This window comes from Quercus robur, chromosome 3, assembly GCF_932294415.1.
Source record: "Quercus robur chromosome 3, dhQueRobu3.1, whole genome shotgun sequence".
NCBI classification, from domain to species: Eukaryota; Viridiplantae; Streptophyta; class Magnoliopsida; order Fagales; family Fagaceae; genus Quercus; species Quercus robur.
In genome coordinates this window covers 54,515,705-54,638,052 of record NC_065536.1, presented here as the reverse complement: position 1 = coordinate 54,638,052, position 122,348 = coordinate 54,515,705, and the positions used below count along the sequence as shown (strand labels likewise).

Here is a 122,348-nt window from a genome sequence, read left to right as displayed (position 1 = left end):
TAATCCTAGAAAGCTTCATCAGGTTTTCTTTTTGAAACCCTAGCTTCCTCCTACAGAATAAAGAGATATTATTATGTTTCTCGTACGTCTTTGAGTTTTGTAACTAAGCAAGGTCTCTAGCATCAATATTGAAGATTTTATTGGTGTTTCTATGTGAAGCAGCTGCAAATGAACTACAACAATCAAATGGTTGCCGTGAAGTTAATTAGTCACATACTGAGATTCGTGTAAAGCAGTTAGTCACGTATTGGGATCCGTGCAAAGAAGTTAATCATGTACTAGGATCTGTGCAAAGGAAAAAGTCTTCTACAAGATCAAGTTCAATTGGGGATTGGAGTAAATGTTCAACTGTAGGTTAATATTTTAGGATAGACTTAGTAGTGGTAAGATTTTTTATACTTGTAACCACTTGTTTTTGATTAGTGGATTCTTGGGAGTGGTGGCCTAAAATTCTCATGGTGGGGTTTTTGTCTTGCAAAAGGTTTTCTCCATTTGTCAACAAATTATTGTGTCTATTTAATTTTCATTGCACTTAGTTTATTTGGTGATTTATTGGTACCTCCACGATTTACATATAATTTAACCTAATTAATCAATTTAGGTAATTAAATTAATTAACCAGGTCAATCCTTAACCCAACAAAGATTACCAAAGATATCAACTTACCCTATTTTTTTACATTTGAGAAACAAAAGAGGGTTGCTTATAAAAGTAAGTCTATTTGACATTTGTACCTCATTGCCGATTTGAATATATTTGTGGCCATGTGGATCACTGCTCTCATAATTGCTCGCACATGAATCAATGAGACTAAAAAAAGGTACTACTCACGAAAAATTAGTAAACGCTGATGGATCAACAACTTCTCAAACATGGGTGGAGGGAGGGCTAGGGAGGTGACTCTCCAAATATAGTATTATAATTTTTTTTTTCTACATGTCATTCGAAGAATTATGTGCTCACTCTCTAAAAAAGATTTACATCTCTTAACTCAAATACTAATTAGGTTTGAATTTCACAATATGAGAATAAAAGTTCAAATATATTACATAGACAACCAAAATGTCTAAATCACATTTAACTTTTATTTAACATAAGTTCAATTGTATGAATTTTTTTAATTAATGCACAAATTGTTTTAATGTAAAATATTTTCATAAAAAATGTTATTTATTTTTATGTGTTTAGTGGCAACAATGGTAATTCATTCCTTAAATATATATATTACTCACATTGAGAATCATTAAAATTTCAACCAGATGCAAAGGTGATGATGGTGACAGTGGATGTATTGATAGTGGTGGTGGCGGCAGTGACAACACAAATGAATAGAGAGGATGAAGATACAAAAGAATGTCACTTCTTTTTTTTTTGGGGTGGCAAATTACCTTTTTAATTAATTCCTATTTTTGGGCATTATTTCGATTTGATCTTCAAGTTTTTTCACAGCTTTCATTTTGGTTCCCGTTATTATCTCACTTACAAAAAAAAAAAAAAATGTTATGTTTAAACTAAAAGTGCAGCCATTAGTCACCTATATGTTTTCCATAAATGAGATAATAGTATGGACCAAAATGATAGCAAGTTTAAAAATAAATGGACAAAAAATAAAAGTTTTACAAACTTGAAAACCAAATTGAAAATAAAGCTAAACTATAAAAATAAAAATATGTTTCATTTATTTAACACCTACACCTTCTCATGACAAATAACTTCATAGATATTAACATAAGTAGAACAAAATCAGGATTTATAAAAACTTGTTTGTTGGAATAAGACATATGGAGAGATACAGAGAGAGATTCTTCAAAAGAAAAAAAAAAAAAACAATAATATCTTCTAAGGAAACTAATCCAAGCCAAAACAATTCTGTAGATTGCATTGGCGAATCCCACTTCAAATAAATCCCCATCCATTTAGGTTATTATATTATAACAAGAACGTATAAAACAAAAAGGTTCAAGATCATATTTCAATATACATGACAAATAAATTACGAATAAAAAAGTAAATAAATAAAATCACCCCATGTGATTAGGGACTAATAGCTGAAAACACATTCAATTCTGTGAGTTTTCAGCCACAACCACAAGTCTACTCATCCGTACAACTACCCCCCTCCCCCCATACTACTTCACCAACCCACCATAACATCACCAGCAGCTAGAACACGGGCAAGTCGGCAACCCTTTCATATCAACTCTTTGACTCATCTTTTATGGAGGAAAAATCCTTTCAGATGGCTAATTCCATCAAACCTATTTCCCTTACACCAAACTTCATTGTCCCAGAAGACAAAAGGCCACAACTTGCACATATATCCCCCCTGGCCTCCATTCCCATCATTGACTTGAATGATCAAGTCACTTCCTCATTACTTCAGAAAATATCACGAGCTTGTGAAGAGTACGGGTTCTTTCAAGTCATCAATCATGGAGTCCCTGAAGAATTATGTGAAAAAGTGATGACTGCTGTTACCCAGTTCTTCGAATTGCCTCCTGAAGAAAGAGCTGAGTTTTTCACTGAAGATCTTACCAAACAAGACTTTTCAACTACTACCTTAAGTCTGAAGGCCAAGAGAAAGTCACAATATGGAGTGAACTCTTCTCTCATCCTTGGCATCCAGTCGACGATTTCACTCATCTCTTGCCCCAAAATCCACCTCTATACCGGTATTTCTTCTCAACTTTAGCGCCTAAACATTGTACTTTCAATAACATAAAAATCGAACAAGAATAGTGCGAGGTAAGGCGGGTCTAGTGGGACAGAAATTTTTGTCAACTCTATTTTAACGATTATATATACCAATTATAACGTATCCTGTCATGTTAATAATTATGAAAAAAAAAAAAATTGTATGTAATTTAATTGATTGAGGATATGTTTGGATACAACTTATTTTGTTTAAATTGAAAAATTACTGCTGAAAATACTTTGTAAAAGTTAATTAAAATAGTATAATGAGGCTCGTAAATAGTGCCAAAAATTACAGTGTGCTCATGAATAATATAAAAAATAAATTGAATAGTAAAAATAAGCTAAATTATTATTTAGTTTAATTTTGCTACTATTCATGGGTCTTATTAGACTTTTTAATACTATTCATGGGTCACATAGTACTCTTTCAAATAACTTTTATCTTTATTTATGGTATTTTGGATAAAAAGTTTTCAATTTTAACAATATAAATAAATCTCAAACAATCCTAAAAAGTTGAATATTTTGAGTGATAACACATTTTTTTCCCCTTATTTGTTTAGTGTGGCCTTTGCTGAATATGCAAAGGAGATTGGTGGCTTCATAAATAGGCTCTTGAGCCTGATTTCTCAAGGGCTTGGGCTGGACAAAGATTGTCTGAGGAAAAGGATGGGTGATAATCCTAGACTGAGAGCACAAGCTAATTTTTATCCACCATGTCCAGACCCTGAGCTGACCTTGGGGTTGGCTGTTCATACTGATCTAAATGCACTCACAGTGCTCCAGCAGTCAGCCGGAGTGACTGGCCTCCAAGTGATCAAAGATGGGAAATGGGTAGCCGTTGACCCTATTCCAAATGCATTTGTCATCAATCTGGGTGATCAGATTCAGGTAATTTTGAATCTTTCTTCTTTTATAGAGACTATTATAATGTATTGGTAACAATGTAATCACCAGTTTACTATTTCCCTTAGATTATTATATATCTCTTCCATTTCTTACAAGTGCTGCAAGTTTTTATGCTAGTGGATCAACGATTTTATGTTATTCATGAATGAGATACCATACAACTATATGATACAGGAATATATATATAGACTTTAGCAGTGCCAAATACTTTGATTTTGTTCATTCTATCTAGGTATTGAGTAATGGAAGGTTTAAGAGCGTGCACCACAGGGCTGTAACCAACAAAACACATCCACGAGTATCACTGGCAATGTTTTATGGACCAAATACGGAAGATGTGATTGGTCCAATTGAGGACTTGATTGATGACGAACATCCTCCAGTCTATCGTAGCTATCGTTATGCAGAGTTCCTTGAAAAATTCTACAGCCAAGAAGGAACCAGGCGAATGGTAAAGGAACTTTTCGAGTTGCCAAAATAGGAAGCAATTTGCACTGTTGTTTGGTTATTGACTATTGAAATTAATTAGATCTTTCTATTCTGTGTTCTATGTCAACCTTTCCACTTAGTTGAAACTCAATCTTGAGTTTTCATGTGGAAATTGAAATTGCCGACTACAAAAAGGTACCATAAATACTTCAATAAATCGATTTGATCATCAAAAATCGTTTTGCAGTATCAATAAAGGACAAAGTTATTGAAGACAAAAGTGAAGTTTTCTACTGCCAAAAAATCAATCAGTTTTGATGCGTTGTCAATAGGATCCTAAGACTTACGGTTTATGGCTTACCACCACATTGGATTTCAGTTGGATCTCCCATAAAACTCTCAACAATTTTCACTTTACTAACCTCACTAATTTCCTTGTTCAGCACCATATTTTCCCCTTTCTCCAAAAATTTGTTCAACAGTACTATATCTGATCTTTGGTTTAACTCGTAATTTTACTTCAACTTAGGCTTGCTCAATTTCTAACTCTTCAAATTTTTATCTTCCAATTTCTCAATGATTAAAGTCGAATATTCTTTCAACAATTGGGAGTCAAAATCCTCTTTATTATTTCCTTTATATAAGTTTGATTGCTTATGACCAATGCTTGTATAAAAATTCTATTTCATCGTAATTACGAGAAAAGGAAAAAAAATTACCATCATTTTCAATCTTGGCCATGTAGAATTTTTAGGTCTACATCTTCATATTTTGAAGTGCTCTATATCATTTTACCAACCTACTGCATCTCTCTTAAATTTGCTTGATACAAATTTCCCAATGAAATCTTTAGAGATCTTCGCATAAAGAAAATAATATTCAAAATTTATGATCGAGTTTTGTAAGGTTGAATTTAATCAACCATCTTATTGGCTTTATTCTGTGCCAAATTTGCTTGTATTTCAGCATTTAGTAACCCTGTATTTAGGTGGGTTTTGTTGTAAGGGTAGTGAGTGAGATAGAGTGTTGATTGCTCAAGAGTGTATAAGAAAGCAGAGACTCGCGGCTTGATCTTGCGGTTGACTCGCTGTTGCAAGCCGCCAGATGCAGCATACGTGCCAAGCATGCCAGAAGGTGAACAGTCATGCTAGTTGGAGCACTACAGGACAAAACATGACAACTGGCCATACGGTTATCTCATGACTGGATCTCGCGACTCAGTAAAGCCGCGAGGCCAAGCCGCGAGCCACCCCTGTTTTGAAAAACCTGACGTTTCATATTCTTCTCTTACCTTAGTATAAATACCCCTTATACCCACATCTGAAAGAGAGCTTCTAGAGAGAATTTTGAGAGAGAAACCCTAGAGTAAAACAAGATTGATTCACCTATAATCTTTACATTAGAGTCTCTTCAAATTCCTCAACTCTCTTCCTCTCCATTGTCAAACCCTTGAGAGGCATTTTACCAAAACTTTGTTCTCACCATATTCATTACTGTGAGAGGGCTGTTTGGTGTTCTGGGAAGCAGTTAGGAAGGAACCAATCTACATTGGTTGATGCTATGGTCAAGTAGCGGAATCCGGGAAGCTAGAAAAGAAAAAGGTTCGGCGCAACTTCGTTGGAGCAAGAAGCTTGGAGGGCTTAGGTGCACTAGGTAGATTAGGTTTGGAGGGTCTATTGCTGTCCATGTATCCCAACTACATTTTCTAGTGGATTGTTTACCGCTTGGAGGGTGGTAAAGAGGTTTACGCCGAGGGCTTCGGTTTCCTTTTTGATAACACATCGCGTGTTGTCTTTGTATTTGCATCTTTCTTCCCTTTTATTTTTGCCTTTTATTATCTGCTGTGGGTTGTGATTTTAATTTGGCTTAGATAGTTTTTCTAATTCTATATTATAGCTTTTGTTCATTTTCCGCACACTAGTTGTTTGACATAAGGTTTGAATTTGTTAATTTGTAAATTGGGGGTCTAAACGTTCAAGAGTGTTTTTACACTATTTGAACTTTCAAGTTTATTAATTATTCTTTGTATAATATACCATCAAAGCATGGAATAACATTAAAATTAAGAATAACTCAGTTGATAGGTGGGTTGCAAGCATAGTCTCTGACACGAATATCTCTATTATCTTCACAATCTCCTTTGGTTTTTAAGCTTAGATTGATGAGCATGCCATGATTCTCTTGGAGTACATAGTTCATCCTCTCACCTTTAGCTTTAATTGACGCCATAAGAGTTTGCACACAATGATCATGTCAAGAGGATTGTCTTCGTCATCAATTTTTGTCATAGCAGGATGCTAGCTAGTTTTGATACCAATTAACAAATAAGGGAAACCTAAAAAGACTAGATTTTATTTTAGCTATACTCAAATCCATAAAAGGATTCCTTTAATCCATAAGGAAGAATTTTGTAATCTACTGTATGAAAGAAAATAAATTGACAATAATTTAGTTGATAATTTTTTTCCTTCTTTAGATTGTAGGCCTTTTATAGATTACAAAATTTTTGTTTTCTAAGTAAAAATATTAAAAACAAAATTCTATATGATACAATTGTAGACTAAGGCTTCGTTTGGTTGGGAAGATGGAAAAATGGGAGGATAAAAAATGTGAGAGGGAGGATAGAAAAGATTTTAGTTTTTCTCATTTGTGTTTGGTTGAGAGAGTGGAAAAGTGAAAAGATGAAAAACTTTTTTGTTTGGTTCAGAAAAAAAAATGGGAGGATAGAAAATAGAATTTGTATAAATTTACTTATAAACTCTTATTGAAAAATGATGCCCAATTAATAAATAAATAAAATAAATAACCAACTAGAAAAAAAAAAGTAATCACCAAAGTTTATTAAAAAAATAAAAATCAAACCTAGTAAAAAAAATAACGAGAGCAGGGGTAGTTGAGAGGAGTTGTAGTTCAAAAAGAAACAAAAAATAAGGAGAGGAGGGGTAGTTGTATCATGCCAAGGAAAGAGTCAAAAAAAAAAAAAAAAGGAAAAGAAAAAAAAATAATCCAAACTCTAGAGGAGGGGTAGTTTAGTTATTTAACTGCAACTACTCTTTTCCTTCTTATTTTTTACACAAATTGGGAAGATAGCATTTTGGTGGGCCGAGAGAGAAAACACTCAGGCCCCACCAATTTTCCCCCTTAAAATCCACCCAACCAAACACCAAAAAAAAAAAAAAAAAAAAAAAAAAAAAAAAAAAAAAAAAAAAAACATTATCTTTTCCCTTTTCCACCCCCCTAAAATCTACCCAATCAAATCAACCCTAAAGACCATAAGAACAATGTAGACGTGGACCTGCCCATGGACCAACATAGAGTATTACAGATTTGTTCCTCTCAATATTGGTCTTTAATGCTAGAAAGCCTAAAATTAAGTTATGTATATTGTTTACCATATAGGGGCTACCGAGAGTGGACTCATTGGTTTAAGTGTAATGTAAATTCGAAGGTCTCAGATTCAACTGACTACACTATTTATTTATAAGATTTTCAAGATATCTTATGAGTATGGAGTAGAATAATCTAACCAAAACATATTATAAAACTTACGTCTATTATGACTCTATGTACAAGACTAGAATCTTGCATTTGTCAGGTTCTTGATTTGAACTCTTTTCACACTTTTCCATTTTTTACTATTTCCTACTTTTCTTGTTGTTGGTTATTTTGTACTTTTCAACCTTTGTACTATTTCTTGTTGTATATATAAGTATATATATAAGGATAGGTTGTAATAATGATGTTTGAGTTTGAAGAATATTGTTTCATAAAGTTGTTAAAGTGAAAATTCAAGTTTTGGAATTTTCTAAGTGAAAATTTGAAATATAGCATTTTTGATTGGCCGAAAATTTGGCTCGATTGATCGAAATGGAAAGAAAATAATCCTTGAGTCTCTGGATGTCTCAATTGCTGCTCGATTCTTGTTCGATTGAAAGAGCACTCGATCGATCGAAAGGAACTTTCGACCGATTGAAAGTCAAAAATTAGGATTTTCTTCAGAATTTTCATGTGACTGTTCAGAGAGTTTGAAGAGGTTTCAAGTCTTGTGAACGGTTTTATGAAACATGTTAACTCTTCATACATGCCTTTATTGAAATATAATCCTATGGGTATAAATAAAGGCTTATATTCACTTGAAAAATAGTAAATTAAAGAGAAACACAAGAAATCATGTGGTCATTCTCCATAATTGCTATCTATAGAATCCAACATCTTGGTCGTATCTTGGGGACAAATTTGCGATAACCCTTTAACAACAATAGTGTTGGGGGCAAATATTATCTAAGGAAAACAAAATTGTGCCTCCAAGTTATCTATTTTCTGTTTGTCTTTTGTGTTAACCTTGTTCTTCAATTATTACTTTGTATAATATCCTCAACATTTCTTATATTATAACAACCAAAACATCCCCTTCTAGCATGTGTTTGTTTCATTTGATTTTTGGTCTCGTGACTTGGAACTCTATTAGAAAAGTGAAAACTCCAGTACTCCACTTAGCCTAAAAACCCCAATTAGGGATTGTGTGTGTGTGGGGCAGATCCACTTGGGTAGGTCCTCCCCTTTCCAAAAAAGTGGTTATTTAGTTGGGTTGGGTGTAGATGTGGGTTTGTGTAGATTGGGCTCATCTAGAATTCAATAATTTTCTATTCTGTGTGTCTGAACATAATGTAGTTTTTTTAGAACAATATATCTATTTGCCCTTTCACCTATTTTGAATTGATGCAAAATAGGGTATTTCTTTTTGAAAGTTCAATTAGTGTGTAAAACACTAATGAATGTTTAGACCCCCAAATTCAACAATACCAACACAAGCTTATACACAAATAATATATGTGCGGAATGATGAATATAAGCCATAACCAAATTGGTAAAACACTCTAAACCATAATTAAATCACAAACACAACAGCAATTAAAAGGTAAAGAGTAAGGGAAGAAAGATGCAAACACAAAGATAACACCGGCATGTGTTATCGAAGAAGAAACTGAAGAACTTGACAAAAAACCTCTCCGCCGCATTCCAAGCAGTCAAATGATCCACTAAAGAATAAAATTGGGATACATAAATAACAAAAGACCCTTCAAGCCTAATCTACCCAATGCACCTAAGCCCTCCAAACTTCTTGCTCTAACAGAGTTACGCCTAACCTTATATTCTTTAACTTCCCGGATCCAGCAATAAGCCCATTGCATCAACCAAGTGAATTGGTCATCTCTGAATTGCTTCCCAAGCACCAAAATATATTCTTACTGATATAGGTATGGTGAGATAAGGATTTCGCAAATGTACCTCTCAATGATATGTCAATGAAGAGGGTGAAAGTAGAGGAATTTGAAAAATCAAATGACAAAGATTGTGGATGAGTCAATCTTTTTTTTTTTTTTAGGGTTTTTCTCTCAAAATTCTCTCTAGAAACTCTCTACATTTCGTGGGTATAAGGGTATTTATAGTGGTGTATGTGAGGAATGCGAAAAGTCAATTTTCATCCAAACAGGGCATTCTGGCGGCTCAGTCTCGCGAGTGGAACGAGTCGCGAGTTTGAGTCATGAGCTAACTACCTGGCTAGACTGTATATTTTATTCTGTAGTATTTCAGCTGTTGTGACCCTTCAGTTTCCTGCATGCTTCACATGTGTGCCACTTTGGCGACTTGTCAGTCGTGAGTCAGTCGCGAGATCCAGTTGTAAGGCTCCTTTGTATGCACACATCTTAAGTTTTCTTCACACTCTCTCTCACACAACCCTTACATAATTCCCATCTAAATACAGGGTATCTAATTACTAAAATACAAGCAAATTTGGCACAAAATAAAGCCAACACATGATTGAATAAATTCAACCTTACACTTTTCATTCTATTCACTTTTCCATTATCAATTTCGAGCATAAGTAGATGTCCAAGAGTCTTAGAGCTCCACTAGGAGGTTGTTGTGTCAAGAATTTCATAGCATCACTAGGAGGTTGTTGAAATTTATGTAAGCACGTAGTGTCAAATCCTAGTCTTGGCCATATTCGAATTTATCATTTTGTATTAATCTAGTCTATGAGTTTTATTTATTTACACAATTAAATAGTTTTTATTATGTTTTTTGTTTACATAATTACAGATAGTAAATATTAATGCATTATTCCCAACAAATAATGATTATGAGAGGATAGAACCATATATACCATGATAAATTACAAAATTTTCATTGTCTGGCAACGTTTTATTTATCTAATATATGGATGATGGGATTGATGAGATACATCCTCCAAGTTTTCGTAACTATCATTGTGTAGAGTTTCTTGAAGAGTTCCACAAGCAAGAATGAACTAGACCAATTGTGAAGGAATCCTGAGGGGTTGGTCTAGTAGTTTCCACTTTCTAAGGTCTCTTGAGATTTCTAAGGTCCATAGTTCAAAATTCCTCATTTGTATCTTGAAAGTACTATTAAGGGATTCCTTCATGTAATATCCTACTGTATGTGGGACAAGTAATTATATATCTCTGAGGAAATAGACAGGTGCTCCAACAGTTATGGACATCCATGTTAAAAAAAAAAAAAAAAAAACAAAAAAACAAAAAACAAATGGCGACGGAAATTTTCAGAGTAGTGAAATGGGAAGCGCCATGCATTGTTGTCTGGTCATTGTCTTCCAAATATATGAACCTTAATTCTTCTTCTTATTCTTTTTTTTTTTTTTTTTATTAATTTTTTATCTTTTTTATTTATAAAATTGCCTTGTTAAATTATCATAAGCATTTCTTCCTTGTCCTAGTGCAAAATGTTGGTGTAATGAAAGTGAGCTTGTTTGAACTGAAGTATAAACTTTGACATAAATTTATATGTAAATATCATCTAAATTGTTTTTGGCTTTAATAAATATTTAAAATTAGTTTCAATTGTTTTATAGGTCAACCAGTACTTTTTAATGTATGAAATAGAGATCTTCATAATTTAAATTCCAATTTTCAATTTGTCCTCCCCTTACTATATATGAAATTAAAATGTACCTAATTTTCCTAGTGAATTAGCATGATCCCTCGATCCAAACAGTTATATTTGTTCACATAGTAGAACCTTTTCAAGAGGGTGTCTCACAGTGACGGCTCCAGAAATATTTTTTAGGAGGGTCATTTAGAAAGTTAAATTAAACAAAATTTAATAAAAAGAAAACTTAAATATATTTAGTTATCAAAAAAAAAAAAAAAAAAAAACCAGTTGCAAATACATAAAATGTTACAATATCCTTCTATGAGTTTTCATATTTTGAAATCATCATATGATAATTCATTATCAATCGTTATTATCTATTGTCAATGTGGGTATATATGACCATTTTATTTTATTGAGTTTGTATAACATTTTTATTTTTATGCAATTGTCACTATCTATTTGTCATTATTTTTATAAAAATATTTTAAACTAAATGGCAAAACTTATCTCACTTGCATTGTTATGAATTATTAACTAACACAACCACACACATCCATACATCAATAATACACTAAGTGTCTACTTAACTAATCAAATGCTTGAATCTTTCTCATGAATCTCATCTCATCTCTCTTCTCTATTTGATTATCTTGATATCTCTAATTCTAAGAGTAAAGAGTGAGCGTTTGTTAGTTATGCGTATGTGTATGATATGTGCGTTATTTTTTTTTTTTGGTTATAAAGTAATTTGTGTGAATTGTGATGTGTATGAGTATGATATATACATGTATAGTGTAAATATAATATAACTTAATATAATCTAATATTCAGGAAATACAGAGGGTGTGATACATGTATGTGTATTATTATCATGTTATAATAATTTTTTGTTATAAAGTTAGTGATTTGAGGAAAAAAAATAGTAAAGTTGATATGTGATCAGGATGTGCATGATTTAAGCCATGGTGTGCAAAAATATTTTTAATGATAAATTAAACCGGTAAAAAAAAATATTATATATATAATTTTTTTTAATAAGAAATCAGGGGGTTCATTTGAACCCCCTGAAATACATCCAGCGCCGCCCATGGTGTCCCAGTATCAGTATCACTTTTCATGAAACTTGGTAATATGAGTGTCCGTAAATAGACCCCGAATTTTTTAAGTCATTATATTCTTGTCGCTTTCGAGGTTAAAGAAACCGCACCTCAGTGAGACTTTTATCTTCTCTGGGACCAACAAAAAAAGTGGGGCAAGCTTGGCATATTTATGGAATCAATAATCTCAAAAGATGGGGGGGAAAATTAATGGTGGGACAAGAGGGAATATAACAGTGGTGTCTAATACAAGAAGCCATCCAGAACATGGTCATTTATAAAAGAGAAATGGAGGATAAAAAGAAGACCTTAGAGTATCCACAGTAGATGTTCCAAATGTGCCAAATGCCAAATATTTGGTATATTTAGCACACTAAACACCTAAAAACACCCTATAGCAGATGTTTTAAATGTTGCAAATATTTGGCATTTGTGTCTGTACTGTTGCAAATTTGCAATGGTATAGACACAAATGCTAAAACCAAAATAATGTTTTTTATTCGGCTTTCTCTCTCCTCTCACTTCTTTAATTGATTTTTTCTCTCTTCTTACATTAGATTCCAGCTTGTCCCTCAACAGAGAAAGAACACACTCCACATCTTCAAACAATAAGCTCCAAGGCAAGGTGGCCATTATCACCGGAGGCGCAAGCGACATGGGTGAGGACACGACTCGCGAGTTTGCTGCTTACGGTGCACGAGCCATCGTCATCGCTGATGTCCAAGACAAGAAGGGCTAAAACGCTGCCGTGTCTCGCCATCCAAGTCTCTCTGATCTCGCTTGCCACCATCTCGTTGTGATTTGGGATGGTGCTGTGGATTTGAGATTTGGGATGGTGCTGATGGGTTTGAGATTTGTGGTTGTGCCGATCTCTCTGATTGTGTATTTTTTTTATTTTTATTTTTTTAAGGTGACGTTGGTGGATGTGGGTTTGTTTCGGTGGTGGCTAGCCAGTGTTGTTGTTGTTGGTGGCCATTGTTGCGGCAATAGTGGATGTGATATTGTTGTTGTTGATGGTGATGATAGGGAGGCCGATCTCTCTGGTTGTGTTTTTTTATTTTTTTATTTTTAAATTTAAGGTGGCGTTGGTGGATATGGGTTTGTGTCGGTGGTGGTTGGCCGGTGTTGTTATTGTTGGTGGCCGTTTGCAGTAGTGGTGGATGTGCTGTTGTTGTTGTTGATGGTGATGATAGGGAGGCCGATCTCTCTGGTTGTGTTTTTGTTTCTTTTTTTTTAAGGTAGCATTGGTGGATGTGGGTTTGTGCTGGTGGTGGCTGGCCGGTGTTGTTATTGTTGGTAGCCGTTGTTGCAGGAGTGGTGGATGTGCCATTGTTGTTGTTAATGGTGATGATAGGGAGGAGATAATATATTATTTTAATGCGTAGTAAATATTATTTTAATATATAGAATTGAATGATAAAATATCTGATAAATGAGATGTAAAATGATATGGTAAAATAATAAAGTAGGCTTTTAATGTGTTAAAATGACATTTTTTTTTTGCAACATCAGATAAGGATGCTCTTACTATCACGTTGGAATAATGTTGGGTGAAATTCCATTGTCTCAGTGGTGATAATGCCAATGGAATTTTATTCCATCAGAATACTCCCTAGTGAAGTACTGCTATTTTAAATATTTTTACATGGGACCAGCAAAATCACCAATGGGACTAGTAGTACCAAAGCATCAGGGAAACATGGGACGAACAATAACTATTGTCCAAAGTCATCATTATTATTTATCAATTTCACTTTTTTTTTTGGTTATATATATGAATATTGTCCAGAACTCCTCTCATATCTTTACATGGAGATGACGCCCTATCAATTAGCCAATAACACACCTCTGACCCTTTCTCCTAATTTCATTCTCCCAGAGGAAAAGAGGCCAAACCTCTCAGAGGTACTTCCTTCTGATTCAATTCCCATTATCGACTTGTACTCCCCTAACTATATATGAAATTAAAATGTACTTAGTTTTCCTAGTGAATTAGCATGATCCCTCGATCCAAACAGTTATATTTGTTCACATAGTAGAACCTTTTCAAGAGGGTGTCCCAGTATCAGTATCACTTTTCATGAAACTTGGTAATATGAATGTCTGTAAATAGACCCGGAATTTTTTAAGTCATTATATTCTTGTCGCTTTCGAGGTTAAAGAAACCCCACCTCAGTGAGACTTCTATCTCCTCTGGGACCAACAAAAAAAGTGGGGCAAGCTTGGCATATTTATGGAATCAATAATCTCAAAAGATGGGGGGCAAAATTAATGGTGGGACTTTCACCAAAAAAAAAAAAAAAAATTAATGGTGGGACAAGAGGGAATATAACAGTGGTGTCTAATACAAGAAACTATCCAGATCTTGGTCATTTATAAAGGAGAAATAGAGGATAAAAAGAAGAACTTAGAGCATCCACAGTAGATGTGCCAAATGTATCAAATGTCAAATATTTGGCACACTAAACACCAAAACACACCTCACAGCATATGTTTTAAATGTTGCAAATGTTTGGCATTTGTGTCTGTACCGTTGCAAATTTGCAACAGTATGAACACAAATGCTAAAACCAAAATAATGTTTTTTTTTTTACTTTCCCTCTCCTCTCACTTCTTTAATTGATTTTTTCTCTCTCTTTTCACATCAGATTCCAGCTCCTCCCTCAATAGAGAAAGAACACACTCCACATCTTCAAACAATAATTAAGCTCCGAGGCAAGGTGGCCATTATCACCGGAGGCGCAAGCGGCATGGGTGAGGACACGGCTCACGAGTTCGCTGCTCACGGCGCACGAGCCATCGTCATCGCCGACGTCCAAGATGAGAAGGGCCAAAACGCCGCCGTATCTCGCCGTCTAGGTCTTTCTGATCTCGCTTGACACCATCTCGCCGTGATTTGGGATGGTGCTGTGGATTTGAGATTTGGGATGGTGCCGATAGGTTTGAAATTTATGGTTGTGCCGATCTCTCTGGTTGTGTGTGTGTGTGTGTGTGTTTTTTTTTTATTTTTTTTTTTAAGGTGGTGTTGGTGGATGTGGGTTTGTTCCGGTGGTGGCTAGCTAGTGTTGTTGCTGTTGGTGGCTGTTGTTGCGGTAGTGGTGGATGTGCCATTGTTGTTGTTGACGGTGATGATAGGGAGGCTGATCTCTCTGGTTGTGTGTTTTTTTTTATTTTTTATTTTTAATTTTTTTTAATTTAATTTAAGGTGGCGTTGGTGGATGTGGGTTTGTGTCAGTGATGACTGGCCAGTGTTGTTGCTGTTGGTGGCCATTGTTGCAGTAGTGGTGGATGTGCCGTTGTTGTTGTTGATGGTGATGATAGGGAGGCCGATCTCTCTGGTTGTGTTTTTTTTTTTTTTTTTTTTTTTTTTTAATTTTATTTATTTATTATTTTTTAAGGTGGTGTTGGTGGATGTGGGTTTGTGCCGGTGGTGGCTGGTCGGTGTTGTTTCTGTTGGTGGCCGTTGTTGTGGCAGTGGTGGATGTGCCGTTGTTGTTGTTAATGGTGATGATAGGGAGGAGATAATATATTATTTTAATGCGTAGTAAATATTATTTTAATGTATAAAATTGAATGATAAAACATCTGATAAATGAGATGTTATAAAATGATATGGTAAAATAATAAAATAGACTTTTGGTGTGTTAAAATGACATTTTTTTTTTGCAACATCTGATAAGGATGCTCTTACTACCACGCTGGAATAATGTTGGGTGAAATTCCATTGTCTCAGTGGTGATAATGCCAATGGAATTTTATTCCATCAGAATACTCCCTTAGTGAAGTACTGCTATTTTGAATATTTTTACATGGGACCAGCAAAATCACCAATGGGACTAGTAGTACTAAAATATCAGGGAAACATGGGACGAACAAAAACTATGTTCCAAAGTCATCATTATTATTTATCAATTTCACTTATTTTTTTTTTGGTTATATATATGAATGTTGTCCAGAGCTCCTCTCATATCTTTACCTGGAGATGACGCCCTATCAATTAGCCAATAACACACCTCTGACCCTTTCTCCTAATTTCATTCTCCCAGAGGAAAAGAGGCCAAACCTCTCAGAGGTACTTCCTTCTGATTCAATTCCCATTATCGACTTAAACGACCATGATATTGATTATGGTCAAGGGCCATCCCCGTTAGTTTCAAAAATATCACAAGCTTGTGAGGAATATGGTTTCTTTCAGATTATCAACCATGGAGTCCCCAGAGAATTATGCCAAAAGGCGTTGGCTGTGGTGACGGAGTTCTTTCAATTACCTCCCGAGGAAAGGGCGCAATATCTTACAAAAGATCATAGCAAGCAAGTAAAAGTGTTCAACTATTACCAGAAGTATGAAGGCATAGGAAAGGTCACAATGTGGAGTGAGACCTTCTCACACCCTTGGCATCCTACTGAAGATTTTACTCATTTGTTACCCACAAATCCTCCTCAGTATCGGTATCTCTGGCTTACTTACAACCTTTTCGTTTTTCCTTACCAAAGTTATCCTATCTATGTTTGATTGATTGCAAAAACTCAGTAACTTTTTTAAGTCATGCATGCTTTGTTTTGTTTGATTGTCATATATATAGAGAAGTTTTTGCCGAGTATGCAAGGGCGATTGGAGTTTTGTTTGATAGGCTTTTGAGCTTGATATCCCGAGGGCTTGGCCTAGACAAGGATTGTTTAAAGAGGAGGATAGGTGAGAAGCCTGGGCTTCACACTCAAGCAAATTACTATCCAGCATGTCCAGATCCCGAGCTCACAATGGGATTGCCTGATCATAATGATCTTGGTTCAATTACGGTACTCCTACAGGTGGAGGGAGTGACTGGCCTCCAAGTGATCAAAGATGGGAAATGGTTAACCGTTGATCCTGTGCCTGATGCATTCGTCATCAATTTGGCTGATCAAACTCAGGTAGCCGCGTTATTGTTTAGTCTTTTCTTATAAAAACTGAGCAGTCGTAGTTAAGCATTGTGTGCACGCGGGCGAGGTTGGTTGTACAGCACTTCATAACTCAAAGTATACAACAATCATTAGCAAAAAAAGAAAAAAAAATTATACTTTAATATGAAGCCAACTGTTAAATTATAATATATTTTAAATTTAAAAAGAAAAGGCCAAATGGATAACCAAACAAGGACTAGTACCAATGATGGAGTTTTGATTTTAGTTTAGGAAAGGTAACATTAAAAGCAAAGTTAATATGAAAATAGATAAACAATTGTAAACTAGTGTAATTGTCATACAAAATCTACTATAAATGTAAACTGTAATATTATGTCAATTTTAAAGTATTTTGAGTATGGCAATATATTGTATATATTCTCATTTTCCTTGATTGGTTTTAAAAAATATAGAATTCAACATTTTTTTTTTTCTCTATTCTTCTAAGTATTTAAAATTTGGGTTTATAGCAAAAACTTAGTGTTTGAAACTATTAAAAAAAAACCAAGAGATGGAAGAGAGAAAAAAAAAAAGAAAAAGAAAAGAAAAAGATGGTAATGAAATTTAGGGTTTTAGTGCTTTACATGAACATTAATATATTAAGCAGTTTTATTTTTCTATTTATTTTTATTATGGGGTTCTAAATTCTAGTAGATATATATGTCTGCTTCACTGGTATTTAATTTGTTAGTGGACCGTACATTTAACTTTTGAAATTATTTTTTTATATTTATGTATTAACTTTTGTGCAGGTTCTTAGTAATGGAAAGTTCAAGAGTGTAGGACACAGGGCTGTCACTAACAAGTTGTTGCCACGCTTGTCGTTAGGAATGTTCTATACACCAAATAATGACACTGTTATTGGTCCAATTGAGGATTTGATTGATGAAGAGCACCCGCCAAAGTATCGAAGATATAGTTTCAAGGAGTATATGGAAGAATTTTATAGGCAAGAAGGAAAGAAGAGGAGAGTAAAGGAAGCTTTTGAGTTGCAACGTTAAGATTTTTTTTTTTTAATATAAAGAATAAAATTAGACGGTGTGATCTTTGTTAAATAAATAATGTATTCAACGTCATCAAATATATATATATATATATATAGTATTCACCGTACTACACTATACTGCACTACCGTTTTATATACTACCCTTTGTGTCCCTAGCTAGTTAATGAGGTTCATGAGGACAGCTCTGATGTACGTTCAAGTTACGTGAATAAAAAATATACTTTTTCTGTATTTTTCTTTCCAACTGCTATGATTTACTCTTTAATGACTTTTTTTTTTTTTTTTTTTTTTTTTTTTTTTTTTTTTTTTTGAGAAGGTCTTTAATGACTCTTGAATCTTGATAACTGGTGTTTTTTTTTTTTTTTTAAACATGATCGTATAATAAATTTTGATACTCTTGTTGTCCACAATTCAATGCCATCTGTTTGATACTGAGGAAGGAAAATGAGACAATGAAAAGTAGTGTGAGCATTGAAAAGTACGAAGAAAAAGAAGAAAAAATTTGTTTTGCTTCAAGTATGTTTGGTAGAGGGATAGAAGCGTAGAATGATAGATAAACAAAGTTTGGCTACAACTCTCACAAAAAAAAAATAACATTCCATATATGTTATTGTGGGGAGTGAAAGACTGGGAAGCTCATGTCAACATCTACATTGGGCCAAGGGCCCAGTTTGAAGAAGAACCCCTCCTTGGCCATAGGAAGAATTCCTCCTCGGCCAAGGACAAAGGGAACGGCTTATCACTGAGAGAGGCACTCCGGGTCACTCTATGGAACAGGAAAAGTACTAAAATATAAAAGGACAACGGAGAAAATGGAAATGTCTACAGGAAAAAACTGCCATTATTGCATTCAGTGTCTTGTACCTGACATAGCCATGCTTTTCTGCCTTTCAACCACTCCTAATAACTTGGGAGAAAGGTTGATGGGACAAGTATCAGCACTAGGAACCCAATTCATGAGGGAAGAAACTACCATAAAAGAGGGGGGAGGGGAGCCAGCAGGACCCAGGAGGCCCCATAAAAAGCTCCTCGGGTCCTGCCGAGGACCCACCCTCTTTGATAAACCCAGTTCATCCTTACTTCACTGTGATAAACACCATGTTAGTTGTTGCCCATGCACTAAAACCTAGCTCTTCGTCCCACTCTTTACAAATTTATGGTACCGGGCTCACTGGCCCAAGATCCCATACATCTTGGGCTTGGGTAGCAAAACGTGACACCACAATTGGCGCCGTCTGTGGGAAGAGCTTGTGCGTTAGCGAATGCAACGGTTAATCATGGTGGGACCAAGCTCCTATCAGGAAGAGTCCCTCAAGAAGACCATTTTGGTGGTGGTGCAAGCTACACGAAAGCTTCCCCATGATTTCCAAGAACGCACCATCGCTGTCATAACTCAGCTTTCGCTAGGGTCCACACTTCAAAGCACTAAGTACGCGGAAAGGGTTGCTAAATGGGGCACGGTTCTAGGGGTTTCTGACGTCAAGTATACGCCCTGTACGTATGTCAAGGGGCTGGTTCTCGCAGGTCTAGTAGTTCAGCTTGATGAATCCCCATTAGGGAAAGTACTAGACAGAACTAAGGTGTTGCATGGTCCTCGGACTCAAACCTATGAGGAAACTAGCTACTTCGAAGAAGAGTATAAGTGCTAGACAGAACCAAGGTCTTGCAGGGTCTTCGGACTCAAACCTATGGGGAAACTAGACCAAGGTCTTGCATGGTCCTCGAACTTAAACCTATGGAGAAACTAGCTACTTTGAAGAAGAGTATAAGTACTAGACAGAACCAAGGTCTTGCATGGTCCTCGGACTCAAACCTATGGGGAAACTAGCTACTTCGAAGAAGAGTATAAGTACCAGACAGAACCAAGTTCTTGCATGGTCCTTGGACTCAAACCTATGGGGAAACTAGCTACTTCGAAGAAGAGTATAAGTACTAGACAAAACCAAGGTCTTGCATGGTCCTCGGACTCAAACCTATGGGGAAACTAGCTATTTCGAAGAAGAGTATAAGTACTAGACAGAACCAAGGTCTTGCATGGTCCTCGGACTCAAACCTATGGGGAAACTAGCTATTTCGAAGAAGAGTATAAGTACTAGACAGAACCAAGGTCTTGCATAATCTTCGAACTCAAACCTATGGAGAAACTAGCTACTTCGAAAAAGAGTATAAGTACTAGACAGAACCAAGGTCTTGCATGGTCCTCGGACTCAAACTTATGGGAAAACTAGGTACTTCGAAGAAGAATATAAGTACTAGATAGAACCAAGGTCTTGCATGATCTTCGAACTCAAACCTATGGGGAAATTAGCTACTTCGAAGAAGAAGAATATAAATGCTAGACAGAACCAAGGTCTTGCATGGTTCTCGGACTCAAACCTATGGGGAAACTAGCTACTTCGAAGAAGAATATAAGTACTAGATAGAACCAAGGTCTTGCATGGTCCTCGGACTCAAACCTATGGAGAAACTAGCTACTTCGAAAAAGAGTATAAGTACTAGACAGAATCAAGGTCTTGCATGGTCCTCGGACTCAAACCTATGGGGAAACTAGCTACTTCGAAGAAGAGTATAAGTACTAGACAGAACCAAGGTCTTGCATGGTCCTCGGACTCAAACCTATGGGGAAACTAGCTACTTCGAAGAAGAGTATAAGTACTAGACAGAACCAAGGTCTTGCATGGTCCTCGGACTCAAACTTATGGGGAAACTAGCTACTTCGAATAAGAATATAAGTGCTAGACAGAACTATGGTCTTGCATGGTCCTCGGACTCAAAGCTATGGGGAAACTAACTACTTCGAAGAAGAATATAAGTACTAGACAGAACCAAGGTCTTGCATGGTCCTCGGACTCAAACCTATGGGAAAACTAGCTACTTCGAAGAAGAGTATAAGTACTAGACAGAACCAAGGTCTTGCATGGTCCTCGAACTCAAACCTATGGGGAAACTAGCTACTTCGAAGAAGAGTATAAGTACTAGGCAAAACCAAGGTCTTGCATGGTCCTCGGACTCAAACCTATGGGGAAACTAGCTATTTCGAAGAAGAGTATAAGTACTAGACAGAACCAAGGTCTTGCATGATCCTCGAACTCAAACCTATGGGGAAATTAGCTACTTCAAAGAAGAGTATAAGTACTAGACAGAACCAAGGTCTTGCATGGTCCTCGGACTCAAACCTATAGGGAAACTAGCTACTTCGAAGAAGAAGAATATAAATGCTAGACAGAACCAAGGTCTTGCATGGTTCTCGGACTCAAACCTATGGGGAAACTAGCTACTTCGAAGAAGAATATAAGTACTAGATAGAACCAAGGTCTTGCATGGTCCTCGGACTCAAACCTATGGAGAAACTAACTACTTCGAAAAAGAGTATAAGTACTAGACAGAACCAAGGTCTTGCATGGTCCTCGGACTCAAACCTATGGGAAAACTAGGTACTTCGAAGAAGAATATAAGTACTAGACAGAACCAAGGTCTTGCATGGTCTTCGAACTCAAACCTATGGGGAAACTAGCTACTTCGAAGAAGAATATAAGTGCTAGATAGAACCAAGGTCTTGCATGGTCCTCGGACTTAAACCTATGGGGAAACTAGCTACTTCGAAGAAGAATATAAGTACTAGATAGAACCAAGGGCTTTCATGGTCCTCAGACTCAAACCTATGGGGAAACTAACTACTTCGAAGAAGAGTATAAGTACTAGACAGAACCAAGGTCTTGCATGGTCCTCGGACCTCCTGCTTTGTGGAAACTAACATGCACTGGTAACTTTCTAAGAGTTTAAGCTAAACTCGATCATGCCTCAATCCTCGAACCAGACGCCTAAAGCAAGTTAAAGCTATAAACATCATCGCAAACGTTGAAAAGAACCTTAGTACCCAATGACCCCCTCGAACTGTTTACTTTAAAATTACACGTCCTTGGGCGGTTGCACTATTCACAATGTAGAGCATGCTGTTGTTTTCTTGATTTGTCCAATATAGTTAACTTATTTAAAGCTAGGGGTCGTGTGTCCGCCAGTTTCAATAAATTCAGGATTATAACTCTTTACCATCGACGGCCTCAATCCTAGATACTATTCGAAAGAAAAGATACTGACACACCCATTCATAAAATAATTGTTGCAGGAAAGGAAAGGTTCGTAAAGTAAAATAAAGTCATCTTTTTATTAGATAAAGAAGAAATACATTTTACACAAAAGGGCTTAGACAAGCCTATTTCAAAAGCTAACTATAAAAAGCAGTCCACGGGAATGATAAATCCTCAATCTTGTTCTAGCAGCAATCGAGCAAGTGTGGATGGTACCGACGATGGGAGAGAAGAAGAAGCAGAGACACCGGATCCACAATTTTGCTCCAGCAGCAATCGAGCAAGTATGGATGGCACCGGCGATGGGAGAGAAGAAGAAGCAGAAACGCCAAATCCACATACTTGCTCTAGCAGCAATCGAGCAAGTATTGCTCTAGTAGCAATCAAGCAAGTATGGATGGTATCGGCGATGAGAAATCCAAATCCGCACACGCGTGACACGCGGCGCCGGACGAAATCCAAATTTTGTGGCACCAAAAATCTGATGCGACCTACACCTGCTTCGGATTTCGGCTGAAGGAAGAGAGACTTCTTTCTTTTCCGGTCGAAGGGGAGAAACATCTTTGGCCTCTGCCTCCCTTGCCTTAACTGTGTCACTCTGAATCTCGATGACGCCCGTGGCTTCTGAAGAGGGTTTGATTCCTTCACCTTCACCCTTGTCCTTGACCATTTTTCTCCCTAAATCTCAATCACTACCTTGGTGGGGCCCTTGGGAACATTTGAAGAGTTAAGTGCCTGAAACTCCCGCAGAACTCAAGAATCTGCGAATAAAGAAGAACGACCCCCCCCCCCAATGTGTCTTATATAGGAGGCAGACCTGGTGGCAATCAATTCGCCCAAATCTCTAAGAAAGAATTACAAGCGAGATAAATCTCGCTCAATTTCCAAAGCAGTCTTCAGCCATTGGATTTGCGTCACCTCGTAAAAAGACCTTAATGAAAGCGCGCTCGTGTACCAAAACGACAGGAACGCAGCTTGGATAAACTAAAAGAATGTCTCACAACCAGGAATAGTGCAAAATGGGCGTGAAAGGGCAATCGTCACATCGAGATCCTCCTTTCCTTCCACGGGGAAGAAAAGAAGAATCTAAAGGGGCTATTGTAGGGAGTAAAAGACCGGGAAGCTCATGTCAACTTCTACATTAGGTCAAGGGCCCAATTCGAAGAAGAACTCCTCCTCGGCCATGGGAAGAATCCCTCCTCGGCCAGGTAGGCCGAGGACAAAGGGAACGGCTTATCATTGAGAGAGGTACCTGGCCAAGGACAAAGGGAACGGCTTATCACTGAGAGAGGCACTCCGGGCCACTCCATGAAACAGGAAAAGTACTAAAACATAAAAGGACAATGGAGAAAATGGAAATGTCTAAAGGAAAAAGCTGCCATTATTGCATTCAGTGTCTTGTATCTGACATATTCATGCTTTTCTGCCTTTATAACCACTCCCAATAACTTGGGAGAAGGGCTGATGGGACAAGTATCAGCACTAGGAACCCAATTTATGGGGGAGGAAACTACTATAAAAGAGGGGGGGGGGGGAGCCAGCAGGACCCAGGAGGTCCTAGAAAAAACTCCTCGGGTCCTGCCGAGGACCAACCCTCTTTGATAAACCCAGTTCATCCTTGCTTCACTGTGATAAACACCATGTTAGCTGTTGCCCATGCACTAAAGCCTAACTCTTCGTCCCACTCTCTACAAATTTATTGTATCGGGCTCACTGGCCCAATATCCCATACATCTTGGGCTTGGGCAGCAAAACGTGACCCCACAGTTATTTATGGACAAAGTTTGCAATATATTTTTAAAATTTAAGTATTTGATTGCATATATGTTATTTATGTTTTTATAATGCATGTCAAATTTCGAGAAAATCAGATGTTATTTACTATATTTGATCCATAAATTTATTTTTTATGCATAATTTTAGACTTTAAAAACTTGAAATTTAATTAAACATTTGAATGATGATATAATTTTTTTATTTTTGATATTCTGAAAATTTTGTATGCATGAAAGATATAAAAAGAAAATTTAATTTAAATGTGGATTTGTCAAAATTCAAATCCAATAATAAAAAATATTGAGTGGAGTTCTAGACAATACTACCTCCATCCCATATTGTTGATCACATTTAAGAAAAAAAACTCAATTTTTTATGAGAATAGCATTTAATGCATTGTCTTTAGCTAAGAATGTACAAGTTTTCAAGATTACCTTTACTAATATAAACTCTAATAGAAGAATGGTAATGATTTTTTAAATAAAGTAAAGGATAAGTTAGGAAATGTATTATTAATATAAACTCTAATAGAAGAATGGCAATGATTTTTAAAATAAAGTAAAAGATAAGTTAGGAAATGTATTATTAACTTTTTAAAGAGGACTTTATTTTAGAACATCTCAAAATAGAATAATGGGACAACAATAATTTATTTTTTGGCTAAATTACAAATTTCATTATCTAATTTTTCTTGGAATTCAATTCAATCATTTAATTTCAATTTCGTTTAATTGAATCCTCCAATGTTGTTGTTGTTGTTGTTTTTTTTTTTTTTTTTTTTTTTTTTTTTTTTTTTTTTTATTAATTAATTAATTAATTTTTTTTTTTGTGAAACTAAATCCTCCAATGTAGTCCTTTCGTCGCTACCCCTTAAAAAAATTGATTTTTTTTTTTTTTTGGTTAATGTAAGAGAAGAATAGCTAAACAATCAGAATTTTCCCCATAAATTCATTTCTCAGTGACCAAACAGGAAAAAGAACAATTTAAAATCCCTAAACAATCCTTTGCTAGAGCACACAATCTCCACCTATTCTAAGAACCAAGAGACCTATGCGTTTGGGATGAACTGAATTTTTTAGCTTATCTTTACTTTCAGTTTATTTTTGCTACTATTCATGTGTCTCACTGTATTTTTTGGTACTATTCATAAGTCTCACTGTACTATTCAGCTAACTTTTACCTTTATCTACGGTACTTTCAGTAAAAAATTTTCAGTTTCAGCTAAATAAAATATTCTCAAACGAACACCTATTGCTACCGATATCTTTTTTTTTTTTTTTTAGGGAGAACACTGAAAGGTAGAACCATGTTAAATGTTATTATCTTGTATGAATTTTTTATTTCTTATTCGTGTGAATGTGTTTCCGTTAATGCCCAATCACACCCCACAAATTCCACAACTCATAGGTGGCTGACTATCAAGGATGCCACATCCTTGTCTAAGCACCATTTAAAAAAAAAAAAAAAAAAAAAAAAAATCTTTTAGAAAAGAGTTATGCTGGTGCCACAACTTGTACCACAACTCGCTCACGTGACGAGTTGTGAGCGGTGGAGGGGGTGTCTCCACATGGACCTACCATCATCCCTCCACCGCTCACAACTCGCCACATAGACGAGTTGTGACACCAGTATAAATCTATAGAAAATATGCTTAAATAAACTCCCGCACTGAACCTTATAGGGTTATGATTTTTTATTTTATTTTATTTTTTAAAAATTATACTAGATTGCCTAGATAAACATTTTTTGGGATTCACCACATAGTCGAATTCCCATATAATCATTTTCTTTCTCGTGCTATTGTAGAAGTTTCTTCTTAATGTTCAATTTTTTTTTTTTTTTTTTTTAAAGACTACACTTTGGCAATCAAGTAATATGAAAATATTAGCCAAGGACCCTGTAGTTGAATTGACATTTCCCCACACACAAAGTGTTTGAGGGTCTAGTGGAGAAATGGTTTTGTTAGGTTTTGAGTTTGTAATGTTGGCAAACCATGACAAAAACTAAGTCTCATTGGTTTAGAATGGTTTACATTGAAGTCCAATACAAAAAACTCAAGTTCGGGATGAAAAAAACTAAGTTACAAGCTATTTCGTTCGATTGGTACTCGATCGATCGAAAGTCATATATCAGCAAAATCAGCAAACGTAAAAATGCCATAACTTATCCGTTTGAAACCCAAATCATGAGTCGTTTTCATAGTTTTTTAGAGAGATTAGAGTGCATCTTGTGCCTCTTTTGTAAATCTAGGGTTTTATACCAAAAAGCTCTCTAATGTCTTCTATCGATGTTATTCCTTGAAGAATCTCAAAATCCGGTGTTGTAGAAGTTGCTGCATACAAGATCAACGTTTAAGGAGATCCAATACCTTTGAGTGGAGTCTCAAAGTCACAAGCAGGTGAGCTTGTGTTGTTGCAAAGGCTAAGGAAAGAAGTAGTCCGTGGACTCGGAGCTATCATGGGGTCGTGGTAGTAAGTTTTCTACTCGAGGCAGCAATAAAATGTTAGTGGTCTAAGTTTTAAAGTTTTATTGTACAAACTTCAATTCTTTCATAGTGGATTTGCTTTTTATATTGAGAATAGTTAGGTTAAATCCTCCCCATATTTTTTACCGGTTTGGTTTTCCTAGGTCATCATATCATTGTGTTCTTTATATTTTCCGCTGCTTTACATGACATGATTGTTATTGTTTTAACCTAGATCTGAATAATAAACTTAAATATTCACTTGGTTAATTAATTAGGTTAAACAATCTAGTTTACAAGGATCTAAAAACGTATAGGTTTGAGCTGCGAGGTTAGTAGCATAATAATATACACTTTGAACTAGTCAAAAATGGGGGACAACCTTGACATATGTATCTAATCAATAATAGCAACGTCTACTACGAAATATTCGTGATCAAGCTTTAATAAAGGAGAAATGGAAGATAATAATAAAAATAGTTATGTTAATAGATGCCCTTAGGGTAATAGTTAATAAATCATAATAGAAAAGTTTTAACACCACTTTTATTGGAAATATAAAAAGTAGTCGACAACATTTATTGTTTTATCATTCTTCCAATAAAATGTTTCTAAAAATAGTTCATAAATCAATGCCCTAATAAAATTAGGGTTTTATTAACGTATGTCATTAAGGCATACATTAGAAAACTATTTTAGAAAATTTTTTATAGGAAAAAAAAAATGACTAACTTTTTGGAAAAAAAAAAAAGAATTATCAATTTTCATAAAAAAATTCCTAAAATGGATAATTATTGTATATTTTAAGGGCATACATTAATTGAACCCTAAAAAAGAAAAATAAATAAAAAAGGCTTTATTATCATGCTTGATTGATGCAAGGTAAAAATGAAAAATTCATAGTCCCTTGGTAAAAGGATCGGTGTTTAGAATATTAAGGAGCCATTTGATAATGTTGTTCTAATAACGTAATTTGTATTTTTTGAAAATACGTATAAGTGAAAAAGTGTGTGAAAATACATGTAATATTGTTTAAACACTGAAAATTATTGCTCAAATCACCCTACCAAACTGCAGTTATTAACCAATGAGACTAAAGCACCAGGGTGACAAGATGGACAGTGGAAGAAGTGTGGAACGAACAAAACTTTTGTCCAAAGTCATCAACATATCATTATAATTATCAATTGCATTTTTTTTTGGTTATCCTTCTTTTCTCCAAGGTATCCCATCTCTAAAAGCACTTTTTCTAGTAATATACAAGGCAGTGTTGATCAACTCTTTGCTTCAACCGGTGCTTCTCCCAAATATTTTCATGGAGACCACGCCCTTTCAATTTGCCAATAACACGCCTCTCTCGCTTTCTCCTTGTTGGGTGCCTTACCGTGTGGGTCCAGCCCACTTGCTTGCCATGCCTTGTCAAAGCTCATTTATGAGCTCGGTTCCAAGTCTTCAATTTCAGCTTTCCATTTATTGAAAAGTGACCAAAACATGGAGAGGTCTAACTTCTCTTAATGAGAAGTGTTCCAAAAGTCAGCATGCCATCTTCTTCGGCAGTGACTTAGGCATGTGAGACACGCTGAAACTGACAAAAGAAGAAAAGAAGGAAAACAAAGGCATTCGGCCTTGTGAGCAAAGCTGAAAACTGAGAGCCTTTCTTGGCCATTGTATGTGAGTTCCAAAGAGAGCAAAACACAAAAAGAGAGAGCTTCAGCTGGAGGTGCAGTCCGAAAAATAGAGAGAAACACAGTGAGAGTGTGAGAGAGTGAAAAAGAAAAAGGAGACATTTTTCTTTGCTCAAGTTACACACAAGGAAGATAAATTGGTGGAGTTCTCATGGAGTTTTTGAGTGCTACAATCATGGAGAGTTGGAGTATTCAGAGGAAAATTTTGCTATTGGCTTTGTGGTGAGATTGTATTTACTCCTTGAGATATATTTGTTGTATATCCAATTTATTGTGAACACAAGTTTAGCATAAACTTGATAGTTGTAATCTCTATTTTATAGTGGATATTTTTCGGAGCTGCCCCGTGGTTTTTTCCTCTACACTAGAGGGTTTTCCACGTAAGATTTGGTGTTCTTGTGTGATTGTGTTTATGTGGTGCTTGCTGGAATTTTTTTTTGTTTCCATAATATTGCTATTGCTTGGTAGTCATTAATTTTAATTCACACATAGACATAGAGGGGATTAGGATTTTTTCCCAACACTCCTAAGTTCATTCTCCCAGAGGAAAACAGGCCTATCCTCTCAGAGGTATTTTCTTCAGCTTCAATTCCCACCATCGACTTAAATAACCATGATATTGATGATTTAATTTCAAAAATATCACAAACTTGTGAGAAATTTGGTTTCTTTCAAATTATCAACCATGGAGTCCCCAAAGAATTATGTCAAAGAGTGTTGGCTGTGGTGACAGAGTTCTTTCAGTTGCCTCCTGAGGAAAGGGCACAGTTTCTTACAACAGATCATAGCAAGCTGGTAAAAGTTTTCAATTGTTACCAAAAGGTTGAAGGCCAAGGAAAGGTCTTAATGTGGGGCGAGACCTTCACGCACCCTTGGCATCCTACTGAAGATTTTACTCATTTCTTACCCAAAAATCCTCCTCAGTATAGGTATCTCTGGCTTACTTTACCTCCTTTCTGTTTTTCCTCTCTCTCAGATACCAAAATTTTTTTCTTAAAATTTTAGTTTAAATTTTTGGATAATGCTCAAATACAGGCTTTTTTTTTTTTAATAATTGTACCACTATAAACTATTTTACAATTTTTTTATAAATTATTATTATGGTCGATTCTTATTGATTTTGATATGTGATCTCTATTAATATTAGTTTTTTTATTTATAAATAATCACTCATCCATGTAGTTTGTAAAAATTTCTACAAAATATTTGTAACTTTAGCGTTTTATTTATTTATTTATTAATTTTTTTAATCTTTGATTGATTGCACAAGCTAATAACTTTTAAATGTGGTTGCCGTGGGGTTTATTTTTGTGGTTGTGGGTTGATTTTCTTGGGTAGTTGTGGGCTGATTTTGGTGGTTGTGGTGGTGGGCTGTGTGAAGTCGTGGCGGACCAGTGGTTGTGGTTTTTTTTTTTTTTTTTTTGATAAATGTGGTTGAGATTGTTTATTGAAATGGATATATTATTTTATTGTAATGGATATATTATTTTAATGTGTTGTTTATGTTATTTTTTTATATTGAAAACTAAAATAAAATCACTGATGTTGAATGTTTTGTAAATTGAGAAAGTAAAATAAATAAGGTAACTTTTGATGGAGTTAAATAGCTAAAATTATGGCTCCACTAATGTGAATGCTCTAAGTCACAAGCATGTTTGTTTGATTGTTATAGAGAAGTTTTTACTGAATATGCAAGGGAGATTGGAGCCTTAATGGATAGGCTTCTTAGCTTGATGTCCCAAGGGCTTGGCCTAGAGAAGGATTGTTTAAAGAGGAAGATAGGTGAGAGGCCTGCCATCTATACACAAGCAAATTACTATCCACCATGCCCAGACCCTGAGCTCACAATGGGGTTGCCTGCTCATAATGATATTTCTGCACTCGTGGTACTCCTACAGATGGAGGGGGTCTCTGGCCTCCAAGTGGTCATAGATGGGAAGTGGGTACCTGTTGAGCCTGTACCGGATGCATTCGTCGTCAATATAGCTGATCAAATGCAGGTTGTATCGTTGTTTTTCATCATTTACTAAGAAATAATTCTCTAGCAAACCAAATAAATAAATAAATTTTATAATTTATAATTAAAAAAAGAATTAAACGACAAATGGTAATGGATGCCCACTATAAGCCAATTAGTCTTGTGTTTTTAATGATTAGATAACCAAATTAGTCAATTGTGTATATGGTTGGAATTCTCTAATGAAGTTGGGTGACTTTGTCTGTTGGTATCAGTATTGTTGACGTAGTTTCTTGTTGAACATTGCACGTATATATATAGTACTCAATTTAAAATTGAACACGAATATATATTATGCTGCGTGGTTAGAAGGTGCAAATTTAAAACTTAATACGAATATTGTTGACTTTTTGTGGTCATGTCTTCACTTTGTATAGGTTTTGAGTAATGGAAGGTACAAGAGTGTATTACACAGGGCTGTAACCAACAATCGGTTGGCACGACTATCATTACCAATGTTCTATGCACCAAATAATGACACTGTAATTGGTCCAATTGAGGATTTGATAGATGAGGTTCACCCACCTATGTATCGAAACTATAGTTATAAGGAGTACATGGATGAATTCTACAGGCAAGAAGGAGCGAGGAGGAGGGTAAAGGAAGCATTTGAGTTACAGCATTAGGAATGTGGTCTTGAACTCTTGATTCGCCCTATATAGGTGCTTGGTTTTGTTGTTGTTGTTGTTGTTGATTCTCCCTATAAAGGAAGCAATTTTTTTTTTTAGTGGTCAGAAACTAATAATCACTTGGGGTTTGCATATCGTCTACAATACATTGATGCTGTTGTTAGGTCTATTCTCCTAAAATCCAATTAACTGTATGACATTATCTTTTAACTAATAAAAGTTGTTTTATTTTCTGAAGTACATTTTGCTTGAATATTTGGACATTATACTGTAGTTCATAAGATGCATTATTTGTGATTTTGGTATGAGAATGAAATTCACTTACATAATATCTAAATCATAAGTTCCTTGTAAATTCATAAACCCTAGTTCATAGTTAGTGATAAAATTGGGCATTTAATTTATAAAAACTATAATATATCAATCATGATAATCTATCTTGACTTCTGATTGATATGTTGGTGTGTCTCAAGTGTTTTTTAAGTTACACTAAGCTAGATCATTATAAGATTTATTGTTCAACTAACTACTGTCACCTGCACAAATAAATATCATGACTACTACTTTCATGGACTCTCATTCTTGGGAGGATGGAGAGCTCAAATATAAAATGTTGATTGCTTTTATAAAACACCCACATCAGTTTATCTATTCTACACATTTATTTAATAAAATATTCATTCTTTTTACATTTTTTTTTTATTTCCTTCCCTCTCCTCTCTGGCACAAACTCACCACCTCGTCTTCTCCATCCACACCCACCCCAGCCAGCCACCCTTCAACAAAATCCGGTCACTGATTCACCGATCTTCCACAACAACAAAATCCAGCCACTGATTCACCGATCTTCCACAACAACAATCACAACAACAACGACACAACAACAATCACAACAACAATGATTCACCAATCTTCCACAACAACAATCACAACAACAACAACACAATCACAATCACAACAACTCTGACCCACTCGCCCTCCATGTCCGATCAATTCTCCGTGTCCGATCAATTCTCCGTGTTCGATCAATTCTCCGTCACCGTCTCTGTTTCCAAACGGATTGTTGGATCGGAGAGGCCGATCAGCGTTCCCAACTCACTCGCCGCCCAAACCCACTCAATCCCAAACCCATTAATCACCCACCCAACCCGAAACCCAGTCAAGCCAAATCATCACCCAATCGGCGGCAAGATCATCAAAACCCACCAATGAACCAGAAAAGCCAAGCCGATCAAGATCAAAACCCACCGACCCACACCCACAATCAACCAAAAAACCAGAAAAAAAAAACCAACAACCAACAGATCGGAGCGAGATCGAGGCCTCCAACCGGAGCAAGATCGACGCCTCGCAGCACCACCACCTCCTCGCGACGGCCGCCGGCCTCAAGCTCAACCAAAAATGGATCAAAACCCACGAGATTCTAGGCGACAGACCCGTCGGAGAACTTCGTTCGTGTTGTAGGCGACGGACTCGTCCGGCGACTCGGCTTGCTCGACCTCGTTCTCATCGGCGGTGATGGCGATCGGCGGAAGCTAGAGGAAGAAAAATTGATGAGATGAGAGAAAGAGAGAGCTGTGCGCTTGAGAGAGAGTGAGAGTGAGAGCAAAGACAAGAGAGAGAAAAAAAAGAGCGAAAATGAGGTTTTTATTATACTGTACAGATAATAATATTTTAAGGGATAAACGGGCTATAGTGCCCGTGTAAATTTACACGGGTACTGTAGCTCGTTGAAAATTTTAGATGATTTTACACGATTTTAAATGATCTGATGCAGTATGTTTTTTGGTTCAAAATGTGTAAAAATGGTCAAAATGTGTATTTTACACATTTATAAAAGAGCTGGTGTGGTTGCTCTCACCTGCACAAATAAATATCATGACTACTACTTTCATGGACTCTCATTCTTGGGAGGATGGAGAGCTCAAATATAAAATGTTGATTGCTTTGATGTATGTTGGAGTGAGATCTTGCATGGTCAAGAACTCAGTACGTTAGGCAATCACATGTAGTATTATGGGAACACACTTTCTTAAGACAAAATCCATAATATCTTTTTAAAGACATGAAATATCCACTTGAGGTTTAATTGGAATTGATTATTTAAAGTGTTCGGTCTTATTACTATAGTAAAAGGTTACTAAAGTTTATATTTAACTAATCGCAGACCCGTGCATTGTGCGTGATAATTTTTTAAATAAAATATTATTTTAGTCCCTAGACTTTATAAAGAGTTTTTTTTTTTTTTTTTTTTTTTTTTTAAAATAGTTTTATCATATTTTTCATAATCTTGTTTTTAAGTCATTATGAAGATTATGATTGTGTGTGTGTGTATATATATATATATATATATATATATCTATATATATATTACTTCCCTAGTTAGAGTTTGATTAGTTTTAAGTTTAAATTTTGTATTATTATATTTAATTGTTGATTATTGATTTAATTAAGTGAATGTAATGGTTGATTTTATTGCACTATAAAATTTTCAATGTCCTTTATATAGTCATCTCTATTTTATTTTTTACTCCTGTTGACCACTTTTTTATTTTCCAAATAATGGTTATTAATTGACATTTGATTTCATTTTTTTTTTCTTCCCTTGCTAGTTGTAAATTTTATGGTTATCAATAAGAAATAGATACCGGGGATGACTTAAATAGTTATAGATGTAGTTATGTTAGTGGTATATATATCAAAGGGTTTTTTTTTTTTTTTTTTTTTCCTTCTGAATTTTCAAGGAAATATAAAAGGCGTTTCTCTAGTTTGGTCTTAATCAATTAAGATATCCATAATATATTAACGGAAGTAATAATGAGCCTTAAATTTTTTTTTTAAATGTATGAAGTGGTTAGGTTATTGGTATGTCAAAGGTTTTATAAAATAAATAAATAAAAAATCCAAGGAAATGTAAAAGGCTTTTTTTAGAAAAAAGAAATTGTGACTTTTTGAATTGTAGAAATATGATTGTTTTAGTTATCTTGTTTATAGATTTCATTATTAAGTTATAAACATCTAAATTAAAGTAAATGAATATATAAATGCAAAATTATATGTAAAGTTACAACCGCACAAGATAAATATGTATAGATAATTTTATTATTATTATTATTATTATTCATGAATAATTATTTCATTGTTTACTTATAAATATCTAAATTAAATTTTTTTTTTTGAAAAAAAAAATCTAAATTAAAATAGATGAATATGTAAAGGTAAAATTATATGAAAAGTTAAAACTACCCAAGATGAACGTTTAACTACTGATGGATGTGTGTTTTTTGAAGACTAAAAGTATACACGATTGCTTTAGTTGGAACTATATAACTATGTCAATATTGTTGTAAGTGGTTCCATCATTTGCAAATTATCAAGTTTGGTGGCCTTATAAAACAAATATTTCATTTTGCAAAAATCTTTACATGAACTCCTCTTTTGTGACAACCTTTTTTTTTTTTTTTTTTTGCTGAAACAACTTAAGAATATTAAGACTTAAGTTAACACATGTGGTAGTTGTAAAACACGTCAATGATATGAAAAATAGAAAGATTTAAATATTTTAAAAAAACATTTTTAGTAGATTGTAATATAAAATTTTTTTTCTCAATATTTATGTAACTTTTCCTATAAGATCAATATTGTTGGCATCCTTTAAAGATGATACATAATATTTTTGAGAAGAAAAAGAAGAAGCAGAGATGATGCTAACACATAATATAAAATTATTAAATTTGCGTGATTTAAATTTGTGGCAAAAAATATAATAATGTATCTGCGATAAAAGTTTTTATCTAAATGATATATAGTAGTTCATTTTTTTTTTAGACTTGATTCAAAAAGTTCATTCTCAATAGCCTTTTAAGTCTACAAATTGCTTAATCTATGGGCCTAGACACATTCAAAGGGTGCTATCTAAATTATAAACTATATGATCCTTTATCACACAAATATTTTGATTCCCCCAATGTATGGTAAAGGAAGGCAAGTTTGTGTCTACCATTTTCTTGATTTGTGCTGCATAATTTAATAGTATGGAAGATGTGATTAGATTTAAATGTTGAATAAAATAAGATGAGAGGAAAAAATAGTAAAAATAAAATATATATAGCAATAAACATCAAATTATCCAAGTCATTCTATGTAATATAATAACATTATATTATTATATACTAGATTTATAATGCAATAGGATAATATTTAAACAAAGAGAATATAAAAGATAACAACTTAACACACAAAACTAAATTGCATCAACCCAAAGTAGAATTCTAATTAACACGAAAATTCATCAACCTAAAGAATTGATGCAATAAAAAAAATCAAAAAAATAAAAAAAAAAATTGAGAGAGAGAGAGAGAAATGTAACCTTTTTTTGTGAAAGAAAACTATGCATAGAATGAAAAATAAAATGTCAAATTTATAGTAAGATGTTGAGAATAAGAAGAGTCAAAATAAAGGAAGACAAAAAGGTAGAAAAAAAAATGATATTAAGGTAGAAAGTAGTGGGGAGATGAAGAGGTAAAAGAGAGGGAGAGTTTTGGAAAATTAATAATAAAAATAATGGTTAAAAGATGTGCGTCCCAGAAATGAAGTTATTGGGCCTAACTTCACTTGGACTCACAACCTATTTGTAAGGTGGGTTAAGGATTTCCTACTTTGGGTCGTTCACGGCACAGAGACTCAAACTGATTTTCCTGCTCTCACTCCCTGTCTAACTGTTTTCTCTCCCTTTTTTGTGAACCCCTTCTTCTTCCCCAACTTCTCCTATTTATAGCTTTAAGTTAGTGGGGAGATCATGATTGCTGCCATTGTTAGTGCAATTGAAGGTCCAATATTTTTTGTTATAAGTGGATGTTTAGGTGAGAGTGGAATACAACGATTATGGCCTTGGAACTTGGTTTCAACTCAAGTGAATATGCTCGGTAGTGATGCTCCCCGAGGACATAAGCAACCTATGGTATGTCCGGGCAAGTTTTCGTCGATTGTTCGGGAAATTTATGCCGAGCATAGTTTAGGGGCCGAGGCTTAAAACTCGTGTTTCTTGAAGGTAGTTTCAAGCAGGGCTTAGAGTGAAGGGGCCGTGCCAATGGGCCTGAGCCCAGGGCCCATCTGGGTCTTGGGACCTCGGTGCCGTACATTAGTCCACCCTTGATTCATACCCGGCTGCTGGCAAGAATCAAGGAGCCAACCGGGCTCTTCGGTTTCGAAAGCCCTATGGTCAGGGATTCATGTGGTTACAGCTTCTCATTAATGCTCTTCTCGAAACACGTGCTATTCCGGGGCGCCAAGTTCAGTAGTCATTATTGCCTGACGGTTCGTGAACCGAAGCGGCGCACGTGTCGGTTATCCTTGGCATTCGTAGGGTCTTTCGTGGATCGTGCCCATTTATTGCTTGGTAAAACGTTCCCATGCCCTTTGCTGATCCTATAAATAGCTCTCTTCAGAGCATTCTTTCATTTTTTCCACCTATGATCTCTTGAGCATACTCTCTGCCGACCAATCCTTTATGCGCTTACTCACCAGCCCAGAGTTCCTTCCTCCCTTAGAACCCAAAGTAAGTTCTCTTCCCTTTCCTATTCCTTCAGCTCATTTCTTCGAGTTCCCTTTCATAGTTTTAAGTTTCAAAGATGGGTTACTCTTATCTCCTGGAGACCCCGGCTGCCTTGGCCACCTTTAGGCAAAAGTTTAATGTTCCCGATAACGTGGAAGTGGCTTACTGCCACGAGAGTGAAATCGCTTTCCACCGAGGGCATGGTACAGCCTTTTTCCCTTTAATGGCAATTCTAGAGGGTGGGGTTAGGTTCCCCATGGATCCCCTTTTGGAAAGCACCCTTAGGTACTACGGACTGTGTCCCGACCAACTTCCGCCCAACTTTTACCGAGTAGTTAGCTGCGTTAGTAGGTTGAACCACACCTTTGATTTACAGTTAGATTACCATGATATTAACCACATGTATAGTCTCTGTGGGAATAAAGCTTCCAACTTTTACCTAAAAACTAGGGATAACCGGGTACGGCTGATATCATGCCTACCTGATTCGAATAGGAACTCGGCTGGGGAGTTTGTCCGGGTACTTGGCAACTGGTCTGCCGGGGAGGTCCCCTATCCTCTTTCACGGCACGAAGTGGGTTCGTACCAATCTCTTGACCCAACCGTTCTTCCCCCCTCCCCTTTTTTCCTTTTATTTCCTCTTTACTGAAATAGATTTTTGTTATCGGATACTGATATATCATTTGTATTTTTGCAAACGGCAAAGTGTTCGTTCCGGACATCAGGACGGTCCACGTAAAAGACTTAAACTTCATCCTCTGTTTCGAGGTGTTCGTGCATTGGGACGGATAGCTCCGAGCCTCGCACCTGATCCTCGGAATAGAGCCTGTTTATTCCACCTGACAGCCTTTCAAGCAGGCGCTACTGGTTGATAGTCCACTTTTGTCATACATCGACGTACGGTACGCGAATTTTTTGCCGCCGAAGCTTACGACCGGAGAGGCGAGGGAGTTCGGAAAGCGCTACACCTGCTCGGACGAGCTAGCTCCTTTACGGGACGAGTTTGCGGAGCGCGTGTCTCGGCGTCTTCGAGAGTTAGCTCACGAGGCCGTTCAACAAGAGGTCGTTGCTCAAGAGTAAGCTCAACCCGAGAACCCTGTTGCGGGGCCCGAGCATACTGAGCTTGAAGCAACCAGCCTGTTGGTTACAGATACCCGTCCCGGAAAAAACATGGTGGCTAGGAGGGTCATGACCATTAAGCGGTTTGTGCCCGGTGCGCGGCAACCTACCCAACCCCCACCTTCTCAGGGTCGAAGCCAGGTGCCTCCCCCTCCACCCTCTTCTCAAGCTGGACGAGCTCGGAAGAAACAAAGGGTTGCTGATCAACCACCTACGGGTCCGGGAGATGCTGCCGTCCAGACTCCTCCCCGGCCAACATGAGGTATCGTAATTCACGAGCCGCAAACCTAGGTCGGGCCGGGTGGTGCGTCCTCCTCCTATGCCACACTAGCGTGGAAGCCAAGGTTTTTGCTGGACGGCAAGCCTCTGCCTTCAACCGGTTGTGTGCGGATGTGGGAGAAAGGCGAGGGTGGCCGCATTGCTCAGACCCTGGCCGAGGGTCTTCTTCTTCCCGACGACGTGCAAGCTTTCGAGGATGGGTCGGAGGAGTCTGTGGGGCGCCGGTTAGAGTGGCATACTATTGCGGTAACTCCTTGCTCGTCTATTACTTTCCATACATTTCTTTTCATTTCCGTACTAACTCCCGTGTTTGTCAGGCTGCTTAACTGGCTCACATATTGGCTGGCCGTGCAAAGGATCTCGCCGAGGAGGTCGATCGCGAGAGGGGGGCGCGGGAGTCAGCTGCCAAAACAGTGAAGGAAAAACTGAAGGCAGCTGAATCTGCCGAGAAGAAGGCTACTGCCGCGGAGAAGAATAGAGCGCTGGTGGAGAAGAGATGCTCGGAGCTCTTGGCTAAGCAGAATGAAACAGACGTGAAGCTAGCCGAAGCGATTAGCCTCAACACCTCCCAAGCCGAGGAACTCACCAACCTGAGGGCAGCCCTGGAAGCCTGTGAGCAAAAATGGTACAATGAGGGGTTCGCCGATGCCGAGAAGTTGGCGGAACCGGTGGTGGCCCAAGCTCGAAGGTTGGGTTTTGAGGTTGGGCGGTTTGCCGCCCTAGAAGCTCTGGGAGTTCCCGAGGATTCCCCCCTGAAAGACCCCGGCCAGATTCCCTTTCCGAGCCTCGTTGATGATGTGCATGACCCAACAGTGCCCGCTAAGGAGGAAGAATCGGCAAGCATGAGGGAGCTGGTGGAACAGATTGATGCTCATGCAGAGCTAGATGAGATGGAAGCCTCCAGTATCCCGACTGTACAAGACCTACTAGGTGAGGACCTGCATTTTCCCGTGACCGACCAAACCGAACCCCCCACTTGACTTAAATTAATTATTGTTCCGCTCTTACCCCTTTTTACCGCATTTTTTCCTTCTCTTTAATTTGTCAAGTTTACCTACGTCACCGGGTTGTGGTGACTGAAAAATTTCCTTATTTCGCGGGGATGACCCATAAATGGTTGCCGAGTTTTGGCGATGGAATATTAACTTTGCTTTTATCTCAATTTGAATGACGATCTGTCTACTGTGTTTGTTGGGATCATGCCTGTGAGTGCTTCACTGTGGTCCTTGGTGCTGCCTTTCTTTATCTATTTTTGTTATCACTATTTATCCTCTCGCATGTTTGGCCGGGAGCGGCCTGCACGGTGGCCCAATATACTGTGTTTATACGACGTTTGTTCATTCTTTTGAGAGTGTGAACGGCAGTGCCTCAAACTTGCGCACAACCTTCACTTGCTTGGAGATTCCGATCATATCAAGATTGATGACCCGAGATGGCGAGTCCCGTCAGTCTTTCGCTTTTCTTTTCTTTTTTTATTATTATTATAGAATGATAAGGTTTCCACTTGCCCGGTGATTCTGATCGAACCGAGAACAAGGTTTCTGTCCTTAGTCTTTTGTATGTATGATAAGGTTTCCACCTGCCCGGTGATTTTGATCGAACCGAGAACGAGGTTTCTGTCCTTGGTCTCTTGTATGTATGATAAGGTTTCCACCTGCTCGGTGATTTTAATCAAACCGAGAACGAGGTTTCTGTCCTTAGAGATTTTTTTTTTGTTAAGAACGATAAGGTTTCCACCTTCCCGGTGATTTTGATGGAACCGAGAACGAGGTTTCTGTCCTTAGTCTCTTGTATGTATGATAAGGTTTCCACCTGCCCGGTGATTTTGATCGACCGAGAACGAGGTTTCTGTCCTTAGAGATTTTTTTTTTTTTTTTTTTTTTTTTTTTTTTTTTTTTTTTTTTTTTTTTTTTTTTTTTGTTAAGAACGATAAGGTTTCCACCTTCCCGGTGATTTTGATCGAACTGAGAATGAGGTTTCTATCCTTAGTCTCTTGTATGTATGATAAGGTTCCCACCTACCCGGTGATTTTGTTCGAACCGAGAACGAGGTTTCTGTCCTTAGATTTTTTTTTTTGTTAAGAACAATAAGGTTTCCACCTTCCCAGTGATTTTGATCGAACCGAGAACGAGGTTTCTGTCCTTAGTCTCTTGTATGTATGATAAGGTTTCCACCTGCCCGGTGATTTTGTTTGAACCGAGAACGAGGTTTCTGTCCTTAGATTTTTTTTTGTTAAGAACGATAAGGTTTCCACCTTCCCAGTGATTTTGATCGAACCGAGAGCGAGGTTTCTGTCCTTAGTCTCTTGTATGTATGATAAGGTTTCCACCTGCCCGGTGATTTTGATCGAACCGAGAACGAGGTTTCTGTCCTTAGTGTAATCAATTCGCGCTAAACATGCAATTTGCTTAAAGTATGACAATAAGATCAAATACAGCGGAAGCAAATAAGTTCACCGTTATATTGACTAGAGCAAAGTACAAAATATGGACTTACGTTTTCGCGCATGAACGGTCACTGATAGAACTTCTTTAGGTTGTGGACATTCCATGGTCGGGGGAGTGGCCTCTCGTCCAGGTCTTCTAGGTAGTAAGCCCCCGCGCCTACAATGGCCGTGATCCTATATGGTCCCTCTCACGTTTGAGCTAGCTTCCCTGCATTTACATCCCGCATGTTTCCCACAACTTTTCTCAGTACCAAATCTCCGGCACTGAACTCCCGAATTTTCACATCTCGGTTGAATCTTTGGGCGAGCCTTTGCTGGTATTCCGCGAGCCGTATTGTGGCTGCTTCCCGGCGCTCTTCTAACCAATCTAGGTGTTCCAGTATTGAACCATCGTTTCGGATGGGGTCGAAACCTGAAACTCGTGCGCTGCACAGACTAACCTCGGTTGGTATCACGGCTTCTGCCCCATACGTTAAAGAGAACGGGGTCTCCCCCGTGGACTTTTTGGGGGTTGTCCGATAAGCCCACAAAACATTAGGCAATTCTTCGGCCCACCTTCCTTTTGCCCTGTCCAACCTCCTCTTCAACCCGTTCAAAATGGTCTAGTTGACAGCCTCAGCTTGGCTGTTGCTTTGAGGATACGCCGGAGTGGAATACCTATTCTTAATGTTGAGATCGCTGCAAAAGGTTCGGAAAGCTTTGCTATCGAACTGTAGGCCGTTGTCGGATATAAGTGAGTCTGGTACCCCAAATCTAGTGACTATGTTCTTCCATACAAACTTCTTCACGTCTACATCCCAGATATTAGCCAGGGCCTCGGTTTCTGCCCACTTTGTGAAGTAGTCAACCGCCACCAACACGAATCGGCGATTACCTGTCGCTCGGGGAAACGGTCCAAGGATGTCTAGCCCCCATTGTGAAAATGGCCACGGACTCTTGACGGGGTTTAAAGGACCTGTCGGTTGGTGGATCAAAGGGGCGTGTTTTTGGCACTGTTCACATTTCCGAGCATATTTTGCCACATCCTTCTGCATTTGCGGCCACCAAAACCCTTGGGTCATCGCCCTGTGTGCCAATGAACGCCCCCCAACATGGCCACCACATACCTTGTCATGTAGTTCGGACAGGAGTTCTTCTACTTTTTCAGGATGTAAACATAAAAGGTACGGACCTCCAAAAGACCTCCGGTACAACTTGCGATCTGCAGACAGCCAATATCGGGGAGCCATCCGACGAATTCTTTTGGCCTCTCTCTCATCCTCCGGAACTTTATCCTCGGCTAAGAAATCTATGATTGGGTTCATCTAGCACGGCCTGGTTGTTGAAACTACGGACACATCAGCCCCGGCTATGTGACTGTCATCTTCCAAACTGATGCTTGGCTCCCTTATAAGCTCTATTTTGATAAGCCGAGGAACATCCTCGGCAATTGACGAGGCCAATGTGGCTAGTGAGTCGGCGTGCCTGTTTTTAGCCCGTCCTACCTGGGATACTTTCACTGTCGAACTTGCTAATGATACACTTAGCTGTGCTCAGATAGGCCTTCATTCGAGAGTCCCAAGCCTCAAAGCTTCCAAGGATCTGATAAACAACTAGCCGAGAGTCTGAATAAATCTCCACATCTCTTGCGCCCAGGCTCAACATGGTTCTCAACCCGGCAAGAAAAGCCTCGTATTCGGCCTCATTATTAGAGGCTTTGAATCCCAGTTTGAAGGAATGCTCCAGTCGTATGCCCTCCGGAGTGATTACGACTATTCCGGCTTCGGCCCCCATAGCACTAGAAGCACTGTCCACAAACACCTTCCATGGGCGATTTTCTATATTACAGATTATCTTTCCGTCGTTCTTGGGGGTGAATTCCGCAATGAAATCAGCGAGGACCTGCCCCTTGACTGAGCTTCTCGGCCTGTATCTTATGTCGAAGGAGCCTAACTGGGTTCCCCACTTAGCTATTCGGCCCGTGAAGTCTGATCTTTTCAAAAGCGACTGCAAGGGATATTCGGTGAGGACGAACACGGTATGAGCTTGAAAATAGTGTGGCAGCTTTCTTGTTGCGTGCACCAGAGCTAACACTAACTTCTCCAAGGGTAGATATCTCGTCTCGGCATCTACCAGGGTTTTGCTTATGTAATACACCGGTTGCTGCACTCCTCGATCCATCAACAGCACGGCGCTCACGGCATGATCGGACATCGAGTGGTACATGAACAAATCTTCTCTGGAATCCGGGGCTGTTAACATGGGCGCTTGTGCAAGATATTCCTTCAGGTCCTGAAAGGCCTTGTCACAGTCCTCGTCCGACTGAAACCCCTTCCACTTCTTCAGAAGCTAATAAAATGGTCTGCAGCGATCAGCAAATTTGGAGATAAAGCGATTCAATGCGGCTAACATCCCGGTTAACACCTGCACTTCCTTGGGGTTACTCGGCGGTCTAAGGCGTTCCACGGCTCCTATCTGGTTGGGATTGGCCTCTATTCCTCGTGTGGAAATCAGATACCCCAAGAACTTACCAGCCCCACGCCGAATGTGCACTTCTCGGCGTTCAGGCGCAACTTATGCTACCGGAGTACTTCAAATACCTCCCAGAGGTCTTTAATGTGCCGTGGTTCCTATTTACTCTTCACCACCATATCGTCAATGTACACCTCTACCGTGCGCCCAATTTTTTCTCGAAACATCCTCGTCATCATCCGCTGGTAAGTGGCCTCGGCGTTCTTCAATCCGAACGGCATCACTTCATAGTGATAGTTGGCATCTAGGGCGATGAACGCCGTCTTTTTTTGGTCCTCGGGTTCCAGGGCAATCTGGTGATATCCCTGAAAGGCGTCCAGGAAGCTTATCCTCGGGTGCCCGTACGTAGCATCTACTAGTTGGTCAATCTTGGGCATTGGGAACAGTAACATTTGTACCTTATCTCGGTTTGCCATGCTCATGCCTAACTGGAAATACCTGTCAGCGTCTGGCAAAATTTTGACCTTCAAAACATCCTCGGCACAACACGCCCCTGCTTCTTCTCGGGGCCTCTATAATTGCTATGAAGCTACTTCTTCGGTGACTTCCTTTTGTTCAGCTTGCTCGTCTTTCCACTTGATCGCGGCGACCAGACACTGCCTAGCCACTCGCTGGTTCCCCCGTACCACGGCAACTCCATATTCGGTGGGAAATTTAACTTTCACGTGCAGGGTGGATGGGACGGCTTTCATCGCGTGAATCCACAGCCTTCCCAAAATTGCCGTGTATGGCGAGAACGACTTGACTACTATGAAGGTCACCACTACTTCCTTGCCCTCCATACTCACCGAGAGAGAAATCTGTCCTTCGGGGATTACCGTTCTTCCGTCAAAAGAGACGAGCGGCATGTCATATTTCACCAAGTCCCGATGTTTTAGTCCGAGCCCTTCAAACAGATCGGGATATATTACATCAGCTCCGCTTCCCTGGTCTGTCATTACTCTCTTCACCAAGAAGCCGCTTATCTGCGCTGCTACTACCAACGCATCATTATGAGGTTGGATCGTCCCCTCCAGATCCTCCTCGTCGAAAGAGATCGCCAGCCGGCCAATTTTCATCCTTTTTTCGGGTGATCGTCCTTCCGAGCACGCTACTGTTAATACTTCTCTCGTCGTGGCCGCGTTCCTTGGGGCAGCATGGATGACTTCGATCACTCCTAAATGAGGCGGGGGAGGATTCCCCATCTGCCGAACACCCTGACCAGCATCTCGGTTACCAGACTCCATTACGAATTCTTTCAAACGCCCAGCTTTCACCAGCTGACCCAGATGATCTTTTAATACCCGACACTGTTCGGTGGTGTGCCCTTTATCTCGGTGATATGTGCAGTACAAGCTCTGATTCCTCCGAGATGGATCCCCTCCCATCTTGTTCGGCCACCTAAAGAATGTTTCATTCTTAATCCGGTCCAAAATTTTGTGCACCGGTTCTTTGAACGCTACATTTACCCCTCCAATTTGTGTTTCTGGCTCCTGCATCCTGAAATCCTTCCTCGGTCTCGTGGGAAAAACGCTCTATCGGGAGCGGCTCAACAACGGGGCCTTTCCCTTATTCTGTAGCCGATCATCTTCGAGGCGTTTGTACTCCTCAATACGTCTCATAAGTTGCCTCATATCCTCCGGGGGCCTTTTCGTCAGCAATTCTCGTAGTTCAGAATCCTCAGGTAGGCCCATCCTGAAGGTGCTCGCCGCAATCTTTTCATTAGGCCCACCAATCTCATTGTACAGCTCCCAATACCGACTAGCGTAACTCCGAAGGGTTTCGCCGACCCCCATATTTATGGAAAGCAATGCATCCACCGGTTGCGGCACCCGGCTGCATGTCACGAATCGGGCGCCAAACTCCTGGATCAGCTCGGCAAAACTATGGATGGAGCCTTTTCGTAGCCCATTAAACCATCTCAAAGCCGTGGAGTCGAGACTTGAGGGGAATACCTTACACATCAACGCATCTTTGTGCGCGTGCAAAGACATCATATGGATATAATGACTGACATGTTCCACCGGGTCCGTCTTCCCATCGTAGGAGTTGAACGGTGGTCACGTAAATCTGTTCGGCATAGGGGCCCGCACAATTTCGTTTGAGAACGGTGACCGGGCAGCTCTTCGTAAAGCCCGGCTCATCGCGTCCATAGTGGCATTGTAGGGTTGCCTCTCTTCCGGTGAATCCGAACCACGGTCACCAAACTAGTGCGAAAGAGAACGGTTCCGACGCCGGAGCCTCTCTTGGGAGTGTGAGCGTGTCCTATGTCGGCGTGACTCTTGGGAAATTGAACGGTCCCGAAATCGTCGTGAACTGGAATGGCCAGACCTCTCCTCGCCTTGATCTCCCATACCTCTGTCTCTCCTTTCTCGGTGGTCCTGGTCCCTTCTCTGGCGCCAACCCCTTGCCTCTAACTCCAAATCCCCCACCAGTCTACGCAACTGCTCCAACTCTTGGTCCCTCTCGTCATGCTGTCGGTGTCCCGAGGCATTGGACATCGTTCGGCGAGTCTGGTCTGATCCTTCTCCCAGGCCAGATTCTTCTTCTCCTCGCACACGCTGCCTATCCTCCCGCCTTTTCTGCCTTCTTTCCCGCCATGTAGAACCCCGATAAGATCCTGTCGATCCGCTCTCGGCATGGCCTCCCGTACGCCTTTCGGACATTTCCTTCGTTCGAGTCACGGTCGAACCATAGCTTCGTAGGATGGCCCCACGGTGGGCGCCAATTGTGCGTCTCAGAAATGAAGTTATTGGGCATAACTTCACTTGGACTCACAACCTATTTGTAAGGTGGGTTAAGGATTTCCTACTTTGGGTCGTTCACGGCACAGAGACTCAAACTAATTTTCCTGCTCTCACTCCCTCTCTAACTGTTTTCTCTCCCTTTTTTCTGAACCCCTTCTTCTTCCCCAACTTCTCCTATTTATAGCTTTAAGTTAGTGGGGAGATCATAATTGCTGCCATTGTTAGTGCAATTGAAGGTCCAATATTTTTTGTTATAAGTGGATGTTTAGGTGAGAGTGGAATACAACGATTATGGCCTTGGAACTTGGTTCCAACTCAAGTGAATATGCTCGGTAGTGATGCTCCCCGAGGACACGAGCAATCTATGGTACGTCCGGGCAAGTTTTCATTGATTGTTCGGGAAATTTATGCCGAGCATAGTTTAGGGGCCGAGGCTTAAAACTCGTGTTTCTTGAAGGTAGTTTCAAGCAGGGCTTAGAGTGAAAGGGCCGTGCCATTGGGCCTGAGCCCAGGGCCCATCTGGGTCTTGGGACCTCGGTGCCGTATAAAAGATATTTTAATTTTTTAAAAATGGAGTTTTTAAGTCACCTTTAATGAGAAAATGTTTAAAAAAATATATAAGAAAAATTGGAAACAAAAAATGATGATGTGGCTGCTGATGTGGCTCAATGTGAGTGTAATAACATTAAATGCTACTCTTCAGCTTTTAGTAATATATAGATATAGATGAAATTATATTTCAAAAATATAAAAGTAATCTAAAAATTAAATTAGGGACTCTAGGAAATAGGATTAAGTGATTTACAAAGTGACGGTAACTTTTATGAATTTGTTGCACTATTAGTGATTTCATATGAGGGATCCAATGTTAAATAATAAAGTCTTGAGGATAAATAATTTATTAATAAAAACCTAGAGTGTAACTATATTTTCATAATAGAATAAAATATAATTAATAGTAACTTTGGACTTATTAAGAGTTGACAGGAAACCCAAGACCCATTGGAGCTAACGTTTTTATTTTCTTTTGGTTCCATCTAAAGCCACATGCTAAAGCCCAATTAAGTTGGCCTAAAAATTGATTCAATTACAAAAAGGACCAATTTTAAGTCAATAACTAGATTTGACCTCAATTTGATAAAAAAATCATACCTGAATTACATTAAAATGGTTGTTCATAGGCTGATCAATAAGAGTTTAAACAAGTGGGATATTGGCATATTGCATATATTGTTAGGGTCATAATTTATTATAATTGGCTAATCTTTTGACAAAATGCATTTTACTTGTAATTGGATAGATATAAGATGAGTTTAGTACTTCAAGAAACATGTTGTTCAAGTCAAGTATTAAAGATATGAAGATTGGTCAAAGAAACAAGTGAAGAAAATTTGTTCATTAAATAATAACAGATAGCTCAACAGATGACTGCTATCGAGACTTAGTGTGAAGCTCAATAGATAACTTGACAGCGGCTCGATCTATTGAGAATTACGATTTCAGAATTTCTAGATTTGAAATTCGGCCTAGTCTTGTGTATTTGTTTAGGGTTTCTTTTCTCACAACCCTAGGCATATATAAAGATTATTTTAAAAGCTATCACACACGGATACAAAGACCAAGAGACTTATTTTCTTTGTGTGAAGCTACTACGTACGCCATAGGGTTTTATAACCAAGTGCTTCTTGATTTTTATTGTTGACGAAGTGAAGAACTTTGCAGTCAACAACATCTGTTCAAGTTGCTAGAGTTAGTTACATATTGAGATTCGTGCAAAGGGTTAGTCACAAATTGGAGGTTTGTACATCAAAGGAAAGAAGGCTATTACAAGATTAAGTCCAATTGGGTATTAGAGCAAGAATTCAACTGTAAATTCGTATTTCGAGATAGGCCAAGGTAGTTGGTAAGATTGTTTATACTTGTAACTGCTTGATTGTTGATTAGTGGATTCTTAGGAGTGGTGACCTTAAAATCACCCAATGAGGTTTTTGCCTTGCGAGATTTTCCTCATTTGTTAACAAATCACCGTATCTAATTTATTTTCCATTGCACTTAGTATTTTTGGTGATTTGTTGGTGTTTTCCCAATTTTCATGCAATTAAATTTAATTAATCAACTTGGGTAATTAATTAATTAATCAACCGAGGTCAAGCTATCTTAATCCAACATAAATATTAAAAAAATGCTCAACACTCTGCAATTTTTGCTAATTGTTAATCATTGGGTTGATTGGGAATGTCTAGCACGAAATTTTCATGGACCAAGCAGTTTATAAAACAGAGGATATAAAGCGAAGGCCTAACTACCAATACCACAGAGGATATAAAGCGAAGGCCTAACTACCAATACCCCAACTACCAATACCACAGAGGATATAAAGCGAAGGCCTAACTACCAATACCATGACATAATGATGAACTCCTTGAAAATGAATAACCATTGACTCAGAGTCTCAGACGCCATGTGATGCCAATGGAATTTATAATATTTTAATGCGCATGCGATTTCAAGATTCTAGTGAAAAAATAATGGAACTAATGAAACTTTTATCCAAAGCCATATCATTAATAATATCAATAATAATTTCTTTTGGTTCACAATATCTTTCTTTACTCCCAAGTGATCGCAAAAACTCGTTTTTTGGTATAATATAAGATAAGTTTTGATCAATTCTTTTCTTCAACCATAGCTCCTCTCTTATGTTTTCATGGAGATGACACCCTATCAATTAGCCAATAACACACCTCTCACCCTTTCTCCTAATTTCATTCTCCCAGAGGACAAGAGGCCAAACCTCTTAGAGGTACTTCCTTCGGCTACAATTCCCATTATCGACTTAAATGACCATGATACAGATGACGGTCAAGGGCCATCCCCGTTAGTTTCAAAAATATCACAAGCATGTGAGGAATATGGTTTCTTTCATATTATCAACCATGGTGTCCCCAAAGAATTATGCCAAAAAGTGATGGCTGTGGTGACAGAGTTCTTTCAATTACCTCCTGAGGTTAGGGCACAATATCTTACAGAAGATCATACCCAGCAAGTAAAAGTGTTCAACTATTACCAAAAGTATGAAGGCATAGGAAAGGTCGCAATGTGGAGTGAGACCTTCTCACACCCTTGGCATCCTACTGAAGATTTCACTAATTTGTTACCCGCAAATCCTCCTCAGTATCGGTATCTCAATCTCACTTACAACCTTTTTGTTTTTCTTCTACCAAGTTATCCTATACATGCTGCCTTTATATATTGATTGCGTAAACTCAATAACTTTTTAAGTCATGCATGATCTGTTTTGTTTGATTGTTATACATATAGAGAAGTTTTTTCTGAGTATGCAAGGGAGATTGGAGCTTTGATGGATAGGCTTTTGAGTTTGATATCCCGAGGGCTTGGCCTTGATAAGGAATGTTTAAAGAAGAGAATGGGTGAGAGGCCTGGGCTTAACTGTCAAGCAAATTACTATCCACCATGTCCAAAGCCCGAGCTCACAATGGGGTTGCCTGATCATAATGATCTTGGTTCAATAGCGGTACTCCTACAGGTGGAGGGAGTGACTGGCCTCCAAATGATCAAAGATGGAAAATGGTTATCTATTAATCCTGTGCCAAATGCATTTGTCGTCAATCTGGCTGATCAAATTCAGGTAGCAATATACTTTAATAACAAAAATAATAAACAGTTGTAAACTAATGTAATTGTCATACAAAAATCTAATATAAATGCAGACTGTAATGTTTTATCAATTTTACGCTCACTTTCCTTGATTGCTTTTAAAAAATATAGAATTCAACATATTTATTTATTTTTAATTCTTCTAAGTTTTTAATGTTTCGGTTTATAACAAAAATCTACAGTTCGGAATTGAGAAAATACAAAAATCCAATAGATGGGGAAAAAAAAAATAGTAATGACTTTAGGGTTTTAGGGTTGTGGGGTTGTATGTGAACATTAAGTAGATTTATTATTATTATTATTATTATTGTTATTATTACTATTATTATGTGTAAAATATGGAACCCACTAATTAAAGTAGCACGAGACATAAAAAAATTGCAATAATTCAATAGTACAAAATATTTTACAAAATGTTCACAATTGCTAAGGTGATTAGTTGTTAATAGTAGTTAAAAAAAATAATATTAATGATGAGCCAAAATAAGAACCACTAAAACTTATCAACTTTTTTTTTTTGTAATTTTTTTAACTTAACTATTGTGAAAATTATTGTGTCTATCGCATTATTTAAAAAAAGAAGAAGATGGTTTCATATAGACATACACCATGTATTAGAATTCTGACATGTCATATTTTTTGTAAACTGTATAATAGATGGTTTTATATACAAATTAAAAAGTAACAAATTTCTATTAATAACTAATATAATTATGAAATTCCATATTTAGAGAAAATAAAATGAAAAGTTTTGAATTTTTGCTGATTTCTTCTAATATTGCCATATAAGGTTTTGAAAGCCTAAAATTTTCCACATTATTATTCATTAGTCTAACATGGTTTTTCATTGATTCTAAATTCTATGACAGCCAAATTCCTCACATATATAAATTGAAGCGTTTGACTTTTATTGACTTTTTCTAATGTTTCCACATAAGCTTTCAAAAGGTTTCCTGTACAAAACTTCCTATATTTAAATCCTCTAGTAGAAATTTGTAAGAGTTCGGTAAACGAGCGTCTTTAAGGCATTTGTTAATGGACAATTTAAATAATAATAAAAAATTATTTTTAGGGTAATTGCAGTAAACCCACCTGTGGTTTGGCCTAAAATCAATTTGCCTACCCGTGGTTTAAAAAATATCGTTTTACCCACTTAAGGTAAACTCTATTTGTTTTCTATAATTCATCTCTATTAAAAATAGGAGTAAATATGTACTTTTACTCTCTTTTTATGTCTCTCTCCTCCCAAAACAAGAAATAACATTAAAAAAATAGAAATAAGATCAAAATAGAATTGGTCACTCTTTCCATTCACATAGATCTTGAACATGAGGAACATACACACAGAAAAATAAAATCCAAATCAATCTCCACAATTTTATAGCTAAAGCCGAATTTCTACTAATTTTATATTTGTTGCTCGCCAACCCACTTTCCACCAATATTTGGTTTTTTTTTTTTTTAATTTTTTTTTAAATTTTTTCTCTACCACTGTCTCGCCTCCCTCTATCAAACCAAAAAGTTCAAAACTCTCTTATCTTCTCTCTCATATAAATTTTCGTTGAGCAGGAATTTTCATTGGTTTGCTCATATGAATATTCATTGATCTGGGGGTTTGTGTTTGGAACTTTGGACTGTGGTTTTGTTTAATCTAGGAGGTTTGAAATTAAGCTGGATCTAGAGGAAAAGTAGTAGATCCATAAAATAAAAAGAGCATAAAAATCTTGGGAAGGTTTGTGTGGATTTGGTTCTTGGTGACAAGATGTTGAGGTTAAGGACCCGGTGAAAATCCCCACCAAGGATCTGCACATCACCACCAGGAAGTCCCCTTGTGGTGAAGGTACGAACACTTTGATAAAAATGTAAAAATTTGGTTTGGCAACCCACTGGTCTAGCTTGATTGGGTCGTTCAATAGCTGATTCTATAGATTATCTTTCCATAGAAACTAATTAAGTATTATGCCCAGTATGAAAAAAAAATGAAAAAAAAAAGAAAAAAAGAAAAAGAAAAGGTTGATTGGGTTGTGGATTTCCTTTTTATTTTTTCCGAAAATCATGTGGTGTTCTTACGGTGGTGTTTTTGTTTGGCTTTGTTAATTTATTTTGGCCGAAATATCCTTCCCCTTTGGTTTGGTTTTAGTTGGTTGATTTGGTGGTTGAATCTTAAAGCTTGTTAATTCGGGATTGAATGTGTTATGAGAAATATGATGAACCATCTGATGTCATACCTCTTCAATTTTTTACAAATAGCACTTTTTGATTTTATTTTCTCGTGTTTTTACTTGTTTTTTGTTTTGGGAGGAGAGAAACATAAATGGAAAGAAAAAAAATACATATTTACTCATGTTTTTAACTGAGGTGGGTTATGGATAACAAACGGAGTTTATCTCAGATGGGTAGAGTGTCACTTTTCAAATCATGGGTAGGCAAAGTGATTTTGGGCCAAACTACAAGTTTACTGCAATTTCCCTATGCCTTTAAGGTATTTGTTAAATTTTTCCACTCTGTAAAGAAAAATCCTAAAGATACTAATACTACAATTTTTATTACATTAAACTTACAATGAATGTGATTGGCGGATTTCAACCATCTCTTAAATGAATATTTAAATTTTCTATTTATAATTGATGTCATATTAGTTTGTAAACTAAATATAGTAAAACTTATAGTATTTATATCACTACTCACTTGTAAAATTATGTTATCTTTAAATTGTTGAATAGATAATATAATCATATATGGTTGGCATTTATAGATGCTAGTGTGGGCGGTGTTGGAACTTGGAGGGCTTATGGTTTGTGTTGCTGTATATTTAGAACTTAGAAATATACTCAATTATTAAAGTGGGAAAAATATGGATATCAACTATTCCATTATTCTTCTCAAAAAAAAAAAAAACTATTCCATTATTTTCTTACAAAAAAAAGCTATTCCATTGTTGCATGATTAAGTGTATGTTTGGATAGTACTGAAAAGCATTTTTCAGCTGCGTCCCACGTTTTTCAGTGGGTCCTGTGCACTATTCACGGGATCTGCAAGTACTTTTTTCAATAAAAATTATTTTGCTACAGTATTTTCAGTTTTCAACAATAGGCGATATCCAAACACACCCTAAGTGTTCTTTGTACTTGTTCTAGTGAGTTATAGTGCAAATATTGCTAGTTAAAGTAGAAATTGTACATACTTGTTCTAGTGAGTTACTGTGCAAATATTGCTGGTTAAAGTATAATTTTACATAGAAAAAGTGAGACCTAAAAAAAATTATACATAAAAAAATAAATTAAGAAGTACAATTCTTTTATAAAAAAAAAAAATGAAATTAGATTTTACAAAAAGGCAAATAGTAAAGAGGGAAGGGTCATCTTTTGTTTTTAAATGATAATTTTTTTAGCAATGTTACAAATAGAACAATTTTCATATCAAATTTGACAATTACTTTTTTTTTTCCTTTTTTTGAGGTACAAATTTGACAACTATTGAATTTGCATATTATCATTGATTTTTATATGGATCAACACTAACACTATTTCATTATTCACCATTAACAAATTGCCAACTCAATTAATTGTGAAATTTGTTGTGACCAATTTATTGTTTAGATTTTTAGGTTCTCCCTGGTTAAAAGGGTATACCATCCTCTGATAGGAATTTTCTATTAGACAAATAACTTTGATGGTTTACCAAAGAAAAATCAAATTTTGGTGTACGATGTTCTTACCACAAATTTACCAAATTACTACTTTTGGAATGCAAATCAAGCACGTATGTCTACCTGAGTGGTAGTTAATTTGTTAGTGGATTATAAATTTAATTTTTGAAACTATATTTTAACTTTTGTGTAGGTTCTTAGTAATGGAAAGTTCAAGAGTGTTGGACACAGGGCTGTCACCAACAAGTTGTTGCCGCGACTGTCGTTAGGAATGTTCTATACACCAAGTAGAGACACTATGATTGGTCCAATTGAGGATTTGATTGATGAAGAGCACTCTCCAAAGTATCGAAACTATAGTTTCAAGGACTATATGGACGAATTTTATAGGCAAGAAGGAAAGAGGAGGAGAGTAAAGGAAGCTTTTGAGTTTCAACTTTAAAAACTTGGTTTTTTTTTTTTTTTTTTTCCTAAAGAATAAAGAATAAAATCAGACAGTACGTGTGATCTTTGTAAATGTAATTGCAGTGAATAGGCATCCTGTATTGTATTCACCGTACTACACCATACTGGACTATTGTAATGAAGTCCATCAGGACAGCTCTGATGTACACTCAAATTATCATTCCTTCACTCTTATGTGTGTTTGTTTCGCCCCCTCAAAAAAAAAAAAAAAAAAAAAGTGTGTTTGTTTCTCAAAAATAAAATTACATCAATGAAAAAAATATTGTAATTTCCTCCCTAAATACTAATGATTTACTCTTTAATGACTAGAATACTAATGTCTGGTTTTTTTTTTTTTTTTTTTTTTTTTTTTTAAATTTTTTATGTGGTCGTTGTTGAGGTCTAAAATAAGAGATCACAATGCCCAAGCCCAAAGAAGTGAGCCAAGCCCAAAAGAAAATAAGCCAAGACCAAGGAAGCAGGTGCAAGGGGACCACGAAAGAAAAGAAATGGCAGGCCCAAGAGGCTTGATGCCCAAAAACAAGAAGCATCAAGAAGGAAGAGAAACCCACATCAAGAGATTAAAGAAGAAATAGCCAGGATCCTCAGCGACTACCAAGAGGCGCAAATCCTCCCAGGCGCATAAGCACAGTCAAAGGAAGATTGAGACAGTTAAAAAGAAAAGGACAAAAAAGAAAAAGAAACACGAGAAACAGAGGAAAATCCACAAGCGCCAAAACGACCCAGCAAGAAAAGAAGGAAGAATCAGCGACCTGTCATGACGCAAGTGGGGAGCGCCTCGGGGAACCAGAACCGAGAAGTATAAAAAAAGGGAATGGCAATGAACGACTTTCAAACCGGCAGAATGGGATTCCGCCCGGCTAGGAAAAAAGGCAAAAAGGGAGAACTGCCAAATGGTGGGATCGAGAAAGGCGTGGTCTCAGTATATCCCAAAATGGGTAGCCGGCCATGGACTTTCAAAGGAACCGAAACCAAAGGAAGGAAAGGATGAGAAAACAGAGAATAGAACCTGCTAAGTGATGGGCACGGTACATGCCCTGTTAACCAGAGGATAAAACAGGGGAACCAATGGTTCCCCTGTGATCCCAGAATATCGCTATAAAAGGGAGAGAAAGGTTGCGAAGAAAAGGGGGATTTTGAAGAGTGAAAGTGCTATTGATAAAATTCTGAAAAGAGGAGAAAAACTCAAGAAAAGTTAATAACACTACTTCCCAGTATCCCAGAAAAGCCACTAATGCACATACTCGGATTCAAAAAGAATCAAACTTTGCAAGTCTTAGAGGTTGAGATAGCCATCTAAGTCTATAATTTTTGAGCTTGTTTGAACCTTGTATCACGTCTTAGTGAGCGTACTGTAACATTGATAAAGGAAAACTTAATGAAATACTTTCCACTGCTCTAAGGATCCTTATAACGTTACTTTGTGCTTTTGTTTCTCTGCATTTGCTTTGCTGTTCTTTATATTTGTCATTCAATGCAAATATCCTTGTTGTTAGTTTACATGTATTGTAGGAAGCATGCCCTATGCATTTGATTCTGAAACAGCCCGTTAGCTGCGGTGAATCAAAGTCCGGTCCACCAAACCACAACTATTCAGCCCGGGATGCTTGGGCCTGAGTGTTACGAAAAAGGGCACTCTCACATTTTGGCGACTCCACTGGGGACTGGGCAAAGAAGAGGGAAGAAGCAATCCCTTCGCAGAGTATGCCTCCAAGACAAAGAAATAGCAAAGGAACTAATGTGTCACCTACGGCCTCCGAGCCTGTGGGAGAAAACGAGGTAGCCTCTAGACAGAGAGGCGAGGTACCCCCGGTGGAGCAAGAGGTTGTGTCGGGACAAAGGCACACAAGGCAGGAACCAGACCTTATGGCTCAGATGATAGCAATGTTGAAGGATCTGGAGCAAGAAGTTTGCCTTCTTAAAGAAGGCAGGACACAAGAAATCAAGGATAATGTTCCCCCTGCTGGTAACCAAGACAGAACGCAACCAGAAGGAGGGTCAGCAGAGGGAGGGAGAGCCAACCCCCAATACTTAACACTGCAGATGTCAGTGCCCTCTTGGAGCAAGAAAGGGAAAAACTCTCAGGGATTCGTAAGCAATTCTCTCAGGATCCCCCGTTCCCCCCAGAACTTCTCGACAAACCATACCCCAAGGGGTACGAACCCCCAAAGTTCCATCATTTCGATGGAAGAAATGGAAGTGTTGTGGAACATGTGAGTAGGTTCATTCACATTATAGGCCCATATGCAGGAGACAAAGAACTATGTCTAAAGGAGTTTGCTAAATCCTTAGTGGATAGAGCATACACTTGGTACACCACGCTGAGACCCGGGTCTATCAAAACCTGGGATGAAATGATGGAAAGATTCTGTGCCAAATATTACCTCGGTGAGGACAAGATCACTTCCAGAACCTTCAGATGGTGAGGCAGAGACCTGGAGAGGATCCCGTACAGTTCATTAAAAGATTTGAAGATGTGTCCCTAGATTGCTATGGGGACCACGAAGAGAAGGAGTTCGTGGAAACCTGCATAGCCAACATGCTTTTTGATTATAGGCTCAACCTCGAAAATCTATGTATCACTCATTTTGCTGACCTGTTACAGAGAACCAGGAGGACAGCACAAACTATGAGGACATAAAGGATGCCGGTGTCCCAAGCTATGACAGCTTCAGTAGGAGAGAAAAGGAAGAGGCTAGACAGGAAGGTGTTCGAGGAACCACCGGTGATCCCATGTACAGCTGAGGAGTTAAACCATGTCTTAGATAAATGGATCAGAGATGGAGTTGTTAGACCGTTTACTGTGTCCAGGCCGCCAACTGAGGAAGAAAGGAAGAACCCTTTGTTTTGCAGGATCCATAACTATGTCAAGCATTCCACCAAGGATTGCTGGACCCTTCGCAGACTCTTCCACAAAAAGCTAAGGGAAGGAACCCTGGAACTCACTCAGAAGGAGCCAGAAGTGCAGAGGAACCCCTTGCCTAACCATAAAGGGAAAGGGATGGTAGCAATAGTAATCCATGGGAACCCGGCAGAAGCAGGAGAATCAAAAGGATCCTTCCACCCAAGCACAGTCAGGATTCTCCAGAAGAATCCCAAGTTCAGGTCATTATTCAACCAACTGGGATTTGGACCAGAAGCAAGAAGGGTGGCTACAGAGTCTCTCATGAGCATAACAGCGGATTCAGGAATGGAATGCTTCACAGCAGAGTCACATGCTAGTCGAGCTTTCCTGGAGATAACCAATGCAATAACCTTCACTAACGAAGACATGGAGATTGAACACCCGAACCACCGAAGGCCCCTTTATCTAATGACCGCTATAAATGGCATCCAAATCAGAAGAGCACTGGTGGACACAGGGGCATCACTCAACCTCATAGCCTTGAGTACCCTGGAAGCTGTAGGCCTGGTTGACAGAAAGATCCTGGGGGCTCCCATGGAGATAACAGGATTTGGGGGGTCGGTGGAATCAACAGAAGGATACGTACAGCTAGCCTTAAGGGTTGGGCCGATAGTAGCCCTGACAAGGTTTCACGTGATTAATGCAGAAGTATCTTACCATGTGTTGTTGGGACGCCCATGGCACCATAAACACCGCCTTATTCCATCTACGTTTCATCAATGCATTAAAGGGAGACTGAATGGGAGGCCCGTGAGGATCCCTGCCAACCGTAACCCTTTCAGCCAGGGAGAAGTAAATTTTGCAGAAGCAATGTTTTATGATGAGTTAGAGCCAGATGATGAGAGCCCGACCCTAGGTACTCCAGGGGTATCTATCCTAGAAGAAGAAGAAGGAGGAAGGGGCACCTGTGACCTGAGAAACCTTTTGGAAAGAAAAAGGCAAAAAAGGGAGCTCAGCTCTTCAGGATCCCGGGAATGCGTGGTGGTGCGTGAACCCAGAGGGAGGTTAATCTATCGCTTATAAAGGTGCGCGGGAACTGAATGCATCATGCAGAAAGGTCCCAGACCACCAAATTACATGATGGCCCAAGGAGAAATCCCAGAAGAACCAGTCAAGAAAGCCCAAATTCAGCCTGAGGAAGAATTAAAGGAAATAAATTTGGGAACCAAGCCGGGATCCCGGAAGCCTGTCTTTATTAGCAGTCAGCTGATGACATAAGAAAGGAAACAATTGGTAGCTTTACTTCAAAAATACAAAGACGTGTTCGCGTGGACCTATGATGAAATGCCCGGTTTAGACCCGGGATTGGTAGTTCATTCTCTTAATGTGGACCCAGGAATGAGGCCAGTAGTTCAGCCGGCTAGGGTCTTTCACATCGAGGTAGAAGCTCCGATAGTTCAGGAAGTCAAGAAACTACTAACAGCTGGTTTTATCAAACCTATCCAACACTCAAAATGGCTCTCCAACATTGTACCTGTGAAGAAGAAAAATGGTTAGATCCGTTGCTGTGTGGACTTCCGCAACCTAAATAAGGCGTGCCCAAAAGATGAGTTCCCCTACCCAATATCGACCTCCTTGTAGATTCTGCAGTAGGAAGCTCAATGTTCTCATTTATGGATGGGTACAGTGGGTACAACCAAATCCTCATGGCTGCCAAAGACGCAGAGAAAATGACATTCAGAACCCCAATTGGGAATTTTTACTACACTGTAATGCCCTTTGGCCTCAAAAATGCGGGGGCTATATACCAGCGAACCATGATAGCCATTTTCCATGACATGATACATGAGGAGATGGAAGATTATGTAGATGACATTGTGGTCAAATCAAAGACTAGGTCAGGACACTTTCAAGTACTTGAGCAAGTTTTTGAAACATGCAGGAAGTACAAACTACGCATGAACCCCATGAAATGTGCCTTTGGGGTGTCTGCTAGAAAGTTCCTTGGGTTCCTAGTACATAGCAGAGGCATAAGTGTAGATCCAGTCAAAGCCACAGCCATCGCCACGATGAGAAGACCAACTACTGTGAGGGAGCTCAAAAGTTTCCTAGGAAGGGTCTCCTATATTAGGAGATTTGTGCCTAGGTTGGCCTCAGTTACGATAGGTTTATCTAAACTATTGAAAAAGGGAACTTAATTTATCTGGGGAACGGAACAACAGGAGGCTTTCCAAAGAATTTAGTACATCATGAATCATTTGCCCACCCTCCAGGCACCAGTACGTGGGCGACCTCTGTTGTTATACTTGGCATCAAATTCCCAGGCAATAGGAGCTTTATTGGCACAAGAAGATGACCAAGGGAATGAACAGCCTGTTTATTACGTAAGCAGGACACTCAAGGACACCGAGACCAGGTACCCCAGAATAGAGAAAGCCTGCCTAGTAATCATCTACGCGTCCCAGAGGTTAAAAAGGTACTTCTCAGCTCACCAAATCCTTTTGGTAACCAAGTCCCACCCTATAAAGGCACTCCTACACTAGCCCCTTCTCACGAGAAGAATAGCACAATAGCTAGTCTTGCTCTCTCAATACGACATAGGCATCAAGACTCCCAAAGTTGTCAAAAGCCAAGCCATAGCAGATCTGCTGGCTCAGTTCCTATGAAAGGAGGAAGTTCCAATGAGTGAAGAAATCCCTAGTGAAGTGGCAGTAACAGAGATCCCAGGAAAGAAATGGATCATGAGATTCAACGGGTCAGCTACAACAACTTTAAATGGGGTAGGAATCGTACTAAGCTGTGAGAATGGGGACACCATACCCTTGTCTTTCAAGCTTGGTTTCTCGTGCTCTAAAAACGCAGCTGAATATGAGACATACTTAATCGGGCTAACTATAGCACTCAGTATAGGAGTAAGGTATATGAGAGTATTGGGAGACTCCAATCTTGTGGTTTCCCAAGTAAAAGGAGACTTTGCGTTACGGGAAAAAAGTTTAGCAGCCTACAGAACTTGGGCACAAAGGCTGGAGCTGGAATTCCAGACCTTTAGCATAGAGTACACTCAAAGAAGTGAAAATAGGTTTGCTGATGCACTCGCCACTTTGGGATCCCAAATACCATTCCAGGGAAGGGACACGCTGATAAAAATAGGAAGGCAGGAACATTCTATTGTAAGGATCCTCCAAGGGATGTACCCCGGAGAGTCCAAACAGTGGGATTGGAGGAGCGAAGTCAAAGAAAAGATGAAAAAGGCAGGACCCGGAGGGAACATCAAAGAACTAAAGGATTACACTCAGATAGAAGGAGAATTGTATAGAAGGCTGCCAGGTGGAATCTTGTCCAGATGTATTGACGAGAAGGAAGGAAAACGGAAGCTAGAAGAATTACATACCTAAGCTTGTGGAATTGCAGAAAAGATCAGCCTATATAGAAGGATGCAACGCATGGGGTATTACTGGCCAAATATGAACAAGGAGGCAGCAACTATATAGAAAAAATGTCAAAAGTGTCGGCTGACGATAAATAAGGAAGAAAGCTATGCTGTGTTTGTTGCAGAAGATTGGCGAGTTCCATTCATAGAATACCTGGCTCAAGGGATCCTACCAACCGACAGGACACTAGCCCACCAGCTCAAGAAACTTGCAGACAGGTATTTCCTGCAGAATGGTATCTTATTCAAAAGGGGATACAGTGGGGACCCCTTAAGGTGCCTGGGGCCAAAAGACGTTAGAGAAGTGGTTAGGGAAGTTCATTCCAGTGATTGTAGGAGTCACTCGGGAAAAAGAAGGCTCTACAAGTAATTATTGTTGTTGGGATACTACTGGCCAACAATGAAAAGGGACTCTGAGGAGCTAGCCAAAACATGCCACGCCTGCCAAGTCCTGAGAGATGCAATTCACACTCACCCAAATGTTCTACAGGATATGACGACACCATGGCCATTTCACACTTGGGGGCTCGATCTCATAGGGCCTATAAACCCTCCATCCAACGGTTACATATGGATCTTGGTAGCCACCGAGTACTTTACAAAATGGGTAGAGGCCATCCCCTTGAAAAAGGCCACTAGAGCAGCCGTAGCAAACTTTATTCGAGACCACATCATTACAAGGTTCGGGATCCCCCTAAAATTGATCATTAACAACGGGACCCCGTTCATAAACAAAGACATGAAAGGGTTAACTGAGGCATATCACATCAAACATGGGAGGTCTACCCCATACTATCCACAAGGAAAAGGCCAAGCTGAGGCCACCAATAGGGTGATGTTGAAGATCCTTAAGAAGATGAAGCATGAATATGGAGGGAAATTGAGTGATCATTTGGCAGATGTACTTTGGGCATGTAGGAGCTCTGTAAAGACAGGCACAGGATTCTCGTCATTTTCCCTAGTCTATGGAACAAAAGCTATCAGCCCCGTGGAATTAGTTATTCCTACACCAAGGGTAGTCCTTGAAGAAAGCCAAGAAGAAAATGAGGACGCAAACAATGAGAGAAGGCTGGCAGATCTGGAAGGGGTAGAAGAAGAAAGAGAGTTAGCCAAAAAAAGAAGCCAAAGGTACCAGCAAAGAATGACTAGAGCATATGCACAAGCAGTACGCCCAAGGATGTTCACTGAAGGGCAATTGGTACTAAGGATGGCGGAGCACATAAGGAGGAACCTACTAGGACCCTCCAAGTTCACCCTAAAATGAGAAGGACCCTACATCATTAGGGCAGCCTATGAAAGTGGGTATTACTACCTTACAAAGGAAGATGGAACAGTCCTGACAGAATCCATAAACGGAAAATGGCTGAAACAATACTATGCATAAGGAAGAAGGGATCTCAGAACGTCAGGATCCTTTTGCCAGCTTCAGAACCCGCTAAGTGTTTCTTGTTTTTTCTCTTATTGTTTCTCTTAGCTTTTATCATGAATTCTGGTCTAAATGATTTTGTTCAGGAACCTATGGTAGATTGACACTCTGTGGTCAGTACTATATTAAATGATTTCTCTATGTTCCTTAAAAGATGACCATATTTTAATGAAAGTTCCTTTTTCTTCAATATTTGAGTTTTAAATACTGCAAAGTCTAGGTTTGGACAGAATTAAGAGAGGATATCTGAGTAAAAAAAAAAAAGGTATTTAATACCCTTTTTATACATGGCCAAGGATCCACCTCATAGATGATTCCAAATACCCCACAGACAGTGTCAAATGCATAGGTCTAGGATCACAGGCAAAAGTAAAATGCCCAAGATACCTAGCCTAGCACTTGGCAAAAGGCGGAACCTGTCAAGTTCATGAACTGGGACCGTATCTAAAAATATATATATACAAAAAAAAGAAGGAAAAGATACCCAGTGTACCCAGTTTAGTACTTGCACAACAAAGTAACCACCGGGTACCTGGTCCAGAACCTACAGCGAAGCCTGTAGGAACCATGGTCCAGGACTCAGGAAAGAAAAGAGAAAAGTCATGTATCAAAAAAAAAAAAAAAAAAAACATGTATCAAAAGAGAAGGCAATGTATCAAAGAGAAAAGCAGATCCACATACTAAGAAATTAGAAGCAGTCTTGAAACACAAACACAGAGCTAAAAAAAAAAAAGAGCAGTGTTAAAAAAAAAAAGAAACTTATACAACCCCAAATTGTTTATACGGATCTAAAAAGGGAGAAGAAAGAAAGCTAAGGAATGAGGCCGGCCAACAAGGAGCCATCTGGAGGAATGACAGGCACAGTTGAAGAAGAAAGAATCCTCTGCCGTTTGACCTTCAAATCTTGCAAAGCCTTGTGAGCATGAGCCAAAGTTTCCTTAGCAACAGCAATCTTAGCATCTATGCTCCTGGAGGTTTGCCTCTGAAACAGCATGCTGGCCAATAGGCGCAAATGATCTAGCAAGAAAGACAAATTGAACTTGGCCTCTAGAAGGTCTTGGACCACACCTCTCCATTCCAAAAGCTTTTCTTCAAATAAAGAGTCCACAGAAGAATCCCTCAACGAAACCAGCACAGCACATAGCAACTTCATTAAAATATTACCCAGAAAAATGCCTCCCCTAAAACCACTGGTGAAATCTCCGTGACTCTTGAGCAAACTTTTTGTTGAGGTCTGAAAAGGATCATAGTGAAATAAGCCCAAAAAGAATAAGTCAAGCCCAAAAGGAAAATTCAAGCTAAGCCAAAAGTAGTAGATACAGGAGACCCATGAGGGAATAAAAGAAAGGCCCAGAGGATCCTGAAGCCCAAACAAAGAAGTATCCAAAAAAAAAAAGAACCACGACAAGGGATAAGAAGCAAGGATCCTCAGGAACCATCGAGAGGCGTAGATCCCTTCAGGCACGAAGACAAAGGAAGACTAGGACAGCTCGAAAGAAAAAGACAGAAGAAGAAAACAAGAAACAAAAGCAAAAAGAACGCGAGAGACCTTTCATGGCACAGATAGAAAAAAGTCTCGGGGAACCAGAACAGGGAAGAAGGATGATAACAAATGACTTTCAAAAATGGCAGAACAGGATTCCGCCCAGATGGGAAAGAAAAGGGAAAAGTGGAAAACGCCAGAAACGGGGATGTCGAGAAGGGCATACCTCAGTACATCCCAAAGAAGATGGCCAACTAGGAACTTTCAAAAGAATCAAAGCCGAAAGAAGGAAAGAATGAGAAAAAATGGAAATGGGACTTACCGAGATGATGGAAACAGGATGAGCTCTGTTTGCAAAAGGATAAAACAGGGGAACCAACGGTTCCCCGGGAAGACCAAAAAACTCCATTATAAAAGGAGGGGATGGGTCGTAAAGAAGGGGGGCAGTGAGAAAAAGAGAAAAATACAAGAAAGAAGAGATTTTTCTAGAAAAGCTATCAGAAAAATCTGTGGTGAAGAAAAATACTAAGGGAAAAACAAACATTGCTTCCCGGTATCTTGTAAAAGCCACTATTGCACATACTCGGATTCAACGGGAATCAAACTTTGCAAGTTTTGAAGGCTGAAATAGCCATTCAAGACTGTAATTTTTGAGCTTGATTGAACCTTGTATCACGTCCTAGTGAGCTTTCTGTAATCGAATAGACAATGTATTAATGAAACATTGCTTCATATTTCTTAGGATCCCCTCAGCATTTTTTTTTTTTATCACTTTGCTAATCTTGTTTCTTTCCTTCTGAATTTACCTTGTTAATTTTTTGGCACTCTTCGATATCCTTGCTTGTCATTTTTATATTGTCAGGAGCATCCTCTGTATACCACTTGATTCTTAAACAGCTCGTTAGCTACGGTGAGTCAAGGCCCGGTTCACCAAATCCTCCTTTTCATTTAGGCCTGGGATCCTTGGGCCTGAGTGTCACGAAAAAGGCACCCTCACATTTTGGCGACTTCACTAAGGACTGGGCAAAGAAGAAGGAAGAAGTAATCCCTTCACAGAGTATGCCTCCAAGACAAAGAAATAGCAAATGAACTAATGTGCCACCTACGGGCTCTGAGCCCGTAGGAGAAAACGAGGTAGCTTCCAGGCAAAGAGGCGGGATACCCCTGGTAGAACAGAAGGTTGTGTCAGAACAAAGACACGCAAGGCAGGAACCAGACCTCATGGCCAGGATGACAGCAATGTTGAAGGATCTGGAGCAAGAAGTTCGTCTTCTCAAAGAGGGCAGGACACAGGAAATCAGAGACAATGTTCCCCCTACTGGCCACCAAGATAGGACGCAGCCAGAAGGAGGGTCAGCAGTGGGAGGAAGAGCCAACCCTCAGTACTTAACACTGGCAGATGTCAATGCCCTCCTGGAGCAAGAAAGGGAAAAACAATCAGGGATCCCCAAGCAATTCTCTTGGGATCCCCCGTTCCCTCCAGAACTTCTTGGCAAACCATACCCTAAGGGATACGAACCCCTAAAGTTCCATCCTTTCGATGGAAGAAATGGAAGTGTCGTGGAACATGTGAGTAGGTTTGTCCACACTATGGGCCCCTATGCAGGAGACAGAGAACTATGTCTAAGGGAATTCGCCAAGTCCTTAGTGGACAGGGCATACACCTGGTACACCACACTGAGACCCGGGTCCATCAAAACCTGGGATGAGATGATGGAAAAATTATGCGCCAAATATTACCTTGGTGAAGACAAGATCACTTTCTAGAATCTGCAAATGGTGAGGTAGAGACCTGGAGAGGATCCCGTCCAGTTCATTAAAAGGTTTGAAGATGTGTCCCTAGACTGCTATGGGGATCATGAAGAAAAGGAACTCGTGGAAACCTGTGTAGCCAACATGCTTTTTGACTACAAGCTCAACCTTGAAAATCTATGTATCACACAATTTGCTGACCTGCTACAGAGAACCAGAAGGACGGCGCAAACCATGAGGACAAAAAGGCTACCCGCGTCCCAAGCTATGACGGCATCAGTGGGAGAGAAAAGGAAGAGACCAGATGGGAAGGTGTTCGAGGAACCACCAGTGATCCCATGTACAGTTGAGGAGTTAAGCCATGTCTTAGACAAATGGATCGGAGATGTGGTTGTTAGGCCATTCACTGTGTCCAGGCCACCAACTGAAGAAGAAAGGAAGAATCCTTTATTTTGCAGAATCTATAATTATGTCAAACACTCCACAAAGGATTGCTGGACCTTTCGCAGATTCTTCCACAAAAAGTTGAGAGAAGGAACCCTGGAACTCACTCAGAAGGAGCCAGAAGTGCAGAGGAACCCCTTGCCTAACCACAAAGGAAAAGGGGTGGTAGCAGTAGTAATACACGGGAACCTGGCAGAAGCAGGAGAATCTAAAGGATCCTTCCACCCGAGCACAGTAAGGACCCTCCAGAAGAATCCTAAGTTCAGGTCACTATTCAATCAATTAGGATTCGGACCAGAAGCAAGAAGAGTGGCCACAGAGTCTCTCATGAGCATTGCAGCAGATTCAGGGATGGAATGCTTTACAGCAGAGTCACATGCTAGTCGAGCTTTCTTGGAGACAACCAATGCAATAACCTTCACTGATGAAGACATGGAGGTTGAGCACCCAGACCACCGTAGACCCCTTTATCTAATGGCCACCATAAACGGCGTTCAAGTCAGAAGAGCACTGGTGGACACGGGGGCATCACTCAATCTCATAGCCTTGAGTACCCTGGAAGCTGTAGGCTTAGTTGACAGAAGGATCCTGGGGGCTCCCATGGAAATAACAGGATTTGGAGGATCGGTGGAATCAACAGAAGGATACGTGCAGCTAGCTTTAAGGGTAGGGCCAATAGTAGCCCTAACAAGGTTTCATGTGATTAATGCAGAAGTTTCTTATCATGTGTTGTTGGGACGCCCGTGGCTTCATAAACATCGCCTTATTCCATCCACGTTCCATCAATGCATTAAAGGGAGACTGAATGGGAGGCCCATAAGGATCCCTGCCAACCATAATCCTTTCAGCCAGGGAGAAGTGAACTTTGCAAAAACGATGTTTTATGATGAATTGGAGCCAGATGTTGAGAATCCCGCCCCGGGGACCCCAGGGACACCTATCCTAGAAGAAGAAGAAGGAGGGAGGGGCACCCGTGACCCGAGGAACCTTCTGGAAAGAAAAAGACAAAAAAGGAAGCCCAGCTCTTCAGTATCCCAAGAATGTGTGGTAGTGCGGGAACCTGGGGGAAGGCTAATCTATCGTTTATGAAGGTGCGCGGGACCCGAATGCATTGTGTAGGAAGGTTCCGGACCACCAAGCTGCATGATGGCCCAAGAAGAAATTCCAGAAGAACCAGTTAAGGAGGCCCAGATTCAGCCTGATGAAGAATTAAAGGAAATAGATTTGGGGACAGAACCGGGATCCCGAAAGCCTGTCTTCATTAGTAGTCAATTGGTGGCGCAAGAAAGAGAACAACTGGTAACCTTGCTTCAAAAATACAGAGATGTGTTTGCATGGACCTATGATGAGATGCCTGGTCTAGACCCAGGGTTGGTAATCCATTCTCTTAATGTGGACCCAGGGATGAGGCCAGTAGTCCAACCGGCTAGGGTCTTCCACACTGAGGTAGAAGCTCAAATAGTTCAAGAGGTCAAAAAATTGCTAACAGCTGGTTTTATCAAACCCATCCAACACCCAAAATGGCTTTCCAACATTGTACCTGTGAAGAAGAAAAACAGTCAGATCCGTTGCTGTGTAGACTTTCGCAACTTGAACAAGGCATGTCCTAAAGATGAATTCCCCTTGCCCAATATCGACCTCCTTGTAGATTCAGCTGCAAGAAGCTCAATGTTCTCATTTATGGATGGGTATAGTGGGTACAACCAAATCCGCATGGCAGCCAAAGATGCAGAGAAGACGGCATTCAGAACTCCGATTGGGAACTTTTACTACACTGTAATGCCCTTTGGCCTAAAAAATGCGAGGGTTACGTATTAGCAGACCATGACAGCCATTTTCAATGACATGAGGAGATGGAAGATTATGTAGATGACATTGTGGTCAAGTCAAAAACCAGAACAAGACATTTCCAAGTACTTGAGCAAGTCTTTGAAAGATGCAGGAAGTACAAGTTACGTATGAACCCCATGAAGTGCGCCTTTGGAGTGTCTGTTGGAAAGTTCCTTGGGTTCCTAGTACATCACAAAGGCATAAGTGTGGATCCAGCCAAGGCCACAGCTATCGCCACAATGAGAAGACCAACTACTGTTAGGGAACTCAAAAGCTTCCTGGGAAGGGTCTCCTATATTAGGAGATTTGTGCCTGGTTTAGCCTCAGCTACAGCAGGCCTATCCAAATTGTTGAAAAAGGGGAATGAATTTACCTGGGGGACAGAGCAGCAGGAAGCTTTTCAAAGAATTCAGGGCATCATGAATCATCTGCCCACCCTCTAGGCACCAGTACGTGGGCGACCTCTGTTGCTATACTTAGCATCAAACTCCCAAGCAATAGAAGTTTTGCTGGCACAAGAAGATGACCAAGGAAATGAGCAGCCTGTATATTATGTAAGCAGAACACTCAAGGATACCGAGACCAAGTACCCCAGAATAGAGAAAGCCTGCCTAGTGATCATTTATGCATCCCAAAGGTTGAAAAGGTACTTCTCAGCTCACCAAATCCTCTTGGTAACCAAGTCTCACCCCATAAAAGCACTCCTGCACCAGCCCCTTCTTACGGGAAGAATAGCACAATGGCTAGTGTTGCTCTCTTAATATGATATAGGCATAAGAACTCCTAAGGCTGTCAAGAGCTAGGCCATAGCAGATTTGCTAGCTCAATTCCTAGGAAAGGAGGAAGGCCAGCTGAGCGAAGAAATCCCTGGTGAAGTAGCAGTAATGGAGATCCTAGGGAAGAAATGGACCATGAGGTTTGATGGGTCGGCTACAGCAACTTCAAATGGGGTAGGAATTGTACTAAGTTGTGAAAATGGGGATATCATGCCCTTGTCTTTCAAGCTTGGTTTTTCGTGCTCTAATAATGCAGTTTAATATGAGGCATACTTAACCGGGTTGACTATAGCACTAAACATAGGAGTAAAACATATGAGAGTGTTGGGAGATTCCAATCTTGTAGTCTCCCAAGTGAAAGGTGACTTCGCATTACGAGAACAAAGCTTAGCAGCCTACAGGACTTGGGCACAAAGGCTGGAGATGGAATTTCAGACCTTCAACATAGAGTACACTCAAAGAAGTGAAAACAATTTTGCTGATGCACTCGCCACCCTGGGATCCCAAATACCATTTAATGGGAGAGATACGCTGATAAAAATAGGAAGGCAGGAACATTCTATTGTAAGGATCCTCCAAGGGATGTACCTCGAAGAGTCCAAACAGTGGGACTGGAGGGACGAAGTCAAAGAAAAGATGAAAGAGGCAGGGCCTAGAGGGAACATCAAAGAGCTAATGGATTACACTCAGATAGAAGGAGAATTGTATAGAAGGCTGCCAGGAGGAATATTGTCCAGATGTATCACCAAGAAGGAAGGAAAGTCGAAACTAGAAGAATTACACACCCAAGCATGTGGAGTTGCAGAAAAGGTCAGCCTATATAGAAGGATGCAACGCATGGGGTATTACTGGCCAGATATGGACAAGGAAGTAGCAATTATACAGGAAAAATGCCAGGAGTGTCGTTTGGCAATTGATAAAGAAGAAAGCTATGCGGTGTTTATTGCAGAAGATTGGCGGGTTCCTTTCATAGGATACCTGGCTCAGGGGATCCTGCCAACTGACAAGAAACTGGCCCACAAGCTCAAAAAGCTAGCAGGCAGGTATTTCTTGCAGAACGACATCTTATTCAAAAAGGGATACCATGGGGATCCCCTCAGGTGCCTGGGACCAAAGGAAGCTAGAGAAGTAGTTAGAGAAGTACATTCTAGAGATTGTGGAAGTCACCCGGGGAAGAGAAGGCTGTACAAGAAGTTACTGTTGTTGGGATATTACTGGCCAACGATGAAAAGAGACTCTGAGGAGCTGGTCAAAACATGTCATGCTTGCCAAGTCCTGGGAGATGCAATTCATACTCACCCAAATGTCCTACAGGATATGACGACGCCATGGCCTTTTCATACTTGGGGGCTTGATCTCATAGGGCCTATAAACCCTCTATCCAACGGTTATATATGGATCCTGGCAGCCACAGAGTACTTTACAAAATGGGTAGAGGCCATCCCTTTGAAAAAAGCTACTAGAGCAGCTGTAGCAAATTTCATTCGAAACCACATCATTACAAGGTTCGGGATCCCCAGAAGATTGATCAGTGACAACGGAACCCCTTTCATAAACAAAGATATGAAGGGGTTAACTGAAGCATACAACATCAAGCATGGAAGATCTACCCCATACTACCCACAAGGAAACGGCCAAGCTGAAGCTACTAATAGGGTAATGTTGAAGATCCTTAAGAAAATGAAGCATGAGTATGGAGGGAAATGGAGTGACCATCTGGCAGATGTGCTTTGGGCATGTAGAAGCTCTGTAAAGACAGCCACAAGATTCTCCCCATTCTCCCTGGTCTATGGAACAGAAGCCATCAGCCCCGTGGAGTTAGTCATTCCTACACCAAGGGTAGTTCTGGAGGAAAATCAAGGAGAAAGTGAGGACGCGAACAATGAAAGGAGGCTAGCAGATCTGGAAGGGGTAGAAGAAGAAAGAGAGCTAGCCAAGAAAAGGAGCCAGAGGTACCAGCAAAGAATGACCAGAGCATATGCACAAGCAGTACGCCCAAGAGTGTTCACTGAAGGACAATTAGTACTAAGGATGGCGGAGCATGTGAGGAGGAACCTGCCAGGGCCTTCCAAGTTCACCCCAAAATGGGAAGGACCCTACATCATTAATGCAGCTCATGAGAGTGGGTATTATTACCTTACCAAAGAGGATGGGACAGTCCTGACAGAACCCATAAACGGGAAATGGCTAAAGCAATACTATGCATAAGGACGAGGGGATCCCGGTACCTCAGGATCCTTTTACCAGCTTCACTATCTGCTAAGTTTTTTTTTTTTTTTTTTTTTTTTTTTTTTTTTTTTTTTTTAATCTTTTTATTTCAGCCTTTATCATGAATTTTGGTCTAAAATGCTTTTGTTCAGGAACATATGATAGATTGACACTTTGTGGTCAATACTGCACTAAATGATTTTTCCTTTGTTCCTTAAAAATGACCATTTTTTTATGAAGTTCCTGTTTCTTCAACATTTAAGTCTTTCTTTAAATACTGCAAAGACCAAGTTTGGATAGATTTAAGGAGGGATACCTGAGTCAAAAAAAAAAGAGAGAAAAAAAAAGGGTATGTAATACCCTTTTACATATGGCCCAGGATCCACCTCACAGATAATTTCAGATATCCCACAGACAGTTCCAAGTGCATAGTTCTAGGATCACAGATAAAAGTAAAGTATCCAAGATACCTAGCCTAGCACTTGGCAAAAGGGGGTAACCTGTCAAAGTTCATGAACTGGGATCGTATCTCAAAGAAAAAAAAAAAAAAATATATATATATATATATAGGAAAGGATACCGGTGTACCCAGTTCAGTACTTGCATAATAGATTACCGGGTACCTGGACTAGAACTTACAGTGAAGCCTATAGGAACCATGGTCCAGGACTCAGGAAAGAAAAAAGAAAAGTCATAGAAAAGAAAAGGCAATATATCAAAGAAAAAGGCAGATTCACATACTAAGAAATGAGAAGCAGTTTTGAAACACAAAAAAAAAAAAAGAAACAAAGAGGAAAGCAATGTTCAAAAAAAAAAAAACTTATACAACCCCAAATTGTTTAAGTAAATCTAAAATAAGCTAAGGAATGAGGCCAGCCAACAGGGAGGCATTTAGAGGAATAACAGGCACAATCAAAGTAGAAAGGATCCTCTGCCGCTTGACCTTCAAGTCTTGTAGAACCTTGTGAGCATGAGCTAAAGCTTCCTTAGCAGCAGCTATCTCGGTGTTTATACTCTTGAATGATTGCCTCTGAAACAGCATATGAGCCAACAAACGCAAGTGATCCAACAGAAAAGACAAATTGAACTTGGCCTCCAGAAGGTCTTGGACCACCCCTCTCCACTCCAAAAGTTTTTCTTCAGACAAAGAATCTACAGAAGAATTCCTCAGGGAAACCAGCACAGCACACAGCAACTCTATCAAAATATTGCCCAGAAAAACGCCTCCCCTGAAGCCACTGGTGAAATCCTCGTGACTCTTGAGCAGACTTTCTAACAGCGGCAGGCCTTCAACAGGAACAGAAAAGCGCAGGAAGCTGCCATAAGAAGATCCAAAAACATGGAAATGGCTGACAAGAAGACTGTTAAATTCCAAGAGATCAAAGCGAGCCAGGAAGGAGGAAAGCCTTGAATCAAGATCTGAGGCAGCCACTCTCGAGGCGTCCCCCATCGCTGTGTCACCACTTGCAGAGACTGGAGGACTTGCAGCCTTTCGCTCTAGATGAAGGTCAGCAATTTGAACGGGTCTCACGATTCCTTCAGGGATAACAGGTTCAGAATCTGCAAAACCTATATCGATATTCAAAAAAAAGGGAAAAGGAAGAACAGATTTATTCTTAAAAAAAAAAAAGGGGGAGAAAGAAGGACAAACCAGTACCGGCTTCTTGGGGCAGAGCCTCTTCTTCCTGATCCCTTGACTTCCCTGAGGATTCTGGGAAAGAACATAAGGCAAGTTGAAGAAAAGGTGAAGGACCAATGGCAAGGTGGCTAAAGGAAGGAATAGGTGCAGGGGGCTTTGCCATAAAAAAATAAAAAGAGAAGGGCGAGGGGAAGGAAAGAAAAGAAAAGGAAACACAATGGGAGCAGCTCGCACTCACCTTCTAAGCTTTCTGATTCTAAAGAAGAAGCAACACTGAGAGCGGATTTCTCACTGGTTTGACCTAAAAGGAGAAAGAAAAGGAGGAACTCAAAAAAAAATGGAAAAGAAAATAGAGATATAACGCTATTTCAAGGAAACAAGGCTCACCTGTTTGTTTGGATAAAGAAGTGTCTCCCAAGACGCCTTTATCTGACAAGGTTTGAGGAAACACAGTCCTGATGGGACTAGGAGTGCGCTCAAGATGGGGACTTTGGGATGAAGGGATCCTAGAGGCTTTGGGATCCTGAGAATCCTGGGAACCCTGCATCAGTTGCCCGGCTTCCTCAACTGGACCACCAGCAGGGGGCTCCTCCCCCACAGTAGGAAAAGCAATAGAAAGAGCTGTGACGATTTCCTCTCCCAGAGCCTTGCCGGTCATAGGAGGAGATACCTCCACCTAAAGGAATAAGAAGAGGAAAAAGCAGTGCCAAGTAAAAATAGCGGGGTAATGCTAACAACACAATGTCAGAACAAAAAAAAAGGGGGGGCACATACCATGTCGTCACCAGAAGATTGGCTTTTGCCCTTCTTGTAATCAGACTTGCGTTTGGACTGCAAAGGAAACCACCACTCGTCAGCAAAATAGAAATAAGTGCAACAAGGTGAACAAATGAAAAAGAGAGAAGAAGGAAAGAGGTCTTGCCCTTCTCTCTCTCTCTCTACAGATTCTCTGGAAGTCTTTTGCTTACTACGAGTACGCCCAAAAGGTCCTAAAGGAGGCTGGGATACAAAACCAGAGGATCCTAAAGAACCATGGACTGAAGTAGTCACAGGAACCTGGGAAAAGAAGACTCTACCTTGGTCTTCTTCCAGGTCCTTGAAGCCAAAGGTTCCCTGACATCCTTGTCTTCCTGAGATGCCAAGTGTGTTTGAGATTTCCTAATTTTTCTTCTTTTTGTCTCAGAACCTATCTCCACACCCCCTGTACTTTCATCAACATCAACAGCTTTCATTTTCTTCGGCCTGACATCCTTACCTTTACTCGGAGCAGTGGCAGCACCTATTGTCTCCACTGCACCTTTCTTGATGGGCACCCCAGAGGAAGTGCCAATGATGAGACTATAACCCAGCCAAGTCTCAGGAAAATCCTGTCCATAAGTCACAGAACCTTCCCTGGAGGCATGCCACTTTGCAAACCCAGTCTTGCTGCTTGCAGCAGCAGAAACAATCCCAGCAGTAGGAAGGGATAAACGCCTATTGGATGTCGGAGCAAAAACAATGCTAAGATCCGGGGTTTCCCGAACTGTACCAGAGCCAACATAGTCAACAAAAGACTTCTGTACTCTTCTCCAATAACTGGTATAGCCACTAGAAGCAAAGACTCCTCTCTGGGAGCTAGGCACTACAAATTGGGGGCTCCTCCGTGACCAATAAGAAAAGGCCTGCAGCCTCAGGAAAGGATCCAAAGAAGGAAGAGACGGCACCACGTCCTTAAAAACTGGAGGAATGTCCTGATCAAAACCAAACTGTCGGAGCACCTGGTGTGCTGAATAATGAGTATATTTTGGGCCACTTGAAGAAGGCACAGGAAGCCAAGAGGGGCTAATGCAGGCAAGATAAGCCAGACTGCCCTCATCACCACGGCGCAAGTCAAAGGAATTACCTGTAGAAGATAAAAAAGAAGACATTACAGAATCACACGCAAAGCCAGGGCCAAACTCACGAGGGGATCTCCAATGTAAGCTCCCTGCTTGGTCAAATAACTCCACAAGATTGAGGCCACCACCTTTCAAGTTATTCCAACGAAAGATGATGGGAAAGGCATCGGTAGAATTGCCACAAAGACCTTTCACTATGTCTGGGGATCCTTGGAATTTGTCCTTCACAAATTTCAAATTCCTGCACTTGGCCAAAGTAGCTGCAGAACGGCCCCACATGAAAATCTGAAGGATAGCATAGTGAAGAGATGAGGTAATCACATAACAAGAATCACCCTCGGTCTCATCTCCATGAAGCTGGTCCAATTGAGAGTAAACATGACCCAAAAACAGAGGGGCCAAAGGATATTGGGTACCTCGAGCCAACTTGATTGCCAACGGAAAAAAGGAAGACTTAACTCCGTACCCAAGGAACTCACTAAACAAAACTTACTAAGCCAAAAAGCCAGAAAACCGGCCCACCTCACTTCCTTATCTTTCTCACGAGAGAGGGTCATCACCCATCTCCCCATTCTAGCCGGCTTACCACCAGAAGAGGCAGAACGACCACCAAAATGACCAAACAATTTATCTTACACCACGAGATCCTCCCCAGAAAGGTTAATATCAAAGGGGCTCTCGTCACCAAATACCGGGAGGAGGAAGTTATTAACCACATCTTCCAAGGTAATCGTCAATTCACCAGCAGAAAAAAAAAAAAAAAAAAAAGTATGAAGGGAAGGGCACCAATGACGTACCAGATGCCTGAGCCCTTTGGCGTCTCTGAAGCCCTCAAGGTTTCTGGAAATAGCCACTGCCTTCAGGATACCGGCGCGCTCCAAGCGACCCACAAACTCAACATCAGACAGTTCCTTGTCTACCCAGATAGGCCAGCCCCGAATTTTTCCCGGGACAAAATCAAAGAAGATAGGAACCACCTCTCGAATTCCTTGTCTAATCTGAAGATCAAAAATCTCTCTAGGGTCAGGAACTTGGGCGGAACCAGCGAAACCCGCTTGGCCAGAAAACATCCAAGCATGAGGAGATGGAGGAGCCTCACCATGAGATACATGAGGAAAAAATAAACTGAGAGAATACCAAGGATCCCGTAAAGGGAAGGCCGGACGTTCGGTAACCTCACGAGAATCACTCGGAGCAGTACCAGAAGAACCTTCACCCTCAGAAGGACTGGGGGTACGCTCTCTCCTTTTTCGAGAAGAAGAAGAAGCCATTGGAACAACACGTACAATGAAAAGAGAAGAGATTGAAAGTGTGAAAAGGGGAAAGACCAGAGTAACAGAGAAGAAGAAAAAAAAAAGAAGAAAGAGAAACCCAAAGAATGAAAGACTCAGAAAATCAAAATGATAAGATGAAACGGCTACAATAAAGGCGCAAATAGCAGTTGGGGAAGACAGTGTATGGAAAGACGCGCCAGTTGCCAAAAAAAATTTTAATTTGAAGAAGGGATTAATCAGCGGTTATTAATGAGAAGTAACGGGAAACGAGAAAATTGGGTAGAGGAGTTTTACCTCAAATACTCAACTGCCACGTCCCGTGCAAAGAGGAAACTGCAAAAAATAATGATTATAAGGGAACGTGACATGCAAAAAGGAGGTGACCAAAAGCAGCAGAAAAGGGCCGGGATCCCAAGTAAAAAGGAAGGGAACCTAGTAGAAGTTGGAGAAGGGGATCCTACGAAAATCTTAGAAAATCTAAATCACTCATGCGTGGGCTTCAGGCAACCCACAAGCTCGGGGGGCTAAATGTTGAGGTCTGAAAAAGGATCATAGTGAAATAAGCCCAAAAAGAATAAGTCAAGCCCAAAAGGAAAATTCAAGCTAAGCCCAAAGTAGTAGATACAGGAGACCCATGAGGGAATAAAAGAAAGGCCCAGAGGATCCTGAAGCCCAGACAAAAAAGTATCCAAAAAAAAAAGAACCACGGCAAGGGATAAGAAGCAAGGATCCTCAGGAACCATCGAGAGGCACAGATCCCTTCAGGCACGAAGACAAAGGAAGACTAGGACAGCTCGAAAGAAAAAGACAGAAGAAGAAAACAAGAAACAAAAGCAAAAAGAACACGAGCGACCTCTCATGGCACAGACAGAAAAAAGCCTCGGGGAACCAGAACAGGGAAGAAGGATGATAACAAATGACTTTCAAAAATGGCAGAACAGGATTCCGCCCAGATGGGAAAGAAAAGGGAAAAGTGGAAAACGCTAGAAACGGGGATGCCGAGAAGGGCATACCTCAGCACATCCCAAAGAAGATGGCCAACCAGGAATTTTCAAAAGAATCAGAGCCGAAAGAAGGAAAGAATGAGAAAAAAGGGAAATGGGACTTACCGAGATGATGGAAACAGGACGAGCTCTGTTTGCAAAAGGATAAAACAGGGGAACCAACGGTTCCCCGGGAAGACCAAAAAACTCCATTATAAAAGGAGGGGATGGGTCGTAAAGAAGGGGGGCAGCGAGAAAAAGAGAAAAATACAAGAAAGAAGAGATTTTTCTAGAAAAGCTATCAGAAAAATCTGTGGTGAAGAAAAATACTAAGGGAAAAACAAACATTGCTTCCCGGTATCCTGTAAAAGCCACTATTGCACATACTCGGATTCAACGGGAATCAAACTTTGCAAGTTTTGAAGGCTGAAATAGCCATTCAAGACTGTAATTTTTGAGCTTGATTGAACCTTGTATCACGTCCTAGTAAGCTTTCTGTAATCGAACAGACAATGTATTAATGAAACATTGCTTCATATTTCTCAGGATCCCCTCAGTATTATTTTTTTTTTATCACTTTGCTAATCCTGTTTCTTTCCTTCTGAATTTACCTTGTTAATTTTTTGGCACTCTTCGATATCCTTGCTTGTCATTTTTATATTGTCAGGAGCATCCTCTGTATACCACTTGATTCTTAAACAGCTCGTTAGCTGCGGTGAGTCAAGGCCCGGTTCACTAAATCCTCCTTTTCATTTAGGCCTGGGATCCTTAGGCCTGAGTGTCACGAAAAAGGCACCCTCACACTTTCTAACAGCGGCAGGCCTTCAACAGGCACAAAGAAACGCAGGAAGCTGCCATAAGAGGACCCAAAAGAGTAGAAGTGGTTGGCGGGAAGGCTGTTGAACCCCATAAGATCAAAACGAGCTAGGAAGGAGGAAAGCCTTGAATCAAGATCTGGGGCAACCACTCCCGGAGCATCCCCCATCACTGTGTCCCCGCCTGCAGAAACTGGAAAACTTGCACTCTTTTGTTTTGACTAAAGATCAGCAATTTGAACGGATCTCACAATTCCCTCAGGAATAGCAGGCTCAGAATCTCTAAGGCCTATATCAACATTCGCAAAAGAAAAGAGAAAAGAAGAATAGATTTAGTCTTAAAAAAAAAAAAGAGAAAAGGAGAGGAGTGACAAAAAAAAAAAAAAGGAAGAAAAGAAAAGAAGAGCGAACCCATACCAGTTTCTTGAGGCAGAGTCTTTTCCTCCTACTCCTTTGATTTCCTCGAAGGTTCTGGGAAAGGGCATAAAGCAAGTTGAAGAAAGGGTAAAGAACTTATGGCGAAACGGCTAAAGGAAGGAAGAGATGCAGGGGGCTTCGCCATGGAAGAAGAAAAAGAAGAGAGGGTAGGGAAAGAAAGAAAGAAAAAGGAAACACAGTGGAAACAATTCACACTCACCTTCTGAGTTTTCTGATTCCAAGGGGGAGGCAACACTAGGAGAAGACCTCACACTGGCTTGACCTAAAAGGAGAAAAGAAAGAAGAAACTCAAAAAAAAAAAAAAGGTGAACAAAGAGAAATAGAGATGAAAACACTATTTTAAAAGGGAATACGACTCACCTGTTTGTTTGGATAAAGGTGTGCCTCCCAAAGTCTCTTTACCTGATAATGTTTGAGGAAACACGGTTCTGATGGGACTAGGAGTGCGCTCAAGCTGAGGACTTTGAGATGTGGGGATCTTAGAAGCTTCGGGATCCTGAAAAGCTTGGGCACTCTGCATCGGTTGCCCGGTCTCCTCAGCCAGACCACCACTAAGGGGCTCCTCCTCCATAACGGGAAATGCAATAGAAAGGGCTGTAACAGTTTCTTCTTCCAGAACTTTGCCGGTCATAGGAGGAGACACCTCCACCTAAAGAGAAAAGAAGAGAAAAAGCAAACAGTAATAAGTGAAGACAACGGGGTGATACAAACAACACAGTACCAGAGCAAACGGAGAAGCATAAACAAGAGAAATCCATGCCACATCATCACCAGACGATTGACTTTTGCCCTTCTTGAAGTTAGACTTGCGTTTGGACTGCAAAGGAAAGGATCACTCGTCAGCTAAAAAGGGAGGAAGTAATTGCAACAATATGAACAAATGAAAAAAGAGAGAAGAAGGAAAGAGGTCTTGCCCTTCTCTCTCTCTCTACAGATTTTTTGGAGATCTTTTGCTTACTACGAGTACGCCCGAGGGTCCTAAGGGGGGCTGGGATACAAAATCAGAGGATCCTAAAGAACCAGGGATTGAAGAAGTCACAGGAACCTGGGAAAAAGAAGACTCTACCTTGGTCTTCTTCCGGGTCCTTGAAGCCAAAGGTTGCCCGGCCTCCTTGTCTTCCTAGGATACCAAATGTGTCTGTGACTTCCAGTTTTTCTTCTTTTCGTCTCAGGACCAGTCTTCACACCTTTTGCACTTTCCTCAACACCAACTATTTTCGTCTTTTCCGGCCTGACGTCCTTGCCTTTAACTGAAGCGGTAGCAGCGCCTATTGTCTCCACTGCACCCTTCTTAATAGGTACTCCGGAGGAAGTACCAATAATTAGTCCGCAACCCAACCAAGTTCCAGGAAAATCTTGTGCATAAGTCACCCAACCTCCCCTGGAGGCATGCCATTCTGCAAACACAGTCTTGCTACTTAGGGCAGCAGAAACAATCCCAGCAGTAGGCAAGGATAAACGTCTATTGGATGTTGAAGCAGAGGCAATACTAAGACTAGGGGTTTCCCGAACTGAACTAGAGCCAACATAATCAACAAAAGACTTCTGTACTCTTCTCCAGTAGCCAGTATAGCCGCTAGAAGCAAAAACTCCTCTCTGGGAGTTAGGCACTGGAAATTGGGGGCACCTCCGTGACCAATAAGAAAAGGCCTGCAGCCTCAAGAAAGGATCCAAAGAAGGAAGGGACAGCACTATGTCCTTAAAAATTGGAGGAATGTCCTGGTCAAAACCAAACTGTCGAAGCACCCGGTGTGCTGAATAATGGGTATATCTTGGACCACTCAAAGAAGGCACAAGAAGCCAAGAGGGGCTAATGCAAGCAAGATAAGCCAGACTGCCTTCATCACCACGACGCAAATCAAAAGTATTACCTGTAGAAGATAAAAAGGAAGACAACACAGAATTGCACGCAAAGCCAGGACCAAACTCACGAGGAGATCTCCAACGAAAATTCCCTGTTTGATCGAATAACTCAACAAGATTGAGGCCACCACCTTTCAAACTAATCCAACGAAAGATAATGAGAAAAGCATCAGTCAAATTACCACAAAGACCCTTCACTATGTCGGGGGATCCTTGGAATTTATCTTTTACAAACTTCAAATTCCTACATTTAGCCAAAGTAGCTGCAGAACGGTCCCACATGAAAATTTGAAGAATAGCACAGTGAAGAGACGAAGTAATCACATAACAAGAATCACCCTCGGCCTCATCTCCATGAAGCTGATCTAATTGAGAATAAACATGGCCCAAAAACAGAGGGGCTAAAGGATATTGAGTACCTCGAGCCAACTTGATCGCTAATGGAAAAAAGGAAGACTTAACCCCGTACCCAGGGAACTCGCTGAACAAGAATTCGCTAAGCCAAAATGCCAAGAAACCAGCCCACCTAACTTCTTTATTCTTCTCACGGGAAAGGGTCATCACCCATCTCCCCATTCTAGCCGGCTTACCACCGGGACAGGCAGTACGACCGCCAAAATGGCCAAACAACTTATCTTCCACCACAAGATCCTCTCTAGAAAGGCTAATATCAAAAGGAATCTCATCACTAAACACCGGGAGAAGGAAGTTATTAACCACATCCTCCAAAGTAATCGTCAACTCACCAACAGAAAAGAAAAAAGTATGAAGAGAAGGGCACCAACGGCGTACCAGATGCCTGAGCCCCTTGGTGTCTCTGAAACCCTCAAGATTTCTAGAAATTACCATTACTTTTAGGATACCAGCGCGCTCCAGGCGACCCACAAACTCCACATCAGACAGTTCCTTGTCTACCCAGATGGGCCAGCCTTGGATTTTCCCCGGAACAAAATAAAAAAAGTTAGGCACCGCCACTCGAATTCCTTGTCTAATTTGAAGGTCAAAAATCTCTCTAGGGTCTGGAACCTGAGCAGAACCAGCAAAACCCGCCTGGCCAGAAAACATCCAGGCATGAGGAGACGGAGGAGCCTCGCCATGAGATACCTGAGGAAAAAACGGACTGGGAGAATACCAGGGGTCCCATAAAGGAAAGGCCGGACGTTCAGTGACTTCGTGAGAATCACTTGGAGCGGAACCAGAAGAACCTTCGCCCTCAGAAGGGCTTGGGGTGCGCTCTCTTCTTTTTCGGGAAGAAGAAGAAGCCATTAGAACAATGCGAATAATGAAAAAGCGGATTGAAAGAGCGATAAAGGGAAGACGGGAATGACAGAGAGAAAAAAGAGACCCAAGAATGAAAGACTTAGAGAAGCAAAGTGATAATGTGAAACGGCCGCAATAAAGGCGCAAATAGCAGTTGGAGAAGACAGTGTATGGAAAGACGCGCCAGTTGCCAAAAAATTTAATTTTGAAGAAGAGATTAATTAGCAGTTATTAATGGAAGTTACGGGGAACGAGAAAGGTGGGTAAAGGAATTTTACTCCAAATACTCAACTGCCACGTCCCGTGCAAAGAGGAAGTTGTAAAATAAGAGAACACGACACACATCAAAAGACTAAAGAAGCAGCAAGAAAGACCGGGATCCTGAGTAAGAAAGAAGGGAACTTAGGGGTAATTAAAAGAAGATACTACAAAATCTAAGAAACCCTGAATTACTCACGCGTGGGCTTCAGGCAACCCACGAGCTCGGGGGGCTAAATGTTGAGGTCTAAAATAAGAGATCATAGTGCCCAAGCCCAAAGAAGTGAGCCAAGCCCAAAAGAAAATAAGCCAAGACCAAGGAAGTAGGTGCAAGGGGACCACGAAAGAAAAGAAACGGCAGGCCTAAGAGGCTTGAAGCCCAAAAAAAAGAAGCATCAAGAAGGAAGAGAAACCCACATCAAGAGATTAAAGAAGAAATAGCCAGGATCATCAGCGACTACCAAGAGGCACGAATCCTCCCAGGCCCATAAGCACAGTCAAAGGAAGATTGAGACAGTTCAAAAGAAAAGGACCAAAAAGAAAAAGAAACATGAGAAACAGAGGAAAATCCACAAGCGCCAAAACGACCCAGCAAGAAAAGAAGGAAGAATCAGTGACCTATCATGACGCAAGTGGGGAGCACCTCGGGGAACCAGAACCGAGAAGTATAAAAAAAGGGAATGGCAACGAACGACTTTCAAACCGGCCGAATGGGATTCCGCCCAGCTGGGAAAAAAGGCAAAAAGGGAGAACTGCCCAAAGGTGGGATCGAGAAAGGCGTGGTCTCAGTATATCCCAAAATGGGTAGCCGGCCATGGACTTTCAAAGGAACCGAAACCAAAGGAAGGAAAGGATGAGAAAACAGGGAATAGAACTTGCTAAGTGATGGGCACGGTACATGCCCTGTTAACTAGAGGACAAAACAGGGGAACCAATGGTTCCCCTGTGATCCCAGAATATCGCTATAAAAGGGAGAGAAAGGTTGCGAAGAAAAGGGGGATCTTGAAGAGTGAAAGAGCTATTGATAAAATTCTGAAAAGAGGAGAAAAACTCAGGAAAAGTTAATAACACTACTTCCCGGTATCCCAGAAAAGCCACTAATGCACATACTCGGATTCAAAAAGAATCAAACTTTGCAAGTCTTAGAGGCTGAGATAGCCATCTAAGTCTGTAATTTTTGAGCTTGCTTGAACCTTGTATCACGTCTTAGTGAGCGTACTGTAACATTGATAAAGGAAAACTTAATGAAATACTTTCCACTGCTCTAAGGATCCTTATAACGTTACTTTGCGCTTTTGTTTCTCTGCATTTACTTTGTTGTTCTTTATATTTGTCATTCAATGCAAATATCCTTGTTGTTAGTTTACATGTATTGTAGGAAGCATGCCCTGCGCATTTGATTCTTAAACAGCCCGTTAGCTGCGGTGAATCAAAGTCCGGTCCACCAAACCACAACTATTCGGCTCGGGATCCTTGGGCCTGAGTGTTACGAAAAAGGGCACTCTCACAGTCGTATAATCAATTTTTAATGAAATAATGAAAGTTTTCAAAGATATGAATAATCCAAAAAACTTTAATAAAAACCAAGTGTAAAAATCAATTTTAGAAAACAAAAACTACCTTAACCCTCTACCTTATTTCTATAATTAATAGACCAATTGACAATTTTTTTAGGGTAAATTGTAAATTACACCCCTAAAGTTTAGGAGTGATTAGATTTTACATCCTGAAGTTTCAGAATTTGGATTTTACCCCCCTAAAATTTGGTGTGTTTGGATTTTACACTCTACGCTTCAGAACTTGGATTTTATCCCCTAAAGTTTAGGGTTGTTTGGGTTTTATACTCCCAAATTCTAAAACTTTAGAGTATAAAATTTAAACACTTCAAAACTTTAGGGAGTAAAATCCAAACATTTCTAAAATATAGGGGATAAAATTCAAATTTTGAAACGTCAGGGTGTAAAATCCAAACATCACCAAACTTCAGGAAGTAAAATCTAAATTCTGAAATTTCAAGATGTAAAATTCAATCACTCCCAAACTTTAGGGGTTTAATTTGCAGTTTACCATTTTTTTTTAAAGAACACCTATGTACTAGCTCAAATAATTATGTTTAGAAACAAATTTTTTTTTTTTTTGGGGGGGGGGGGGGGGGGGGTGGGGGGTGTTGTCAGCTCAAATAATAGGAGGGGTCAACTCCTATTTTATAAGCCAAATCTTTAAAGTAGTTGATCATTATATATAACCCCCTAATCATATATGTGGCTGCGCTCCTGGTTTCCTACATTCATTCATTCTTTTTCTTTTTAATAGAAAAGAAAGAAAGGAACACAGAAAGAGAGAAAAAAAAAATGTCATTCCAAATGAAAACTCCCTTTGTAAAGAGATCGAGAGAGAAAAAAAACGATATATCCCAATGAATGTGAAAGAAAGAGAAATATGTTCCTACTTCATTGCATTTATTGATGATTTCACATGATATGGTCATGTGTAATTGAGTGTATACTTACTTATTTATAAAAATAAACAATCAATTTATTATTATCAATTTTGAAATACCAAATGTTCCTTACGTTTCATTTCATGCATGGGTATTCATCATCCTTTTTTTTTTTTTTTTTAATTAATGAGAATTTTATATTTAATTAATCCTAATTGAGCTTGTTCATAATGAGTGACTAAGTTAATTAATTTTGAAGATTATTGGATACTTCGGGAGTACTAATATGTACTTCCTCATCTCACATGAATTGTGGGTCCCACCATAAATTTAATTAGTAAGACTCACAGTTATGTAAAAGGGAAGAGTACACATCTATGGTACTCTGGGAGTACACAATAATTACCCTTGCAAATTATATATATGGAATATTAGAAAGGTCAAAGGCTTGCAATTGTGTAAAACACTGAACCGACATAAAGTTCTCAAATTGAATGCTCAAACTCCCAGTTGATAGTTCTGCTAAATGCAAAAGAGAAGTGTCCGTTGGAATTAAACGAGCTGCTAGAGCATGTCCAAAATCTTGGTTCCTCTTCGTCAGAAAGTTTCCTTTCCCTAGATAATTTAATAATGTGCACAGATGATGGCCGCTTATGCAAAGGAGAATAAGGACCCCTCCATTTGGTTAGGGATTTTCCTTCGTTTCTCGTTCTCATTGTACACATGCACTAAATTATTATAAATAAATACATCTCTATCGCTTTTAACTCATAAAAAAATTAAAAAAAAAAAAAAAATAATAATTTAATAATGTGGCACAGATGATGGCCGCATATGCAAAGGAGAATAAGGACCCCTCCATTTGGTTAGGGATTTTCCTTCGTTTCTCGTTCTCATTGTACACACTAAATTATTATAAATATATACATCTCTATCGCTTTTAACTCATAAAAAAAATAATAATAAAAAAATATATATATAATAATAGTTTGAAATGTTTCATATTTATTTATTATTAGATAAAATTTAGTTACAAAATTAGTTGTAGTTTAAAGGTACAACCTTACTCAATAAAATAAACATTACTACATATTTTGAAAATCTAACCGTTGAATTGTATATTCTTTACACTCTTAATACATATGTCAAAATTTGTGTCAATTGGATATTAATTACGATACGATCTATAAGCTTATATTTTATACATAATTTTAAATTACAAAAACTTACAATTTAAACAATTTATTGATGACATAACTATTGATCGATATTTAATTTTCTAGAAACTTTGCAAGTATGGAGGATATAAGAAGAAGTTGTAATCCAATAGTGGATTTCTCAAAATTCACCTCCAATAAAAAAATATTGAGTAATGTTGTAATCTTTAGTTACAACTAATTTTATAACTAAATTTTGTCCATTTTTGGCTGAGAGATATTATTTCAAGTAGATACCACGATACCATATAATGATTTATCATATATATATATAATATTACCATGTCAAACAATTATTGAACAAGCAAAATTTTGTTAGGGGCAGCACTGGAGTCATGGCGTTAGAGTTTTATAACTCAATTGGTTAACACTTTTTAGTATTTCTAAATGAGATATTTATCTAAATTCAAATCTTCTATCTCTCAATTATCAAATTATCCACAAAAAGAGTAAAAAAAGAAAAAGAAAGAAAAGGTATCGGAGTAATTATGTGGCACCTAGAAGAACCAAAGTAGCCAAGTTTAAGGAAGGCCAAAAGATTGGAGAAAAGAATTAAGGGTGAGCCAAGAGGAGGGACATAACAATATTGTCTAGCACAAAACTTTCTTGATGAAGCAGTTTATAAAATAGAGGTGTTTGGAGTACAAACTAGTTTTCACAGTTGCTCGCAATAAGTTGTCTTAAGCAAAACTAGACTTCGCATCAAAAAGGGCTGGACTCAATCACTGCCTAATTTAATAGGACTTAAACGCACCCATCAACCAAAAAATAAGGAACAAAATAGATATTCTTATTGATAATGTTGAGAACTTTTTTTTTTTCTTTGAGAAATAATAATGTTGAGAACATGGATACAAAGAGCCTACTCCTAGATAAAATTCATGCAATGCGAGATAAAGTTTATGCAAGGAGATGACACATTTAAAAGCATGAAGCTAACTGTCCGTTTGTGCGTGTCTTGAATAGAAAAACTAATCCCTTTTATACTTGACGTAGTTATCACATACACGTCACAAGTTCTTTTATATTTGCTGTCTATTAATAACCACTCGCATATAATTGCCCATGTGATTCTCACGTGCCCTCATTTGAATAGATCTACACCCTTTAGTTTTACACTAACTGATAATGGACTTAACGATCAATAAAATGTCACCACGTACTGATATTCTCATAAAGGCTTCACTTTATTAGTAATTAATCATTCAATTTAATAATCATTAAAGGTAAATAATATAAATTTATTAATGTATATTAGATTTGGCAATCACGTATTCTAATACTTATTATTTATCTACCCAAGTGGATATAAGGCAAAGGCCTTACTACCAATACCATGCTACTATGCCAGAAAGATGATCTCCTTGCAAATAATGAATAACCATGACTCAGAGTTTGAGTCTCATACATCATGTGTATGATTTCAAATTGGTCAAAAAAAAAAATAAAAAAAATAAAATAAAAAAGAGAAGAAAAGAAGAAAACTTTGGGTTGAGTTCAGCTAATAAGTACATCATTTTCTATTACAGCAATCCACTTGCCGTGTATATAGTCAAGACTAACTCACACACAAACACACACACTCACACATATTATATATAAACTTTAATAATTAAGTACTAGAATAAGTCATATCATAAATATTATATATAAAATTATCAACTTTGAGCTTATCATTTTATGAACTTCAATGAAAAAAGTTGTCTAGTTTGATATATTAGACATGTACAAAGATAACAAAAACCAAAAAAAAAAAAAACTTAAATCTCCTATAAATTTTGTGCTTAATGAGAATATTTCATAGAAAAAACTTCATCTTTTACCATCTTTATAGGGAATTATTAAAATTTTCATTTTAATAAAAATTACAACATTGTCTACCAAAGTGAATAAAAGAATTCAATAGAATCATGAAAGTCTTCAAAGATATGAATGATCCAAACCTTTAATAAATGCAAGTGTAAATTTTATAATAAAAAAGAAATTTAGAAAACAAAAACTATCTTATCTCTATACCTTATTTTTATAATTAATAGACCAATTGACAAATTAATTTTTTTAAAGAGCACCAATGGACTAAGTGAAATAATTTTTTTCTATAAGCCAAATCTTTAAAGTTTTTGATAATTATATATGGAATAACAGAAACCCCCAATCATTTATGTGGCTGCGTCGTCCCTTGTTTTTTTTTTTTTGTCCAATAGAAATAAAGGAAGGAAGAGAGAGAGAGAGAGAGAGAGAGTGAAAGATGGGACTAAAGAAACTTCTATACAAAGTCATATCATTAATTAATAAAATCAAGATCAATTTCTTTAGATTCTTCTGGTCCACAATATCTTTCTGCTCACATATAAATACCACATATTGATTCATTATATATAGTATATTACAATATCAAACAACTATTGAACAAGCACAAAATTAATTGTGGGCCAAGAGGGAGATATAACAGCATTGTCTAGCACAAAATTTTCCTGATGAAGCAGTTTATAAAAACAGACTTGTTTGGAGTATAAATTAGTTTTCCCGGTTGCTCGCACTAAGTGATCTTAAGCAAAACAAGACTTCGCACCAAAAGGTGATAATATTGAGATCACAGATACAAAATCACGATTAATTACAAAATACAAAGCTTGAATTAACAAGCCTATTGATTAAGTTACAAGAGCCTTCTCCTAGATAGAGTTCATGCAATGATGCAAGGCGATGACACATTTACAAGTAGGAAAATAAACATTCGTTTGATCAGGGATAAGTCTAATTTAACAAATGATGTCTGCATGTCTTGAATAAGAAAGCTGATCCCTTTTATACTAGACCATTAGTGGTAACGCATAATTTCAGTTATCACATAAACGTGTCACAAGTTCTACTATATTTGTACGCTATTAATAACCGCTCACATATAATTGCCCATGTGATTTTCACATGGCCTCATTCGAATAGATCTGCAATCTCCTTTGGCTTTACACTAATTGATAATGGACTTTATGAACAATAAAATGGTGCCATTTTTTTTTAGAGAGTTTCACAATCTATGGCATCTACTCCTGAAAATAGCTCTTTATTATTGTTGATATCCATTTTCGAGACACATTTTTAACAAACCTGATTCAGCCAAGCCCGACTTCATTGTGGGCTCAATTCATGTATTATATTATATTATATTATTTTAAGCATGGCCCAAACCCATGTGACTTATGGGAGAAATTAAGGAAGTCTGATTTGGAGGGTATGGGTTGGTTCCTTTTGGACTTTTTGCATGAGCCCAGCCCATGCTTGCTACCAAGTGGGCAAGGGATACTGGTAGCACCTCAGACTCATGGAGAAGATCTTGTACCCGAAATTTCCATCCCAAAACAGCTTTTATGCTCTGGGTGACTGTGGCCCAACTTTTCCGCTATACCATTTTTTGCCTAAAACACATAGTTGACCCTAAGTGGCTGGCCTTGTCTGCTGCAACAACCAAATGCAATCTCCAAGGACCTGTCATGTCTAGGAAACATCAGCCCATGAATTTAGGCTACTTTATTTCCCAAATTATGCAAAAAGCAAGGCATCCCTCTTACCCAATTAAATAAAATCTGACCGTAACTTCTTTGATTTATACCTTAGGGTTCAAAGCCTCTTCTATTGACCAAAAAAATCACTTAGAGCACCCTAAGTTCAATACAATATGCCTCAATCAGATTCAAAATCAACTAACGGCGTTCTACCCACATACTTGAAATTTTAGAGCAAAAGCCTATGCAGCCAGTTAACAATCTCACAATTCTGAAGCTTGGGGGTGGAAATATGGGTACAGGGGAACCTTTCCTCTCTTCCTCACAACCTCCCTCAATTTCTTCTTCTCGGTGACTGTGGGTCAAAGTTTCAGACCTGTTGAACCACGTTTTCCCCATAGAGCTGAAATTTGAGAGTAAAAACCCACTAAGCTAGGAAACATTCTCACAACCTTAGGGGTGGAAATATGGGTACAAGGGAACCTTCCCTCTCTTCCTCACAACCTTTTTCAATTTCCTCTTCTCGGTGATTGTGGGTCAAAGTTTCAGACCTGTTATGTTTTTATGTTTTTTCTTCACTTTTGTTATTAGCATTTTGATTCTCTCTTATCAAAGCACCATTAGCCTTTTTTTCATTATATATTTGGAATTTTGGACTTGATTCTCCATAATAAACACCTCTAAAGAACCCAATGGGAGATTTGGGCCGTTCTCACATTTTCAGCCCTTGTTGCAAAATGTCCCCGACAATCATCAAACTAAGACACCGATCAATTTTTGGTGTGGGAGAGGATTGAACTCCAAATTTCTTATTCAACTATCAGAGACTTTATGAGTTGCACTAACTGGAACCCACAAAATGACGCCACTTGTATTCTCTAAAGAGCTTCACTTTATTATTAATTAATCAAATAGTTTAATAATCTTTTAAGATAACAAAATAAATAATATATATTATATTTGGCAATCACTTATGCCAATGCTTATTATTTATCGGCCCAAGAGGATATAAAAACAAACACTACAAAAAAAAACTGGCCTATTGCGATGGGCCAAAACCGTTGCAAAATCCTAAAAAACACCTTTTAGTGGCGTTTTTGGTTTTTTGCAGTGGGTAGAAAACCGCCACCATATGCTGTCAGAATTCGTGTCTATTGACTTTTAGCGGTGGGTTATGTCCGCCGCTATTGTGGCAAGCTGTAGCGGCTAGCATTAAGCGCCACTATGGGGAACGAATTAAAACGAGCTTATTGAACTTTTAGCGGCGGGTAGAAACACCGCTATATGTGTAAATGTTTTAGTGGCGGGAAAAATGCCGCTATAGGGAATCATTTAAATCATAATATGCGCCTTTAGCAGCGCTTTTTGACCGCTGCTATAGAGGTTTTTTTTTTTTTTTTTTTTTTTTTTTCCAGCCTATATTAAAACCACTATTTTTTTTTTTTTTTTTTTTTACAAACTTATTACAAAGAACCTGTAACTAATTAACACAATATCACAAATGTAACTAATTAACAACACCACAAATGTCTCCAAACTAACGTAATATTAACATCAAAATATATTATCAATTTACATATAACATTGTCTAGTTAATTGAATAGTTGCTCAAATAGTTTAATATACAATATGTACGTTTTGTTTAATTGAATAGTTGCCCAAATAGTTTAATCTTGAGAAGTTCCAGTTATAAGACACAAGATACAATAAAAAAGTTGCTCAATTCCAGTAGCTTTGGCCTCTGCAAGGCCAATGGCGCTGTCCTCCACCACAACACAACTGTAGAAAATAACCATTATATGAGTTCCAAACAAATGCAAGCATCTTAGAATTAGATATAACTTAGGCCCTTGGGATGAAATACCTTGAAGGATTAACTCCTAGAGTGCTGGCTGCTAATATGTAGATGGCCTACCAGAAAGAATAGATACAGTTTAGTGCCTAACAAAGACACCCATTAACCACACACACTAAATGAACTCAAAATGATTAGACGATCACAAGTTGATACAATCACACATGAGCATCTTGTATACATGGAAAGTAGAGGAAGTGTCTTATGTTTCTGGAACTGTAAATATTGATCATGTTGTTGCATTTAAGGACATGAACGATATACAAATTTAGGCCATACAGAATTTCCATTCTCACTTTGTGATTACTTCGCAATAATAGATGGAGTTACAACTTTAAATGTAGAGAAAGTAAAACCAAATGATAATAAATTTAGATGGTGGCCAGACACAACCTTACTATATTAATACTAAGAGGATGAAAAGTTTATCGGATCAGGCTTTTTTCGGGGAACCACATCTCCTGCAAATATCCTGATTTTTCCTGCTCATTCAAGTCCCAACAAACATGCTACTATTGCAGATACCTAAACCCAACACATATAAGTCAGATGTTAACATAAGAAATGGTTCAATAATCAGTATGATTCAGTTCACCGATAAATTAAGTTGACAAAAATAGCAAGATCATGAACTGTCAATCCTAACATCAATGCATAACCTAACATAGTTTTCAAACATATAAAACCTTGATAGAGAATACTGTGCATGTACTTGTGTGTTGTGTCCCCTACTTGGGACGCTGTAACTTCTATTTCTGCTAAAAATGATGATCTTTCACCTCGGTGTCCATACCCTTCCTCATACTTAAGAAAGATGATCCTTTGAAATGTAGAGCCATATATCAAAGATAGAGTTCTTCCAAAAATTTAATTAAATGACACCAGTCACTTAGATTTTGCACAATAGTATGCAACAAAAAACTATGCTAGAAAAGGCCAAAAACAGAGCATAAGAAAAACTAAAAAGAGAGGAAGCAGCAAGCATGCCTTTCAGATATAATAGCTCATAACAACAAAATAAATTCATAGAAATCACATGATACGAGGAACCCAAAGAAATCAATTTGATAAAAAAAAATTATGATCAATTTACACTTCTTTTTTTCCAACAAGAAATCAAAATTGGTCAACCAAAAAGGCTTGGAAAATTATAACACAAAACCCATACCATAATTTGTAAGAAAACGGATAACAAAGCTGATTTCTTTTTGTAAAATCTACAATAAAATAGTAAAAATGAGCAAATACCATATATAGATGGCAAATATTTAGTCTTCAATTCAACACCCTATCATAGCTTTAGGTAGTAACCTCGTACTATAGACTAACTATGAAAATGACCCAATTACCATCTATATTTTCCTATTACCATCTATCCAAAATTCATGGTTCCATAGATGCAAAGATTGCAAGAATGAGTTGCAAAGTAAACATACAATTCAGCCAGTTCAGCAATTAGATGGGAGATAATTTCAAACAATTTCAAGGAGAAGAAACTAACCAGGGAGAGGTTTTGAAACTCTAAGACTCATTATCACTAGACTCGTCATCATTGGACTCATCATCATTAGACTCATAAACATCATTGCTAAGCTCTTTATCATCAATAAAGTCTTGTTCAAGCAATTCATCCACACTGATCAACGATGTATCATAAATGGTTCCTTCTTCATTAACTCGAGCCCAAGCATGGTTGTCATTTGCATCATCACATGCATCAACAGTAGTTATATTGTAAGGGACATTCTCATGATAGGTACCCACTTCATCATCGTCATCATCATCATCATGTGAAGTATTAATACCAATGTCAAACACCTCCCTAGGTTTTGTTCTGACCACCACCGCCCAATCTTTATGTCTCACATCTTCCACATAAAACACTTGTGAAGCTTGAGATGCTAATACACAAGGCTCATTAATCAATCGACCACCCATGTGTATCAATCGTGAAAAATTGACAAGGGGAAATCCAAACTCATTTTGTTTGCATCCTCTCCCACTAATAACGTCAACCCATTGACATTTGAATAGTACATATTAATACTTATCAGAGTAGTTCAACTCAATAATATTGATTAGTACACTATAATAAGTAACACCACCTTCAGTAACAACACAAATTCCACTATTTTGAATTTTCCTAGTTGCCTTAGAGTTTTTGGTGCGAAACTTCACACCATTTATAACATAACGCTTGAACTGTTTTGCTTCATTATCTGGATATCGAGCATGCCATATGACTTTATCAGAGAGTTTCTTTTTTTCAGATGCATCCATTGACATCACCTAATATAGACAATGATGTTTATTATAAGTATGCTATCTAAGTGTTACAACCAAGTTTTATATATAGACATTGATATCACCTATTATAAACAACCAAGTTTTATATATATGCTTTACTTACATAGTTCCTAAACCAGCCGCAGAATTTCTCCATGTGCTGCTTTTGAATAACATCATCGGTTACATGAAAAGGGAAATCAGCCTTGATCTCCGCTATGTGTACACTATGTAAACAAACATGTTAGTGTTAAGTTAGAATATTGTACTTGAATGCCATGAAAGGATATGTAATGACACATTACTTACTCGCGAAATGGGATGATTTCTACACAATTGAATAGCAAATAACGATGTACTTGGATCCATGAATTTGAATCTAGTATAATGCTCACCACCGCACCCATGAATTCCTCAACATTCCTTACAAGCCGATTGAATGCAGTTTCAACAGATTTAAAATAGCGTGAGCAAAATGCTAAGCATTCCTTTGCTATATACTCTTCTGCAATAGAGCCTTCTGAATAAGTTTTATTATGCACGTAAGACTTATGTCTTGACAAATACCTATTGGAAAACCCAAGATCAACAACGGGAAATTGGTGTGAAAAACAATTAATTAGATAGACAAAGTTACTATACGTGTTACCTCTCTATGGGATACATCTAACGATAATGAACTGGGTCAGCAACTTTGGCTTCGTTAGCCAAATGCATGACTAAATGTACCATCACTGTAAAGAAAGAGGGAGGGAATATCATTTCCAACTCACACAATGTCACTGCAATTCTCTTCTCAAGAGCCTCAAGTTCATCCATATTTAGTACTTTGGAACATATCTCCCTAAAGAAACAAGATTAGCCAATTAAAGGCCTACTCACTTCGGGGGGCAATTATCCGCGTATTGCTATTGGAAAAAGTTGCTGCATTAAGATGTGATTATCATGACTCTTCATCCCACTAATCTTGCATTCTTTGAGTTTAACGCAACGTGAGATGTTTGAAGAATATCCATCTGGCACTCTTACATCCTTCAAAACTTGCAAAAAACCATCATTTTCACTGGCATTCATATGGTAGCAGGCATGTGGCATACATGTCTTATCATTCTCAACCTTTTCCAAGTGAAGTTCACTTCTTATACCCATATCCTTTAAGTCTTGACGTGCTTTCAAGTTATGCTTTGTCTTGTCATCCAAGTTCAACAATGTGCCGATTATATTATCGACTACATTCTTTTCAATATGCACTACGTCAAGATTGTGACGCAACACATGATCCTCCCAATACGTTAAGGTGAAAAATATACTTCTCTTCCTCACAGTTAAGGCTTCCTCCCCTCCTTTTCTTTTATTGGGCAAATTAACTGTTTTCTTCCAAAACACATGATCGACTACAATATCCGTTTGTAACATGATTTGCCCTCTGGATACCGTAATAGAAGCTGATCCTATATCAACATGCCCATCAAATGATTGTTTTTTCTTACAGAATTTATGATTACTATCCAAGAAACGCCTATGTCCAATGTAACTAAATTTCTTTCCATATTTCAACCAACGAGACTGACTATCATAGTTACAAGGGGAACATATAAGAGCACCTTTGGTACTCTAACCTGAGATATCACCATATGCAGGAAAATCATTTCTTCCTTGTCCTAGTGCAAAATTTACTTCCCAATGTTGGTGTAATGAAAGTGAGCTTGTTTGAACTGAAGTATAAACTTTGACATAAATTAATATGTAAATATCATCTAAATTTTTTTTGGCTTTAATAAATATTAAAAATTAGTTTCAATTGTTTTATAGGTCAATCAGTACTTTTTAATGTATGAAATAGAGATCTTCATAATTTAAATTCCAATTTTCAATTTGTACTCCCCTAACTATATATGAAATTAAAATGTACTTAGTTTTCCTAGTGAATTAGCATGATCCCTCGATCCAAACAGTTATATTTGTTCACATAGTAGAACCTTTTCAAGAGGGTGTCCCAGTATCAGTATCACTTTTCATGAAACTTGGTAATATGAGTGTCCGTAAATAGACCCCGAATTTTTTAAGTCATTATATTCTTGTCGCTTTCGAGGTTAAAGAAACCCCACCTCAGTGAGACTTTTATCTCCTCTAGGACCAACAAAAAAAGTGGGGCAAGCTTGGCATATTTATGGAATCAATAATCTCAAAAGATGGGGGGCAAAATTAATGGTGGGACTTTCACCAAAAAAAAATTAATGGTGGGACAAGAGGGAATATAACAGTGGTGTCTAATACAAGAAACTATCCAGATCTTGGTCATTTATAAAGGAGAAATAGAGGATAAAAAGAAGAACTTAGAGCATCCACAGTAGATGTGCCAAATGTGTCAAATGTCAAATATTTGGCACACTAAACACCAAAACACACCTCACAGCATATGTTTTAAATGTTGCAAATGTTTGGCATTTGTGTCTGTACCGTTGCAAATTTGCAACAGTACGAACACAAATGCTAAAACCAAAATAATGTTTTTTATTCGACTTTCCCTCTCCTCTCACTTCTTTAATTGATTTTTTCTCTCTCTTTTCACATTAGATTCCAGCTCCTCCCTCAACAGAGAAAGAACACACTCCACATCTTCAAACAATAATTAAGCTCCGAGGCAAGGTGGCCATTATCACCGGAGGCGCAAGTGGGCATGGGTGAGGACACGGCTCGCGAGTTCGCCGCTCACGGCGCACAAGCCATCGTCATCGCCGACGTCCAAGATGAGAAGGGCCAAAACTCCGCCGTATCTCGCTGTCTAGGTCTTTCTGATCTCGCTTGACACCATCTTGCCGTGATTTGGGATTTTGGGATGGTGCTGTGGATTTGAGATTTGGGATGGTGCTGATAGGTTTGAAATTTGTGGTTGTGCCGATCTCTCTGGTTGTGTGTGTGTGTGTGTGTGTGTGTTTTTTTTTTTTTTTTTTTTTTTTTTTTTTTAAGGTGGTGTTGGTGGATGTGGGTTTGTTCCGGTGGTGGCTAGCTAGTGTTGTTGCTGTTGGTGGCCGTTGTTGCGGCAGTGGTGGATGTGCCATTGTTGTTGTTGACGGTGATGATAGGGAGGCTGATCTCTTTGGTTGTGTTTTTTTTTTTTTTTTTTTAATTTAATTTGAGGTGGCGTTGGTGGATGTGGGTTTGTGTCAGTGGTGGCTGGCCAGTGTTGTTGCTGTTGGTGGCCGTTGTTGCAGTAGTGGTGGATGTGCCATTGTTGTTGTTGATGGTGATGATAGGGAGGCCGATCTCTCTGGTTGTGTTTTTTATTTTATTTTATTTTATTTATTTATTATTTTTTAAGGTGGTGTTGGTGGATGTGGGTTTGTGTCGGTGGTGGCTGGTCGGTGTTGTTGCTGTTGGTGGTCGTTGTTGCGGTAGTGGTGGATGTGCCGTTGTTGTTGTTAATGGTGATGATAGGGAGGAGATAATATATTATTTTAATGTGTAGTAAATATTATTTTAATGTATAGAATTGAATGATAAAATATCTGATAAATGAGATGTTGTAAAATGATATAGTAAAATAATAAAGTAGAATTTTGGTGTGTTAAAATTACTTTTTTCGTTTTTTTTTTTTGCAATATCCGATAAGGATGCTTTTACTACCACGCTGGAATAATGTTGGGTGAAATTCCATTGTCTCAGTGGTGATAATGCCAATGGAATTTTATTCCATCAGAATACTCCCTTAGTGAAGTACTGCAATTTTGAATATTTTTACATGGGACTAGCAAAATCACCAATGGGACTAGTAGTACTAAAATATCAGGGAAAATTGGGACGAACAAAAACTATGTTCCAACTCAGCCCATAAACGTTTTAAAACAAACTAGGGCTGAGTTGGAATTCTGCAGAAAACGCATCTAACCCGATTTTTGATTGATCGAGCCTAAGCTTCGATCGATCAACCCAGGCCGAGAAGCATAAATAATTTCTGCATCAACTTGTTCCAACTTTACATAAATGAACCAACTTTGAGCAAGTCTAAACACGACTAAACATCTTGTTTTGATCATGGTTTGCCAACAATACACATTAGAGTTCTAAATACATAAAATCCTAAGTCTTTAGAACCTAACAAAGTATAAATTTATTGATTTTTTTTGTTTATAAAAATAAAATTTAAAATTGATGTTGTGGAAGCTACCAAAAAAAAAAAAAAAAAAAGTTATTTTATAAATGGAAAAGAAACTAACCAAGTTGCTTCTGAATGAAAACCTCAAATCCATAAGGAGTTCTTTCAATCTACAAGGTGATAGGTTCGTAGAATCTACCAAGAAAAAAAAATTAACAAAAAGAATGAATTTTTATTAATCTTAAAGCTGAATTGCCTTGGAGGATAAAATGAGTTTAAATAGTAAATAAATAAATCTAGGACAACTAGGAAAATACTCAGAAAACTTTAACTCGCACTAATCATATAATTAAGTGGCAAAATAGTAATTTTAACCAAAAATAGAAAAATTAAGATAATTGCTAAAATTGAAACTACTGACTATGAAAGACATCCCATAACAAACCGAACTTTATTTTGACTTTTAAGCTAAAATTTATTAAGGAAAAAAAATATTATTAAAAATGATAAAATTACTATTTCTCAGGCCTTAATGGAGGAATTTGCCCAAATTAGGGCGAACCACGTAAACGAGTCTTGATCAGAAAACCATTTCCCTTTAGACTTCAATCATTCAATTTTCATGCAATTCCCACATCGTTGTCCTGATAAGTTCTAAAGCTGCCCCTTGATCTTGCCCCATGATTTCTAGCACTCTCACTTCTCTAGGAAGGCGTATCTGTTCTACATCAAAAATCCACATATTTTATAAGCCTAATATTAACTTAAGTACATTAACCCAATATGTTATCTTAAATAAAAAGTTTTTCAATAATTATTTAAAAAATTTTAACTTAAAAAAAAAATATATATATATATATATATTATACCAACTGAAATACTCAAAATATCCTTGTTACAACCCGGTATTTTATCTGATACATTTTAGAAGAGTATCTGTACCAATTTAATGGCCAATATGATACATTTCCCCAATAATATGGTATTGACTTCTCTGAAAATGAGACAATGAAAAGTAATGTGAGAATAGAAAAGGAAGAAGTAGAAAGTATTTTATTATTTTCCTTCAAGTATGTTTAGTAGAGGGATAAAAAAGATGGATGATGGAAAATGTATACTACTTCCGTCCCATTTTGTTTTTTTTTTTTTTTTTTGAAACTGGACCAAAAGACTTTCATTCATTTAGAGATAATGAGTCCAAATACATAGCCTCACTGGCAGGAGGTGGAATCTCCTTCATCCAGAAAATATCCTCAATAGTAGACTTAGCATATTTAGCTAGTGAATGTGCTACAGAGTTAGCTTCACGATTAACAAAACTGAATGACTTACAACTGGAACCAGCAGCTAAGACGTGGATGTCTGCATAAATATTCCCCAGCCTGGACCGTAAAGCCCGTAGTGAAGAGATGCACCTTATGATCGTGGAGTTTTCACCTTCAACCATCAGCCCCACGAACCCAGCATCAACGGCGAACTCCAGTGCTCTCCGACAGGCCAGCACCTTGGCCTCCTCGCTGTCCACCACCCCTAGCCCTTTGGCTGACATAGCAGCCATAACCTCCCCCAAGTTGTTGCGAATAACGGCACCGAATCCAGAGGAGCATGTATCGGAGAAGACGGCCGCGTCGAAGTTCAGCTTGTATGTGAACTTTTTAAGAGAATATATAACTTAAGGCATTGTCTTTTAATTTAAAAAATAAAAATAAAAGTTTCCAAAACTACCCCTATTGATTAAAACTCTAATAAAAGAATGGTAATGACTTTTTAAATAAAGTAATAGAAAAGCTAAAGGATGCTCTTATGGGCATTTTTTTATGAACCATTTTTTTATAAACCATTTTAGGAAAGGTTTTTTATGAACTTTTTGTTTTGAGATCTTTTTTTATTTTCCATAAAAGTGGTATCATAACTTTCCTAAAATAGTTTATTAGCAATTTCTCTATGTGCACCTGTTAACATGACTTATAAAGTAATAGGTAAGGTAATAAATTTATTTATTAACTTTTCACAGAGAACAACATTTTGGAACATCCTAAAACAAAATAAAAGATAGACAATAAATTTTATTTTTTTGCTAAATTACAAATTGCACTCCATAACTTTGTCCAAAGTTCAATTCAGTCATGTGATCTCAATTTTTGTGTTCAATTCAATCCTCCAATTTTAACTATTTTTAACTATTATTTTATGTAGTCCTAACTTAAATAATAATGATAATAAATAAATGCCAAATGGATGCCCACTATAAGCCAACTAGTGTTGTGTTTTCGCTAAATGGATAACCATTATATAGTTAATTGTCTATACGTTTGACATTCTCTTATGAAGCTGGGTGGCTTTTTCTGTTGGTATCAGTATGGTTGACGTATTTTCTTGTTGACTCTGTCTATAGTACTTAATTTAAAATTGAACTCGAATATTGTTGACTCTTTCTGGTCATGTTTTCACTTTGTAGTTTGTATAGGTTTTTGAGTAATGGAAAGTACAAGTGTGTGGTTCATGTAAAGCCACAGTAGGCTTAGTGCAGATAAGAATAGTGGATGATTGTTCTGTAGAATGCACTCTAGTAGTGCAACCATTGAGTCACACGACATGTAGTTTAGTGAGGAGTGATGAGTGTCAATTTTGGTAGGGTAGAGATGCCACGTGCCTTGTGATGATTCAGTGGTTAGAAAGTCTGCTATTCCAAGAGTGTTTCCCGCTTAGTTAGTTAGAGTTTGTTAGGGAAATCTCCATGTAATTTTATTAGGGTGAATCAATAATACAGTTTTCAAGATACATTGAATCTACACTTTTCTTTCTAGAATAGCTTGGTTTTTCATGGTATCAGAGCCATTAATGGCGTCCTTTGCTTCTTTGAGTTCAACCTCTGCTTATTAAAGTTCTACAAGTACCACTGCTTCTAATCATAGCATCAATCCATCACTGTTGCTTCTCTCTATTATGGCGAATATGGTGACTAAAAAGCTAGACTACAATAACTACTTGGTTTGGAGGCACCAGATCGAAGTAATCTTCGAGGCCTATTCTTTGATTAACTTCATCGAAGACTCCAATGGAGCTCCTGATCCGTTCATGAAGGATAGCTCAGGGAATTATACCATTGAAGCAAATCCTGAATATGTTCACTAGAAGAATTGTGAACAAGCACTATTTAAGTTTCTCTATTCTACTCTGTCTCCACCAATTCTTGCTCTTACAGTGAGGCAAAAATCAGGGAGAGGAGTACGGAAGATTCTTGAGAAACGTTTTGCCTCTATTTCTCGCTCTTATATTCTTGGTTTGTGGGATGAGTTGATGAGTCTCAAGAAAGGAACTAAGCCATTAAGGAAATTCGTGACAAATTGAGTGTTGTTGCTGTTTGTGTTGATGAAGAAGACCTGATTCATCTAGCACTTGAGGCACTTCCGCCTGAGTATGATGTGTTTTGCTCTGCAATCAAGACTAGGAATGATGTGTTTAGTCTTGAAGAATTGAACATGTTAGAACATATGTGATTCACTTGTTTCAAGATCAAGTGTTAAATTCATGCAAGTCTGTCCAAGATTCAAGTGTAGAAAGTGTTGTTCATTAAAGCTCGATAACTAACCATCTATCGAGCCTTGAAGAGCTGTTGAAGCTCGTAACTTGACAACAACTCGACAGATAGGCATCTGTTGAGGTTTATGAAAAACAGAATTTTAGTTCTGTTTTGATTCCAATCCGTGATTGTATGTTTGAGTTTTCTTTTCTCACAACCCTAAACATATAAAAGGACTATTTTAAGGGCCGTCAAAGTGGACACAAGTTGCACAAGTGTTGAGCAAAGTTTGTTCAAGCAAATTGTGATTGAAGACAGAATTTGCCCTAGTTCATTTTTCTTGTGAAGAAGCTGCTATATTTGTGCACCGTAGAGTTTTGTAACCAAAGAGCTTCTCGATCTTCATTGTTTGGATGAACTAAAGAACTTTGTAGCCAACAACCTTCTCTAGTTGGTGATAGAAGTCGCGTATTAGGATCCACGCAATTGGTTAGTCACGTACTGGGAGCCGTGCATTCAAAAGGAGAGATTGTCACTACGGAACCAGTCTAATTGGGTATTGGGGTAAGGGTTTAGCTGTATGTTGGTATAAGGTACTGAGATTCCTTTACTTGTAACCGCTTGTTGTGATAATAGTGGATTCTTGGGAGTGATGAACTTAAAATCACCTGGTGGGGTTTTTGCCGTGTTGGTTTTCCCCATTCTTAAACAAATCATCGTGTCAACTTATTTTCCGCTGCATACTTAGTTTATTAGTGATTTGTTTGTGCTACCATGCATTTGCATGTTAATTTGATTAATTAATAAACTTGGTTAATTAATCAATTAATTCATCACAAGAGGTCAATTTGTTTTTGGCCTATCAAAACATTCTATTGAATTCTGAAGAAAGATCCATCAAGAAACGTTCTGTTTACAAGGAATCTACATCATTAGATATGTCTATGAATCACTTTATTAACAGTTTCAACAATTCCAATAATCGTGGCAAAGGCAGGAACAATGGTAACGGAGGTTGTGGTAATGGTAGAGGTAATGGTAATGCTCAGTTTCATGGGAATTTTAGTCCTTGTAGTGGTGGTCAAGTTTATGGATCTTTTGGCAATGGTCAAGCTTCATTCTTTGGATCTCCAAGTGGTCCTATATCTTCACGGTTTCAGTCTAAGTTTGGCTCACAACCCTCGCAAAATCAGAGGCCTACTTGTCAAACTTGCTTCAATGGCTGCAAGTTCTATGGCTGCTGTTGCTAATTCTACTCAAAATTCACAGTGGCTCACTGATATTGGAGCTTTTGATCATGTTACTCCTGATTTGGCTCAACTCTCTCTTCATCCACAACCTACTGTTGGTAATGAATCAGTCACAGTTGGCAATGGGCAAGAATTACCAGTCACTCATATTGGCAATGGTAAACTAGCTACTCCCTCTCATGCTTTCAAACTTGATAATATTCTTTGTGTTCCTCAACTTGCATCAAACTTACTTTCTGTTCATAAATTGTGCCTTCAAAATAATACTTTTTGTTATTTTGATGTATACAAGTTCTTAATTCAGGATTTACCTACGTGGAAAATTCTTTACAAAGGATTGAGTAAAGATGGGGTTTATCCTATTCCTTAACTATCAAATCTTTCTTCTTCATCTGTCAACTCTGCTGGCTTTGTTGCTATGTCTAATCATGCTTTACTTTGGCATAAGAGGCTTGGTCATCCTTACTCCAAGATTCTTCATTCTGCTTTATCTGATTTTCAATTTGTTCATGTTCTTGTAAATAGTGACATTTGTTCCCAATGTCTAGGTTGTTTAAGTGCTAAAATGCACAAACATTCTGTATCTAAATATGTACCAAATTCCTCTTTTCCTTTAGAATTAGTTCATTCTAATGTATGGAGCCCTACTCCTATTGTTTATGAACTTGGACACAGGTTTTATGTCATTTTTGTGGATGATTTTGCTCGTTTCACATGGATGTTTTTACTTAGACATAAATTTGATGTGTTCAATGTTGTTGTTGTTGTTGTTGTTTTTTTTTTTTTTTTTTTTTTTTTTTTTTTTTTTTTTTTTTTTTTTTTTTCATTTTAAAGCTCTTGTTGGGAATCAATTTAACACTACTATTAAGGTTTTGAGGTCTAATAGGGGTGGTGAGTATGATAATCATAAATTCAAGTCTTTTTGTTTGTCTCATGGAATTCAGCATCAGTTCTCTTGTCCATATACACCTCACCAGAATGGTGTTGCTGAGAGGAAACATAGGCATATAGTTAAGAGTGGTCTTGCTATGCTTCATCAATCTCAACTTCCTTTGTCCTTTTGGTCCTATGCCTTCAACACTGCCATTTCCTTGATTAATAGGATTCCATCTTCCGTCTTGAATTTTGTCTCACCTTGGGAAAAACTTTTTCATAAGAAACCACCCTTGCAGGCTTTAAAATCTTTTGGTTGTGCATGTTACCCTTTGCTCAGGTCCTACCCTTCTAATAAGCAACATCTAAGCTTCTAGTAGGATTTACATTTCTAGTCATGCTATATTTCATGAGTCTACTTTTCTTTCATACTCTTCAGTCTCTTCTACTTCAGCCCCTTCTGTGTCTCCTTCTGTCACTCCCTCTGCTAATGTTTGGTTAGCTTCCTTACTTTCTTTACCTGTTGAATCTTCTTTACCTGGTGCGTCCTCCTTCCTTGCTGTTTCTACATCCTTTTCTCTAGTGTCTGATAGCCCTACTTATGATGTTCCTTCTTTGCTTGCCCTTCCTCTCCTTCCCCTTCCCTCTTTGGATTCTCATTCTGTTCCTTCTTCCTCTCTTCCTTCTTTTGATACTTCTATTGTTCCTGTGGTTGATACCCCTACTACCAATGTCCATCCTGTGGTGACTAGATCCAAAAATGGTATATTTAAGCCCAAAGCTCTTGTTGTTGCTACTAATTATACTACCAATGAACCTTCTTCATATTCTGTGGCTTCCAAACACAAACATTGGGTTGAGGCCATAGATTCTGAGTTCAATAGTTTGCTGCAGTAGAAGACTTGGTCTTTGGTACCTTTGCCCTCTGGTAAGAATGTGGTAGGATGTAAGTGGGGTTTTAAAATCAAGAGGAATAGTGATGGTAGTCTAGCTAGATACAAGGCAAGGTTGGTTACCAAAGGTTATCTTCAACAATATGGCTTAGATTATGAGGAGACTTTTAGCCTTGTGGTTAAGCCCACAATTGTCAAGATTATATTGGCTTTGGCTGTTCAATTTGGTTGGTCTTTGAGGCAATTAGATGTTTTTAATGCCTATTTACATGGTGTTTTGCAAGAACAAGTGTACATGGCCCAGCCTCCTGGCTATAGAGATCATTCAAGGCCTAATCATGTGTGTCTTCTTCATAAGGCAATTTATGGTCTTAAGCAAGCCCTAAGCACTTGGTTTGATAGCTTTACCACTTAGTTGTTCTATCTTGGGTTTCATGTTTCTGGGGCTGACAGTAACTTGTTTATCCTCATTCACTCTTCTTGTGTGGTTTATCTTCTTCTCTATGTTGATAATATCATCATTACTGGTAGCAATTCTTCCTTTGTTTCAGACATTACTCATCAGCTCAGTGCAGCTTTTGCTCTTAAGGATCTTGGACCATTGAGTTATTTTCTTGGTTTGCAGTTTGAGTATACTCCTATTGGTATCTTTGATCATCAGTCAAAGTATGCTAAGGATCTTCTCATCAAGTTCAATATGCTTGATTGTAAACCATGCTCCAATCCTTGCTCTTCTTCTCATCATTTGGTTCCTGCCAATAGTCCTTTGTTGACTTATCCTACTGCCTACAGAAGTTTGGTTGGAGCCCTTCAATACATGACTTTTACTAGGCCTGATCTTTCATATGCTATCCAACAGGCTTGTCAGTTTATGAGTCACCCTACTTCTCATCATCTTGTTGTTGCCAAACGAATTTTGAGATATATCAAGGGGTCCTTGCATCTAGGTATTCATTTTCAGAAAGGTTCTCTTGCCTTATCTACCTATAGTGATGCAGATTGGGCAAGGGACCCTATTGATAGAAGGTCTATCACAGGCATGGTGGTTTTCTTAGGCAATTCTCCAATTACTTGGTCAGTCAAAAAGCAACTGTCTCTAGGAGTTTGAGGCTGAATATAGAGCACTTGCTATTACTGCAGCTGAGCTCTATTGGTTAAGGATGCTTTTGAAGGATTTAGGGGTTTTTTTGTGTCAGCCCCCTATTTTTATGGTGTGATAATGTCTCTGCCCTTTCTTTGGCTTCTATTCCTGTTTTTCATGCTCGGTCAAAATACATAGAGGTGGATTATCATTTTATTCATGAAAAGGTTGTTAATAGGGACATACTTGTTAAGTTCATCTCTACTCATTATTAGTTGGCTGATTTATTTATTAATGCTCTTCCCACTCCTCGGTTTCATGCTTTGCTCACCAATCTAATGGGAGTTCCTCCCCTTAGCTTGAGGGGGGATGTAAAGCCACAATGGGCTTAGTGTAGATAAGAGTAGTGGATGATTGTTCTGTAGAATGCACTCTGGTAGTGCAGCCATTGAGTCACACGACATGTAGTTTAGTGAGGAGTGATGAGTGCCAATTCTGGTAGGGTAGAGATGCCACGTGTCCTGTGTTGATTGAGTAGTTAGAGAGTCTGTTATTCCAAGAGTGTTTCCCGCTGAGTTGGTTAGAGTTTGTTAGGGAAATCTCCATGTATAAATATCTCATTACTTGTAATTTTATTAGGGCAAATCAATAATACAGTTTTCAAGATACATTGAAACTAGACTTTTCTCTCTAGAATAGCTTGGTTTTTTCAGTTCACAGGGCCGTAACCAGCAAGCAGTTGCCACAACTATCATTACCGACTGTTCTCTGATTTTATACTGAATTCTAATTTATGTGAAATGTTATTATTTAAATGATGATGATAAAAATTATTTATTTATAAATTATTATTCTAAGTAACAACACTATGCAACAAATAATGAGACTGTGATTGGTCCATTTGAGTATTTGAGAAATGAGGAACACCCACCAATGTATCGTAACTATAGTTACAAGGAGTTTATGGATGATATCTACAGGCAAAAAGGAGCGCGGAGGTAGGTAAAGGATTCTTTTGAGTTGTAGAATTAGGAACGTGGTCTTGATCCGTCTATATAGGTGCTTTGTATTTTTTTTAGTGGTCATAAACTCATAATAATCACTTTGGGTTTGCATGCCGTCTACAATACAATGTTCTTGATGTTAGGACTACTGCCCTAAAATCCAATTGAATGGCATTGTCTTATAAATAATTGAGAAATGCTAATGAGTGCTCTTAGGGCACTGATTAAGAATCTAGTTAAAGAAAGTTTTTATAGGGAAAAAAAAAAAAAAACTATTAATGTTTTGATAACTTTTTCATTTCCCATAAAAGTGATGTCAAAACTTTCCTAAAGTGAATTCTTAACCAGTGTTTTAAAGCCACTCATTAGCATGACCCTAAATAATAAAATTTATTTTATTTTATGAGATTAATTTTTGCATAAATATTTGGACATTATACTGTAGTCTATGTGAATAAGATTCGCATACAAAAGATCTAAATCACAAATGTTTTGAAAACTCGTAAATCCTAGTTCTTAATTAGTGATAAAATTGTGCATTTCATATGTGAAGAGTAATATATATCAATCATGATAATCTATCATGATCAAGGAAAGTGAAGACTTATCATGATTGATATGTTGGTGTCTTAAGTGTTTTTTAAGGTACACTAAACTAGATCATTGTGTTATTTATTGTTCGCCTAACTACAATTACCTAAACAAATAAATCTCACTATTGTTATTTTCATAGACTCCCAATCCTAAGAGGACGGTGAACTCACACATAAAATGTTGATTTCTTTGATGTATATTGGAATGAGATCTTGCATGATTAAAACTTCAGTACTTTGGACAATCACATATAGTGTAGTAGAACACACATTTTAAGACGGAACCCATAATATCTTTATAGGGACATAAAACATCCCCTTGAGATGGGTTTAATGAGAATTTATTATTCATTAGGCCTGACAGTTTTAGTAAAGAGTTTTCTTGATAAATAATTATAATATGCTGCTAAGCACGCAACTTGAACCATTCCCCCCCCCCCCTCCCCCCAATTAAGACTCCTATAAATTTTGTGCATTAAAAGGTGTCAATTTCGCTACAAGACCCTTGGCCTTTAGTAAAGAGTTAGTTAAGTGTGTGTGTATATATATACTTTAATTTTTTTTTTTTTTTTTGTTGCTAAATATACACTTAATATTTATATACTAGAGTAAGCCATAACTCATAAATATATTGTATACAAAGTTATCACCTTTGAACTTATCATCTTCTAAACTCCAATGAAAAATATTGTTTGGGTTTGATATTAGACATGTACAAAAATATCAACAAATACAAAATGAAGTATCTCCTATAATTATAAATTTGTGCTCAATGAGGATCATTCATCAAAAATTAAAATTAAAAAACAAAAGTCATCTTTTATGTTAGGTTCTAAAGTTTAGGATTTTATGTATTTAGAACTCTAATGTGTATTGTTGGCAAACCATGATCAAAACAATGTGTTTAGAAGTGTTTAAGTCTAGATCAAAGTTGTGATTTTATGTAAAGTTGGAATCGAGTTAAAGCAGGAAGCATTGTGCCTTTCGGCCTGGCTCGATCGATTGAAGCTCGGGCAGATTGCTTTTCTGCAAATTCGTCCAACTCAACCCTAGTTGTTTTAAAACGTTTTTAGGGTGTCCTAAGTATAAAAGGCAAACCCTAGCCACGTTTTAGTGTTGCTCATATTTGCGGTTTGTGTAAATCTCTTGTGAGATCTAGAGGAGCTTTCCTTTACACAAACTTAGGGTTTTCAAGGAGAAGATTTATCTACACCTTGATGATCAATTCAGTTGCTGCCATTGAAGCTTAAAGAAAACACAAGCGGGTGTGCTTGTAGCTGGTGGTGAATCCAAGAAAGAAGGAGTCCGTGGATTCGAAGCTTGCACGTGGTCGTGTCAGTAAGTTCTACTGGTTGGTAACAATAAGAAGTCGAGCGTGGGGGCTTGTAAGTCTTATTGAATGAACTTCGATTCTTTCAAGATAGTGGATTCAAGTTTATCTTGAGGATAGCTAGGTCAAATCCTCCCCAGGATTTTACCGTTTGGTTTCCTGGGTGATCATATCTTGTGTTATTTATTTTCCGTTGTTTTGCATGATTTGATATTTTATATTGTGATAACCTAGACTTGTTTAATTGGACTAAGTAACAACTTGGCTAATTACCTAGGTTTAATCAATTGTTTAAGGGGTCTAAAAACTATCATTTTACCATCTTTATATTGAATTCTAACAATTTTCATTTTAATTAAAATTACAGAATGATCTACAATGTGAATAAAAGAATTCAATGGAATCATGAAAGTCTTCAAAGATATGAATGATTCAAAACTTTAATAAATACAAGTGTAAATTTTGCAATAAAAAATGAAATTTAGAAAACAAACACTATCTATTATTAATAGGCCAATTGACAAATTTGTTTATTTTTTAATAACCCAATTGGCAAATTTTATTTATTTATTTTTTATTATTATTATTATTTTTTGGAAGAGCACCAATGGACTAAATCAAACAATTGTTTTTATTTTTGGAGAATTTTTTTTTTTGGGGGGGGGGGGGGTGGTGGGGAAGGAAGGGGTGGTTGGACTCAAATAATTGGAGAGACCAATAATCCTGTTTTATAAGCCAAATCTTTAAAGTATTTGATAATTATATATTGTATAACAGAAGCCCCCCAACAAAATATGTGGCTGGGCCCCTGGTTTCCTAGCTACTTCTATTTCTCTTTTTTTTCGTTTTTATTTTTTCAATAGAAATGAGTGAATGGATGAGAGAAGGAGAGAAAAATAATATATGACATTCCAAATGGATACTACCTTTGTACAGTAAGTTTAGTGGAAGTCTAATGTTATTAATTAATGGGAGTCTAAAACGCCAGGAAAAACATGGGACTAAAGGAACTTTTATCCAGAGCCATATATCATTAATAAAATCAAAATCAATTATTCCTTGTCCAAAATATCATTCTGTTCACATAGAGATCACAAAAACACGTTTCTTGGTATAATATAGCTATATAAGGCAGTCTTGATCAACTCTTTGCTTCAACCAGAGCTCCTCTCTTATCTTTTCATGGAGATGACACCCTTTCAATTAGCCAATAACACACCTCTCTCACTTTCTCCTAATTTCGTTCTCCCAGTGAACAAGAGGCCAAACCTCTTAAACGTACTTCCTTCTGCCTCAATTCCCATTATCGACTTAAATGACAATAATATTGATGATGGTCAAGGGCCATCCCCGTTAGTTTCAAAAATATCACAAGCTTGTGAGGAATATGGTCTCTTTCATATTATCAACCATGGAGTCCCCAAAGAATTATGCCAAAAAACGTTGTCTGTGGTTAGGGCACAATATGTTACAAAAGATCATACCAAGCAAGCGAAAGCGCTCAACTATTACCAAAAGGTCCAAAAGTATGAAGGCATAGAAAAGGTGAAAATGTGGAGTGAGACCTTCTCACACCCTTGGCATCATACTGAAGATTTTACTCATTTGTTACCCACAAATCCTCCTCAGTATCGGTATCTCAGCTGGCTCATTTACAAACTTTTTGTTTTTCCTCTACCAAAGCTAGCCTATATTTGATTGATTGCATATATAATTATAAATTAACTCAATAACTTTTTGGGTGATTCATGTTTTCTTTTGTTTGATTGTTATATATGTAGAGAAGTTTTTGCTGAGTATGCAAGGAAGATTGGAGAGTTGTTTGATAGACTTTTGAGCTTGATATCCCGAGGGCTTGGCCTAGAGAATGATTGTTTAAAGAGGAGGATAGGTGAGAGGCCTCGCCTTAACTGTCAAGCAAATTACTATCCACCATGTCCAGACCCCGAGCTCACAATTGGGTTGCCTGAACACAATGATCTTGGTTCAATAGCGGTACTCCTACAAGTGGAGGGAGTGACTGGCCTCCAAGTGATCAAAGATGGGAAATGGTTACCCGTTGATCCTGTGCCCAATGCATTCGTCATCAATCTGGCTGATCAAATTCAGGTAGCCGTACTATTTTTCAGTTTTTCCTTTAAAGGTTGTCCGTGATAGTTACACATTATGTGTACTAAGAATATACACATTTCAGCTATAGTATATATGGCAGTGTATAACTCTACATATACAAGATTAATTAGCATAAAAATTATATTTTAATAGAAGCCAACTATTAAATTAAAAAAAAAAACTAATTAAAATTTTATTATAAAAAAGGCCAAATGGATAACCAAATGAGGACTATAACCAGTGACAGAGTTATGGTTTTAGTTTAGGAGGAGAAACATTAAAAGAAAAGCTAATTTGAAAAATTTTAATAAATTTTAATAATAAATAAATAAACAGTTATAAACTAATGAAATTGTTATACAAAATATACCATAAATGTAAGCTATAATATTTTGTCAATCTATAAATATTTAGAGTATAGCAATATACTATATTCACACTCATTTTTCTTGATTGCTTTTAAAAAGAATATAGAATTCAATAATTTTTTTCTCTATTCTTCTAAGTATTTAAAATTTAGGATTATAATTAAAACCAAGAGTTTGGAATTGTATTGAAACGCGGCTATAGTCTCATTTGGTCTATAGCCACGTTTATATGCATGACCTATACATCGCAATTATAGGTCCAATAGGTCTATAGCTGCATTTTTTTAAATGCAGCTATAGGCTAAGACCAATAGCTGCATTTTAATAGCTGCAGTTAAAAAAATGCGGCTACAATAAAAGGAAAGTACTAAATACTCCAAATACTCAACCACAACAAAAGAAAAGTCTCTAAATATTCAATGTTGAACCTTAACTTCTACGGTGGAGAACCTTTGTAAGTGCTTTACCTGAAAAATGACTTGTGGTATTATCAACGCAAGTAATGCTAAAGCATAGTATGCTGTTTACCAGCCCCTAGCAGATAACCTGTAACATCAATCCATCGTTCAATACATTGTGACATAGCATCAACAACAAACAATATTTATTTAAAGCAATATATCTTCAACAAAAAAAAAAAAATCTTTAAAGAAATATATATATTGGAAATAGACAAAAATGATGTACCAGCCACAGATAGCTGAGTTATGTCAATAGCACCAACGCAAATCCATTTCGCGGTTTCTTCACCAAAAGCACCTAGAAGTGACTGCTCAAACAGCATTACCATACAAAAGGTTATGACAGCTATTTTATTATCTACCATCAACAAATTACCACCTCAATCAGTTGTGGAATTTGTTATATCTTTAGACTTATAGGCTTGCACAAGCAAAGAGGGTCTATCATGCTCTAGTGGATAGTGTTATTTTCGATTATCAGGACAAATAACTCTGATGATTTAACAAAGGAAGAAAAAAAAAATTATTTACCAAATTACTAGTTTTTAGTACAAATCAAGCACATATATATGTCTACTTAACTGGTAGTTAATTTGTCAGTGGACTGTAAATTTAATTTTAAAAATTATTATTTTTACTTATGTTTTAACTTTTGTGTAGGTTCTTAGCAATGGAAAGTTCCAGAGTGTTAGACATAGGGCTGTCACCAACAAGTTGTTGCCGCGATTGTCATTAGGAATGTTCTACAACCCAAATTATGACACTGTGATCGGTCCAATTGAGGATTTGATTGATGAAGAGCACCCTCCAAAGTATCGAAAATATAGTTTCAAGGAGTATATGGAAGTATTTTATAGGCAAGAAGGAAAAAGGAGAGTAATTGAAGCTTTTGAGTTGCCACCTTAAGAACTTGTTTTTTTTATAAATAAAATAAAATAAATATGTAAGATAAATAAATAAATAAATTTGGAAAGTGTGATCTCTGTATTTTCCTTATATATACCATTAAATATACTACCCTCTGTGCCCTCTCCTATATGAGGTCCATGTGGACAACTTTGATGTACATTCAAATTATCATTCTCTCCTTTGTACATTTTGTTTCTCTAAAAAAAAAAAAAAAAAAAACATCAATAAAAATATTTTTTCTGTATTTTTCCCTCCAATCCAAACTGGTATGATTTACTTTTTAATGACTCTAGAATCTTGATAACTGGTTTTTTTTTTTTTTTTTTATAATTTATTTACATGGTTGTATAATCAATTCTGATATTCTTGTTGTCCAGAATTCAATGTCATCTGTTTGATACAGTGGAAGGAAAATGAAACAATGAAAAGTAACGTGAATATTGAAAAGAAAGCAGAAGAAAACTTTTTATTTTCCTTCAAGTATGTTTGCCAGGGGGATAGAAAAGTCAGATGACAACAAATGAACATAGGTCCTGTTAGCGGATGCTCTGAGAACAATTGTTAATTAACTATTTTAAGAAATTTTTAATACTATTTTTATGGGAAATATATATAAAAAGACATCAAAAAAATTAATTAATTTTTTTCTTTTTCCATAAAAAGTTTCTAAAAATATTTCATAAATCAATATCTTTAGGGCATTCGTTAACTTTTCTCAATAAATATTACCTCTATCCAATATTGTTGATCATGTTTAGAAAGCTAAACTTTTAACGGAACATCATTAAAGCATCGTCTTCTAGTTGAAAGGGTACAAGTTTAAAGAACTACCCCTATTGATTTAAACTCTAATAAAAGAAGGTTACTATTATCGGGTGTCCTTAGAGCAATTTTTAATTAATGGACTATTTTAAGAAAGTTTTAAAATACCATTTCATGAGACATATAAAAGCTAGGGTAAACTACATATTTGGTCCCTATCCTATACACCATATTTCAATTTGATCTCTAACCCTTTAATTGTATCAATTTGGTCTCTAACCTTTCAGTATCGTGTCAATTTTGTCCTTACTGTTAATTTTTGGATGAAAATTGATGACACGTCTAATGGCCAAAAAAAAAAAAAAAAAAAAAAAATCAGCTTTCATTGATGTGACAATACAATAAAATTTTATATTGGCCATTTGACATGTCATCAATTTTCATCCAAGATATAACAACAAGAACTAAATTGACACAACAATAAAAGGTTAAGGACCAAATCGACACAATTAAAATATTAAGGACCAAATAGAAATATGTTGTAAAGGATATGGGCCAAATATGTAGTTTACCCTAAAAGCTATTTAAACAGTCAGTTGTTTTTTTTTTTTTTTTCCCATAAAATTTTCTAAAAATATTTTATAAACCAATGCTCTTAGGGCATCCGTTAACATTTCTCATATAAGAATGGTAATGACTTTTTAAATAAATGGTAAGTTAGGAAATTTATTTATTAACTTTTCAAAGATGACTACATTTTGAGACATCCCAAAATGAAATAAAGGACCAATAATAATGTTTTTTGGCTAAATTTTAACTTTTACCCTCTAACTTTGCCCAAAATTTAATTCAATCATGTAACTTCAATTTTTCAATCAATTCAATCCTTCAATTTTAAAAATTATTTGATGTAGTCCTTCTGTCACTACCTGTAGACGCCCTACTTTGTTCCGACCTATATCCAAGCCCCCCGACCCCAATGACAAGAAATCAAATCGCTACTAAAATGATCAACATTGTGTGTGGAACCCAATGTGGATGACAGGGCTAAGAATGACTCATTACAATCCAAGCCCAAGCCCAATTGTGAAAATAGGTAAGAAGACCAAAGCCCAAAAGACAATTTGTCCTAATTGGCCTAGACTTACAAAGAGTGCATACGCCAAGTATATGATGTGTACGCACCTAATCTGTGGCATACGCACTTTCTGGATAGAAAGCCTAAAGTTACTTCATTTCGATTTTGATGAGATTCTAGGGCAACCAGCATGATCAACTGGCTGCCCAAACATGTCATCAATCCCTAACTACCCTTTTTCCCTATATATAACCCCATTTCTAACATCCAAAGGGTCAGAAAATTAAACCTTACTGAAACTCTGCCAAAATTCTGCTAGAATACCTAAACCTAGAGTTTTAAGGCTAGAAGGGTAGAAAGGTTAAGAATTAGATTGATCTTCAGATCTTTTCATTTGAAGGTAGTCGCTTTCTCACCTATATTAGAATTCTAGTTGGTTCAAGCTTGCAAACACAATCATTTAGGGCATCCCAATCCACCCTAAATCAAGTAGTTCAACCTATTCTCCCACACATACAACTATGGTATTCAATTTCAACCAAGGGGCCCATCAAAAACAACAACACTGTAAGTGCTATGAGAAGGAGATGTAGATCCTTCCGTGATCCACACTCTCCTCCTTGATTCTTGCTCTCTTGATGTTTCTTGTTTTTCTTAAGTATTAAAATGTTGTTTTGTATGTACATAATATATTTTGTGCCCTTTGTTTTGTTCATTTCCCTTGCTTGTGCTAAAACATGTAAGAAACCTAATCTACCTCGAGATGTGTATGTTGGAAATTATGGTTTTGTATCTCATATAAAATACACAGTGGAAGTAACAAACATGGATCTATTTCATTCATGATTGATAACATGCACTATGTAAATTTCAGAATTTAAGAACAAGATAGCGCACCTTGGTGCAGTGAAATTCAAAACGAAAGATTAGAAGTACTTGGGAACACTTTTAATCTTCACTCCAATTCCACTTTACGCCCAAGAAGTGTGGTCTCTTAATCAGTTTCCAAGGGAGAATAATCGAGTGGCTTCACTCACACATACACACCATTTCACAATGATGTCTCTCTTAAAATAAAATTTTGTATGTTTCTCCCTTTATAACTAAATGATTGTCTAATTGGGCTGGCCTATTAGGCCTTTCCAATTAGGCTTTAGTGTGTGGCTTGGAGTGGGACCAAAAGGGACCAATAAGACACTAGCTCCAATGGGCCTTGGGCTTTTTCTGTCAACTCTTGATAAGTCCAAAGTTACCATTAATTATATTTAATACCACTATATAAATATAATTGCACTCTAGGCCTTATTAATAAATTATATCCCAAGACTTTATTATACATGCAACCCCTTCATCAAATATTTGTAGTAATATAAAGTCATGAATGTAGACTGCCACTATGAAGATTACTATATCTTAATCCTTGAGTACATGTTGAGTAAGCACATATTTATGCTCTTCAGCAATAAGAACAATATCCAAATTTCTTTTCCAATCAACATAGTTGGATCCAGTCAATTTGTTTTGATTAAGAATAGCAACAAGTGGGCTAAATGATGCCATGATTTTAAATCTGAAAATAACAAACATGAATATAATAAGTAAACTAGACATTATCAATTTAGCATATAAACATATAGTATGGAACCTTAATAAAACCATAATAAAAAATATGCAACGACAACCCAATCCCATGTCTATAATTCCTTGGTAGCAAGTATATTATAAACACTATGATTGATTGAGAACTATTCTCATTATTAGTGCTATCATGATAACTCTTATCAAACACTAATAATATGTCGTATTACCTTTAGCCTCTAAGTAATAATGACATAGTTCCTTTGGGAGGTTAACATTACACTTAGTCTAGTGTACACCATTATCTAGAATCATGTGTAGCCACATTTCATCTCCTTCTATAGTGTTTAAACTTGTAGCACCATGGAACAAAACACCCTCCTTTGGGATCGCAGGGCATATACGCCAAGACAAGGTGCTTGTCCTCACTACTTTAAACGGGTAAGTTCAATCTTATAGTACTATAAAGTAAACACCCTCCTTTGGGATCGCAAGGCATATACGCCAAGATGAGGTGCTTACCCCACACTACTATGAACCGATAATGGAGGCCGTGAGATCCAACCCTTGTATCTCTCTCCCACTAGATATTTTAGATTAAAGGTTTTTAAGATCAAGAACCATAATAATGCTAGAAACCTTGAAAACATAATCCTAATCTCATTAGGAATAAATTTCATAATCCTAGCATTAACAAGATAGCATATATATCCATGTATCTCCATATAAATTGCAACATATGAAACACACTTTAATATACGGATCCAAGACATCCAAGGCATATAACACATGCTAGAAACATTGTATCACTACCTTATATCAATAATCCGAATGCTTATGAATCCATATATATATATATATATATATATTGTGGATGAATCCTTTATAAACTATTAATACATGCAAGATGGCCATCAAGGCAATTAATATTAAATTGTCTTATGCTTATAAGATGGCCAAGCGGTGCAATAACTAAATACATGCACATGACGGTTATTTCAATTTCATTCAAAAACTACTCACAACTGCCAATAATATCCAAGTCGTGCATAACAAAAGTAAACCCATTCGCAAGATGTGTAGATGGTGTCCTTGATGAATACAAACACCAAAAACATACGGCACAAAACAAAAGTTACAGCCGTGTCCTCTTGGAACCATGCAAAACAATATATCGCATATATTGGTCAATGCACACAGGGTTTATGGAACAATAACTTTATGCAGAAATTTGAAAACACAAAGATAACGGTTTTATTAAATTCTAAAACTCAATCACATGTTATACAAACATGATATGAAAACCTAGCTCTAATACCAATTGTTGGAAAATCTGGTTTTGTATCTCATACAAAACACACAGCGAAAGCAACAAACATGGATCTATTTCATTCATGATTGATAACATGCACTATGTAAATTTTAGAATTTAAGAACAAGATAGTGTACCTTGTTGCGGTGAAATTCAAAACAAAAGATTAGAAGTACTTGAGAACACTTTTAATCTTCACTCCAATTAAATCTACTCCAATTAAATCTGGTTTTGTATCTCATACAAAACACACAGCGGAAGCAACAAACATGGATCTATTTCATTCATGATTGATAACATGCACTATGTAAATTTTAGAATTTAAGAACAAGATAGCATACCTTGTTGCGGTGAAATTCAAAACAAAATATTAGAAGTACTTGAGAACACTTTTAATCTTCACTCCAATTCCACTTTACGCCCAAGAAGTGTGTTCTCTCAATCAGTTTCCAAGGGAGAATAATCGAGTGGCTTCACTCACACATACACACCATTTCACAATGATGTCTCCCTTAAAATAAAATTTTGTATGTTTCTCTCTTTATAACTAACTGATTATCTAATTGGGCTGGCCTATTGGGCTTTAGTGTGTGGCTTGGAGTGGGACCAAAAGGGACTAATAAGACACTAGCTCCAATGGGCCTTGGGCATTTCTGTCAACTCTTGACAAGTCCAAAGTTACCATTAATTATATTTAATACTATTATATAAATATAATTGCACTCTAGGCCTTATTAATAAATTATATCCCAAGACTTTATTATATATGCAATCCCATCATAAATATTCATAGTAATACAAAGTCATGAATGTAGACTGCCACTTTGAAAATTACTACATCTTAATCCTTGAGTACTCAGTTTAATCTTTTAAGTTATTGATATATTTATGAAATCCAATTTCATAAATGAAAGTTCAAAAACGTGTACAAAAACACTTTTGAACGTTTAGACCCCCAAAAACCAATTCAATCAATACAAGCAATATGTTAAACAACTAGTGTGCGGAAACTTAACATATGCTATAACATGGAATTGATTAAACAACTATCTAAGTCTTAACAAAATAAACCACAGCAGATAATGTAAAGACAGAGATAGAGAGGAAGGAAGATGCAAACACAGCAATAACACCAGATATGTTATCGAAGAGGAAACCGAAGACCTCGGCGAAAAACCTCTCCGCCGCCCTCCAAGCGGTAATCAATCCACTAGAAAATACAGTTGGGATACAAGGACAGCAATAGACCCTCCAAGCCTAATCTACCCAATGCACCTAAGCCCTCCAAGCTTCTTGCTCCAACGAGGTTGCGCCGAACCTTTTTCTTTTCTAGCTTTCCGGATTCCGCTACTACACCGTAGCATCAACTAATGAATATTGGCTCCTTCCTAACTGCTTCCCAGAACTCCAAACGACTGTCTCACAGGGATGATAATGGTGAGAACCAGGTTTGGTATAAAGGCCTCTCAAGGATTTGACAATGGAGAGGAAGAGAGTGAGGGAATTTGATGAGACTCTAAGGTAGAGATTGTGGGTGAAACAATCTGGTTTTTCTTTAGGGTTTCTCTCTCAAAATTCTCTCTGGAAGCTCTCTTTCAATCGTGGGTTAAAAGGGTATTTATACTGAAGAGGAGTGGAATGCGAAACGTCAGGTTTTTCCAAAACAGGGGTGGCTCGCGGCTTGACCTCGCGGCTTGACTAAGTCGCGAGTTCCAGTCGCGAGTTAACCGTATGGCCAGTTGTCCTGTTTTGTCCTGTAGTGCTCCAGCTAGCATGACTGTTCATCTTCCAGCATGCTTGGCACGTGTGCATCTTCTGGCGGGTTGAAGCCGCGAGTCCAGCCGCGAGTCCCAGCCGCGACACTCTGTTTTCTTGCACACTCTTGAGCAATCTTCACACTATCTCACTCACTACCCTTACAACAATCCCACCTAAATACAGGGTTACTAAATGCTGAATTACAAGCAAATTTGGCACGGAATAAAGCCAATTAGATGGTTGAATAAATTCAACCTTACAATCTCCCCCTTTGGCTATTCCGTGACAAAACCCTAAAACAGACTCTAGACTTAACATGTGAGTTGGGAACAGTTGATCAAAACTCACTCACACCTAATTCTAGAAGCTGTGAAGCACTTGAATCATATGAACATAAACTCCTGAAACACAACAATACACCATGATCATTGTAAGCAGAAAATTATAAATGCATATGAAACAGGCAATATGTGATCAAGCAAAGATGGAGTTAATAAACAAACCATGGCTTGATCAACCAAGTGAACACCACAAGGTAGTGATCACAGTGTTCATTCACACTTGGAATGAACACAAGGACATACAAGTTAACAAGCACAAGGCAAGACACTTGTATGTACAACACTCAACCAATGCATAGCACACAAGGCATATGCATCTAGGAACAATCCTACAAGGGCACAAGAATGACAGTACATAAACCACAATGCAGAACATTTAGATTTAAAATACTGATTTCACATAGCATAAAGGCTGCACTTAAGCATGGTACATACCACAAGGCCTACAAACTATGCATAAAACATAAACCCTCAAAGCTTACAAAAGCATATGGGTACAAACCAACAAATACCTGAATAACATCATCCAAATATATTAAAGATTAAACCAAGAGTATATGAAAAGAGTTAGAAACAGTTATACACCAAAACACAGTGTATCAAAATCAAAAGAAACATAAAAACACTAATTACTCCCCCTCAACAAATTACTCCCCCTCAGGAGCTGCTTTTCTGCTTCAATTATCAATGAACTTTCTCCCCCTTTTTGACATGGAATGGCCAAAGGGTCACTGGTCATGCTGAGTTGTGAAGCTGTCAAGTGTAGCAGCCAAGACATCAATCTGGTCTTGCATGGCTCTCATCCTGTCAGAATGCTCAGTCTGGACTGCCCTGATCCCATCAAGCCTTTCCAGAATGATCTGGAAAGCATCTGGAGGTGCATCTGCAGAAGTTGAAGCTCTGGACCTCTTGCCACTCCTCCTTGGTGTTGAGGTGGATGCATGCCCTGCTGCCTCTGCATCAGTCTCCATTGGGACTTCCTCTCCTTCATCACCTTCATCTTCTTCTCCTGGAAGCCTAACACTGATCCTTTTGCAGGTAAGTTTGTTGATTGCAGAGGGTGTGGACATGTGACTGATGTCTTGAGGAATTTGAACACCCTTCCTTCGAAATATCCTCATTAGGAGACTGGGAAAGATCAGTTTTGGTCTAGATGTAGTTCTTGTCTCATCCACAATGATGTCAAAGATGTGGGAACTTATATCTATGAAGTTCTTCTCTTTGAGATCCATCAGAAAAATTGCTCTAGCACAATTGATTGTGGTCAACTTCTTAATAGGATAAAGGTTAAACATCATGATTATGGTTAGAACCCTCATGTCCACTGGAAAGGCAGTGGTATTCAAACACTTCCCTTCTCTCTGCCCACCTATCCTCTGTTGAACTGTTTCAATAGAGACACTCCTATCCTTGAAATTGATAAACTCCTCATCATCCAAACCCTCTAGCCCTAGTACATCATCTATGACATGTGCATCCAAAATGAATTCTTTCCCTCTAACCCAGCAATTTAACTCATTCTCCTTTATCACAGCATTTGAATAAAATTCTCTAATCAGGGGTTCACACACCAAAGGGAAATCACTCAAAAGTTTGTCCCATCCTCTTCCTTCAAAACAACTGGGAATAAAAGTTTGCCTTAGATCTTCCAAATCCACAAATCTCTCTTGAATGATTCCTGCATTCAAGAAGTTATCCTTGTATCTCTCAAAATGATGAACTGACCTAAACAATCTAGGATCCATCTTAAGTCTTTTGTCAGCTCTTTTAGCAGTAGATTTCTTCTTCTGGGGTGAAGGAGCCATCTGTGAACAATCAGAAAAGGCCACAACAACATATAACAATATATGTGCATAACCAGTCAGTACCATGTAGTTAACAGAGAGAGATATCAATCAAACAAGTGAACTTCAAACACTTAAACAGCAAGCAATTTAGTTCAAACATATGGATAAACCAAACCTAGGATAGGAAACACATGAACAACATGGTGAAGCTATCCTGAAGGCAAATAAATGACATTGAGGCAGATTATGGAAAATGATATGACATACACACAATATATTGAGCCTAACAGAATCTTCCCACAGAGTAACAATCTACAACATGCAAATCTAGCAAAGGGAAACACACAACCTCAAACAGAGCCAAAAGTAACATCTCAATAGCTCAAAGTTCAGATTGAAATGAAATAAACACTTATCTAAGCACAAGATGAAGAGCAATAAGCATATGACAATCATTTAACACAAACTGTAGCAATGGCATCCACAAGCTAAGCAAGAACAAGAAGCAGAGACCGAAACTCAAACCCATTTCAAAAACACAATCAAATGCGAAAAATCAAGGGTAAAAGCACAAAATCAAGTAGAAAAGAGTGAAAATCAGAAAACCCATACCTGGAACTCGACGATTTTGGGCTGTAAGAATGCAACACAAGAGATTGGACGAGGGAGCACGGAGTGTTTGGGAGGGAGAGTGTTTAGAGAGAAGATGAACAGTCACAAAAATTCGAGGGAAAAACTGAAAAAAGTTTAAAAACTGCTCCTGTTTCTGCAAAACACGCGATTTTCGCGACTGGATTAAGTCGCCACACAGTCGCCAGCTCAAGTCGCCAAAACATACAAGAGGAAAATTTTGAAAAAATTTTCTAAGTGTTTTTTGCGACTGGAAGGTCTACCCGCGAGTGAGTCGCGAGCTAAGCCGCGAAAATCTCTGAGTGAATCTCGCGACTGGACCTTCCACTCGCGAACAAGTCGCCAAAACAGACCAGCGAAGATGCGACTGAGACTCGCGACTTGACACACCCGCGACTGAGCCGCCAAAACAGGACAAAACTGTATTTTTGAAATTTTCAGATTTTTCAGCAAAACACTTTCCAAAAACACCTAAAACACTAAAAAATCTTTTTGTGCTTGAATTAACAAAGATTGAGCATGTGAAAACACATTTTATCAAGTACAATCACACAAATGAATATGGCATTTATCGAACATAAACTTGTGTGTTGTGTGTGGATAACAACAATGAGATAGTCCTTTGTCTAATGTGAAGCTTCAATGATCAATTCAACCAAGGCATACACAATTAGCACTAGATCATGTGACCAATCTCAATTATAGAAATATGAATATATGACTTCCCACACAACTTGATAACATAACTAGGAGCCTTTCATTTGACTCCACTTTCAGCCATAACCTTTGATCTTTTGAGGCAAACATCTCTCATTATGAGAGGTATAGACAACATTTTTCTTTGAAGGACAGGCCTTTGGCCTTTTTGAAAGAAATTTCACTTTTGATATAAGGTCGCTTACCCTTTTTCCTAGTCAAATACTAGAATGTGCGACAGGCTTTTGCAGCTCAATATCTCTTTTCATTTGGAGATTTACATTTAGTGAGCTCTTTTTAGCAAAACAAAAAATAAAAAATGGGAAGAGATATAGACACAAGACTATGCATGTTTCAAGATCAACATAACCATTCACTAATCATTCATGACAAGTTTGAAGATCTATTTACAACAATCACATAGATTTCAAGATTTTTCCCATAGTGATATGAGTGCATGAAGACAAGCAATGCTCGACAATGCACAAAGCCATTAGCACAAAGGTACACGGCAAAACGAGTTTTAAGACAAAACTCAACAAAGTCAATCAAGCCTTTTTGATTTTCAAATTTTTTATGTAATTTTTGGATTTTTGACTCAAGAAACAAAAAGATTGATAAAACACAATTAAGAGATATTCACAAGAAGACAAACAAACAAACGAAATCAAAACCAACAAGCATACCAAACAAACATAGTCACAAAGCATAGGAAGTATTAATGCATGGACATGTTGTAATGCTTATGCATGAGTACCCCTTTTCACCCACACGACACTTGCGTTTGGGGTGATTTCCTTAGAGAATTGGGTACGGGAGTTAGGGCTTTCAAACCTTCGTGAGAAGCTTTCCAAGCAGTTGGTGAATGCACCAATCATCTTCATCACGTTCACCATTCCGGGATCTCCATGTTGCTCTCTAGGTTGATCACCTGCCCAAGTTCTCCTATCAACTCTTGGTCCTCCTGACCTTTGAGGAGTTGCACTGTTCATTGCCCTCAGCTTTTGGCAATTTGGTCGAGTGTGCCCTTGAAGTCCGCAATAATGGCACACATACATTCCTCTAGGACCTCTTTGTGGTCGTGGACGTGACTTGGCACGAGACTCGGACCTGCCCATAGACTGATTCCGATGATTCAGCATCCGTTGGTCCACCACATTCTTCTTTTTCTCCACCTCGAGGTTCACACTTGTAGAGTCAGCTACAACTGGATCTTTGGACTTCACAAACTTCACTTCTTTGGTGACATTTCCAGTTGAGCTACTTCCTCCGGTATATCCCAGTCCGGATTTGTCTGAGAAGCTCTTTTGAGATGATATAACATCATCAAGCTTCTTGGTGGTGACCCTTTCTATTTTTGCATTTGCTTGAACAACCTCATTCTCAAGGAATCTCACTTTAGTGTAGGCTTCGGACAGCTCACCATTAAGAGTTTCAATCTCGCATTTGGCCTCCCTATACCGGATTAGGAGACTTTTGTAGTCCTCCTCAGCCTTCTTCATCTTTCTCACAGCTGCCTTGGCTACCCTTGTGTATTCACCTGATTTCTCCAAAAGTGAGTTGTAATTTTCTTGAAGAGTTGCTGTGCTTTCTTCTTCTTCAGCTTCTGATTCTTCAGCAATTCCTAGTGAGTCATCCTCACTATGTTCTCCAAGGTCTTGAACAAGCAAATTCAATTCATCCGAAGACTCAACATGAGCAATAGTCATGAAAGCTGAGTAGTTTCCTTCTCCATCACAGCTCTCTTCAGATTCTGAGTCGGACGAGTCTGAATCACTCAAGGTCGTGGGATACACCTTGCCTTTTGATTTCAAATAGTTAGGACATTCCCTCTTGAAGTGTCCATGCCCGTTGCATTCAAAACAAGTAACACTTTGTGTGGATTGGGATTCTTTTCCATCTTTCCTCTTGAAATCCCTCTTCTCCCTTCCAGAATTTTGGAAATTTCTCTTATCATCAAATTTTCCATTGTTTTTGAATTTCAAAAACTTCTTGAAATTTTTAACAAGATAGGCTACATCCTTGTCAACCATATCTTCTCCTTACGAGCCTTGATCTTCCACCTTCTCATTAACGGTCTTTAGAGCAATGGATTTACCCTTCCGTTGATTTGGCAGCGACATTTCATAGGTCTGTAGAGAACCAACCAGCTCCTGCACCTTGATGTCGTCAAGATCCTTGCTCTCTTCAATGGCTGTCACTTTAGCACGGAAGCTTTCCGGCAATGATCGAAGGATCTTCCTTACAATCTTAGAGTCCTCCATCTTCTCCCCCAAGTTAAACTTACTGACAACCACTTCATTCAACTTCCCATAGAAAGAGTCGAAAGACTCATCCTCACTCATCTTGAGCTCCTCAAACCGAGTGGTCAGCATTTGTAACTTGGTATCTTTCACCTTCTTCGTGCCTTCATAAGTTGTTTCCAGAATCTCCCATGCATCTTTGGCAATAATAATGTGAGAAATCCTGTGAAATTCATCTGGAGACACACCACAGAAAATAGCATTTAGTGCTTTACTGTTAGCATTAGAAGCAGTAAGTGCTGCCTTATCCCATGTGGATTTGGCTGCTTCAGGTTTGGTCCAACCCATCTCAACAGCATCCCACACGGATTCATCAATAGAGCATAAAAAGGCTCTCATACGAACCTTCCAAAATGCATAATTACTTCCATCAAAATATGGAGGTGCATTAAGGGATTGAGACCTATCCATCTCAAAAAGAACGGGAGTCAAGGATCACACAATGGTAATGAAACCAAACAGATGTGTACCCGCTCTGATACCAATTGAAAGTTCAAAAACGTGTACAAAAACACTTTTGAACGTTTAGACCCCCAAAAACCAATTCAATCAATACAAGCAATATGTTAAACAACTAGTGTGCGGAAACTTAACATATGCTATAACATGGAATTGATTAAACAAC

General features: G+C 38.1%; 5 protein-coding genes and 1 pseudogene across 12 annotated transcripts; 4 read left to right on the top strand and 2 right to left on the bottom strand.

Moving 5' to 3' along the window:
- Positions 1–2,034: 2,034 nt before the first annotated feature.
- On the top strand, positions 2,035–4,154 carry LOC126718403 (protein DOWNY MILDEW RESISTANCE 6-like; annotated as a pseudogene).
- Positions 4,155–13,823: 9,669 nt separating this feature from the next.
- Positions 13,824–30,825, top strand: LOC126718401 (protein DMR6-LIKE OXYGENASE 1-like). Of its 8 annotated transcripts, none has more exons than XM_050420562.1 (4): positions 13,824–13,955; positions 16,246–16,499; positions 16,634–16,961; positions 17,744–18,241. In XM_050420562.1, exons 1-4 carry the CDS (start codon positions 13,860–13,862, stop codon positions 17,990–17,992), a joined length of 927 nt encoding a protein of 308 aa, XP_050276519.1. In that variant the 5' UTR covers positions 13,824–13,859; the 3' UTR covers positions 17,993–18,241. The 8 variants fall into 8 exon arrangements, with proteins under 8 accessions (XP_050276519.1, XP_050276515.1, XP_050276516.1 ...); XM_050420558.1 differs by lacking the exons at positions 16,246–16,499; positions 16,634–16,961; positions 17,744–18,241 and adding exons at positions 28,565–28,939; positions 29,683–30,010; positions 30,405–30,825 and having other exon boundaries at positions 13,845–13,939; XM_050420559.1 differs by lacking the exons at positions 16,246–16,499; positions 16,634–16,961; positions 17,744–18,241 and adding exons at positions 28,581–28,939; positions 29,683–30,010; positions 30,405–30,825 and having other exon boundaries at positions 13,845–13,955.
- A 12,261-nt stretch (positions 30,826–43,086) lies between these two features.
- On the bottom strand, positions 43,087–44,043 carry LOC126719793 (uncharacterized). Its single transcript, XM_050422310.1, has one exon. The coding sequence runs from the start codon at positions 44,041–44,043 to the stop codon at positions 43,087–43,089; it is 957 nt and encodes a 318-aa protein (XP_050278267.1).
- A 36-nt stretch (positions 44,044–44,079) lies between these two features.
- Positions 44,080–44,538, bottom strand: LOC126719792 (uncharacterized). The gene has a single exon (XM_050422309.1). The coding sequence runs from the start codon at positions 44,536–44,538 to the stop codon at positions 44,080–44,082; it is 459 nt and encodes a 152-aa protein (XP_050278266.1).
- A 3,394-nt stretch (positions 44,539–47,932) lies between these two features.
- Positions 47,933–53,267, top strand: LOC126718400 (protein DMR6-LIKE OXYGENASE 2-like). The gene is made up of 3 exons (XM_050420554.1): positions 47,933–48,471; positions 48,613–48,940; positions 52,812–53,267. The coding sequence occupies exons 1-3, from the start codon at positions 47,999–48,001 to the stop codon at positions 53,058–53,060; spliced, it is 1,050 nt and encodes a 349-aa protein (XP_050276511.1). The 5' UTR covers positions 47,933–47,998; the 3' UTR covers positions 53,061–53,267.
- Positions 53,268–106,754: 53,487 nt separating this feature from the next.
- LOC126718402 (protein DMR6-LIKE OXYGENASE 1-like) lies at positions 106,755–109,676 on the top strand. Its single transcript, XM_050420564.1, has 3 exons — positions 106,755–107,262; positions 107,410–107,737; positions 109,230–109,676. The coding sequence occupies exons 1-3, from the start codon at positions 106,811–106,813 to the stop codon at positions 109,473–109,475; spliced, it is 1,026 nt and encodes a 341-aa protein (XP_050276521.1). The 5' UTR covers positions 106,755–106,810; the 3' UTR covers positions 109,476–109,676.
- The last annotated feature ends 12,672 nt before the right edge of the window (positions 109,677–122,348 follow it).

Bases quoted from the DNA above. Each gene is read 5' to 3' on its own strand.
- LOC126718400 (XM_050420554.1), top strand. From the start codon at position 47,999: ATGGAGATGACACCCTATCAATTAGCCAATAACACACCTCTCACCCTT. The intron at 48,472-48,612 runs GTATCTCAATCT...TTATACATATAG, and splicing joins GCAAATCCTCCTCAGTATCG to AGAAGTTTTTTCTGAGTATG. The intron at 48,941-52,811 runs GTAGCAATATAC...ACTTTTGTGTAG, and splicing joins ATCTGGCTGATCAAATTCAG to GTTCTTAGTAATGGAAAGTT.
- LOC126718402 (XM_050420564.1), top strand. From the start codon at position 106,811: ATGGAGATGACACCCTTTCAATTAGCCAATAACACACCTCTCTCACTT. The intron at 107,263-107,409 runs GTATCTCAGCTG...TTATATATGTAG, and splicing joins ACAAATCCTCCTCAGTATCG to AGAAGTTTTTGCTGAGTATG. The intron at 107,738-109,229 runs GTAGCCGTACTA...ACTTTTGTGTAG, and splicing joins ATCTGGCTGATCAAATTCAG to GTTCTTAGCAATGGAAAGTT.
- LOC126718401 (XM_050420556.1), top strand. From the start codon at position 16,033: ATGACGCCCTATCAATTAGCCAATAACACACCTCTGACCCTTTCTCCT. The intron at 16,500-29,682 runs GTATCTCTGGCT...TGATTGTTATAG, and splicing joins ACAAATCCTCCTCAGTATCG to AGAAGTTTTTACTGAATATG. The intron at 30,011-30,404 runs GTTGTATCGTTG...CACTTTGTATAG, and splicing joins ATATAGCTGATCAAATGCAG to GTTTTGAGTAATGGAAGGTA.
- LOC126719792 (XM_050422309.1), bottom strand. From the start codon at position 44,538: ATGTCTTTGCACGCGCACAAAGATGCGTTGATGTGTAAGGTATTCCCC.
- LOC126719793 (XM_050422310.1), bottom strand. From the start codon at position 44,043: ATGCAGGAGCCAGAAACACAAATTGGAGGGGTAAATGTAGCGTTCAAA.